Raw genomic sequence first — 144,179 nt, 5'->3', positions numbered from 1 at the left:
GATTTGTGACTTCATATTCACAATCGTGTGTTAAAAAGTCTGAACTGCAAGATATGAACTCGCAGTTCTGAGAAAAAAAAAGTCTGAATTGTGAGATAAAGTCACTATAAACAGGCTTCCATCACTATAGTTTGCAAGAACAAGAGAAAAATTAACCGAAGAGCAAAGCGTAACTGTATATTTGCTAGGGCCCTATAAAAACGTATAAAAAAATTTTAGGACTTCATTTTAATGTTTTAATTATCGATCAAATAAAGTAGTTTTTCTTTGTGCATTCGGTGTTGTGTAATCAAATGACGGCATAAAACATTAAAAACTGAATTAATCTTCTAATCAAATTAAAATTTAAAGTTATGTAATGTCAATATAAAGCTATTAAAACAACATAACTGAAGTTTGTTCTTAAAGTACCTGAGCAAGTGAATGAGAAAGTTTATTCATTTCACAATGGATTCTTTTCTCAATATCTTGCACTGAAAACAGCAGTGCCAAGTATTTTGTCTGTAGGGGCAACTGGTTCATTTAAATCTGACTCGACCTCAAACATAAAAAATAGGTAATAGCTTTGAAATGACATGTTTGTGACGGACAGAAATGTTGAATGTTTTTTGATAAGCTCACTGCCAGAAACTAAATCTGAAAGATCAGAAAATGCATTCTGTGCCTCTTTAAGATTGAGAGCATCAGTCAGCTGCTGAACCTTGGCTGTCGAGTCTCTGCATGTGGCTCTTGAGCTTCCTCCACTGCAGGCGGATGCTGTCGGTGAGCTGCTGACGAGCCTGTTCACACGACTGCTCCACACTCTCTCTGCTGCGGTCACCAGACTCCTCCTCGTCCTCAGACACAGCCTGGGGATGCAGGATAGTTCACACCATCAGTCACACCAAACCCATGCTTCTTTAAAACCAATGAAGAAGACACGTCTGATGCAACACCAGAGATTTCTGGACCTCCACTGAATCTGCATTGCACCACAAACAAAACACTGACAGAGAGACTGCAGAAGCAATCCAAATTAATACTTCATTTGATGAACAGATTTAGATTTTTTATAGAAATATGAACATTGACCAATATAAGAGCGCAGATATGAAATAAACAGAAGCTTAACAGTATGTTTCAAATCCGATTTTCAGTGGAGAGACAGAAATCTCTCAAGTTTGATGAAAATATCTTAATTTGTTTCTTATGTATGGCTTTGGAACAACGATGTTGAGAACATGATTTCCCACCAATACATACATAAAAAAAAAAAAAAAAAAAAAAAAGTTTACTCTACTGGCAAAATTTTAGAAAGACATTTTCTGCAATGTGCAAAAGTAGTCAAAAATTAACCATGGGTTGGAAACATTATGATTTTGAAGTTTCTTCTGCTCACAAAGTATGCATTTGTTTGATAAGAAATACAGTAATAAAGATTAATATCGTGAAATATTATTACTAATGGTTTTCTATTTGAATACTCCTGTGATGCAAAGCCGAATTATCAGCATCAAGAACAATTTATTTGGAATAGAATCTTTTGTAACATTAAAAATGTTTTACTGTCACCTTTGGTTAATTTAATGCATATTTGCTGAATAAAAGCGTTCATTTCTATTAAAAACACCCACATACACAAACATTTGAACGGTACTATATCATGGTTTGTGCATTAATATTAAAACGGTTTTCAAAACTGATAATCAGAAATGTTTCTTGAGCAGCATATCATAATGATTTCTGAAGATCACGTGACACTGAAGACTGGAGGAATGATGCTGAAAATACATCCTTTTAAGTTGTAATATTATTTCACGATATTAGTGTATGTACTGTGTTTTTGAGCAAAAGAGACTTCATTAGAAACATTTATGAACTATGAACAATTTGAAAATAAAACGTTGATTTACAGCATCTGTTAATGATTTAAAAAAGAGACCTGCTCGAGGCTATCATCTGCCGGCTCGGGTTGGACCAGGACTTTCTTCGGGCTCAGAATAGCGATCATGTCCTTCTTCATGAGCTGCAACACTTTCTTAAGCTCCGAGTTCTCCGTCATCAGAGATCTGTGCCGCATCTCATAATCCCCCAGCAGAGCCCTGTACATCTCACCCTCATGTCTGACAACACAAGATCAACCGTTTCACTGGGAGAGACACCAATCACGTCGAAGCCTCACGTGAGCGCTGGAGGTTACCTGGCCTCCATCTTGCTCGTCTTCCAAAGACCTCTCTTGCCATCTGACCTTCCCACATAGTTTGACATTTCAATGGCTGAACACGTGAAAACAGAGAAGAGAGGAATACTGTAACCTTGGACAGACTGGTCAAATCGTTGAATTTGAACTGGATCTCCTAAAGCAGCACTCACAGAGTTTCTTGTCTCTCTTGTCCACGAGCAGCTGGTTGAGACGCTCCTTCAGTTTGGTGCACTCTCTCTCTCTGCGCTTGGTGTCGTGGTTGTACTGCGTGGCACGACTGGAGACGATGCTCTGCAGCTTCTGTACCTGCATCATGTTAAATACACAGTAGTGTATACACTATACACTGAAGATTAACAAACAAAACAAGAGATCACCAAAGATCTTGCTTTACAACATAAACTACTCTGAATATCAATGTGGACGGATTAGGGCATCTCCAACATGTTTTCTTCAGGAGAACAGTAAGAAAGTGTAAAGATGAAACCGTGCTCATTGGTGCAAGAAAGTCAATGGCTGCGAAAAAAGCATTTTATACATAAAATGTAAGACACGAGGCTAGATTTAACCGAGGCTTTGGATTACAGGTAATAATGCTGTAAATAATGTTCAGTTTCTTGCACGGACTGATCATTTCGCTTCATAAGACCTCAATATATCGTGCTGTTTTTGACTCTTAAAACGACTGTGCGAGCACAGTTTTGGCTAAATATCTTTACTGTTCCACTGAAAAAAATAAAGTCACCTATACCTTGGAAGGCCTGACGGAGAGAAAACTAACAGCTAAATTTCCTGTTTGTGTGAACTGTCCCTTTAAGTGAGCGGCCATTAGTGGATGCTGTATGGGACACATTTAGGACAGACAGTGTTTCCACTGTCACACACGGCTCATCTTAGGTCAGCCAGGTTACATATAGACACAGTGAGCACATACGGTGGGAAATACATTGCTATTGTGCCTTTCACATTTCAGACTTAGTGTTTAAAAGAAGTAGTTTAGTGTAAAGTAGCAGCTGGAACAAGAGTCCACTAGCAAATATACTGCAGCGGTCATCTGCGTCGGTTTCTCTTACTTCCTCTTTCTCAGACTTGAGGCAGTTCTGTAAGGTTTTGATCCTCAGCTGTAGCTGTCGCTCTCCCTCGTGCAGACCCGAGTTCTCTCTCCTGGTGTGCTCCAGCTGATCCTGACACAATTACACAACAGCAGAACAAATTAAGAGTCTCCTAGCTGCTCGCAAATGGATTTTACTTCCTTCACTTTTTCATGGATAAATAATTAATAAACTCAGCGCCACAAAATAGATTAGAAAATGTTTACATGTTAAATGTGTTCCTGGTCAAGATTAAAATTTTCTACCATTTAAAATGAAGTCACCATAAACAAGACATCAAAACTAGGGCAAAACCGTGTTAAAAGCGGCGTACTTTGAGTCTACAGCTGCTGTGCTGCAGATGCTCGAGGTCACTGCTGCTCTTCAGCTGCTGCGTCTCCAGATCGTGTAGGGCTCGCTGAGCTCTCTTCTGCAGCTGAAGTACTTCATACAGCAGGTTCAACACCGGCACGGTGCTCAGAACGCCTGCTTTAGTCTCTAAACTGACTCCGGTCAAGCCCAGCGAACACACCTCCTGAGGAGAACCAGGAGAAACGCCTCAATACTAACAACTCAAGCAATTAGGTTTTGTGTTGAATATTTATACATACAGTATTTTGTTTAATAGTAGAGTGACTTAATATGCATGATTTAACTGTGTTTTCATCAAAGAGTCAAGACAACATTTTTATTTTATGTTAAATTAACATTAAATGCAAACTGGCGTGCTAGTAAACAGTGCTGGGTTAATGCATTAAGAGCTACTTTAGATTACTTTTCTCCAAGTAACTAATAAAAGTAACGTATTACTTTTTAATTAACAAGGAAATATCGGAGTAACTATTTCAAATTAGCAATACCAGATACTTGTTTTCCCTTTTTTCCCCCATGTGGAGAGAAATCAGCAGCGCAGAAGCATTGTGTGTGCGGTGTGTGAAGAGGATGATGATGATGCTGTGGTTCTAGACTTAATGTGAAAATGCATTTACTCGCACAAAACCAGATTCAGTATTCCTCGAAATGAATAAAAACAGTGAATATTATGCAAACCTGCATTTAGTTACTTGTTAAGTAGTAACACAATACATACAGCGAATCTCAACAGACTGGATGTTTTAACTAAAATAAAATAAAAATAAAAAACTGCACAAGACACATAACTCGCCTTGCAGTGACAGAACCGCTGTCCTTTTCCAGCACTAGAAAATACTGCATGTAGACCCCAGATTCCCCCTGGGGAGGAAGTGTTTTATCTACAGCTCCTTTCCTCTATCAGGGAGTAGGTTATCTGCCATAAAATCTGAGCTTTCTGAGCTTTTGTGGGAGTAATGAGGAGGGTAGTGCTCCTCTTTTATATGGTTTGGATAACCCAACAAGAGACATTCAGCAGATGTTGTCATTCTGCCAAATGAACAGAGGCATCAGACATTTTAGTCTCAGGATGATACCTGAGAAAGAGGGTCACTGAGACTCATGTGAGGACAATGTATTCATTAGAAAAACCAATCCCAGAATGGAAGAGCCTATGGCCTGACTCAGTATAATGTGTTCAGCATGCACCATAGGGGCAACGCTTCATAAAAGCACAGCATCGTAAACTTCTGTGCACTGTAGGCATTGACATATGGAACACACACAAAAAAAGATTGTTGTTAAAGCCTTGTTTGAGATGTGAAAAGTGGCAAAACTAAAAAAAAAAAACAGAGACTGTGAGAAGAATGGCCACTCTCTAAATCAAGTACATCTGCCCTGTCTCTTAAATTAGTCCAACAGGGTTAAAGCCCCACATGCGCGGTTCATTTGTAGTTACATGTGCATGAGCACAAGAAATAGAGCCTTGTGGAGACAAGAGACAATCTTTGCTTTGCATTTAATCTAAGTTGTTAAACATAAACCATCGGAGTAAGTTTAACCATTAACGTCGTCATATCTAACACGAGCAGTACTTTCGAACTGCTCTTGTAGTGTACCTGATTGATATATGAGATGCACTGCGGTATGTTCTCCTCGGAGCAGAACGCACTTATCACGCTGTAGGAGGTTTTGGGCAGAGCCATGGAGGAATGCAGCGGATGGTGAGAGGGAGACACGCTGATCCCAGAAATACTGGAAAGCTCTTTGGTGTCTGTACAGAAGACAAAAGAAAAGCCAGAGCCTGTTAATAAAGCTAACACGGGAGAGCTCAGTTGAGGAAAAGCATTCAAATAATAATAAAAGAAATTACAAAACACTATGCGGTGCATTTGACAATGAGCATTTCAGGATGTCAGGAAATTTTGGAAGTTTGAGAAACTGGGTTTTACACATGATCATTCAAAATGGCAGAAGTTGTGAAGAAACACCATGACTGTTTTGACTCGATGCACAGAAAAAAAAAGAAAATCATTTTGTTTCTTAGCCTCAAAAGTAACTAGCCTCGATGAAGTGCAAGTCTGACCTCCTGGTGGCGCTAGAGGGATTGAGATATCAGATTTACTAGGGTAATAATTCAGATTGTCCGTCTGAATCTTATCTGTGTACCGCATTTCATAACTTACTTACCAAAAGTGGACGAGGACAAGACAGAGTCTGTACTTCAGAGAATTGGCTCCTAATTAAAATGTATTATTTCATTCAATATTTGCTCAACCACATGTTATTCCCCTGCACATATGTCTCCTAATTATTTTACCCTTTTTTGAACAATGTTTACAAAGCTTTTTTTCCCAATACAACAACAGATAAGACACATATCTGTTAAGGTTTGCAGATATGGTCACTATAAACTGGCTGTTTTACAGCTACATGAAGATTCTTCAAAAATGATTCCTTTGTGACTCACGGGAAGAGAGTAACAGCGTATAAGGGGACGAAAAAAATACACTTTACTTTTTTTGTGGTAAACTATTCCTTCCAATACACTACAGAGCTAGCTTCAATATAAAGCAACATTTCACAGATCAATTAGAAAGCATGGTTAAATTAGCTCAGTCTCTTAACAAGATCAAGCCAAGAGTCCCGGACACAACGCTCCCCATGTGTGCAGCTCACCGAGAGATGGATCTGGCATCATGGCAGGAGTCCACCAATCTCCCACGAAACCTTCAGCTGGGACGGGGATGGGATTCTCCAGCGTCCTGCTCATCCGGATGAGATGCGAGGCCGGAGCGAGAGGCTAGCACTCGGACATCACGCCTGAAACAGGATAGACGGCACACTGGATTACCCAGCAGAAGGCCTGTGAAGCCGGATTACACCGCCTGGATTACCAGAAGCGCACGTGACGGAGAGATCGTGCAGAGCAAGAACAGCATTGAGCAAACCAAACCAGTGTAGATCCTGATCCACAGCTGATCTCATTGCTTAAGTCATTCACAACGGTCAAGAAAAGGTCAGACTCCAAAGACTGAGCTCAGAGTTCAGAAAAACACATGCATGCATCACACCACGACAAACAGTGAATGCAGGATATCACAGATGTGCACATAATAATAATAATAATAATGCATGCAATGATCATTAAAAAAATAAAACCAGGCTTGCATTGCAAACTGTGATTCTTGTCTCGTTTTCCAGTACATCTTAATGTTTTCAAATGCTCTGAAGCAAAATGGCTTAAGACATCATTCTCGCTTTCTGAAAAATAAATCAAAATTAAGAGAATCTATGCTTAAAACAACTAAACAAATAACTGCTAATGGGGTTAGAAAACAACTAAAAACTAAGATCTTTTTTCTTACTCCACTGGGATGTTTTCATGAGAATGTTTTATATCAGTCTATATTTAACATTAAGCAGAAGAATAATGACTAAGGCCCAAAACAATGTCGTTGGAAAAATTCATCTGCATGCATTCATTTTTCATACGCTTTTAATCCACACCGTTAAAGCAGTTTATATATGCACAGTACAATCTGTACATGCATTTTTTTTTGTATATATAAAAATACATTCAATGGACATTTTCAACTGTTGTGACACTTTTCCATTATGCACATTTAGCTAAACATATTTCAAGACATTAAAAAAAGACAAACAAAAAAATCTATTCTAGAATTTCTGATAGTTTTTTCCCAAGCATTTTGTGCTCGCAAAACAAAAGCCTAGTAAAGTATGTGAACATAAATGATAGGCTACAATCAAGATTTTTGGTATATGTGTCTGGTGTTGATATATGAATGCACAATTATTCAGTTTTGTCATGTGATGGTCATACAATGAGTAAACGTGTTGATGGTCACAATAGTGAAGGCTGCACTGAAAGCTTGCAACAGCAAAATATCACACTAAATTAAAAGTTACAATATTGATGTTGTAATAGGTATCTCTAATATAACACATTTTGTGATATATATTTTTTTATGAACAATTTTATGTCACAAATTTAAATTAACAATTTTGAAATACATTGATGGTTGGGCTTTTTTTTTGTATTTTATCTCAGTATTACTATCAGTGTTGTATAAAGGGTTTTAAGCATAATAGTAACCCTAGAATGTGATCAGAACGGTTTAAAAAATTATTTAAAAAAAACAAAGACATTAACATTACTGACATAACTTTTGGATATTTTCATGTCTGGGAGGAATTAGGGATTAAACGGGTTAATAAATCTGCTTGAGCGATTCTCGATTAGGAAACATTAACAGCAGAATTAAAACAGTGTGAGCAGAGAACTGCACAGGTAACGTTAACGTTAGAGCATTAGCCTGGCCGCAATGGTGATGCTTGAAGAGGGGTTCAAACACGTCTCTGTAGGCAGCACACCACATTAGAGACACAAGCGGAGCTACAACTTTAGCATAGCGGCTAATAAACACAGACTCACCGGTGAACTTACTTCAGCGGACCCGAGAGAAGACAGAGCAGCATATGCGCGCGGATTACACTGATAATTATAGTGTGTGTGTGGATTACACTGATAATTATAGTGTGTGTGTGTGTGTGTGTGTGTGTGTGTGTGTGTGTGTGTGTGTGTGTGTGTGTGTGTGTGTGTGTGTGAGAGAGAGAGAGAGAGAGAGAGAGAGAGAGAGAGAGAGAGAGAGAGAGAGAGAGGGATGATTTGAAGTGCAACTCCGTTCTTCAAAATAAACAAACACGACTCTCATTGGCCACCCTGTTGTCAAGCAACCAGCAACTCGCCGTTTGATTGGCTGGATCGTCCGTAACAACAATCAACAGGTGTTCAGCGTCTTCCGCATAACATATATAGATATATAGACATTTGACTGATTTCTCCATTTACTTGAATCTGGTGACATTTGTTTATTATATTATATCTATTTGACCAATATTTACTCGCCTTTTATTATTACTCTGTAATTTATTTAGTTGCTTGTTTCTTCTATAAGGTCTAAACACTGAATATATATATATGCATAACATATAATGCAACTAAATAAACACAATTATTTCTTCTATAAGGTCTAAACACTGAATATATATATATGCATAACATATAATGCAACTAAATAAACACAATTATTTCTTCTATAAGGTCTAAACACTGAATATATATATATGCATAACATATAATGCAACTAAATAAACACAATTATTTCTTCTATAAGGTCTAAACACTGAATATATATATATGCATAACATATAATGCAACTAAATAAACACAATTATTTCTTCTATAAGGTCTAAACACTGAATATATATATATGCATAACATATAATGCAACTAAATAAACACAATTATAAGTCAAAATACTATTATTATTTTAATCACTTTGCTCTTTAGTATTTAATATTGTGTCCCTTATACTTCTGTACTGTGTAACCATGGCCTATACGTTTATCCATGTTTAACAGCCAGTGACTTGGTTATCTCCTGCTGACGTCATAGTTTCATGTGTGCACACGCTTGATAGTTAATCAGGAACTCAAGACCATGGTCTGAGTCAATATAGTGGCAAAACTGAAATGCTTAGTTAGCAGATTGACTGTTAGCAGATGAAATGCAGACTCGTCTTATTCTCAGTAAATAATCATTCCACTAGACTGCTGGATTGCTTTGCATGATTGTTTCTTTGTAGTTTTGTATAATTTCAGTGTGCTATTCATATGCAGCTTTATTTATTATTTAACATTATCATTATATAGGCCTACATTATATTAATATTTTACTTTTAATTTATTATTATTATCAATTGCTAACAAATTATATGTTTGATCTTGTCTGGGGAACCATATATATATATATATATATATATATATATATATATATATATATATATATATATATATATATAGTATAATAATACATATGTAATCAGAATCATTCTTACTTTTCAATCCATTAGTTACATGCACTGTGTAGAGGCAGCATGCTAACACAACATACGGCAAGATTTTTCTCCTCCCTCTTACAATATGCATGTTTTATTATTGCGGTTAATCTTTTTTTTTTTTTTTTCATGCTGTCCACAATCCTGTAAGAAAAGACATGCAACCCATTTTGGTCACAACCCTCCAGTTAAAAGCCACTGGTTTGGAGCAGTGCACGAGACCGTGAGCAATGCACAGTTTCCTCATCATGTCCACAAAAAGAGCACAAAGGCACCAGAAGGTGGAGGAATTTTCATCTATCATGTACTTCAAGTTTGATGCGTCCTTGCATTCAGCTATGAAAGCCTGCAGCTCTGATAACGGCAAACCATGCTTCTGAAAATGCTGCAGTTAAAGAGAGCAGAGTCTGTGATCATTCATGGTGCTTACTTTGACTATTTGCATCAAAATTAGCATTTGGGATTGACAGCTGTATTCTGCTAATGTGTGAACAAGGCCTATTACTATAACTCACAGTTAGGGATCTGAACTAAGTGTTCAACTTTGAATAAGCACATAACTTGCACATAATAGAGCACACCCTAATAACGTATGTGTTAGGTATTTGTTAAAAACAGCTTACCACAAAACCAAAGCATGCGCTGACACTTAGTTATCACAAACCCAAAGCATTGTGATGGCAGGCTTGCACAGGAAACCTAAACCCAGTTTTGGTTGCTGTTGTGAAGCGCTGTGTGCTATACGAGCAGCAGACTTTAATATACGCACCTTGATGGTTTCAGAAGTGTCTGTGATAAGGGCAGTGAAGAAGCTCAAAATCATGTGAAGAGTGGGACAAAGCTGTAAATACACATTCTGCTGAACATCCACACCAGATCATCCTTGTCCTGGAGCTCAGTGAAGGTTGAGTAGACTTCATCACTGTTAATCATGGAGAAAAGTCAGCCAGATACCACACTCAAGGTCCAAAACAGAGGAGAAATAAGAAATGCTCTTCATAAAGAAGGGATGTGATTATTGATTTTATTTAAATAGCTTAAACATGCTTGATATATGTGTAGTTGACATTAAATACCTTTACACCATCTAAACTATTTGTAAACAGCAATTTTTATATGGTTTTTATGCATGCAGCTTTTGTGAGATCATATTAATTTATAAACTACACTGAATATTGAATCTACTTATTTGTAACACTGCATAGCCTTTAAAAAAAGGGATTTGCATATTGTTACAGGTCAACTGTGCAGTGTTTCTTTTAGGAATTAATTCTGGATACATATAACGTGATTATGTAAGGACAATATATAATAACAAAAGAAGTGAGCATGTAAAATCAATAAATTTGACATAACATCTAGCGCAGCAATAAAGTAAACATTTTCACAGTTTAAAAGAGCCCAGCAAAATATTGCACACATCATAATCCATCAGTTCCTGAAAACAAGCCAATTACTGACATTAGCGCTTAGATCTACTGAACTTTATTTTTAGTCTTTGACTTTTCCTTATTCATGGGAATATCTGTGTACATTTCCAAACATATCAAACTACTGTATGTTGTGATGGCTTTTCCTTTTTATGTACAGTATATATGTGTATACAGTGTCCTGCCAGACAGTTTCCAGTACATCTTTGTTTTGTTTTAAAGTGCATTTGCATTTCCTCGTTGAGAATTTTTATGCATAGTGTCATAAATGTTATTATTGCAGTGGATTATTTATTTATGTAAATCATTTGACATGATATTTACAAGGCTTGGATACAGTTACGTATATAATAAGGATACATTTAAGTTCCACCTTGCATTTTCTTTTTTCTTTAGCTTGATAGCTAGAATGTCTTTTCTGTAACATGCTGACTTTAATGTCTTAAGTTTGTGACTGTATTCCTGTAAGATTAAAACTTTTGCTAAGAGACAGACATTGCATAACTGGTGATATGAATGTTTCTCAGAAAGAAGTTTACTAGGTTTAATACAAACAGTATTTGGACTTTTTTTAGGTTGTCACATGCCAAGCCAAGTGAGAATTTCCTCACAAAACTTTCATTTTAACAGCCATAAAGTGAGATTTAAGAGTAAGTCGTTAAACATTTAATATTTGACAATTACAGAAATATCAAAGGCTGACAGTAATATCAGCTTTTCAGCATATGATTAATAATGAATCTGTGCAATTCACTTTTCATCCTCAGACCTGCACTAGAACATGCGGCAAGACAAGAAATCCCCAAAAACATCTATATAACTTACTAATAGATGATACAAGCTTTCCCCATCATTCTGATATCATTTTTGACTTTCCAAACCCAGCTGATATACTTACTGGGATTGTATTTATTAACTTTTTTTTTTTTCACTAACACAGACAGAAAAAATTATAAAAGAATTAACTTTTGTCATGCATTTTTTTTTCTCTCCATGCAGTCGTCTTAAAATGCACATATGTATATATAAGGGGAATCAATATGACCCCAGTTTTTGCACCTCTGTACAGTTACTGTGACAAACGAAACCTGTCATTACTCTTCTGCACCTGTGTAAAATTTAGAAGAACTAAATAAATCACCTGGCCAGCAAAAAATCATAAAAGGATCATAAAGGTTAGCTCTGAGAAAAGTTGTGGCATTACACGTTTTGCAGATATTTAGCATCTAATCATTCATTCAAGATTGACTTTAAAGCCACTGTATATGTGCTAATGTACTTACTGTTTTGCTTATTAATGATTATGATGATTGCTGATTTTGTAGAGAGGGGATTTTTGTGTTCTTTGTGTGTTTTTGGTCCTGCACTACAACTAACGTGAGCCAGAAACATACCTTGGTTTGTCCGCTTTGTGCATGGTTGTCAAACTTGATCTGTAATCGAACACAGCAGATTACTCACTTTATCGAGTTAAGTTCAACCGGTCCAAAGGGAATTCTAGCTCTGAGTCTGAGTCTGTTTTTCTCTGGCTCTGACTCTGAGAAATAAGGGACAAAACGGCACGAAATCAAGGAACAAAACAGTTGAGATTTGAAAGAAATTAAAAATAAAAATGAAGGAGAAGAGGGAAATGTCTAGTGTTCATGTGACTAACCACTATTAGCCAATCCTGGAAACTGTGTGGTTATGGCTAGTAAACTGACTTCTGGAAATCTTCTTATTGAAACCGAAAGCAGAAGCGGCTGTCTTTAGATGAGAAACTAATAGAGAAATTAGATTCAGTGTTACACTTTCCTTTGATAGACCACTTTAGACATTCTGTGGATTTACATGTCAACCAATCTAATATAGTGTGGGTTAAAATTAGCAGATTAATTTGACATGAACTTGGAAAGTTACCAGAATGTGTTGATGAGCATCAAAATATAGTGTGAGCAGATGTTACACAGAGAGGCAGTAATACTCTAAAGACTGCTAGCATCTCGATGCACGGTTACTTTGATACTAAAGATGTGACAATTGGAAGGGTTTACTAATTAAATGTATTGTATGCAATAAAAAAAGCTTCTATGTTGCATGCTTTCTTTTTTCAAATCACATGATATTATCAGGCTATCACTTTAAGAGATCATGGAAAAGTTTGCAGTCGAAGGAGACGAGGAGTGGATTCAAGTTCAGAAAATCCCACTTTTTTCTGTTTATTTTAATATTTCAAGTACTCACTGTACATATATTTACATTCATGCATTTAGCAGACGCTTTTATCCAAAACCACTTACAGTGCATTCAGGCTATACATTTTATTTTATTTATTTTTTTACCAGTAAGTGTGTTCCCGAACCCACAACCGTTTGGGCTGCTAATGCAAAGATCTACCACTGAGCCACAGGAATATATATATATATATATATAAATAATTTAAACAATGTAATTTATTTCAAGTGCATTTTTTATATGAGTCTAATCAGATAATAATGGAAGATCAAGGTCTTAGTTTGTCTAAAAGCAAATAACACTCTTCATAGAAAAAATGTAAAATAATAATGTCAATGAAAAAATAAATATAATTTGAGGGAAAGAACTGTCTGTAAGGTGTTTTTTTTTTTTTTTTGCAATGTGTAATCCAAAGAAACGTACTCTTCTGATTACGTGAAGGATGTGATCATGAACCTCGTGTCTTGTGTGCAAGGCATGATCTTTATTTCTGCTCTGGGAATTCAAAATGTTCGAAGGCGGTGATTTTCCTCTTTAAATGTGACCATCATCTCATTTCTCACTAACTGTGGAACAAATATACATGTAGATCATACTTTAACAATCGATATCATCAAGAACTGCTTGTCTTGACTGACAAATTGACAGTGAATCAAGTGCGAAATGCTTTTTTTATGTTAACTGTAGATTTACTGTAGTTTCAAACAACAAGAAACATGGTTACGTTATATTTCCAGTTTTACCAAGCAACTCAAATCTGGTGAGCTGCATGAGAAACTACTGTATTTTAACTCTGAAAACTAAAGGTTATTGAATAAGAAGTTATTTTTGAAGCTTTAAAAAGGCTCTTCTAATGTGGCAGACAACAACATTATTTTCAAGAGGGAATATTTGAAATGGGCAGCATTATTTTCCACGGTTTACGACTTCTGGTTCTGTATTTCTGGCATGGACTCGTGAATAAATATTTCAGTTTTCTCCTGAAGTTTTTCCACTATCTGAGGATCCATGTGCGATCTAGCAGTCGTAGCAGACTCAGCATTTAACACAGAAAGGGCTTTTTTTATGTTTAAGGAACTGAAGCTGTTGCTTTGCAGTTTAGCTCATCTTCAAAATGTAATGATGATGCTGAAAGGTCTATCAGATATCCCACTTTCCTTTTCTCTGAATCAGCCCCGTGCCGTATAAAGTGCATCAGATATAATCCAAACATTTCTGAGCAGGTTGTGCAGCATTCATTCGTCTCTCACTCTTTGTGGGTGTGGATGGAAAGCATAAAAAAACGAAGAAAATGCTGCAATAACTACATGAAATCTCATCTTTAAATAAGAGATAAATAATTATGTTATTTGTAAACATCAACAAAGCTCAGAAAAGGGATTTTTACACATTTGAAGTTGCTCTAAATAATATACCTTTCATATGCTGAGTTTGTGTAGAATTAAATGAAGTGTTTACACTCATTATGTGGAGAACTTAACATGTGAATTACTTACATTTAACCCTAACCCTGCCATACTCGTAATCATACTTCAAACCCATTAGCAGTAAATCCAGAACATCATGTGTTTAGACAGTAAATTGTGTATGTATTTCGTGTTAGTAGTTAAAGCCACCTGATAATGTGTGACCAATTACACTTTCATACTATAAGCTGACGAACTGTAACTAAACCTATATATGAATATGATACTGTTTAACAAAATATAAACACAATGTATGCACAAGCATCATCGTATCACAATGACATCATTTAATACCATTAAATAAAATTTTTCAAAGGACTTAAAATCAAAAATAGTACTTAACCTCATGATTTTCTAATTTCTTTATAAAAGAAAACAAAGTATAGCATAACATCCAGACTGCTCTTCAAAGAGTGAAGGTTGATGTTTGTTTGAGTCGATTTAATCCCAAAGCTACACATACATTAATCAGCTGTAACACAGTAAATAAGGTGAAGTCTACCTAACGTCTGTCGATACGTTACACAACTATTTACTTGTAAAAGTGAGTAATATGAACTCCTCAGCTCTGCTGTGATGTCATCACCGAGTGGAACAACATACTATAAACTTAAATCATGATCCACCCTCATCTTCACCACAAGCTCCGCTCTTCGGCACAATGGTAACCACAAAAACACAATCTAGAAACTCTTTAAATGTCAAACACAATAGCATTAAACACCAACAGGGTTTTCCCTTTACTCAGACTAACACATTTTACTCTTCCAGCCCTTTATGCAGAACATGCAGGAGACTCAAAATCCACTGCCCAGTTTCAGTTAATGCTTCAAAAATCACTAAAACTTTACTTAAAGCATTATAAAAGTAATGTATATTAATGCATTATGCACTATATAATGCATCGTATGATCTCATGAATAACTGTAACCACAGTTGTGATATCTATTCGTTACAGGTTTATAAAATCAAAAGCGTTAGAACACATGACAAACAAACCTTAAATATCAGAATGCATTCGACCCCGATTATTTATGAAAAGATGCAATGCATTGCAATTGTAGATTATAAATAACTTTATAATGCATTATACATACACCTTCATAACGCTTCAAGTGAAGTGTTACCAACTTGTACATATGTCAGTAGACTGGAGACAGTTAAAGTAGAAACAAAATGACTCAATTTAACAAGCATGACAAATTATTATTATTTTACAGTGTGAGGATGCTTGTGAGAGACAACTGTTTTGGAGAGTGTTCTGAATCGCTCTCTTTGAGTGATTTTAGGTGACTGTGTTGGAGGTTTGCACTATGGCATGTGCGGAGACAGAGAACGTGAGCGCAGCGGCTGGATGTTAGCATCTCCGCTACTTCCTGTACTTCCACAAACAGCAGCGTCTAGATCCTGGTCGTCTAGATCCGGCTCCTCGGGCAGCGGCGGAGCTCCGGGGTCTCCAGGTTTGGGCAGACTCGATGAGACGGTGGAGGACACGTTCATGCTGCCAGTCCCTCCACAGACCGACAGAGCCTCGTTCACTCGGCCCGAGCCGTAACGCAGGTTAAAGGACGCCGTGGCCACAGACGACGACTGACTTCCTTCGCCTTCGGGATGATAACACATAGTGGAATACTTGTCGTAGTCCGAGTCCATTTTGGAGAAGTCATTGGTTGCTCCTTTTGTGATTGAATAACCTGAATTAGCTGAGGACCCTGCTGCAATACAAGAAAACATTAGAAACTATACGGCCAGAAAATCAAGGCCAGATCTTTTTAACCCATTGTTTGGCAGCATCAGCTTATCTTTTTAAGCGTATAGAAGTCAGTCCTAAACGCACTACAAGTGGATGGTTTAATTTTAACAATAATGTTAGCCATTTGAGTCTTAAAGGAAGTTAAATGAATAAATACACATAACATACACATAACTTATATCACAAATAATACATCACACTTTAGTTTAGAAACCAGTTCTAACTATTAACTAACTAGTAGTATTTTGCCTCAAAAAAAAAAAAAAACTCCTGATTTGCTGCTTATTAATAGTTGGTAAGATAGTTGTTAAGTTTAGCCATCTAGAATATGGTCATGCAGAATTAGACATTAATATGTGCTTTATAAGTACAGCCAAAATACTAGTCACATGCATGCTAATAAACAACTTGTTAATAGCCAGAATTGTCCCCTAAGCTAAAGTGTGTTAGCATTCCTCTTTACCTTTTAAAGCTTCCAGTCGCTCGTTTTTCACGCGCTGCACCTCATCAGTGATCTTTGCGATGATGAAGTTGAGAGTTCGGCCCCATTTGATGGACTCTATGAGCACGTCTAGACCCCGAGGGTTTTCTGCGAGTATATCCAGCAGCTTGCTGGTGCGTCTCCCTCTCGTGGTTCGGCAGCTGATCTCTTCTGTGTCCTCTCTGGTCAGGATTTTCTTTGAGCGCAAGTAATCAAAGTGCCGCTCGGCGATGATCTTATCCACCAGGTACGGACGCAACCTGTCTATGGCCTACAGTGAAAGAGAAAAACCCAAAGGGAATATTTAAATGATATTCATGAAGTACTATTTCTGAGACAAACAAATGTAATTGCAAAAATAGACTGTGCTGCCCACACGCTGCATATTGCAGAAGTGCTGTGGTTAACATGCGTGCAATGCACTAGTCAAAGCAAGGAGTTTTAAGAGCAAGTTCTTTGCTGGTGAGCAGTTTTCTATGGAAGCCAGTTTCCACTACAGGATAAAAAAATAAAAAATTATAATAATTTTGCTTAGCAATTTAGTGTATATATATTAAGTAAAATAGTCAGAATTTGCAGGGCTTTAACTCTCAATTGCAATCGGAATAAACTAAACTTTTAATTCTGAGAAGTTGTGAAATAGATAACTCACAATGGCAAGACAAATGTGAGAATTGTGAGATAAAGAGTCACAATTAGCCTACCTTTTTTTATTCTTAATTTCATAGCGGAAACAAAAACACAGAATTCAGTAGAGAGTCAGAACTGTGAATTATAAACTCAGAAAAGTGAGATGCAAGCTCAGATCAAGAAACAAAGTCTGAGTTGTGAAATATAAACGCAGAATTTTGAGATATACAGTTGTCACGAAGACTGTCCGTAGACTTACATCCGATGGCTACCAGAGGTCACCCTTCCGTTAGATTAACTCTCACACCACACAAACTGTTGCATGTCATCCCAGACTACATATCCCAGCATCCATTGCACTGATTACACACAGCTGCTGCCAATCACACACCCTACATAAACCATAGACTTCCTCTCACTCACTGCTGAGCAGTGGTGGACGAAGTACACAAATCAAGTACTTGAGTAAAAGTACAGATACGTATAGTAAAATATTACTCCAGTAAAAGTAAAATACTCCTTTTTCAATTTTACTCAAGTGAAAGTACAAAAGTACTCAATTTTTTATGTACTTAGGTAAAAAAGTACTGAAAGATAGATGTTTGCAATTTTATATAGGCAACTTAATTTAATTTTATATTAGCACATACTTTTTTAATAATCCTACTGCTCAAAATACCTGGGATTTTTTCCATAATAACCACTATATGGAGTCAAGATATATTTGTGTGTATATAGCACCAGCAAGCTTGTTAGCTAGACAGTTAGCATCAGCTAACAATATTTACTTATTTTCAGTATGGTTATGAATAAACATTCATGTCTGTCTACTCGTCTAGTTAATCCAAACAATATAACGTTAGCGTTGATAAACAATATAAAAACAGACGTCACATAGGACATGGTAGCATTTTAATAAAACTGTTAATATTACGGAAGCGGGGAATTTGAACATGCACAAGTTATTTTATTTAATCTGTGTTAGTTTAATGGTGTTTTTTTTTTTTTACCTAAAACACAGAGGCGCTGAATGACACGCGCTCACAAGATCTCCCGGTTCTTACTGACTCGCACTAAACGGTTCATTTGAATCAGTGAGTGGTCGACTCCAGAACAGCTGCAATCGGATCATTCTAATTCGTAAACGAATCGTTTGGTGGGATTTGTGATCCAATTTAAAAAGTTTATTTTGAAAAGACTCGTTCATAATGAATCAGACACCGCTTCTGCGTGTCGGAGCATGTGATATATTATAAGGAGTAACGATATGTTTTATAAAATGTAGTGAAGTTAAAAGTAGGATTTTATGCTTTGGAATGTAGTGAAGTAAAAGTAAAAGTTACTCAAAATAAAACTACTCCAGTAAAGTACAGATACTTGAAAAATGTACTTAAGTACAGTAACGAAGTAAAGCTACTCCGTTACTGTCAACCACTGCTGCTGAGTAATGTTTAGGATATCACTGTGTTAGCGATCGCTACATCACGGAGCCAGTTCCCAGTTCTAGTTCTCAGACTAGTCTTGTTAGAACCTGATTGCCGATATTATCCATTTGCCTCACCCTCTGGATTACGTTTGCCATTGTTTGACCCACGCCTGTCTCTGGATTACTATCTGGTCTTGCTATATCTGCTATTGTTGTCGACCCTTGCCTGTTTTTGACCACGTCTGTTAAATAAAGTCTTGCGTATGGATCAGCACGCTTCCTCTGTTCTCTCCGTAACAACAGTATTGTGAAAAACAAAGTCTGGATTTTGAGATATAAACCCAGTATTGCAAAAAACTAAATCAGAACGGAGAAATATACATTCAGAATTGTGAAATTAACTCAGAATTTCGAGAAACAAAGTCTGAATTTTGAGATATAAGCTCAAACTCAAACAAAGTCAGATTTGTGATTTATAAAGTCAGAATTACCTTTTTTATTTTTTATCCTGTGATGGAAATAAGTTTCCATATAGTTTTTAACACATACAGAAAAATTTAATTTCAAAGTTACCCGATTTCGGTTGTTTGTAAAACAGATTCAAAGTTTTTGCAAAGCAGGTCCAAACAATGTTTGCTGTATTGCACAACAACAGAGCTTTTTTTTTCTGGCCATGTATGAAAATCTTTCTAATTGATCCAAGATAACATGAGATTTAAAGTCAGCAGTGTTTATTTTACATGATTTAGCCATGCAAATCATTATTGTTCTTTTTATACTTATATATTTTTTTTACTTTCAGACGGGACAACCTGTCTCTCACATGAGGTCACAGTAATATGAAACTACAACGGTCCAATCATTTCACCTTGCACACAAAATGAAGTCAAGTCCTTTTTTTTTTATCTTTCAGGAGAATAGAGAACTAAAGCGGAGTTGCCAAGTCCGCTTATAATATGCGTTGTTCTGTTTTGCTTTTTTTTTTTTTTTTGGGTGAAGTTGTGTGAAAAAAATCCAGATTATTATTATTATTTTTTTTTTATATTGTAGCTTTTCAGCGAATTCCAACTGGCAACTTTTTTTCTTTACATTTATGTTCGCAATATTCCAAGTGACTGATTGTCAATCAGTGCAATTCATTAACCACCCCCCCCCCCCCCCCATTGGAAAAAAAACTTGATCAACATGAAGTTGCGTGGCACTGTAATCCAAGTCATGATAGTACTTTACATGTAATTATAGAGGAGTCAGATGTTTTTTTTTAATAATGTATAATTTTTTTATTTTAAAATGCTTTTGTAATGTCTACTAATTATCACAGGCTATAATAAAACAAGTATGCCGTATACTAACTAACACATTATCTACATTTGGTTTGAATATGTTTTATTTGGCTATAAATATGTGACTATGTTAAAGCTCTTGTCTCTTTCTCCTTTTCCATCTCTCCAATCGTATTCTTCTCACAGCTGATCAGAGATGAGGGGATAGTGCACGCCTCCCACTTTGTCACACTTTGCTAATTTTTGTAAAAAAATAACTTATTTTTGCTTTTCAAATAAAAGAGTTACAGACTCATTTATAGGTAATAAATAATTAATTATATTGACGATCATAATTAATCAAATAATATTTGGTTTGTTTTTTAAACTGCGGTAGATTATTTATCTCGCGAGAGTTGGCAACCGTGAACAAAAGATGATCACCACTTCTGTTTCATGCGGACTTTATTAAACTAATCTAGTACACAGTGTTTATTTTAACAGACTGTACGTTTTGTTTATTTAACATCATATTGCATAGCATATAATTTAATAGACCTCAGTCGTATGACATGAAGCCTTTCTAATCAGACCTTTCTGGCAATATTATTTATTTTTAAAGAGAAGCAGGATAAATAGCCTACTCGTAGAAATAACTTAACCATTAGGTTTAATTATGATGTCAAAAATCTATCTAATGTCTATGCTATATGATATCGCGTAGCCCTCTTTTAAGTGTATTGTTATACAGATGATCCACTATCCAGAAGCGAGCTCTGCGGTAAGTAAAGCTCGAAGTCTTTTATCTTTGGCTCACCATTGAGCTGCCACTGCTTTCACTTCCACCTCAATACAGCGATTTCGCTGGAAGAGACAATAACCTGTTCACAGACTCGTGGCATTTCGGATCTGTTTAACCCACCTTCATACACGAGATACTTACTTCCTTCTTTATATCGGCCATTTCGTCCTCCGTCAGGTGAGTAACATCCATCCTGCGGTCTGTTTGTCACCTTTTTTGAATTTTCTACCAGTTCCGGTCAGAAAAAAATCAATACTAACTCAACATTAAAGACTAGGAAAGCATGAAAAGACTGGAGTTTCATTAACATGCGATGGCGAAGCCCGAACTGGTTTTTGAGCGAACTGTCTAATAGTTCTCTTAAAGTTTAGGGGAACTACCGGATCTCAGACTTCCTTATTTACTGCACACTGACGTCACAATGCAGCGCATCACTCATCATCATCATCGTCAGTACAGCGCTTAACTGAAGCAGCGTTTCTTTACTTTAAATGCGTTTGTATTTCGAGTTACTTTGCTACATTTCAGTGAACTCAGATGGAAGTGAATGGCAGAATTGTTTATAAGACAGCAGCATCAGCATGTCACTTCAACATCTGCATTTCTTTGAGGTTTTTTGCACATCATGATGATGAGGCACATGGAGCTTTTCTTTGACACTTATGAACGGTTTGGCACACTTCTCTTTATTCCTTTTTATTTACATACTCGCTATTGGGCAGTTAGGGTACACTTTATTTTAAGGAGTCCTTGTGACAGTACCGAGTAATATTAATTAACATGTATGCCTTACTTATAGTATATTTTTTAGGGTTAGGACCAGGGTTACTTGCATGTAACTATGCATAATTAAATGTTATTATAATAGTAAATACATGTAACCTGTAACAAGGACACCTTAGACTGAAACGTTACCCTTTATTTTAATGCGTCTTTCTTATAGTGTAATTATTCAGTTAAGTACTGAGTAATATTAACAACTTGTACTTGCTATAAGGTTTGCTTTAGGGTAAGTTGTTTGTAATTATGCATTGATATTAGTCTACTGTAGTAAGTAAATGCAACACTTAAGTTGTTGTACAACTGAGTAAAAGTAGCAGACTAAAACTTACTAAAGATTCAGTCTCGGGGTAAAACACAAAAGGAGTAGAATATAGAAACAGAAACAGGTAAAGAAATTATCTGATAACTGATTATTTATCATTTACACACTGTTCGTTGTCTCTCAATTCATTATTTTTACTTTGAGGAATGACAAAAATGATGCATTGCTATTAATATTAGTATTTATTTTTTACAGGATAGCATACATGTCATGGTGCTTTATTTGAATTCTAATTGCACTGTATAAACTATGTTTAGTTGCAATAGTTCAGAAATGACACAATGTAAGAATCAGACCTATAAACAGACAATGGGCTCCACCTGTTGGGCTGTGATTTAATGCAAGGTTTTAGTTTTTTACCTTCATCATCATCATCTCATAGACTGCTGTTGCAATCAATCAATCTCCACATCATGTCTAATCTTACTAATAGCACTAATGATCATTTCTGAATTGTAATATCCTATTCATTACTAGCGTGTTACTCATTAGTGGCTCTTGGGATAGTGTTGGGGTACGTTTAGCACTTCAAATCTTCTGATATTTTTTGTCAGCCGAACCCCTTTGGCCTAAATGATTTACTGGAAGTACCCCCTGAGATTTTAAGTAATTATATTAAATAATTTAAAGTGATACTCCACCCCAAACTTACAATTTTGTCATTAATGCAGAATGGTGGTACGGTGATGTGGAGAAACACAGAAGAGATTAATTGGTGAATAAAATCGTTATTTTTGTTTTCTTTTTTTACATACGAAAAGTAATGTCGTTGCTTCATAATGTTATGGTTAAACCACTGTTGGTCGATATCTCTCTATCTATCTATCTGTCTATCTATTTATATATGTAGTCTGTCTATCTATCTATATATATCTATGCATTTTTCTATTTATCTATAATCTGCGCTATCTGAATACTCTCGTCTCTCTAGTCACTCTCAATGCTCTCAAAGCGGTAAATTCTCTCCCCAACGTGACGTGATGCAATGCATTGTGGGGGAAAGGAGACCGCTGTAAGATAGTACCTACTTTTTCATATTATATTCCGTTTTGTGATGCCCAACAACATCAAATACAATGGATAACAGTTTAAATGTTTATTACCAACAAGCAAATTGCACAAATTCGTTAAAAAAATAACATTGCAACATGGCCTTTAAATTGTAGTATTTATTTATAATTCATTTATTTATTCATTTTTCATAAACGCACAAACCTGAAACTTCCTCGTGAACCTTATAGGATATGTTTATTCACATTGGTTTTGATTTTCAAAAATAGACTTGCGCATCAACTATTGGCAGTACAATACAACAGATGTGGAATAAATGTTTATTTATAAGTGAGGAAGCAAAAATGATAGAGTACAGATAGAGTACAGTTTCTACAATATTTAGTAGTAGCTTATACAGTGGGGATCGAAAGTTTGGGCACCCCTTGCAGAATCTGTGAAAATATGAGTAATTTTCAAAAAAAATAAGAGAGATCATACTAAATGCGTGTTATTTTTTATTTAGTACTGTCCTGAATAAGATATTGTACATAAAAGATATTAACATTTAGTCCACAAGACAAAAGAATTGCTGAAATTATTAAAATAACCCCACTCAAAAGTTTGGGAACCCTTGGTTCTTAGTACTGTGTTCTGTTACCTGATGATCCTCGACTGTCTTTCTGTTTTGTGATGGTTGTGCATGAGTCCCTTGTTTGTTCTGAACAGTTAAACTGAGCAGCGTTCTTCAGAAAAATCTTTAAGCTCCTGCAGATTCTTCAGTTTCCAGCATCTTTACATATTTGAACCCTTTCCAGCAGTGACTTTATGATTTTGAGACACATCTTATCACACTGAGGACATTTGAGGGACTCAAACACAACTATTTAAAAAGATTCAAACATTCACTGATGCTCCAGAAGGAAACAAGATGCATTAAGACCTGGGGGGTGAAAACTTTTGGAATTTGAAGATCAAGGTAAATTGTACTTAATTTGTGTACCGGGAAACATACAAGTATCTTCTGTTGCTTACGAAGGGCAGAACTAAATGGAAAAAAATTATATTTCAACAAAATAAGACAAATTTGGCCATCTTCATCGTGTTCAAAAGTTTTCACCCCCAGCTCTTAATGCATCTTGTTTCCTTCTGGAGCATGTGAATGACACCGTGCACCTTCTATGTATCTTATTATTTAAAAGCTGCTTGTGATGGGCTTTGTTTCACCTCGTGACTCTCTCATCACCACCTGCTCTTGCTGGTTACCAGTGTAATGCAAAGGTACAAAACAGATTTCAGTGCTTCAATAAGTTTGTATATTAATTTTATATCAGTTAAATGATGGTATTAAACTGTAAATATAAAGTAAAACTGTTAAACCTACAACAGTGTAACTGTATTTTTTACGGTATAAAACCGTTAAACCAAAAACGGTTTTACCGTAATTTTTACGGTATACTTCTGGCAACCACAGTTGCCGTTTTTTTACCGTATATTTTACGGAATATTTTTAACAGACATTAAATGTATAATTTGACCTCACTATTAAATAAATACTTTTATCATTTAAGTGGGTGGAACAAAAGTCAATAGATAGATAGATAGATAGATAGATGTTTTATGTGTGTACATGCCTTAACGTAGATGTCGATTTGTGACGGTGGGTAGAGCTTGGTGAGAACGGCAGCTTCAGAGGTCTGTTTGAGATGAAGTTAGTTAATGTTAGACGTTTAAGTTATTATTATTTTAATAATAATTAACAGTAATTAGAATATAAATAGAATAGAAGGTGCTGGAGAAAGAAGGTTTTTTAAATAAATAAATAGAAAACTAGATATAACAGAAATATAATAGACGGTCTTGGTCTTAGAGGGTAAATTTTCTAAAAAAAAAAAAAGGAAATGGGTAGATAGAAATATAATACAGGTTGATGTTTTGGAAGGTCAAGTTTTTATAAATAAAAATTAAAGTATTTTCTTAAAAAGAAAACAAGTAGAATAGAAATAGAATAGAAAGTGCTGGTGTTAGAGGGTCAAGTTTTTATACAAATAAAAATAAAGCAAGTATAAAAGAAATAAAATAGAAAGTGCTGGTGATGGAGGCTGTGGTGAAGAGATCTGAATATAATTCACCAAAATCACACAATGGAAAATAGTTAATAACAACCACTGCAAATACCATATTATACGAGTATTCAAAACACATTAAAACAAAACAAATATGGGGACATATGATTAATAACACATGCCTGTATTTAAAATATAATATTGTATGCAATAATTACAACTTGCTTTATTTTTTAGAACAAAATACTGTACGTGCTTTCTGCAGATGTAACATTAATTGTTGAACGTAATAATAAATAAATAAAGTAAGAGACAATAACAAAAGAAACATGAATGCTAATTAGTTTAGCCCACTATACGAGAAACTAAAATATGAAAAACAAAAGCTCTCTAACGAACATAAAAGGGCAGAAGCATTAGTCAATGCAATTATCAGTGAAAGTGAAGTAAAAGAGAGATCAAAACAGAACAATATTCACACACACACACACACACACACACACACACACTTGTCTGGGGACTGTCTATAGGCGTAATGCTTTTCCTACTGTACAGATTGTATTTTCTATCGCCCTACATTAAACCTAAACCTACCCCTCACAGGAAACTTTCTGCATTTTTAGATTTTCAAGAAACTTAACTTTTTGTAATTTACGAGCTTGTTTCCCCCATGGTGATCTCAATTTAGGAACCCACCGTGACTCAAGTCCGATGAGTCTGTGTGTATTCAGGTTTAAGTCCCCACCAGAATAGAAAAACAGGTACACACACACACACACACACACACACACACACACACACATACTGAGGCATGAGGAGACACTGAGGAAACGTCAATCCATGGATGGATTCGGCACACAAGCCTTTATTTTCCCCGTTGCTAGCAGGAGAAAATATCACTTCTTATGTTGATGAGATCCTGTGGCCAGACCCAAACAGACGGCATGATCCGTAATCCCACACATGCATAATTGGCCTGTTTTTCTGTATTTACAGTAGTGTATTTTGTTTTATTTATTTTTGCGTTCCTGCATTTACTGTACTGTGATGTGCAGTACTGAGTTGATGACATTGTGGAAACCTTTGTTGGAAAAAAACTGAACAAAAACAGTAAGTGTTGCACTGAGCTTCACGAATGCAAAGTGAAGAACTGAATAAAAACAGTGAGAATTAAAGTGTTTTATATAAAGTAGGCTACACTTTACACTTTGCTGCTAATCTGAAAGTGTATTCATATGATGCAAGTGTGTATTATTTTGTCATCAGACTGACATTTTGATAAAGGAATAAGTTCTTACTTGCTTATCTTTTGTTTTTTATAAAAATAAATAAACCCCTGTTACCTAAACATACAATATTGGTCTCGTTTTGTCTTCTATTTACTTTACCCACACATTTTCTCTGCATGCCTGTTTCTTCTGCATATGTTTATATGTATATCATAACATCATATGTGGTTGAAGAAGTCTGTCTGTTGCTCGCACAAGAGTGTTTCTGTCAGTGTAATGATTTGTCTAGCAGTGACTTATCGAATATTCACCATTGTTATCTCTCAAACAAGCCTGACAGAAGATTTGACAGTAATCTCTGTAAATGGGAGATAGTATTTTGTGTGGTCATTTGTTTTAGCATCTTGCTTACATTACACTGTTCATTTAGTTTCTGTATTGAGTTTTGTGTACTGCCCGCTACAATCCCACTATTGACAGCTGTATTTACATGAAACCTGAATGTTTTGTAGGTTTACCTAGTAAGCAATGCCGGGTTGAAATGCAGCGCAGAGATTGAGGGGTGGCTGCTGACAAATAGATTATGTCACGCGAATACTAGTGAGGCATAAGGCTGCCTGAATATTATACAGCATCCAGACGTGTAACGATGCAGCAGGACAGGAACAAGCTGCAGGGACGCCTCACATTCTGGGACCGTCCCCAAACAGGACGGGATCAGTGTCAAGAGAAATTTGACTCACAATTATTGTGTTGTGGTCCCCATCTCCATGGCCTGCAGCTGTGCTCCACATCCCGTCACAACGAGCCATTTATTGTGTTTATGCAAATGTTTTGAGGACCAATTTTATAAAAAACTGACACTTTAGCTTTTAAAAGTGTCATTTTAGTTTGCTAATCTCCTGATAGCGTATGAAATATTCGATCAGGTCTTAGAATTCAGTTTCACATTGTCTTGCTTCCTGAGAACTTTGGCTTAAGAATAAACATTTAAATCAGATTGTACTGATTAAAACCAACGACATTTCTATAAAACTAACATTTCGCACTGCCTTGATGTGAAAACATTTCAGATTTTTTTCAGATTTTTTTTTTGTTTTAATTGGTTCAAAAAAATTTCACATACACCATAACACAACAGCAAAATATTAAAAGAAAAAATAAATAAATGAGAACAAATAGTTGAGTACTCACTATTGCTTGAGTAGTGATTCTCAATATATCGAAAATCACATGTTTATAGGATAAATCAAATGTTTTTAAATACTGTCAACAATGACACTTTTTTTTTTTTTAAATGCAGGTCCAAAACAAATTGATTTTTTTTTTCAGTGGAACATTCAAAGCCATTTATTTCAATATCACTCTTAAATTTGGTAGAAATTGTCTGGTATAGACTATGGAGTATTTTGAATGGGATTTCTTTGAGGCAGCGCCTAAACTTGAGTCCAGTTTACATTATTAAATTGATTGGAACAAATAAGAGAGTAAAGACATTCTCTTTCCAGAACAAAGACATATTTATAGTATTGAGTTATATGGAGATGCTGTTTTTACTGCTAGTCTAATCAGTATTGTCATGCTTTAAAGTCATTATAAACAGAGGTTTTAATAAAAAAAATTACTTGAGTTCAAAATTAGGTTTGAGGATGGAGTTGTCTCTTTCAGTTCATCAGTCACACGTACAGCACGCATGCTATTCTACAGAAATGGACAGAAACAGCCAGAAAACATCAACAGTGCCTCTTTGGAGCCATTAACAACGGTCTGAGTGCAAATGGTCAAGGTTTTTTTTTTTTTGCTTTGCTTTGTGCAGGTTGCTTAAACAGTGCTGTAAGAAATAGCTCAGCTGACACGTGTACATTCATCCAGCATATGCATGTGTGTATAACAGCCTCTGTGACTGCTTTCATTCCAGTAATTCGATTTAACCTTGACAATGATCTGTTACAGAATAAAATTGACAAGTTAAGCGTTATGCTTTCTAACGTTTCATGAGGAGACTGTTCAGAATCACTAGTCATCTTTTATTCTCTTCGTTTTACTGCACGTCAAAAGATGATGAGGAAAACTTCCTTGACCCTGTGTGCAGCTTGATAGTATATTATATAACATCTGTAGTTTGTAAATTATCATGTAGTTTTAATATTCAATTTGCATGATGAGTTTTAGATGATGACAATGTAAAGGAGATGGTCGGGGGAATGGTGGTCTTACAGAAGGGAAGCTTTTTTATTCATTATTTTTTTCACAGCCTCCCTAAAATCGAGTACTGTAGCCTATAGCCTGTATAGCCTATAAAATGAAGTGTTACTGAAGATTCTTATGTTATCCAATCCATTTTTATTTTTATAGTTACATATTGCTCCATGTAAATCTGCAGCGTTTAATGTGCCATAAAGAAAGCTAGCATGATTCTGCACATAAAGTTGCGTAGTGATTACAGCAAACTATAGATTTAGGTCTCTGCAACACATTCATTTACAATCGGGGGCTTGGGATCACACTTTGCTAAATCTAGTGAAAATAGGTTTTTAAAGGGGCCATGAATTGTGAAATCTAATTTTCCCTTATCTTTTGACATATATCTTGTAAATTTTGCAGTTGTTTATTGACCCCCAGGACAAATAAGTAACATTTTGGATGAATTAAATGTGCTGCTCTCAACCTTTCCTGAGGATGGTACTCCCCTAGTTGTGTTTGGAGACTTCAACGTCCACCTAGAAACCTCTATCTGCTGTCTTCCACCCTCTGCTTGCCTCTTTTGATCTCAACCGAGGGTCAACTACTGACACTCACAAATCAGGCACCAACTGGACCCTATTAATACACGACAACGCTCCACTGATCATGTACTGATTACTCCACTGCACACGTCGGATCACTTCCTCCTCACTCTTAACCTCAACATGGTCCCTGACACAGCACTTACCCCTCCACATGTCATATTTCGATGTAACTTACACTCACTCTTACCCTCTCTGCTATCTGCTATGGTTTCATCTTTGTTTCCTTCCCCTAAACTGTTAGAAGTCTCCGAACTCATCCTTTCTAATCATCCAACTAATTGTCCACTTGATCTTATTTCATCTCATTTCCCTAAAGCCATTTCTCCTGAAGTTGTACCTGCACTCACTCACATCATCAACACTTCCCTCCACACTGGTGTTTTTCCCTCATCATTTAGACAGGGTCATATAACCCCACTACTAAAAAAACCCACCCTCAACCCATCTCTGTTAGAGAACTATACAGACCAGTTTCCCTTCTTTCTTCCATTGATAAAACACTTGAACTAGCTGTGTTCAACCAAGTCTCTAAATTTCTCACACACAACAACCTCCTTGACAGCAACCAATCTGGTTTCAGAAGTGGACATTCACCTGAGACTGCATTGCTCTCAGTTGTTGAAGCTCTAAGACTGGCAAGAGCAGAATGCAAATCTTCAGTACTTATCTTGCTTGATCTGTCCACTGCTTTTGACACAGTTAACCCACAGATCCTCCTATCAACACTGGCAAAGGGCATCTCAAGAACCACACTTTAATGGTTTGAGTCTTACCTATCAGATAGGTCCTTCAAAGTATCTTGGAGAGGTGAGGTGTCCAAGCCACAACATCTAACTACTGGGGTGCCTCAGGGCTCAGTTCTTGGTCCACTTCTCTTCTCTGTCTACATGGTTCAAGCTCTTGTTCTGTTCAGACTGGACTATTGCAATGCCCTCTTGGCAGGTCTTCCAGCCAATTCTATCAAACCTTTACTATTAATCCAGAACGCGGCAGCAAGATTAACTTTTAATGAGCCAAAAAGAATACACGTCACACCTCTGTTTATCAATTTGCACTGGCTTCCAATAGCTGCTCGCATAAAATTCAAGGCATTGATGTTTGTCTACAAAACTACCACTGGCTCTGCACCCATTTACCTAAATTCGTTACTTCAGACTTATGTGCCTCTAGAAGCTTGTGTTCTGCAAGTGAACGTCTCTTGATTGTGCCATCCCAAAGAAACACAAAGTCACTTTTACAGACTTTTAAATTAAATGTTCCCTTCTGGTGGAATGACCTCCCCAACTCAATCCCAGCAGCTGAGACCTTAGCCATGTTCAAGAATCGGCTTAAAACACATCTCTTATATCTTTATCGGACCCTCTAACTCTAGCACTCTGTATTCTAATTTTAATAGCTTCCTAATCTATTTGTAAAACTATCTGTTTTCTTTTCATTTATTATACAGTTGACAAAAGCAAAAAAGACCTCTAACACTACATTGCTCTATTCTTTTTCTATTCTGTTTTCTTTTTATTTATTATATTATTTAAAAAGCCCTTGCTATGTGTACTGCGTTTAAGCCAACTGAGACTTGTGAGACATTGCTCTTTTGTTGCGTTTGATTTCTTCCTTTGTCCTCATTTGGATAAAAGTGTCTGCTAAATGACTAAATGTAAACATGTCATTTATGATGCTTCTGATGCATTTATGGCTGCAGGTTCCGGGCTGACTTTTAGTCCCCAGTTCATCCCTGGCTAGGACTGTCAGACCTGATTCGGTTCTTGGTTCTCGAAGGACACCTTCTAAAAGCAGAAAGTCAATAAGATGGGTTTATGGCATGTGGTGATGCCATATAAACCTAGTGTGCCTCACACACAGTGCCAGTCATGTTGTCAGTCAGTTGTACAGTATCCAAAGACTGCACACGAGACTCATGAAATTCTCTTACAGTATTTTGCACGCTCCAAGGGAAAACAGACAGCAAAACGAAGAAGACATGAACCTGTATTATCTGCTGCTGAAAAGAGACTTCACGAAGTTCAGCAACATCAGGAAGCTGCTCCAGTTTCACAGCTGGTGCAGAAACACTCTCTAGAGGGCTTGCCGAACAAAAGCAAGAGTTGAACTGAGTGATACCTTGGAAAAATTGCACATCGCACACCAAGGTATAGCTAAGTGTGGAGAACATGCCAAGCAATCACCTTGGTGGCCAGGTCTCAGTGCACAGCTTCAGAAAAAGAAAAAGTGGAGCAATGTGAGATTTCTGCATTCCATCGGAAGAACTTCAAAGAGACATTGATTCCCACTGAATTCCCTGAGAGACCTCGGACAAACGTTGGAAGAGATGTATTTCAGTGGAGGGATGATGAATACCTGCTGGGGATTTACTTTTTTTCCCCCAAGTTTGTGGAAAAAGCAACAACTGAGTAGTAACCCTTCTCAAAAGTGTTAGCTCGTCATGGAATTCCTTGGTTTGGGCACAACACAAGGGGTCACTGTGTCCTCAAAGCTTACGACTGACTTACTCTTGCTCCATTACTAACCCTGAGGTAAAACAGCCATCCTCATTACCCTGCGGACTAAGAAATGTAGAAAAAAATACATTTGAAAATAAATAAATATAGAAATAAATACATAAATAAATAGATAAATGTGGAAATAAATAGAAGTGAAAATTATCTATATTTTTTCTATTTATTTCCGTGTGAAAGTTTTTCTTTTTTAATAAATCTGCAAAAATGTCAACAATTATGTGTTTTTCTGTCAATATGGGATGCTGTGTGCACATTAATGAGGAAAAAAATTAACTTTGATTTGATGATTTTAGCAAATGGCTGAAATATAACAAAGAGTGAAAAATTTAAAGGGGTCTGAATACTTTCCATAACCACTAAATACAGTAAATAAATAAAAGTAGAAAAAAATAAAAAATATACAGTATATCTATACATTTTGAGGATTTTTTTTAAATATTCTTAAATAAGGATATAAAATGTTACAAATATTATTATTATTATTTTCTTTTATTTTCCTTGTATATTTATCTTTATATTTATTTATTTTTTATTTCTTTGTATATTTATTTATTTATAATTTTGTCAGGTGTGGCATCCCATATACTCCAGCCACGACATTTAAACTTTACTTCAACTTTACTTAATTGTTTTGCCATAATAATTAAATATGTCCATCCATCCATTTTCTGAACTTAACTTCTGAATTTTTTAAAAGCATTTTGTTTATATTGGTCTAATATATAGGTCTTGTTTCGTTCGTTTTGGCTGACAGCAAATATCACTCTCCATATACATTACATTAAAATAAACTATTTTGTTTAAATAGCATTTTTAATTGGTGTGCAGAACAAAAACTGGCTAGTTTACTAACAGCAGAAATTATTGTGGGAAAAAAATTTTTTTGTTTGCACATGAGAGAAAATAGTATGCCTATTTTAAAAAAAAAGAAGTTGTCTTTCTATTAAATAAACTAACAGTAAGTAAAGTAATTAGACACTGACTGACAAAAGGTTTTATCTTAAGTGAATATTCTACATTAAGATTTGGTCTTATATCTCTACTTGTATGGTGATGTGAAGATGCAGATTGCTCAGTTTACTCAATCATATTATTTGTGATCTATGCAAAAGAATTGTATTTCTCTTCTCATTTTGATTTATTTGATTTTAGATGTGAAATCTAGGTTAAATTATGTGGGATGAGTGGGAACCAATGAAGCAGGCTACTCAGAAATGATAAACGATTTAAACTGAAACTAAAATCAAGGTTTTGTGTGTGTGTGTGTTTCTGTGTGTGTGTGTTCATTTGTGTGTGTGTGTGTGTGTGTGTGTTTCTGTGTGTGTGTGTTGGTGTGTGTGTGTGTGTGCGTGTGTTCATTTGTGTGTGTGTGCGTGTGTTAATTTGTGTGTGTGTGTGTGTTCATTTGTGTGTGTGTGCGTTTCTGTTTATTTGTGTGTGTGTGTGTGTGTGTGTGTTCATATGTGTGTGTGTGTGTGTGTGTGTGTGCGTGTGTTCATTTGTGTGTGTGTGTGTGTGTGCGTGTGTTCATTTGTGTGTGTGTGCTCATTTGTGTGTGCGCGTGTGTTCATTTGTGTGTGTGTGTGTGTGTACGTGTGTTCATTTGTGTGTATTTGTGTGTGTGTGTTCATTTGTGTGTGTGTGTGTGTGTGTGTGTGCGTGTGTTCATTTGTGTGTGTGTGCTCATTTGTGTGTGCGCGTGTGTTCATTTGTGTGTGTGTGTGTGTGTGTACGTGTGTTCATTTGTGTGTATTTGTGTGTGCGTGTTCATTTGTGTGTGCGTGTGTTCATTTGTGTGTGTGTGTGCGTGTGTTCATTTGTATGTGTTGGTGTGTGTGTGTTCATTTGTGTGTGTTGGTGTGTGTGTGTTTAAACAATGAGAAAATGGAGAGACATGATTGTGTTTTAATTTAATACAATTTTATTTTTATCATCTTATAATTCTGAAATGATGTGATGTGACACAAGGTATATATAAAATGTAATCCTGTCTTGGGAACCACATAAAATATGGTGACAAATTCTGTTTGTGCTACTCAACTGATCTATGTGGAAATGATTTACAGGAATAAATAATGTAAACAGCTTTCACACAAATGCATGCCTCCTGTCCTGCTTGTCTTTGGATCGATGAAACTAAAACTTTAGACACAGAACAGACCAAGCACACATAGCTGCGGGAGGTTTGTATTTAGCAAATCATGTTGGTTGCTTTCTAAATAAGTTCAAAGGAAAAGCTTTAAAGCGAGGTTTGTCTGCGTAACAGTCGCAGCAGTCCGGAGAGCGAGAGGAATACGATTCCCGAGAGTTTCCTCTGGTCTACACGTCCTCCGGTCCTCGCTCTGCGTCTGGCGTTTCACCCACAGCTCGTCCTGGAGGAGAAGAAGCAGAGGCTCTGGACACATCAAACAATGGCTTTTTGTTGTAAACAGAGACAGGGCAGGCTGCCCGGGGCCCGGGGCCCGTCTCCCTCTCACGCTCTCTGTTTCTCTGTTTCTCTGTTTCTCTGTTTCTCTGTTTCTCTGTTTCTCTGCTCTGGATGGCGTCCAGTCTGCTTCCCCATATGCCACAAGTCCCAGCTGTCTGTCACACAGATTCACACTGGCTTTCCCTTTTATGTGTACATGCATAAACCCACAAACTTACCCAACCAAGAGAAGTGAGCCTGGTTTGGGAAATCAGGGGACAATTTGACAAATGCAATAAAGAACTACAACGGTCTTCAAAAAACGTCTACTTTATTTTACTGCATTGCTCTTATGTTGATCTGGTTCGTGCATCCGGTTTGTTGGAATCAGACACCATTTGTCATATTTTTAAATATTTAGTAATCTTATTGGATTCTTAATGCATTCATTTACGATTTTGGCATTCTGGGTCAATTTTGTTTTGTAAAACAGTGATAACTTAATATTCCTCGAAATCCACATTGTATCTTCTCATTAAGGTTTTCAGTGTTAAACTACGTCTTTGCTATACTAACTGTAGTTCAACCATGATATTTGTAGCAAAACTGTTTCTACAAATGGTATGTAAATAAAAATAATAAAATAAAATGCTTACTACAATTTTAATATAATAAACAATGGTTATTTTTTGTAAGGGAAATGTTTCAAGGGGACCCCAACAAACTTATGAAAATTACGTTTATGAAAAGTGTACAAACCATGTTTTTTTGTGTGTGTGTGTGTGGCATATTTATTACCATTTGTATATCCACAGTTGTACAAATATCATAGTTAAATGCTTACTGTAGCAAAACCATGATTAATTTGTGGTGTAACTAACCATGTAAAAAAACAAAAAAGGTAAATTTTCATAAGGGAAGTTGTAAAAGTAATAAAAATTACAGAGTAATGCTTCAAGTTCTCGAGAGCATGCATTGATCTCACATCCTTTTGATTTTCTTTCAGACTTTCATTGACAACTTAAGAAGACATTTCATTACAAGCTGTCCGTACACTGGCAATAAAAATGAACAATTAATGCATGAAAATACTCACATATAGCCCCTTTAAGGAAAATCAATACATTCAGCAGTAAAGCCTGTGATTCAGAAGTGGGTGATGAAAGTGAGTTTGTGGGTGCAGTGAACGCCATGTGCTTCGTCTCTGACTAAAAGGCAACCAAATGTGTTTCATTAAAATAAAAAGTCTTGATGGAGATTCATCTGCACAACAGTGCATCTGTTTTTCCCCATCTGACGACTGACTCATTCACCACAGATATACTTCGCTGTAGTTCTTCTCCAGCGCTCTCTTATTAGCGTGTGACACTTTCTGAGAAGTCTCCGTTCTTCTTGAGGTTTTCTCAGCATGGAGAACAATACGTGTAAAAGGGAAACACATGTAGGAATGGAGAGAGTACAGAGAAGAGGCTGATGAGAGCACTGGGCATGTGAACGGAAACAGAGATTTGCCTGCTCCAACTCTTCTTTAGATGTTTTTACAAACCGTTTCAGTGAAGAATCAGTCCATTTCTTTTATTTAACCGCTTGTTAGTAACAGATACGATGTTTTTCAAAATTATGCATATATTAATATGAATGTGACAAGTTCTTAAAAGTGCTTTTTTTAAACTTTATCAACAAATGTTAGTTTTATATTTATGGGCGAAAAAGAAATCCGATTTATTTGTTACATAAACATAAAATGTTAAGAAAAATTGAATACTTTTTTCTTGCACCTACATATGCACACATCTGAATTATTATTATTTTAAATCATTTTTAAGATTTTTTGGGGGGGATTTACCATTTGAAAACTGTCATGAAATGTTTAATTGTCAATGCATGCACAGACGAATGTGAACACAAATGCAGGGAGATATTTTAAATATATGCTAAGTATCTATTGAAAATATATTGTTTGAAAATATATTAAGTTTTAACCTTCAAATACCAAAATACATGTCCAATCTTACAGTGGTCTAAATGTGGAAGGAATAGCCTTTTTAAAACTAGATTCATAATGATTTCATAATGTTTCATTTTCATATATATATATATTTAATTTATTCTGCAAGATTGTAAAGTTTATGTTTCTTTGCTGATTTCAAATTATTTCTATGTTCAGGTGTGCAAGAAAACAAATGTGCTCACATGTGACATATCTGAATGTATTTTCTAGGATTTAATTATATGAAATATGTGAAATACTTTTAAAAATATATATTTATATTTTTTTAAAATATTTTTAGATATACACAAAAATGTATATATGGCAGAAATATATTGACAAAATGATTTTAAAAGATTCTTGAAAAATTTTTTGGAACATTTTTATATACATTTTGAAATATATTTTCATATTTGAAATGTGCGTATATGTGTGTGTGTGTGTGTGTGTGTGTGTGTGTGTGTGAAAGTACATGCATTTCACATTCTGTTGGTAATTCATTTTCTTATGTTGCATTTGATGTTATTACCAGAGTATATCTAAGTTATTTTCAAATATTCTAATTGTGCAACTGTGAATTATATTACAGTGGATACAAAAATGTGTTTAAATGTATGTGTGTGAATATATACACACACAAATAATAATAAATAGACTATTCAAATATATATATATATATATATATATATATATATATATATATATATATATATATATGTGTATGGCAGAAAATAGATTTACATAAAATTATTTTTGAAACATTTTAGCAAAAATATTTTGACAATTTTTTGTATATTTTGAACAATATTTTCATATTCATATATCATGCAAATAAGAGTTTGCATTACACACATTACAAAAGAAAGCTACAAGTGGAATGAATGTCACCATCTCTTTCTGTTTGTTTGACCTACTACTTAAACATTTTAATTTATTTATTCTTTTTTTTTTGCTCATATTGCAATGTTTCACCAGTTTTTACTTATTCTGCTTTTCTTAATTATGCCTATTAATATGTGAGATCCACTTGCTATGTATCTTGTGAATGTGACCCAAATCCATTGCTTCCCTTGTGTGCCTCCTTTCCTTTTTTAAAATATTATTAATATTGATGCCACATTAATCTGAGTCTGCTGACCCGCCTTTATTCCTCTGATGAAAAAAAGCTGGAAATTAATATTTTTTCCGAAGCAGTGCAGAACTTTATTTATGTAAGCGCAGTATGAGAAAATCTGTCATTCCTTCAGATGTATACTGGCGAGTGCGTCGAAACAAACCTCTTCTCGTGCTCTCTTTGCAGACTGGGTTTCATTTCTCAAAATTAAAACTTGGGGGTTTTCCCCCTAATAAATTCTTCTCTGAGCAGGAATCATAAGGACGAAACGGATATGTTTGACACGCCAGCTATAGTTGGAGCACATGTCCTGTCCTGAGGAGATAACACTGACACCACTGGGAACAAATGGCTGGACAAACATTGTTTTGTTGGGTGAAGTGTTGAGACGACTGCATGCGGCTCAAGTTACCCCCGAGTCTGTCTGATTCATTCATCTCTGCACTTCCTGCTGATCCCACTCTTCTCCAAACCTCATTCCTCAGACACAAGGATTTGTCCTGAATTTCCTCCTTAATCTGCTGCTCTTTTTCCTGCTCGAATCAAAGCGACAGTACCGGATCGGCCGAATAGTTTGAGTTTATCAACCATAATTCAACTAATATTTACTATAGGAACAGAGTAAAACCATGCATGTCACTTCATTGCACTTTAAAAAGTGGAAAAGTTAATTTTTTTAAAAGAGCTCATAATCTAAGTTGTAGTCATGTAAATGCTTTCACTTTGAGTCCATTTAGATGCTAATGCGTGAGGCTTTAGGTGACAACATGGGGTTTTTGTAATGAAAAACTGTAACTAATTAGGACTGCAGTAGTTATATTGAAAAAAACTAAAACTAAAAAAATAAAGTAAACCATAGTTTCAATAACTGTTAGTTAGTTTTACAATGGTAAAATCATTTTAAAGTGATTACACAATTGAAATGTGTTTGTAATAATTATTTAAAATTTTATAAATACATTATGAAGATTTTCAAAAAAAAAATAAAAAAATAAAAAAATAAATAAAGTAAGTGTAATCAGGGTTATTAGAGTTAAATAAAACTAAAATTAAAACCATAAACTTTTTATTGCTTGAAGTAAAATAAATTACAGGATAATTTTATTTTATTCAACAGTTCTCATTTTAATTTAGTTTAACTCAATGCATTAAAATAACTCAAATTAAATAGACAAAAAACAACAACAACAACAAAAGTTAAACAGTTAAAATATTGTAACTGATTATATAATCTGGAATTAGATTCCAAGTATTTACGTGTAATTACATTACATTACATTTTAAAATAACAAGAATTAAATTAGATTACATGATTAAAACCCCTGCAGTTCATTGAGTGGAATACATTTTCTTTCAGTTTCATCAATAATAATAAATAAATAATGAGTACAATTTAAAAGTAGTTGTAATACATGACTGTATGTGTGTAATCCAGCAGATGACTTCTGAGCTACAGTCTCCGTGTGTAACAGCTCTCATCTCACTGTGTTTGGAGGAGTCAGGTCTGATATCACTGTCTCAAGGCACACTTCTGGCGGTGTTTGGACAGGTGTAGAGAGGTTTCTGGCCCCTGTGACTGTGAGGGTCTGTCCAGGTGCGGCTCCGCTCCGTGTGACGCCCGGCGCGTGTTTTCCAGCGCGCCGCCGCAGTGACACACACACACACACACACACATACACCTCAGAGGCTCTCTGATACTCTCTCCGCACGCAGCACCAAACCAGTGGAATTTCCTCAAGTTTTTCTGAAATCGACTGAGTGTGCTGCAGTCCCGTCCGGGTACCGGGAACGGGTCGGTGAACGGCTCGGGGAATCGCGACGCCGGGGACGCGCGTGGCTCTGATTTAGACGCGCGTTCATCGCGCTCTGCCCGAAACTGAGAGTTGCATGCTGCGGGACAACCCCGGCTGTAGAAAACGACGACATGCTGCTGTTAAACGTGCCCTGGGCGCTCGCTGTCCTCATCTTCCGGTGCTCGTAGGCCGGAGCCGGTTCTGGATCTGAGATCTACCTGAGCGCGCGATGAGAGGCTGACTGAGAAACCCTCTCTTTTATTGCGTGGATAGATCGATCTGCTGGGACTGTTCCTCAGTCTGTGAGTATCATTCACACTCTACATCTCTGTTTCACCCTGGGGTTCGTTCTTCTGGACTTCTACACATCCACAGACTCGGGTGTCCAACACTGATACACCGGGACAGAGATCACCAGGAGGGTCCAGATCTCACTTAATACTTCCTGAAGATGTAATGAAAGGGTTAAAAGCATGCAAGGTGGGCTAATTGTGCGTGCATTGTTTCAGTAATGTAAAAACGGGGCAGTTCATCCTAGAAAGACTTTTTTTTTGTCTTTGAAAACGGGATAAGAGCCAGATGTGATTTTCGTAGGAGGCAATACATCATGCTTATCTGTCCTACAGTTATCTCAGAGACCAGTGCAATACAGTGAATATTTATGAGCCCAAAACACTGAGAGACTGAATAGTTTCTCAAACTATAGATAAAACCCATCTTCCTTCTCCAGTCTGGCTTTTGTGACTCTTTATATATATATATATATATATATATATATATATATATATATATATATATATATATATATATATATATATATATATATATATATATGTGTGTGTGTGTGTGTGTGTATAGTTGGCATAACTACAATATTTAATATTTTGATATAAATAATATATTGTATGATATTTTGGGACCTGCCCTTATTCAGTAAAATGGCAAACTTGATTCTTTGAGTTGATTTAGTTTAGTCTGTCTTTTGAAGGTCCATGCGCAGCAGCTAAATTAAGATCATTTTCCAGCACATGCATTATTAACCGTGCTACGAGCTGCTCATGCCACAGTCTCTCGTGACGGAGAGCTAGTGTCTCATTCGGATCTGTGCAGAGCAATGCATGCTGGATCTTCTGCACGAGCAAACGCAAAGATCTGTAACGCAAACAGAAGCATTTTCACATTTTTCCTCGTTTAATACTTAAAAACACTTCTGAAAGCTTCAGTTTGGATCTTTGTTGTCAAATATGAATCTGGATTCGGTGTTCACACGGGACGTTCAGAAACCGTAAAATAGAGCACAGTGAAATAAACCTGAATGTACAATACGATGTGACACATGAGCACTTGAATTAATGTGGCAAGTATGCGAATAACCTAAAGATGTATGAATAAATAAGGGACAGATCCGTATGGAAACCCTGCAGTTTACATGAGAAATGTATGAAGATCTTTATTGTGAGTCATAGTTTAGTGCTCCTTCTTTCGGATGCAGAGTGAACTCAGATGAACAAACACATCATCTCCGCTCGCATCAGCTGATTTGTCATTTACATGAGAAAGTGTGTTAAAAACTTGAACCAGCACCCACTCTCAAAGTATGACTAAACCAGTCTCAGATCTTTGAAACGGACCGCTGTGCCATTTACACTCTTCAGATCTGTGGATTCATACAGAACACTCTTTACAGTGTAAAATTGTTCTTTAGATTAAAAAATAATAATACATGTTCCAAAAACTGTTTAAAAATGGTTCTTCTGTGACATCACTGTGAAGATCCTCCTTCAGAAGTTAGTTTTGTTAAGTGTGCACAGTGATCCATTTTATTTTTCATTTAGTAAGTTAATTTTTACATTTATTTTAACTTTTATGGATTTATTTTTTTATTTTTTTTCTGACTGCTTATTCATTGTTTTTACCAAAAAAAAAAAAAAAAATTCAATGTTCAGAAAGTCTCTAAAGTCATGTACAGAATCCTCAGAGGATTTAGGATTTTTGATCTAAGAAAGCTTTTCATTTTTAAGTTATTTTAAGTCTTTAGTGGATCGGTGAACATTCACTAAGGATCTTTGGCCGCTCGATCATGATTTGTGGTTATGGTTAGGTTAGTATTACCATAATTACTACTGTTAGACATTACGGTCATCCAAAAAGAAAATAAATGATTGATTGTTGAAGATTCTTACACTTATTTAAATAAATCCTGTATGATGTCGATTTTACGATTGTTGGTGAAAACATTGTTTACCAAGGAGACGGTTTTATCAGTATAGACGGTTTTAATACCTGATCGATTCCCTTTGTGCATGATTAGGTGCTACAATGCAGATTCACACACTGAAGGTGTAAAACGGGTCTTTTCTGAAAGACAGCTGTTGTCAGAGTCGATGGTTTTATGGGTGTTTCTCTCACACTTTGCATTCTGAATCAAGTCTCTGCTTGTGGTCCTCTTCTTGATCCCGCTGCACTGTCCTGTCAGAATCATGCTAAAGAGGTCAAATATGCATATGCATGCCTTGAACATGGCCGTTCAGCAGAAAACTGCACTGAAAAGAGCATTCAGCTATATTGTATTACACCACTGCTTCCTTTAACCGCTATTTACCGACTCCTTCCGCCAGAAGACTGTGTCTGTCGAAAGCAATAATGGCTCAAGAACTTAAGGCAGAAAGAGGTTAGTACTCGGAGCTGGTGGGAAAAAATGGTACAGAGCCGTCTGCAATGAGATGCATCTGGAAAAGTTCTGTTGATGCACTTCATGCTTCAGGAATGTTGCTAATTTTTTAATGCTTCTCATCTTCCGTCAGACTGAACTGCTGCCATAGATCATGACTCACAATCATTGGGATTCTGAACTGACACACGTGTGAATGAGCAACCTTTGACTGCACTGAACTTATTAACAGTTTCCCCAATGCGCTTTGAGTTTGTTTCCCAAGTCTAGTCGATGAATGGAGACTGATCTCTAGTCGGCTCACAGAAATGATCCGGATGCTCAAGTGCTCTGTGTATCTGATCTCTGCTGTCCTAGAAAGTCTTCAACCTGCTTTCGTGATGCATACAGGCATACACCTTTTTTCCTGAGTGTAGTTGCACTAAATGCATTGACTAAAATATTTTCTCTTTACTAAAATGACGGTTCTGGTTAATCAGTAACACATTGCAACCATGCAAAAGAAAGCTATTTAATTTCTATAATTGCATGTGGTTTGCACTTATTTCTGCTTTCACAAATCTTACTTTGCTTGTGCAAATACTTTTGCAATCATGTGACTTTCATAACAAAAGATTTAGAGTCTTTCTCTAAATGCCAAGTTCCTGAAGGAGCTGAGAAACACCGAGCTTTTTGAGGGACAACGATGAGAACTATTGATCATCTAACAACTTTTATTTTGTGAACAAAGGCAATTAAAATAGTTTTCAAAGAGTGCTTTGTCAAAAAAATCCTCTTGTCTTGATTATTAGACTGCTTTGTTTTCTAAGAGGCAGGACAAATCTCTACAGGTCAGATTTTTATATTTTATAAAAATCATAGAAAGAAGAAGAAAGCGTGCTGGTGTGGCTGTGTTCAGCTGGGGAAGTGTGCTGAACGCCACAGATTCCTCTGAAAACACAAACCGTTTGCATGGCCATCGTCATTCTCCATTCACTGATGAAGGATAAACTGTTGGAGAGGAAGAGGTGTGTGTTTCTCAGCAGATAGTGTGTGTGTGAACACATGGAAGAGGATGAGTGTGCATCGATGTTTTTGTTCAGTGTTTGAAGACTTGAAGTGATTTTGGTGAAGATGGATTTGTTAGTAATACGCTTGTTTGGACTTTTTGGAAAGACACTGAATGGGAAGGTGAGACTTTGAATAGCAGATGTATTTCTAAATAAGAATTGGATGGGACTTTTAATGAAAGTCATTTGTGCTGTAGATGCATGGATTGAGTAAAATGAGCACCAGTGAATATCAGCGTGGGTGAGTAAATGAAACTGTTACTCGCCAGTAGGCCGCTAACATTTTAAAATTAATTCGAATAATTCCTGAGATGAAATAGTTTAGTGTTAGTATACATGATGTGAGATAAATGTGTAATCTGATGTGCTGCTCATGTGAATTTTTATTAAATGCAAACTCCATCTTGCTTCTAAAAAAGTAAATAAAAATGCAACACGCACCAAGCATCTTCCGAGAATGGGTTTATAAATCTGTTGTCAAGAAGAGAAGCATTTCAAAAGAGAAGATTCCCTTCTGTTGAACATCTGGGAATTTTTTTTATTTTTTATAAATATTTTATTATTAGTATTATATACTATTAATATGAAAATAAAAAATATTATGAAATGTCTTATGGTGCTATAGTATTATAGTGATATATAAAAATATATTCCTTTGACTTAATTTATATAATTTGATTAAATAATTAAATTATGAAGTATAAATAAAAAAATATTCTTTATTAAATATTTTATAGTTCAATAGTTTTTTTTATAATCAAATGTATTCATAATAACAATAAAAAATATAGCAAAAAATGTCTTTTCTTTTTTTTTTATAAAAAAATTATAGTTTCATTACTAAAAAAAAAAAAAAAGATAGATCCTGAAATAACGCAATAAAAACTTTGATTCTCTCTTACGTCATCTTTAATGTCATTTATTATCAGCACGGTAAAATAAAGGTATATGGTTTGTACATATCTGTATGTTTCTGAAGCTGTACATGTATGTTAACAGTGGTGCTAAAGCACGGTTCACACAAATATCTGTGAATCCTAATAAACCATGTTAGTGAAATGAGTTTGAGACCAAGCTTTGCAATCTCACCCTCAATCTGATCATTTAAAGACATGCAGAAAGACGCTGTGTATGTTCAGTGAAGTTAGCAGCGGTGTTGCACTCCTGATGTAAGTGTTTTAAACAGCCCTGCTCTGAGTGATGGACGGCGGCGAGAGGCTTTCTTCTGATGAATGGTGAAAGGTCTCGGAGCTCCATCTATCAGGGATTAGCATGGCCCTGTGAGACTCTCCGGCGGCCCCGGGCTCCGTCTGCATTAACATAGATGGAGACCACAGCCAGATAATATATCTGTGCTCCTCTGTGGGAATTTCTAATTAATTTGTTTTAGCTGAGAGGAAGTGCACGCGGATATCGGCAGGGAATGTGGCATATATTGTGTGTGTGTGTGTGTTGGTCAAGATAGTCCTGTAATACAAGTAGGGATGGGCTTTATGGCCAAAAATGATTTTTTTTCTCCATATCATACTATATTGATACTTACGATAATCATTTAAAAGGTTAGTTCACCCAATAATGAATGTTTCTGACCCTTGTTATTCCAAACCTGTGTGAGTTTCTTTCTTCTGTTGAACACAAAAGAAGATATTTTGAAGAATGTCAAGCTGTTGACTTCCTGTGTACCCCCCCTCCCCCTTTATTATGGAAGTCAATGGCTACCGTTTATATAAAAGGTACAAAATCGTATCCTCCCAGTGAAAGCTTTTGTATCTTTTCTTCTAAGAGTCAAGAACAAAATTAGCTGCATTTAGTGTTTTCATTGCATGTCTTCCCTCAGATATTTATTTGGCACTTATGCTTTTCTATTTCCCTAAATTGATGTGGAAATCAAAGGTGCCCTTTATTTCTTTATGTATATGAAGATGAACGGATGCAGATAGCCACATGGCTGTGGTGTCTAATTCTTTCCCTCTCTCTTGATCGGCGCTGATTTGCTCCGTAGTAAACAGGCATGTGAATAAAGAGACATGTCCTGCTGTAGATGCGATGCTAAAGCGAGTGTGCTGATCATCCAGGGGAGCAGGAGCATGATTGCTGATTGTTCAGGGTTTAATTATGGAAATCAGGAGCTCTTAAGAGTGCTCAAAGCTTTGAGTTATTCGGTAATGGTGAAAGTCACAAAAATAGTACATTGAGTTTTGTTGCACTACAGCCAGAGATTTGTTTAAAGGGGTCATATGATGCAATTTTAATTTTTCCTTTCTCTTTGGAGTGTTAGAAGCTCTTGGTGCATAAAGAAGTAGAGCCATACCCCCTAAAACGCCCTCGTATAAACACGCCCCCACATCTCTCTGTCACGATGTGGAAATATTTGCGTAATGCCACCCAAATGTTCACAAAAAGAAAGAAGGCATGGTTTCAGTAACACAGTTAGTGTTGAAGCAGTCATGTCAGGGAGATGTGTGTGTATCTAAGTGAAAGCAAAAGCACTAGTTGTTCTTTCAAAAGTAGATGCATTTAAGAATCTAATGATTACTTACAACAGAACAGCAACGTATTTTATGGACAACCATTTCGTGAATCTAGAAGGGGAGGAAATTCTGACTTTACTACAACAATCTGGCGCTTCTGTATCAGTTACTGTAAGTACGTTTTGTTATTAGTTGAATTATTTGCCATTGAGTGTTCAAATGTGGAGTTTGGTACATCGTGTGTGTGTGTGTGTGAGAGAGACGATCACATCAAAGTGGAGTCAGCTGTCTTAACCATCCGTGGCTTGTGTACTGTACAGTACATTAATATTAATACATAACAAAAATGTGTAGCCCTTAAAAGTAACATGTTCATTTGCTGTGAAAAAAAGGTTCACTTCCAGTATGTATGTTGCAGTCGAGGGGTATTTCATTTGTGTGTTGAAATGTTTTAAAGAGCTTCGTTAACTGCCAAGATGTTGAGAATGATACTGTTGATACTTGCTTCTGAACAAATTAATACATTTATGCTTTCCCCCCCATTTTTGTAAGACTTCTTTAAACCTCTCATGGAGTTTTTGTTGTTGTTGTCATTGTTGTATATTATACAATTGGTTTAAAATATAGGTTGTGTGCTTTATCATCTATGATTGGTTGTCACCTGATATATTGCAAAGGCCGATATATCGGCCGATATTTGGCATTTTGTAGTTATCGGCATCGTCCAATAATTGTTTTTTTAGCTCAATTTGAGATTTCTTTCTAATTGTATAATATAATTACGGAATCAAAAAGTTACATCTAATTATTTATTTATTTTGTATTCGTTTTGAGTTTGTATAATTTAGTAAATAAATAATGTAAAATAAATATACATTTTATTTCAGCAATCGTTATGCATGTGTTTTTACTATTTGTGAATTAAATAGTATGATATCATATGTATCAACATTCAAATAATCCATATCAGCTTTAAGCATTATTGCATGCCATATTAACACATTTTAATGCTGTTTTATACACTTCCGAAACAAGATCATTTAAAAGGTCTTCTAGTCAGGTCTTTTTTTCCATTTTGCTGTTCCGTGTTTTTTTCTCTCCAGAAAATGCATCCTTGTTTTGTATTGCTGAAGCAGAAAAAGCTCTTAAAGGGGTGCATACAGATAGTGATACAGGCAGATGCTTGGGTTAGTTTCACCGTGCCTCTCTTCAGTCGAAAACCCTTTTAATTACTTTGCAAGTTAATTTAATCAGTCTTGGCCACACTCATAGCTTTCATAGGACAGAATGAACTATACTAAATGTTAGGGCTTTCAGCTCAGCAGCACCTTTTCTGTAATGTAGAAAGAGATTAAAAATGTATCCGTTTAAGAGAAAAGCTCTTGATTGGAGGATATAAACTCTTGATATCTGGCAACCGCAACCATGAAAACTTGTAGAGATTTGTACCCAATGCAAGATAATGCAGATGCCAAATTAAAATGAAGCATCTTCAATATAAATAACCAGCAGGCAAATATTGCAGACAATTATTATGCTTAATAAATCGAGAGAAGCAGAAATCGTGATCACGATTAAAATGCGATTCTTTGTGCAGCCCAACTAAACAAATGGACCTGCTCTAAAGTCTAAAGATGAACAGTGCTGATCGCTTCTTTGTTTTATTACATTTAAAAAAAAACAAAGCTCTTTCCCATCTTGTCCTCTTCACCCAAGGTTGGTTATGATGCTCTTTTCCTGAGCTGTCACAGGCTACGCTAACAACCATATAGTTATTTTGGAAAATACTACTAATGAGTGTGAAATATTGAGTTATTTGTTTTTGCCTGGGAGCCGCTGCATTGCCTTGTTCTCTCTCTGCGGTAACTAAGAGAAGCTGCGCAGACACAAGAAGGAATTGTGTTCTGGGGCACAGAAGAGGGGAAACACAGGAGCGGGGGCAGAAAATGAATTTGAGCTTTGCCATCCAGCAGAGGCTTTTCTTTTGTCCATTTGTCATGAAAGTTATCTTCTTTCTTTTTGCATTTCTGTTCACAGTAGATATAAATCTACTGAAGCTGTGGCGACTGCACTTCTGTTCTTTGGCATTTATGAACAGAGCATTTGTAAAAGGAGAAAAAGAGCAAATTAATTCAAGTGCATTTGAAAGAGTAGTGTCTTTATTATTTATGTGGAATGTAATGCGTTGTTTATTCATGTTAAGAAAGATAGATGTTAAGAAAGTTTTGGTTACACTTCACTAAAAGGTTTTATTGGTCAAGTTACTCAAAAGTTTATTTTGGATGCCTGACAGTCACTCTTCAGTCACGATATTTCTACGGTTCTAGAAATAGTTTAGACTCGAGCTGAAGAAGTAATGAGCTACTGATAAAATAATGTGTGAATCTTGACTAAAGAGGCTTCTCATGGACTATCTAAAAAGGTGGGTTGATGTAAAATATTTTTTTTTCTGCTTTTGACTTGTAAAACCTCTGTGTTTCACATCATTATTGGGTGCTTTAATAATATTGCGTATGTATGATGTTGTTGTGTGTTTGCGTAAATGAACTGGTGAATCTGTTATTTGAACCAGTTCATTGAGACGAACTGTCCGAAATAACCAGTTTGACAACAGGAATCATTTCCTCATTTGCTCGAGGCTTGGATTCCAGGTAAAAATGTTGTAAATAATGTTCACTTTCTTGCACAGACTGATCGTTTCGCTTCATAAGACCTCAATACATCATCAAGAGCTACTGTATAGATTTCATACAAATGTGTAACACATGGTTTAGTGCAATTGGAAACACTAAAACAACGCCTTTGCCAAAAATCCCTGATGTTCAAAGTGGAGCTGGGGATTCATAATAGTAGAAGTAAATTTAAAGGGCCAGTGTAACAAGTGTCTAAAGTGGATTGGAACGCATCAGATCAAGGTTGAATAATGTGGAACATCTGTTTGATGCATTATAAAAGAAATAATACAGTTAGAATCCAAACCAGTGTGAAAACACTTGAATTTGTGCTGAATAAGACAGGTGAGCTCATAAATTTGGATTAAGTCGGCTCTGTGTTGTTTGCGAGCTGCGAACACAGTTTCCCACGAACTGAGCAATATTTCACAAGTTATTCCACTGGACTGCACATGCAATCTCTCATTTTTCTCCAACAATCCTCACTCACCAGCTGTGTTTTTTGGAGGGGATTTATTTATATATATTTTTCTTCCCCTCATTCACTTTTGAATCCAGTATTAGCATTGTTTAGTGTGGTAAAGTAGAAAAACGCCATGGAGTCGGTACCTTTACAAAGAATGATCAAATAATGTCTGACAAAAACTGAGCAAGGAACTGTGAGCTTTTCAGAGCTGGAGAGTTTGGCCTTAAATGCACAACTGATGGTGCAACTTATATTAATACATAAAGGAGGCATTTTATTCTCAGGAAAATAGAGATTCTTCTAATTAGTAACCTAAGGATTTTAAAATGGTTAACGTACAAACAATTAATCAGGATAAATGTATAGACCTTTCTTTATAAAAAAGAAAGAAAGCAAATGAAAGAAATGCATTATAAATAAATAAATGAATAAAAGTCATTTAATAGTTAGCTGTCTCTATAAACCACAGTCAAATGACTGAATGTGTTGGACATGCTGATCAAAACCACACTGATCTTTTGGATTAGTTGTGATAATTTTAGAAATCCATGATTGATAGAAAAAGAGATTTCAAAAATATTTCTGACATTTACATCTTGAATAGAATCCGTGTTCTCTCAAATGAAGTTATCTTGTGAATCTTATGACAGTTGGGTTACTTTTTGACACTTTTATAACCCTCGTTTGAGAAAACGAATCCTGCTTCCAGTCTTTAATTAGCTGCGTTTGGATCTGATTTGTGCCGGTTTCACTCGCGGTGCATGTATGCGTTCCTTGTTTTGTCCCATTTTGGTCGTGGCAATCGAAAATAAATTAACATTCCAGCTCTTTTATGTTCTGCTTCTTTAGGCCTGTCAAGAATACTTAATGACAAACCCTGATAGGTCAAGCGACGCTCACTAGCTGTCAATCATCCTGGTTGACCCGCCCACCCTTTTCTTTTGCGTTTCCATTCTTTTCTTCCCCGTTCATTCAGTTCCTCCCTGTCTCAGAAACTCTCAGGAAGCTCTGGGATGAATGTCACACTCACAAACAGAGCTATATTTGATCTCAAGTCCTCCAAGCTGACAAAAACTAAAAGAATTGTTGAATTTTTGATTGCATATTAAGAGTAAAAAAAAATTCCTCTGCCTTTGTTTGATTACCACCATTTTTGTGCAGTTTTTTTTTGATTATTATTAAATAATAAATCCAGAAAATGTAAAGCACACAACATATCATAAAAAGTAATAAACTATTAAGTTGTTAATGTTTTACAATTTTAATTGGTTAGACAAGCTTAAAATTTAATTAAACCATTAAAATTAAAATGGAAGACAAATAATTTGGGGAAAAAATTAAATGGAATTTGAGAAAAAAAAAGTGTCCTAAAAAAAATCACTTTTTAAAAAAAAACCTTTTAATAAATTGCTGTTAAATTGCATAAGTGCTTTTTGATTACTGAAATTGAATTAAACCATTCAAACAGAAACACACAAGCAAAAAAAATCCAGAAGAATTAAAACTGATTTCATAGAGTATTTCTTTAATAATAGTTTATATTAATTTAATTTGAAAAATATATCTTATGACCAGTCATATTTAACCCCAATTCAGTGCACTAGGATCCTAGAAACTTTGCAAAAAAAAAAAAAACTAAACTAAAAAGTCAGCTTTGATGAGCCCATACACTTTCATTATATGGACTCACCCAGATGGATTATTTCTCCCATTAATATCAGTTTGTGTTCATCTGAAGTAAGAAAGCCTTACATTTCAGACGCATGAAGGTGATTAATATTTGTAATTCTGTGGGTGCTTCAGAATTTGCAGTGTTGTTATTCAGCGTTTAATGTGCTCTTGCTAATTATATAATAATAAACCTGTTTAATTAAGTACAAGTGTTTGGTTTCTAAAACCGTACTGCTTCGGCGTGCCAAGTTTGACATCGCACAAAATGATTTTTGATGATAAATGGATCTGCAAGAACATAAGTAGATTTTGTCTACTGTATGGAAGGTTTTGTTCAGACTTTTTCTTCCTCTTTTCATCCACATCAGCAGAGCTGTGTTTATATTTGGGTTGATTATGAAATAATCCGTGCACTTGATGATGAGGAGCTTTGATGAAGCACCACCTACCTGCGTTATAAACACTGAGCCAGTGCATCGGATTTATTTATTAGATTTTTTTGAGGAAGATGAAAGTGTTATTTAGTTTGTGTGTGTTTGTGCACACGCGTGTGTCAGTGGGAATGATTCTGTGGAGAAAGGGAGCGTGACATGTCATCTGTCTTCAGCGTTTGACGTTGTGTTATAATGAGCTCGGGTCTGAATGTGTTTGTTCCCGTGAGATAACAGAGAGAGGTGATTTGTGTCATAGTTTATCAACTCAACCTGTTTCCACAGTAATTATGATGTACTTCGAGGGATATGGGAAAGCTGTCTGTAATCTTCATAAACACACTGTATCCTGGGAAAAAATACTGTGTTATGAACAGGAGGACTAGAGTAAGATCAGTCCAAGTTCAACAGAACATTGGTTAAACAGCTTGTAATAATTAAGATCTCTTCTGCAGTTTTAAAATAACTTATGTGTGTGTGTGTGTGTGTGTGTGATGGAGAGCATCATTACTTCAGTGTTCAGTGTCACATCATCCTTTAGAAATCATTCTAATAATTATTAATGCTTAATTATTAATAATGCTTGTTCTTATAGTTATTGGTAAAACATTTTTTTTTCACTGCTTAATATTTTTGAGGAAACTGTCATTTTTATTTATTTTCAGAATTCTTTGACAAATAGACATTTTAAAAGAAAAGTATAAATCTTTTGTAACAGTTGAAATGTCCTTTTTGTTCCTTTTGTTCAATTTAATGTGTCCTTGTTGAGTGAAAATTATTTTTACAAACCTTTGAATAGCAGTGCATCACAGTTTCCACAGAAATATTGAGCAGCACGACTGTATTCAACACAGAAATGTCTCTTGTAAATGATTTCTGAAGATCATGTGACTCTGAAGACTGGAGGAATGATGCTGAAAATACAGCGGAGCATCTCAGAAATACATTACACTTTAACACAGATTCACAGAAAACAGCTGTTTTACATTGTAATAACATTTCACAATAATACTGCTTTTACTATTCAGCCTTAAAAACCTCTTTTGAAACATGTGCAGAGAAGACATGATTCTGTATTCCCATAATACAACCTTTTCTTCTAAAAAACCTAGTACTTCAGCTGTGAGTTTTGTAAATTTGTGCTCATTTTTCTTCAAAAATCTGTCTTGTAATTGTCATTGATTTTCACTTTCCCAGCCTTTCTCTCACATTTTAATCGTTATGAGATGGCTGCTTTCATCTCGCAGAAAGAAAACAAGCTTTTGCTGAATTTGTTCACAAAGTGAGGGATGCACAGTATTTTTGTTAGTCATATTGATTTTTGGCAGCTAATAATTTTTATTCAATGTTGCTCCGACTCCAGATTTAACATGTAGATTATTCCTTGCGGTCATCTAATGCTCATTTGTGAAGTGGCTTGATGAACTCAATGTGTTTCCAAATGAAACTAGAAGTCAGGGTGGGAATGAAGATTAGGGTTGGTTTAGTAGAATAAGTTGACATGCACTTGCAAAGTTACTTCTAGGCACTAGGATGTGTGTTGTTGGACCATCGAAATAGGGCGGGAAAAAAAAGGGGCGGGACTTTCAAATTCATATGCATAGAGGGAAACGAGCTACAATCCTAGTTTCAAAATAAATTTTTCAGATATTGTCCTTTAATTACAATAAGCATCAGCTGTATGCAGAGTGACCAACTTTTGGTTTTCGACCAATGAAAATGTGTAATATTCAACAATCTTAACACGGAGACGCATTGAGATCAACTTATCTCTGAGGCTCATGTAAGGCCTTGAAAATAAATATTCCAAAAGAAAAGTATATTAGAAAACCAGAATCTAAAAGGATATTTAATACTTACATGGATGCAAACTTTGGCATCGAGACCGGTATGTTCAGTGGAGTTTCTGATTTCAACATTATTTGTTCTTCAGACACTCCTTTTTAAAATAAAATAAGTATCATTTGTATGGAAAGTGACCCATGTTTTTGAGATCCCGATATCTCAGGAACTGAACCATACTAGGGCTTCAAAATAAAGATGCCAAAAGCAAAGTTTGTTAAAAGTTCATATCTGTACTTTCTGCACCAGAAACTTCTGTCATCAAGATGAATTCATTGAGTGAAAACACACCTGGCAATAAAGCCCTTTCTAATTCTGATTCTGATTAAGAGCCATAATCTAAAACGTTATTAAGATATAACACTTCTTGAGTTACAGGCATCCAAACTTTGGAGAAAAAACTTGAAAAGTGCCTTTTCCCCGTTTTCAAATGTTCACCACTGGCATATAATGCATCAAAGATTGCTAAAGCCAACATATTTTACTTCTAAATCTACTAATGTGTAAGTAAAAATGACATAATGATGCTGCCATCTTTTTGAAGACATTTTTACCCCCCTGTAATTTGGCTCAAAATTTTAATTTTGACCCCTCTCTACAAAATCATTCAGTAAATATTCATAAAATAAATAAATTTCCCACTAAGCAAAATTGCACAAACATGCATCACTTCAAATGGCATATTAAAACTGGATGTTGCATTAAAAGTAGTACTCATATTTAATGTGAAACTTGAGTTTAAGTCAGGTTATGAACACAAGGTGATATGTAGCTTTGTGTTGTTGGTGATGATAAAACAACACATTTACATATCGTTTCTATCGGGTGGAAGACGTAGTGTAAAACCACTACCACTTTCAGGAAATGAAAACCTTTTTTTTCCTCTTAAATAATTAATTACCACGTCATCAGAGTTGGTATTCTGGCTTTATACGTGATCATCAGACACTTGCATGTGCCATTATAATATTAACATCTCATGAAAATCAAGCTCAGATGGAGTTCAGAGGTTTCGGAGATCTCAAGTGAGTGCGTCGCATTACGTTTCCATCAACTTACAGCTCATAAAGTTGATTGTTGCTATATGGGTGCACAGTTGGTTACACTTTATTTTGATACTCCACTTTAGACATTCTACTAACTATGAGGAACTTCGTAACTATACGTCATCTACATATCAACTAAATCTCAATATTTGCAACTACGTGTCTACTAACTCTCAGAGTAGACGTTTAGGATAGGTTTAGGGTTAGTATAAGTTGACAAAGTGTTAAAGATATTAATCAGACAGTCTACTAATACTCTACTAATTACTAGTGGACATGTAGTTGCAAAGTTACTTACTGTTAGTAGGATATCTGAAGTGGACTATCAAAATAAAGTGTTACCGCGCATTTCGGCCAAAATCTCATGAAATAAAAGATGAAGTGCCATGCACAAGACAGTATATTAGCTACACCTTATGCTAAGACTTTGCCGCCGCTCTTCAAACAGACACACATACTTTATAGACAGTGTTTCTGGAGGAAAAAAACACAGTTCTTCATTGACCTTGCATTGCTAAATAACCAGAGCTCGGTCTCCACACTGACAGTCTGAGGATTCGATGGCGTTACGAGGTTTAGCCTCAAGCTCTTTTAAGCCCTAAATCCCATTGTCAATGCATCAGTCTGATTACACACCTAGCTACTCAGTGTTTTGAGATTTTACCACTTGATGTTCAGAGTGATATGATTTCTGTTTTGGGGATCCCAATTCACAGTGCTCATTATTTAGTCTTTATGTGCTTTCAGATGGAGCATGACTGGTGAAAGGTGGAGAGCAGCAGATTGCTGATGTCTGTGTGGCCTGCATTCGGTCTCGATCCTCTTTACAATCTGAACTATTGTCCAGCATCTGGAGACGCTCTCGAATAACCAGAATGGCTCCTTCACTGTGGAAACGTCCCCTGGTGCATGGGCTTGTGCTAGCTGTGATTTTTATCCAAACTTCAGAAGGTAAGACCCTAGTGACATTTTTTGAGCTACTGTACAACTGTATTCAGCGGATGTGGAACACTTTCCTTTTCTGCCGTAAAACTGCTCATTATTTAGCTCATGCTAGTTCAGATCAGTGACAATGTCAAGCTCATCTGTTTGAAATATTGGTGTGTTTGGTTTTATTTTGCAAATTGAATTTGTTCTGCTTTGATTCTATGTGTATTTCATAGTCCTGCTTTAGTAGATCCTGAAATTGTAGACGTGTCTGTTGAGTGCATGAACTCAATCTCAGTCAGAATTCACTCAATACTCGGAGATCTGTGTGCTCGCAGATCCTCTCATTATTACAGCGAGGTTTGAACATGATGTAAATAATTAATTTTGCAGTGTAGGTCAAGTCATGTTTCACTGCAAGATGAAAGACAGAAAATACATTTAACAAAAATGTGTTTTCCGTGAGGGATAAGTGAAGTTATTAGTGCCTCGGTATCGTGTTTTACTTTGAAAACAGTTCTTAGTGTAATAAAAATAACTTGTCAAGTACATTTTTAAAGAATACATCAGGTGTGTTTTTGCTCTTCAGAATTTAATAAACAACAAACACTCTCTTTTGAATAATAATTACTTCACGACTGTTAAAAGTATGTTCGTTGTTTTTTAGGATAACAAAAAGGTTTAAACGTGTAATGTTTAGGCTGGTCACAGCAGAGAATGGCTTTCAGTGCAAAGTCAACTGTTTATGAAAGAAATGTTAAATGTCTGACAACTATAACCAGTGATTAAAAACTACTGTTTCTTCTTTCTTTCTGAAATATGGCTGTTTTGAGAGAGCGAGATGAAAGTTGTGTGTGAGTTACCTGCATCAGTGTGGCTGTCTCTACAAACTGTGATTTTAGTTACTTTAGTTGATTTTACCCCCTTGTTGCGGAGAAATATAATGTAGTGATTCAGTATTGAAGCTATTTTATTGATAAAAGTCACTTGGCAGCGTTGACGAGACGTTGCTGTGCTCCTGGATGTTTCTGTTTGTGCGCTGTGTGATTTCTGATCTGTGTTTGTGTTTGTGCATGCACTCACACATCAGTAAAATGATTAGTTCACCCTAATTTACTCAACCCCATGTCTTCCATATAATGGACTTCAATGGGAGTCAATGGGTTGAGGGTCCAAATTGCAGTTTCAGTGCGGTTTCAAAGGGCTCTACAGGATCCCAGCCGAGGAATTAGGAATAATCTAGTGAAACGATTGGTCATTTTACAAAAAACAAATTAAAAATGATATACTTTTAAACCAGAAATGCTTGTCTTGCACTAGCTTTGCATCCATGACTTCACGCATTACGTAATGACGTTGGAAAAATGAATCTATATATATATATATATATATATATCCAATATTCAAGACATGATTACTTGCTTTGGATGCACAGTTCAGTATCTTAACTACTGTTTTATGAATGCTGTGCTTTTTCATGCCTACTATATAGTAGGGAATTATGCATATTTGGATGCAACCAATGTGGTGTTTTTCTTTTGATTTTCAGGTGAAAATGCCCCAAAAATGGGGTGATCCAGTTGTCCCCCTTTCTCCCCATCATTTCCTCCTCTTACTCTATTTTGCTGTACTATATTATGAATAAAACTGGCAAAGCCAAAAATGAACAGCTACAGAATCCAGTGTGTGTTGATGTTTGCATTGCAATTGAGATAATTCACTGGATTTCCTGATTTGACAAACTCAAAGACAGTAAGCAAAAAACTCAAACAAGTGTTAACTGTATTGTCCAGTGGAATAACAGTCTGGTTTGGTGAGGCGTGTTTTAGCGTTTAGCAGCTCATGTTTGAAGCATGAATATGTGACGCGTCTATTATGAATTATCAGTGCATTGCCATGGGACAAATGTCCTCAAGCACACCAGAGATATGATTCATCCATCTGACACACAGCTTTGCCTCAATTTCAGTCAGCCATGGAATTAGAAAAGCCATATCTCCAGCCACAAAAGCTGGCCAGAAAGAATATTTCCCAGAACAACACGTATTTGCTTTCATGATCCGGATTTTAATGTGTCCTTGTAAATTAATTTACGTTGATTCTCCAGAAATGTATTGCATGTTGCATGTCTTTTAGAGAAGGCTCTACTGACTACTAACTACTGCTGCTTTTGGCAGTTAGAGGATTTTTTTATTTTTTCTTGAAGAGTTCAGAAGAGTTTTTCTTACCCCTAAAAGCGCCACTTTGATCAGCTGACACATAATCAATTTTTATGTTTTGATTTTGGTTTATCTTTTATAACTTTGGGAATTGGGAGGTTTGGGTCTGCACTCAGATCTTTGCACATCTCTGTTTGCTTTCATCTGGCATTCATCTTTGAGCAGCGAGGCGCATATTTCTGTGAGTTTCTTGTGTTCGCAATGACTTCTGGAAAGATGAGATGCTTAAAAAGAACAGCAATTTTTTACTAAATGTTCCACTCCATTAACCCCAACTGAGTGTGTTTGATTTATCTGTTCAGTATGCAAGTAGACAAAATGGCAAAATTATGAACACAGCTTTTTACTACGGTAAAGAGTAACCATAAAGGGTTATGACATGAGAAATGAAGTTTTCCTTGCTCTCTTGATATCTAGCATTGCCAGTGTTGGGGAAAGTTACTTTAAAAAGTAATGCATTACAATATTGTGTTCCTCCATAAAAAAGTAACTGATTAAGTTACTTTTGCATTACTTTTTAAATCTGGACAGGGCTTGCTTGTTTGTTTTTAAAATAATAAAGTAAAACTTTTGGCATATATAAGCATTTTTACACCAAAAGTGAAATGAATAACTTCAGACTGAAGGGAAAGTAAACACACTTCAGCAATAAAAAAAAGACACAAATGTTTGTCTAGAATAAATTTATGTTATTAGTATGGTTTAAGTGGATCATCAAAGGTCAGAAGCAAAAACATTGGTTTATAGAATGAGATTAAACAGATATTCTCTTGTAAATTAAAAAAACAATGTGTTACTTTACTAGTTACTTAAAATAATCTGATTACGTAACTCGCATTACTTGTAATGCGTTACGCCCAACACTGACCATTATTTTCCCAACCAAAGACTCAGTAAACCCATGATTTTTAATATTATTAAATTTTAACGCTTAATTTTTATTTGTACCTCTTTTTGTGATTTTCTGTCAATGCACGTACAAAGGAGAGACGCATGCCTGATGTGTGTTAAATACGTCATTAAAAGCTAGTTCGGTTCCGCACACACTGTGTAGATTTTAAGTAAATGTGGTTGTTACTATCTGAATTTTTCATGAGTTAATTTGCTTGTAGAATGCTGTTGTCTCTCCCATGAATTAATCAATTTATCTGTAGTGTGTATTTTGCCATATATTTACTTTTTGCATGTGCGTTTTTTACCGAAAACTATGATCTAGGGTACATGTATGTCTGTATGCATATCATTATTGGAATGAATGAAATTCCTTTCAATGTAAAACTCATGTTTGCCCTAAATGTATTAAACCTAAATATTTATTTCTAGCAAAGCAACATCAAAATTACATCAATATTACTCAAAATAAATTCATTTAATCATGCATAAACTTTCACTTTTAGATGAAAAAAGTGATTGTTTTTCATGCTACAGTGCATTAACATGCTGATCCTAAATAAAAAAAAGCCTAAATATATTTAAGAAGAGTTTTTGACACTAATTTACCTTCACATACAATTTCTAAACGTGTCAGCTGTTTTAAATGGCCATATCTTAGCATTAAAGATATTTGTTTGTTGATAATTTCATGCCTTGTCAGCTACCACAGCTACATTCACGGTGAGAAATAAAAGTAAATAAATAGCTAAACTACATATAAACTACATTTTTAAGTTCATTTATTTATATTTGAGGGTTTTGAGTTTGAGTTTTGTTGCTTTTAATAAAACCTTTGCATTTATTAGAAGTCTCTTTTGGGTTGCAACAGACCCAAATGCATTGAGGGTTAATTGTATGCATCCTTAGTATGTTTTTATTTATTTGATACGATTCTGCAGAATGGGAATGTGAGTTAGTAGAGCTGGGGAAATGTGTGAACAGGTTGTGTTTTGAGTGGAAAGACACGAGGTTACTGCCAGTAAGGGATAAATCTGTCTCTCTTAAATAGACTTTCTATGAAGTCAGACAGCTTTCCACATCATTTTGACTGATAAGGGATCATTTTAAAAGTTTGCACGTAATTTGGGCTACTTATCGAACTGACTCAGTTTAACTACAGTAAGCCTGAACAATTAGTTTTAAAGCCCTCTCATTTCCTGGAACACGTCCAGTAATTGTGAATTCTTCCTCTGTATTATGATGAGCATTATTATAGATTACTGCTGTAATCCTTTGAGGGTTATGAATATATGCTTGATTATGATTCAGCTCTCGGCTGGAAAAACCAACTTTACCTCCAAAAGGTCATTTAGTTTATTAATATTTATAGATTATTTGTGATTTAATCACACCTAACAATACAGTTTGTTATCATAAAGATTGAATACACATTGAATATTCAAGTATTATTAATATAATGCCAATACTAAATAGATTTTTTTTTCAGTTTTCAAGGAGCAAATTAGTAATTATAGCCAGTCAGTATAATATTTTATAAAAACCACAATTTAAACACTTAATATTTTTTAGACTAGTGTTTTTGTTTATCGTTTATTAACATTTAAAGAACATTATCACATTTATAACAGCTTTTAATTTATAAAAACTTCACAAATGTCACATAAACCCACCGAACTGTCACATTTAGCTTTTATTTTTGCCTTTATTTACAGAAAATAACTCTAGGTTGCATCTCTGTATTCCAATTGATTTTTAATGCTAAATAAGTAAAGCTCTCTACTTAAAAACTTTTAGTAATAACATTTTTATGTGAACATCGATCGACTCAATACAGCATAATTATTGAAGCTATCAATACCTCAGTCATAATGGTAGCACTTTATTTTACAGTACTTGTACTTATGTGTACTTATAGTGTACTTACAGCGTATTAATTGAAGAAAGTTTTAGTAATACAAGGTAACTACATGGAGTAGGGTTAGGTTTAGGGTTAGTTCCTAGTTATTACATAGTTATTGTAATTAATAAGTACATAGTGTGTACATGAGTAAACAGACTGTAAAATAAAGTGCTACCATCATAATATCAGGGCAGAACATTAAAAAAAAACTTTGTAGAAACAATTTTCACTCAGAAATTGCTAATTTCACTAATTGCAAAGAAACATCAAGTAACACATTGAATTAAACATGACATTTTGAATTTGAATGTAGCATAATTTTTATATGCAACTCTGAAGATGTATTTTTACAGTGTAATTCTTTGACCTCGGAAGCAGAGATTTGTTTCAGATGATTTTGTGGCTATATGAGCCTTCATTTTGGCATTGTGAGGCCAGTGTTTAATCTGTTTTTATGACAGACGGAGAGAAAGATTACGAGCTAAATTTCAGCAAACCAAAGCTGGATCTCAAACCGTACTCAAGCTCCTTCCTGGACAGTGTATCATATCACTGTAAGCTTCAGCAAAATCCTTTCCTGATTTCTCACAGCATGCTGTCCTTCTCTGGCAGACTTGAAAAGAGGCCTGCCATATTTTTATATTCCAGTATGACAGACCAAACAAAAAATGACTAGGGGGACATTGGCTTCTGAAAGGACGCACTTAAGAAAAGAGCCCATTGCTTGAAGAAGTGCTTCAGATCATTGACTGTGAGTTATTGAGATTAAACCAATTCATTCAAAAGATTGATGAAACATCTGACTGTTTTAATGAGTCACTGAATCATTTGTTAAAAAAACTGATTCATCCTGAAACACCATCCTGTGTGTCGCTCAGCAGCACAGAACAGTGCTATTTTGAACATTTTCATATTTTCATACATCAAAAGTAGGCATCTAAAATATAAGTATCATGTGTCACATGTGCAAAGTTGATTTAATGTTTTTTAAGAGTCTTACATTGCAAGCACCAGAACACTGATTCGTAAAACCTGCTTTATTGCAGTCTGTGTTCTTCCGACTTTATTTCGTAGTAAGTAATGAATATGCTACGGGGAATTATATCAGAGTAAAAGTGTACATTTTAATTAGGAAATATAGTGAGTAAAAGAAATTTAAATAAGTAGAAGTACATTGTATTATTATTATTTGTTACTTTACACCAGTGCATGAGTTAAATGCATAAAGAGTTGTTGTTGGTTGGAGAGTGTGTTCACATTCTTCATTTCCATCTAATCACTGCAATGCATTTATGCATGAGGTCAGATGACAGCACAAAACTCAAGTGTCTTGAAATGAGTTTCAGCACGGTTCAGTTCACCTCAGTGTTGGCCGTCCCATTTCATAACCTAATTCATATTCGCAAAAAACGATTTGCAAATGCACAACCAACACTGGGCTAAAAACAACCCAATTTGGGTCATTTTGGTGGGTGAACGCTGATTCAAACCCAATACTGCGCTACAGGTGTCGCTGACCGAGAATGCATTTTTCACCTGCACACCTATCGTCTTTGACCACTGAGAAAGACACAAGACACACAGACTGTTAAGAAGCCAGGCCCAATTCTACGTGGGTGCTCCGCTTCTAAGAGAAAGCTAAAGCACACTCAGTTGAGGCTGTAAAAATAGGATAGTGGCAAAACAGATTTGGCAAAGCGTGTTTTTGTGTTTGCACTCGGTGGAGCATCAGTGGTTTCTTTTTACAACGTGTCTTTGCAGCAATAAGCAGTGTACACAATCACAGTTTTCAAAACCGCTTTCAGTGGTATAGCACCACCAATCTCACCATTTTGTGCAGCGCATAAGTGATCTATGACAAAACGATACACTGGTCAGAAAAAATCACACTTTGTTGCTGTACGATTGATCGTGGCTGCTGTGAATAGCTAGATAGGAATCTTAAGTTTTATTCAATAATGTCTACGTGTTGTACATTCGCCTTGATTAGTTGTGCTTAGTGTGAAAGGCTCTTTAGGCCAAATTTTAACAATTATTCCTTCCAAGCGATTACAATAGTTTCAGTACCGCCAAAACATCAGGCTGATGTATCTAAAATTATAAAACTGTACTTTGTATTATATTACCTTTGCATCAAATTGCAAAAATGTAGTTAACGCTTTTAGCAGTTAACGCCGTTATCAGTCTCTCTCTATTTTTTGTCCTTTGTCCTATATTTGAGCAAATGAGAATACAATTTTTTATTTATTTTAGGAAGTCTTCTATTCAGCGCTATAGAAGTTTACCCGAGCATGACGACCTTTTGAGAGGTTTTGATGTGAGAGACAAAACCCTCCTGATTTAAAAGAACACTTTTCTTGCCAGAAACACTTTGTAAATGATGCATTTTTGGGTATTTACAAAGTTAAATAATCCCATATTTTAATATTTAACATTCCTTGCATGATTGCATACAAGAACTATATTTGTGTAGGCAGTAGAGATTTGTTTTTCTTTATGCAAATTGACCCTAAACATTACAGATGCGCTCACAAACAACTTTACATATAAAAAATAAAAAATCATTCTCATCCTCAGGGTAAAAAAAATCATTCTCATTCTCTATTATAATATGCATTTGTTGATACTTGTAAGTATAGTCGATCAAGACGTGTTTTCATGACGTTGTTAGTAATGATAAAAGAGCTTGTCGTCAAGCATGTCCCTGACTGTTTTTCCACACTCACATGTTTCTTCATCTCTATAGTATAGTCCGTGTGTTGTGGATTAGTCACAGTCTGGAACCTGGTTTTGTCTGTCAGGATTTAGTTTTGTCCTTCAGTTCCTTAAGTAGCTCACTACTTCGACACTTATTTATTCTACCACCCAGTGGTTGAAATTGAATTGATTTTTTCTTTCCTAGGTAAATATTTTCACTGGCCTTGCCTTGATCAATTGGTCAATCGATCAGACGTACTGTTTTAATTGTTGACTGTAACTTTGTATTAAATTAAATAATAACCATTTAGCACAAATAGATACAATAAAACAAAGATAAAAATTAAACGAACCATGCTTTTAGATGGAACTGCAGTCCAGTTAAGGATGCACTGATCAGGACTTTTTAAAACCGATTGACATTTGGGAAATGATTGCATTGCATTTCTGTGTGTGTGCGCATAAAAAAACAGCACCAGAACATTCGCCTCTTCTTTCGCTTAAATGATTTAAAATCACTCCAAGATCAACAGGTTTTAAATCACTAGCATCATATATCCAAGTGTTGGTGAAATTGCAAAAATTGCATTAAAAGTTGCATAAAAGCTCCCCATATGCCAGTTTTCAACCCCCAAATCAGACAGTCCCGTCCCAAACTCATGCTGTTGATGTGATTCACTGTCACTGTGTTTGGCTTTTTTAGAGGCTCAGATAAACAGAGCCGTTTCCGATGGTGCCACAGAATCATTGTCTGGTGTTTTTCTACTTTTTTTTTGATGGAAAGAATTCCTCGAGCAACAGCTAAATTTAGAAGCCGAAGTGCTGAGAAGAAAGAAACTTTAAAAAGACAAGCACTGCATCTTAAAAGAAGTCGAATGCATCTAAATCCTTTCGGAAAGTGCGGTACAACATCATAAGCCCTGCATCGCTCTGTATATTGGATTATAGGCACTGGAGAGCAGTTTGCACATTTTTCTTTTCTTCTGAAGCTACTTGGCGTCCAGTAATAAGGGAAGAAAATCACAAAAAAGACAAGGAGGCTCAAGAAGTCCCTGCTGGGTCTACTGTGGGACTTCTCATACTTTTCTAAAGATGACACCATCCTTTTCTCCTCTCCACCCATTTTTCTGTCTGAGAAATCCCCCGTGGAGTCCGGGACACAATGGGGGCCGGTCGAGGGGGAGTGTGTTGGATTTGCATGCAGCTGTTTGCTGTTCCTAAAGCCACAAAGGCCAATCAAATTTGCATTAATGGAGGGTGACTGACAGGCAGGAATCCTGCTGGAACGGACCTCACACTCGCACACTTCCTAGACGCGCTGCTTTTCTGTCTAAATGATGACAGAGCGGGGATTTTTCCTTGAGGAAAGTTAGAAAGTTGTTAAATGCATTCCAAAAGGGATAAACTCAACTCAGTGCATGAAGAGATGGAGTTGGTGAGAAACATTAAAGCCGAGCTGCTTCAAGACCCTTAAACACTGAAAAGGAAAAATAATAATAAATAACTAAAGTTATGTCGAGCAGCAGAAAATAGGGTATATTGTGTGACGAGATTGGCTATGCTGGCTTGAGCCCACAGGAAGATGCATAAGAAAAGCTACTTTTCCAGCCACTGACCAGAATTCCTGATAAAATTCCAAGTCAGGTCCAGGGGAACAGGATCACAGCCAATTACAATCCAGCTAGAACTGTTGCCATGGCAATGCATGGAACTTTGCATGTAATGTATTATGTATGGCCCAGGATTCGCCTGAACATGAGTTGAGTTAAAAGAAAGCGTGAGATAAAGAGCCACACGCTTTGGCAGGCGACTGTTACTGCTTTCCCAGCTTTGATGTAAATCTCCACTGCTGCTGGCAGAAGGTGAGTTTGAAAGACTGTGCTGCTGTGTGGAAATAAATGGTGACTGTAGAGCCAAGGAGTGTGACAACATGTTTCAGACCGTTTCAGAGTCATACAGAAAGCCCAACTGAAACCCTCTCTGAAAATCACTGCATGTCTTTCCAAAGAACCTCAAGAGCTCATTATCAGAATAAAGTCAGTTTCTCTGCCAGTCAAATGACACATGCATGTGGACTGATGTCCAAAGGACACCATAAAGTCTTGCCTGCATCGCTTTCCAGTATGTCGTTTCACTCAGAAATGCATCACTTTAGTCAGGGATATTGAACAATCGGCGGGTCGTTTAGTGAAACAAACCCTGAGGCTTGAGTCTGAGCTCAATGTCTCGACAAATATTCACTCTTAAGTCATCCAGATTATTAATGCATTACTTATGACTGTCTCTGCATGTGATACTGGATACAAAAAAATGATGCGTAGCCATAAATGCATAAATCTTACACAAACACCAATGCATTCTCTTTATACTGCCCGATGTAATACCTCAATCTGTGTTTTTCTTCAAGTTTAAGTGTTTATAGTATTTACTGTTGGGCAAGTATAAGTATTGGGTTTGCTGCATAAGTAAACATATATATTTTAATTGTAGAATGTACTACTTTTCCAATAATGGCAATAATAATACAAATTGATCAAATATAATTTTTGAAGGAATATTACAAAGTGTCACTAAGTTTGTCTTCCATGTTTGTTTAAAGCGTAAACCTCCGTCGCGCAGCACTTTGGTTGTCTGCCAAAACAAAATGTATTGTAAAAAAAACTAATAAATGACAGAATTTGGGAGGAAAATTTTCACAAAATTGTAACACTTTACAATAAGATTCCATTTGTTACAATTAGTTGCTGCATTCATTAACAAGAACTTACAATAAAAAATAGCTAGTATAATGTTAGTAAATTCTAACATTTACTAATACGCCAACATTATTCAAATCAAAAGGTTTTTTATATTATTTATTAATCCTCCGCTAACATGAACTAATAAGGATCACTTATGTTAACGAAGAAGATTAATAAATACTGTAACAACATTTGCATCAACTAATGTTAAATATTGAAACTTTACTGTAAAATGTTTCCAACAAAAATTAATAGGACCTTACTAATAAGTGTCTCACTAATAATATTTTCCGTAAAAATACAAAAGATGTATTTTCAGCACAGATTTTAAAAAGGTCTTAATTAATCAATTGTCCCACTTCAGGGCAATAAACAATATTAAATCAGAACAGAAAGTCATGGCATTAAATGCTGCAAGGATTGCAAATAAATAAAATACAATTAAATAAAATCTTCCTCAGTATTTTTCCCCCACTTCAATCAAGCTACTTTTACCTAAGAAGCAAAATGATGATATGAAACCTTGTTTTCTGAGAAATGGAACAGAATTAAGAATTTGAATTTGAAATATGAATTGAACATTAGAAGATACAGTAAACGTTATTTCAATATTTTTCGTAAGATGAATACTTTTGTGTTCCTGTAGCTCAAGTGGTAGAGCAGTGCGTTAGCAAGCGCAAGGTTATGGGTTCAAATCCCAGGGAACACGTGTTAGGAGAAAATTTTTGCCTCAGTTCATTGTAAGCTGCTTTGGATAAAATTTACTTTTAATAATTTAATAATTTTAAATATAAAGTTATGCAAATAAGTTGCAATTTGTGTTTCCAAACTTTGAAGCACTGCACATACAAGTCATTTCCATTTAGAGACCATATTGTTTTGAGTTTCTTTTAACTTTTTCTCTAAATTGTGTTCTTGGTTTAAACAAGGTCTTAAAATTAAATTAAATTAAATTCACCTTCATAAAACCTAGAGAAACCCTGAATTAGAGACACAGAATTTGTTAAAACATGACAATTAACAAATTCTGCAAAAAAAAAAAAAAAAAAAAAAAAATAGACTTGTTTTCTATGTCTCGTGTTTTTACACTGTTTGTGCAGCATTGAGCTCTGTGGATTCACTAACTCACTGCTGGATGTGGATGGGATGTGTGTGTGTGTGTGTGTGTGTGTGTGTGTGAGAGAGAGAGAGAGAGAGAGAGAGAGAGAGAGAAAGGGAGAGATGGAAATCCTGGAGTGGATCCGGAGCAGCACTTTCAGTCTCTGTCTGTGAAGGCAAAGAGCTATATATCCACCCTCCTGTCTGAAACTCTCTCTAAAATAGATAACAATACACCTCATACTGCCAGGATTCATGTTCTCTCTCCGCTTCCACTCGCATCGAAAGCTTTGAGGACGTTTATGTAAATGAATGCCGTGTGTTCAAGGTTTGCTTTACTCTGAGGTTTAAGAGCGGAGCGTGTGATGGGATGAATGCTGTGTGTTATGTCACACTGACTGACATTTGACACTCTGCGTGCTCTCGGACGTAATACAGCTGCATCAGTGCATGCATTATGACAAGCACACAAATCATAGATCGTCTAGAGACCTTGATGAAATCAAGGGCAGCCAAATCACAGATCGTTTCCAGCATCCTTTCTTCATTCTTTCCATATTTATTAGCGTAAACTAAATCTAGATGAATCCGTTTTTAAAGCTGAGAGCAGAGTGTTTCTCCTTTTTCCTTTGTCTTTTGAGGAAGGACAGTGACAGGAGCAGGTTTTAGGCTACTGTCACTTTAAGAGCAACTGCACAGATATAAAATAACTCTTCAAAGTTGTTTCAAGTTTAGAATTGAAACTTCGTGCTCTGACGATACCTAATTGTGTTTCTTGCAAATGCAAACTTTGTTCAATTTCTTCTCACAAAGCGAGAGTCAATGAAAGCTCGTTGAATCATATAGTACAAAGCTACTGCATGGCAGTTTTTAATAATCATATCTTAAAGTATGATGGCTTTTTGCAAGGAACAAATCAACATGTAGATTTTGTAGGGGGTAATGCACAAATGTTGTCTTGTCTATTCATCTGGAGTCATGCGTTAATCGCAGTTATTAGGAAATACAGCCAGCTGAAGAAAAGAAAAATGCTGACCCATCTACTTCAAACAGGACTCTGCAAATCATGCTGATGCAATTTAAGAATAATATTATGACACTACTGCAGTAGCTGTAGATATTATGCTTGCTAAAAGTGTAGTCTGTAATTTAAGAAATGACATCAAACCGAGTTATCTAAGCTAACGCAGAACAGATATCAAAATATCTGGAGTTAGTTAAAAAGGAAGACATCTGTTATTACAACTGATAAATATCTAGCAGAGACCTAGTAATATCTACTACTTAACATAATGCTTTTGCGGTTAAATAAGTGGAAAAAACATTTTTTCAATTTTTTTTTTTTTTTTTTGCAAATACAATACATTTCTAATTTCAAATGAGATTTTAAAGGGATATAAACAGAACAAATGAACAGAGCAGAAAGCATGATTTGCAAAAGTGTGCCGATTGAAATGTCCCAGAGTCTTTTTCTCTGTGTTGTGTGAGTGAACTAATCTCTGATCTGCGTGTCTTTCCTCCAGCGTTCAGTCGTGCAGCGCTGCCGTTCGGTCTGGTGCGGAGAGAGCTGTCCTGTGAGGGTTACCCCATCGATCTGCGCTGCCCGGGGAGTGATGTCATCATGATCGAAACCGCCAACTACGGCCGCACAGACAACAAGATATGCGACGCCGACCCCTTCCAGATGGAGAACATTAATTGCTACCTCCCGGATGCATATAAAATCGTATCTCAAAGGTACGTTTGCCAAGCATTGCCTGTAGCCCAAATGTGGATGCTATTTCCTCATTTCCTTTTCAGTTGTAGATACGGGGTTTTGCTCGGCATATATTTTTTAAGTGTGCTGTGGAAAAGCTTGACTGTTTAAACATGCAAACTGGAGTTCAAATTCTTCCAGAGAAAACAAAAAGAGTTCTTTTATACATAAACGCCACCTGTGTTAGTTCACTTTCATTGTCCAAACATCATTAGGGTTTGACAAGTTCCATTCTGTCTCTGTTAGTTTGGGAATACTCACGACCTTCCTCAAAATGAACCTTGTGCTTTTACTGTCAGGACGGCCTAAATTCAGCTCACATTTATTTGTGCACCATGCATGTCGTTTCTAGGCAGCTTTCCCGAAAATTAATATTTCTACATTACAGTTAAAGTTCCATTCATTCCAATTGGGTTGACACTGTAAATCTCAGATTATATGTTCTTATAAAAATTGCATGCAATTATATTTTTTACATTTGAAAACACACATGCACACACACACATACTGTATGTATATATGTATATTGCATCTTAGTTTTCTTGGTGTGGTTTGTGCATTGCTTGAAATTTCAAAGAATTTTTCTATTTTTGAATTTAAAAAAAAGGGAAATGCAGTAATATGGAAATATTCAAAATTGATGCTGTTAGACTTTAACTGCATTATTGCACACTGTACTGCTTTCCTAACCTGTCTTGCCAGATTTGAGTAAAAAAATGTTTTTGCAATCAAAAAAAAAAATGTTTTTGCAATCACTGTTATGCAGTACACACAATTTTAACTTGAAAATAACTGTACAGAATAGTTGTATTAAAAAAATGAAAGTAAAAAAACTCTATATTCATAACGAAGCTCAAAGGCTCTCCACCACTCGCCTTTTAGCCATCACAAAACTCATGATCCAGCACAGTTTAAGCTCTGGTAGAGTGTAAAATGGGTAATAAAAAATGAAATAAAAATGCAAGCATTTCAGTCAGATACATTTTTTGCAATATGTCAAACTTTTAACCAGAAAACAGCCAGCAGCAACAGTTTGAAAGGAGCCCAGTTCAATGGGAAAACCACAGACTTGGCATCCCTGGTGCTAACCCTGCTCCAGAGCTATCAGGGTTTAAAGAGACAATAACCCAAGGTTAAACTGTGCGAAAAGCCCAAAGACTGACAGTCGACGATCCATTATTCAGCTGGCTGCTCATTCAGTCATCAGAGTTAACCAGCAGAAAACAACATGACATTAGTTCATCCAAAAATGATTTTTGATTACCTATGAACAGCACCACAGAGGAAATCATCAGGTTATGTTTGTATTCAGTGTTGGGGGATTTAAAAGACCTTTAGGGCTTTCAGCACTTTCTTTCTTTTCTGTTTTATATTCCTCCTCAGAATAACTTGCAGTTGGCCTTGAGTTAGAATTAATGATTTTTTCTTAATTAATTAATTCCCCCCCCTAGTTAGCCTAAAGCCAAACTGTTTTGTGGTTAACACGAGCAAGCATGCATTAATTCAGTGCATGCAGAACATGATGCAATGAAGGTGCAATTAACAAAAATGACACAAGACGACTTCATGCAGAAGCTGGACACAACTAATCTAGAAGTGTGGGAAAAGGTCATGTACGGTCTGAATGTGACGCCAAAACTTCAAAACCCAAGAAAGATGTTGTGTTGAACACACTCCAGTGCGCTGTTTTAAAAAAAAATGCTGCTGCAGTTAGTTATAACAACATAAAATGTGTAAAACTGAACTAAATTGAACTAAACCAATAATATTAAGTCAAGCACAAACACGTTGTTGTTGTTATAAGTGCATAATTACTTTATAATAACTATTTTTCAGAAAGTCTTAAGTTTCCACACAGATGAGTTTCTGAGGTGAATCTCATCAAACTTTATTACTGTTTTTGTTAGAGAAGCAAGAAAGGTTGGTGACTTTGGAGTCCGTCAATATTGGCCTTTTTATGTTAAATAGTGGCCAGTAATAGCAGAACAGATGGTAGCAACTAAAATCAGATCGTATTTAATGCTTTTATTTCATTATTTAATTTAGCTTTAAGAATAACTTTGTGCACCAGCATTCTCAAGTATTAAAGGTCCCGTTTTTCGCGCTTTTTTGAAGCTTTGATTGTGTTTACAGTGTGCAATTTAACATGTGTTCATGTTTCGCGTGTAAAAAAAAAAAAAATTCAAGAATTATCTTTGATAATTGATAATTTGATAATTTAATGCGAATCTGGCATTAAACTGATTGAGATTGAGGAAGTTGTGCTCAGCAAGCTGTCCTCAGCAAAATGTAATAATTTTCGGGAACCAAGTTAAACATAAATTGTAACCATTAATCTCCAAGTACAGCATCCCTGGGAAGCCCAAACAAACATGATTAGACTCCGAGATGGAAAAAACAGTGTTTCAATGACATGTCGAACACAAACGCAGCTCTTCCTTCTTCTCCGTCGGAGCGCAACAAGGCCACGCCCCCTTTTTGTGAATTCCTGTGGGCAGAGGTTAGTCAAAAAGCTGTTTTAGTAACGTCATTACTACAGGAACTAGAGGGATGTAAACATTTTTTGAAGGTGAATTCTCTTAAATCAAATATCTCGCTTGGCATTGAGCTTTGAGCTTTAGAATTTTACAGATATTATTTATACTCTAACAACAACATTACACACTAACTAAAGTTTAAAACATGGGATCACGAAGAATGGGACCTTTAAATCTCATCCATCATTTGTGCTGTATTTTCTGTGTGTGATTTTACCTCAAGCTTTATATAAATGTTGTGTATGCACAAAAGTGTGTCCCCTAATAAATTTTTTCTATAAAAGGTAAATTTGCTATAAAATCTGTGCCCTATCCATGCACTATGCACTGGGTTATGCATTTTATACCTCTTTTCCTGGTTATATATCTATGTGAAACTGAACAACGACTGAAAACGGACACAGTAAAAATGCCATGGAGTAACACACACAGATCAGAAGTAAATATATGATCCTCATAACTATATACTCATTTTAAGCAACTAGGTCTGTCACTATTGATCAATGTTTGAGTATTTTATTTGTCCTTTTATGAAAATAAAATAGACTTAAATGGATAGTTTAACAAAAGAAAAATTTGTTGTTAATTTACTTATCCTCCGGCCATCCCAGATGTTGGTGACTTTTGTCACGGTAAAGAATGGTAAAGAAGATTTTTAGCTGAATCTATGGTCTTCTAGTTCATAAAAATGCAAGTCAATGGCTAACGTAATTTTTAGAGCAAAAAAATATCAAAGTTAATATCCGTTAATAACCGATGATATATTGAGGTCTTATGAAGTGAAACAATCAGTCTGTGCAAGAAACTGAATCTTTCTTTACAACATCACTAATTACAGCAAATTTTCATTTTCGGGTGACTTTGGGAGCATGATAGTGTACTGCACTCTAGTATGCCATCAATCAGCAATGTAAAAGCCTTTTTTTGTCCATTCATTTTGTCCAATTTTGTCTCAGGTGTAACAATCGGACGCAGTGTGTTGTCATCACTGGCTCGGATGTCTTTCCAGATCCATGTCCTGGGACGTACAAGTATCTTGAGGTCCAGTATGAATGTGTGCCATACAGTAAGTGATCTTACAAATATTCTGAATTGCTGCACATGATACCAAACAATAATAATTATAACAACTGTATCTTTCATTTACTGTAAATTGTTTGCAACCTAGTAGAACAGCAAAATTTTGAAATGTAACACGCAATTCTGCCAAAGATTTAGACAGACATTTGACATGTTAGGAGTGCAATAATGAAGCCTTAAATTCCTCTATACAGCAAGCAGCTCATTAGGATTTGGAACAGAGCCATTGTCTGTTTCAGCCTTTAGCTTCCTATCATTGTTTCTCCATCAGTGATTAAATGGAAATGTGTTTAATATCTTCAGCACAACTTTTGGATTTCTGATACTTTGTCTAGTTTCTAGTTTTGCAGCTGACGGCCGTTGCATCCTTGAGGAATAAAACATACTTCTTCTACGTCAACGTCTTCATCTCTTCTACAGATGCTTTGTTTTGTTTTTTGTTTGTCTCTCTATTGAAAGACTCTAGTTTTTCAGACGGAGGACCGTATCCACATCATGTTTGTGGAGACCAAAAGGTTTTTCAAAGACTTTGATATGTCCTCTGAAAAGTCAAATATTTATTTTTATTTTTGGTAAATACATTAACTTTTTTGGTAACACTTTATGGGACCAATTTTCTCTATTAACTAGTTCCGGAGTAGCATGAGTATTACTAGCATATTAGTTGTTTATTAGTATTTATAAAGCATATATTAATGCCTTATACTGCATATATTTCGTCCCCAGACTAAAGTACGGCCACTTTTACAACTTACCCACTTTGTGGCAGATAATGCTTTCATTCAACAAGGATGCAGTAAATTGATCAAAGTTGATGGTAAATGCGTTTAAAGTGCCATTATTATGCCATTTTAAATATTGCTTTTCATGCAGTGTGCAGTGTAGCTGTATATGAATGTAAAGCCGAAAGTGCATGATAAAAGTTATTATCTCCCAAAAGAAAGAATAGACTCTGAACAGCCTAAAGGAGTCATGGGTACACAACACATTTGCACAATGCGTGTCTATGATCTGTGTTGGCTGAACAACTGGACCTGCCCTCAAACACTGTAGCTTGTTCGTGTGGTTAACATCATGTCAAGAAGATGCTGTGAAAGGAAATTTCTTTTATTTTCACTTCCAAAAGAGGAGTCTGCAAAGAATCAGTGGTTAAAATTCATTCTTCCTCTGTACCACAGCAGTACAACCCCAGTCTTTCTTTGTGTTCAAGTCATTTTACTGAAGACTGCTTCTCTAATCTCGTGGGATTCACAAATGCTTGCTCTTTAAAGATGGATGAGTACCCAGTTTATTTGGAACAGCTGGATCCACTGGATCATAACTTGAAATGAAATGATAATTAATAGATGTTTATATTTTCTATAGAGCATTCAAAACACAGAACTATGGCAATGGCATATTGTTTCTGACATGCGCTGAATGCGGTAGACCAATCACAACAGACTGGGCCATCTGACCAATCAGAGCAGAGTAAGCGCATGGAAAGGAGGGGTTTAGAGACACTGAATCCTACAACTGTTTTGAATAAATAGTTGGAGAATCGTTGGAAAATGAGCTGATATTAAGTTTTTGATATTTATATTTAACATTTTGAGAAAACAAAGGCATTTTTTGACCTCGCATGCATGTAAACTTGTAGGAGACTCCAAAAACTATGTTAGGAACCTTAGAAATGGCATGATAGGGACACTTTAAATGCTTTCTTTTCATATAAGTGTCCTATGATTAATGATGTTCTCGTAACAAGATTAGGAAGGAGCGCGTCAGATACTTAGCCTAATCAACACAGGTGGACCACAATCTAGTAATCAATCCCACAGTATAAATATCGCTGACTTACCTCTATCCATTGACGGTTAATCAGCATCCTTCCTCCACCCCATCTCCTCACTTTGAGTTCACTTTATAAATAGACGGGGAAGGGGGGGTACTCTAGGTTCGGGCCATCCCCTAGCTCGGAGTCCTTCCCCGGACAGCACGCCAAATATGCATACCATACCTCGGCTAATTATATGTAAGCGTGAACTCGTGAAATGATAACTTTAAAAACCATGCAGAAGCCTGCTGGCATGTCAGATAGTTTCTTTGGCAGTGGACTGAATAGATGGCCATTGCAGCGCTAATTCCTTTTCCTTACAGGAAAATTAGTGTGCAAACATTGATACTTGATTAATATTCATGATCCAAGATTGTTCATACGCTGCTTTCTTCATTCTTCTTTTTTTTAGCATGTTTAGTCACTTTTTTGTAATTAACTTAAAATGTCATGAGGTCATGAAAATGTAAATTAACAGTAACTGACTTGCCTATACATGTATAATTTGTTTTTGTGACAGCATATGATATTATCCATCTGCAATTTCATCTAATCTTGGAGAATCTTAGAAATTTAGACAATTAATGGTTGAAAGAAAAGATTGTATACTTGTGTCCTTTTTAAATACCTCTTTATCTTGTTTTCCTTTCTCCTGCTCTCTAACCGCTAACTCTCTTTGTTGCTAGGTGTCCACTGAGAGCAACATGATTAATTAAACCTTATTCTCAGAAACACAGGTGTTGTCCAAAGCATTTTTCTTTGAACGTTTTTTTCTTCTGCATATTCTGTATATTTTTCTCATTGGATGGTCTCTTCTTTGACGTAAACTTATTGGCCTGTATGTGTAAATGTAAGGTTTTTTTGGGGGGCTCTTCTAATCTCTTCTCTCCCTTGACGCTCTTTCCATTCTCTTGTTTTTCCATGGCTCAAAATAGAAGTGGAGCAAAAAGGTAAATGACTGCTCTGGCTCTCAGTCCTCAGCTCCTTGTTTTGTGTTGTATGGTTTCAAACCCTTCCCACTGACCCCCCAATACCCGTCCCCCCATCCCCTGTGCCCCGTCCCCTGCCACCCCATCGCCTACATGATATCAAGATGGGCAAGATCCATCAAACCCAAGCCCAGAAAATGTTGGGTTGTAGGTTAAAATGTCAAAAAGCAACCTCTTTTTATATACTTTATACATAGATATTGAACACCGATATCTTCTTTGGTCTATATTGTATATTATCCTCCATTTTCCAAGGTTAAATTTGTAATTTTTTATCAATAAAATGCTTTCTTATTAATAAAACTGTCTTGCATTGGATTCCGTGCAAAGTGTAAACACTGTGGGGTTATTGACACATCACTCTCTGTATTTAAGTGTCTAGTTCAACCCAACTTTGACTCAACCAATGGTGAGACTAAGGTAGGACAGTTTTGTTTTAAAAACTGGTTTTGAAAACCTGTTTGGAAACATTTTTTATGCCATTCTATTCAATGCCTCATGTAAGTGCCACAGTTGCACAATTTGCGGTAAAGTACAATAAGCTCTTTGGCACTGTTGTTTCATGATGACCTTGAGCTTAATTTTATTAGGTTTTTCCTTCAATGTTATTGATGGGAGAGAGAGTCCATCTGCATGTGATATGCTGTTCACCACAGACTTTGCATTTCCAACTGGTTCGACAACCAAAGATGTGTGTTTGGCAAAGGCCTCACTCTTGAATTCGTTCCTCGTTGACATGAACGAAGATGCTTTCCTTTGGCTTCTATCCTATCTGTCCTGAACAGCATTGTCATCCTGTTCCCTCGACTGTCATGTCCTTTCCTCTTGCCTCTCATGTGTCGTCGGTTCTTTCCTCAGACATAATCCATGTATATGTGTTTACTTTCGAAGGAATGGCTTTTGCGACCAATCCGAAAAACCCTCCCCATACTGTTGGCGTTAAAGAATCGTGAATGTAGATATTCCAAAATGAATGTTATCTTTCATTAGCATTGTTTCTCTCATCTTTTTTCATTTACAGGACTTTTTTGCTGTCCTCTATTTCCCTCTTGTTTGTTCCTCTCAGTTAAACTTGTTTGAGAGCAATCTCAGGGAGCAAGGCCACCTCAAAACAGTCTCTCACTTAACCTCTCGTTTTCTTTCGACTATGCACGCAACACCAGTTATGACTGCCAAAATTATATTGTGGTACATTAGCTTCAGAAATCAATGTTTTACTTACCCCTACCCAAAGAATTGGACCCAAAGAATGCATAGAAGGTCATTAAACAGTGCATTGCTGGTTCATTTTCTAACTTTAATTCTCAACCTTTCTTTCCAGTTTTTATTTGCCCTGGGACTCTGAAAGCAGTAGGAGATCCTGCCTTTGTCTTTGAGGCTGAACAGCAATCTGGAGCTTGGTGCAAAGACCCCCTGCAGGCAGGGGACAAGATCTACTTCATGCCGTGGACACCATACCGCACTGACACGCTCATAGAGTACGCCTCGCTCGATGACTTGCGAAGCGGCCGACAGACGACTACCTACAAGCTTCCACATCGCGTTGACGGAACTGGATTTGTGGCTTATGACGGGGCCATCTTCTTTAACAAAGAACGCACACGAAATATCGTAAAGTTTGATCTGCGGACTCGGATAAAGAGCGGGGAGGCCATAGTCGCCAATGCCAACTACCACGACACCTCGCCCTATCGCTGGGGTGGGAAAACAGACATTGACTTGGCGGTGGACGAGCGAGGACTGTGGGTTATCTACGCTACAGAACAGAATAACGGACGTATCGTTCTCAGCCTACTCAATCCTTATACTCTGCGCTTTGAGGCCACATGGGAGACCGTCTACGACAAACGCTCGGCCTCCAATGCCTTCATGGTGTGCGGTATTCTTCACGTAGTCCGCTCCACCTATGAGGAGAATGAAAGCGAGGCCAGTAAGAGCCAAATTGACTATGTGTATAACACCAAACTAGGGCAAGGGGAATCCGTCAATATACTCTTCCCTAACCAGTATCAGTACATTGCAGCTGTGGATTACAACCCGAGGGATAACCAACTATATGTGTGGAATAATTTTTACATTCTGCGATACAATCTGGAGTTTGGACCACCCGATCCGGATGAAGGTAAGACTCATTATGCTCTTTTTAGAGGCTGGTCTGTCTGTAGAGCGTAGGCTGATTTAATTAAAATTTTGAGTACTGTAGAGGACAAATCCTTGGAGAGAGTTCTCTAAATCAAAATAGCTCAAGTGCATGGGGTTATTGTTTTGTTTGATTGTTGCAGTGAAGACATATTTTAGCAGTGAGCCAAGCTTGGCTCTCAATTGCCCGGCTCAAGTGTCTGATAGGTCTTTGCAGTCCTCTTCCCCTCTATTACGGCCGTAACCCTGAAAATCTCATTAATAAGCTCAGACCAGGAACTGCAGGGGGATCTTCACAATTGCCATGTTTCACAAAATCATTTGAGAAGCCTAGAAGAAAATTATAATAACAATATCATTTGGTGTGTGACAGAGGAAAATGTACAGAATGTGCATGAAAAGGTGCATTTATCCTTGGCTGCAACAAGGCTCAATCTATTTATTGCCATAACCATGTTAACCTTAACCAGTTTCTCAAATGTACACCGTAGCTTTGACCTTTGGAAAGTCTGTAGTCTCTGCTAGTTGCCATTGCTACATGATTAGTTTCTCCAGAAATGCTTTGTTCGCATGGCGGTCAAAAATGATTTATAATGTATTTTATTTTTGTCAATAAAAATACTATATTTTAATTTGATAATATTTTTATTATCAAATTTAGGGTATTTTATGGTACTAAATTGTATTTATGGAATAGTTATAATTTTATTACTTGGTAAGCACTTTTTTTTTTTACATAAACCTGAAAATAAAATTTAACTTAAACTGCCATAAATCTTGAATGCTTTGGAGAACAGACTTAAGTTTGTTCTCTTTTTTTTTTAAAGAAGACACTTGCCAGATTATTGCTGAATTGAAAAAAAGTTAAAAAAGGTGAAATGAAAAGTTATATAAGTTTATTATTATAAAAAAAGTAATATATATAGGTAACATGTTTCTGTCAAAAATGCCCAAACAACACCAGATGGTTAAAGTGATATTCATTGCATGGCCAAATGCATGTATGATTGCCTTAACAACAAGGCTTGAGGAATGACTTGCTGGTGAAGAAAAGATCAGTCATCAAGAGCCATTAAATGTGATTGTGAGCCATTAGACAACATTCTTCTATTAGCAATAATAATTACTAGGAACACAATGTTATCATTACTGTGCCTATACCCTGTACATGCACAAGTATATTTTATGTGCAGAAAGGCATACATGTAAAGAATGACTGTTTGTAAAACCATGTATCTTTTTGCAAAGAAGGGCAATGTGAACTTTTTTTTTTTTTACAATATACCTAGTCATAAATATTTCCCTCCCGATCCCTCACTGGCTTAAAATCTGGCACAATGCTGTGCGCTGTTAAGATTGTGAGCGGTGAGAGCTCTGAGCACACTGAGCATGAATGAGACAACATTAGCACATAAGCAGATAAGCTTCTCAGTGCCAAAAGATTTTAGTTTGCTCAATAATGAGTTCACATTTGTTTGTATGTACAATACTTTTTTTTCTGCGCTCAAAATATCCCCTTGTGTGTGCAGAGTTGTAGCATAAAATAACTCCATAAAAACTATTTTAAGAGGCACTGGTGCCTGCTGCACTTCCCTGTTTCACTAGGCCAGATTGTTTCCATTTCTGTTGCTGTCCTCAGCCGTGTGCATGCAAAGGTCGAGCCTTGAAATTCATACATCCTCCTTCTGCTCTTCAAGCCACAATTAAGTCGACACACCAAATGTTAACAGGCCCACCGTGCATAACGAGAATGCATGCGTTGAGTCTGTTTTCACTCTGTTGCTCACATATAAATGTAATTAGCAACTGAATTATCATAATTTCCATTAGTGGGTGATCAGGGCAGAGCAGCAAAATTGGGCTGATTGTGAGTTGCCAAAGAGAAGAAGAGAGTTCTTTGGTTGTTTTTGCTTTACTTCAATTTACTTCGTTAGTTGTACAGTATTTATTTCAATTTTGAGCTATTGGGTCACATTTAACAGGAAATTCCAGACTTTTTTCATTGGTTTTTGCATGTTTACGTCATGTCTTTAAACACTTGTCCAGCTGCTTTATCCTGTTTGTGATTGTGGAGTGATTGTACCTTGTTACAGCATTAATAGTGTTGTTGTGTAGGATTTGAACTAGTTAATGAGCTGGCATTTAACATGGTTCTAACAGCAACTGCGTTGACCTTGAGGAAATCTGCCATTGAGTCTGAAAGTAACCGAGACCATGACAATACATAATCTGAACCACAGAATCAGATCTGACACTTGTTCAGCCAATCACAATGCACTGGGTCAGTTGGCCAATCAGAGCAGACTGCGCTTGTCAGAAGAGGCGGGGCATAGAGGACATACAATAATGTACAGTATTTGAAAAGAAATGTTTTTTTTTTTTTTACATTAAAGCGTGTCAACATATTCTGTAACAGCCCTATAGTTTCTTATTATTCTAATTGAACTGAAGTAAATTTAAGAATTTGGAAAAAGATGATGGATACATTTAATAAGGTTAGAAAATGCCATTATAAATGTAAAAATTCCCCTGGAAATCATTTTATGGAAAATATTGCCCCTTAATGAAAAAATCCAGTCACTACTGTGGACATAAAACCAGAGATTAAACTTGGACATCTGTGTTAATGAAAGTATAATTAAACATTCGCTTTACATCAGCGAGCTTGTGCGGAACATACACAAAGCACTTGTTTGTTGCCAGTAATCCACAGGTAATTTAATGTTAGATATATAATATTTCTCCACTGACTGCCTAATATTAATATATATATGTTAATTTTTTTTTATTTTTTATATTGATTACAATACAGCAATACCTGCCTGCAAAGCATCCGTAGAATTTGCACCATCCAAAACTGATTACGCGAGATGCATCAATGGGAGCCATTAAATCTCATTACCAGACTTTATGAGCTACATATTAAGCCTCAACTGTGAGTTATACTTTGGGTAATTACATGCAAGCACAATTTCCAGCTATTAAAAGAGTTCCAGGGACACTGTTGTGCTCTTTAACCGCTGTAACAACACCCTGAAATACTACTGCAAGTCGTGGAACACAGAGTGTTTGGCCTAAATCCTTCTTTTCAATTCTTATAATTCCATGAGGGCTCAGACCGATATGAAACGCGTCTGATTTATAAGAGGGTCCTTGTGAAATGAATAGCGTGCTCTGAAAAAAGAGGCTCGAACCAGAAAAGAGGATTAAACTTTCCTAATGAGTCAAGCTCGTCAACATAGACCCTAGAACAACATGATTTCCACTTAAATTGTTTTTAGGTAAAAATAATCTACAAATGTGAAACGAAAATGCATCTGAAACAAATGAAGAACAAATGGACCTTAGTGTAACTAATTTTATGTTACAACTCATTCAACCTCCTGTTTGTCTTTTAGAAATCTGTTATTCCCTTGTATTTTTTAATTTAAGGAATATGGTGGAAACGAGTGAAGATGCAAGGTTGCAAATATCTATGTCAAGCCTATGTCTTTCTGCATTTTATTATAACATCCAAACAAATTGTTGAAGCCAGTTACTCTTTTTAATGACAGAATATTAATACAGGGTACATTAATATAAATACATTAAACTTGAGATGCATGGATATTTGGACACTTGCATACTGATAGGGATGTAACGATTCACTCAATTCATGATTGCAGTTTGATTCAGGATGTGATTTTTTTTTTTTTTTTTTTTTTTTTTTTTACAAATTATTAATGAAAAAGTGTCTTTCCATTATTTCTCAGATAAAATGCAGCACATTTCTTTGTGAAACTGAAATGTCAAATAACAAAACTAAATCGAAAATTAGAGGCAACCACTGCATTTTAATCCCGATCCAAGATGCTGCAAACATGCAGTACGAACAGTTTTTTATTTAAATTAGATTGTATGATTTTAGCATTTGAGACAAAAACAAAACGGTCTGATTTTAGCTTTGTGAAATTATGCTACATAACAACATACCTGCATGAAACCGAATCAGCAGACGGACTGCATGAGACGCAGATTCACTCTCTGACAGCAGGTGGCGCTTATGGAACAGAAGCGCTTCACTGGTTACTGCTGTAAACAAAGCAGCTTTGCTTATAAACACTACTTTAATATGCATTATAGACCAAGTCTGATGTTTGTAAACAGTGATGATGATTTTTTTTGTGGGGGCGGAGTCTATTCGGTGGCATAAAATTAAGATTTTTAAGTAGCAGTCTACGCAAGCCATATAATAAAAGAATAAAAAATGTAGTTTATATTTCACAATTCTGACTTTTTTCTCATAATTCCGAGAATATATATCACAATTCTGATATGAAACATCAACTCGTCGTTCTCTCTGTTCCCCTCAGCTCAGAATCATGAGTTTAAAATTCACCTCAGAATTTACTAACTTGCAATTGTTGAGTTAAATTGAGTTAGAAAGTCCGAACTAAGAGAATTGTGAGATAAAATAGGTAAATGTTATAGGTTTAAGTAGTCTATTTCATGCTGTATCTCTAGGGCTAATACATTATGTCTGCATGAACTGCATATGTGAATATTATGTAGACCTCTGTTGTTCAAATCTAATTTATGCTTTAAAAGTAGGGTAATCATAGCAGGTTTCATCCATAGTATGTCCATTTAAACATCTGCATTTAACTTCAAATGGCATCTTTGATGACAGTATTCTATAAAAAACAATTTGCATTCTGATTCTGACATCCAAAAGCACAATACATTTTTCTCTTTGAAATCCATAGATTTTACACATTTCCCTCCACTTGTTCCCAGTGTTTTTCTGGCGCCACAATGCATGTGCAGCTGCAAGTGAAGTACCTGTGACGTCTACTCCAAATTGGTCTGTACAGAGACAAGATAATCTAACATACTGGAAACAGTATTGATGACTTGTACTCCACCTTAGATTTGGGATGGGTGTATTACATTATTCTGCTTCCCGTTCAGCTTTGACATTTTATCCCGCTCCCACCTGTGAAATCCAGCAGGTAGAAGTCAACATGGATTTTCCCCTCTCATAAGATTCTGTCCTGCTCTTGTGTCATTGGCTAAAGGCTCGTATTGCATCCTTTATTGTGCAAGCAGGAATTTTGTATTTCCTTCGACCTGATGTGTATTCGTTTCGCTATGGTGTGAAAAGGCCATTCATCTGCCATTTAACTCATTTTTCGCTTTGTGTTGGGTGTGACATGCCTTAAAGGGATATTCCACCCAAAAATGTATATGACTCCACCCAGATGTGTGACTTTCTTTCTTCTGTGGAACACACACTGAGATTCTCTATGAGTCCATTTGATGTCAGTGTGTGAGTCCTGAGAGTTAAAGTTTCAAGAACTACATAAAATGAAATGACTGTAACCCATATGACCCCATTAGCTGGTTTTAGCTGGATGGGCTTCTGGACACCCAAACAGAAGAGGTCACAACCCCTGTAAAACCAGCCTGCAAATCAGCTATGACCAGCTTTAATCAGGCTGAAAGACCAGCTAAATCCAGGTTTTTATGGCACTTCATGAATCATTGTCTTCTGAAGTAAAACAATAGGTGTGTGTTTGCGAAAAATGTATAAATGCCCCCTTCCAAGTTTAACAGGTCACAAGTTTAATTCATTACTATTTTTTTCACATCAGTTTTGCATCAGAAGACAATAATTCATCAACTGAGCTTGTATGAATTACCATAATTTCTGTTGCAAATTCCATAATAGTATTTTAAATGGAGGAAAAAAAGATATAGAGATACCAAGATAGTGTAACGCAAAGTATAGAGTTAGAAATATACATTATTATTTCATTTTAAATATGAAAATGTAAACTACACTGTGGAAATGCATCAACACAGCTGTCCCACCCTGTATTTTCTTCTGGTTAAATATTATTTTATGCATCAAGCTAAAGGTGTCATGAGTTGAGCATCACTTCAGATTAGCTGTAAGCACAGACCAAAAGACAGTCTCATGGCTCAACCTTGAACTATTATATTAAAAAAAGAGAACAAGTCCGAAGGAACCGAATGCATTTTTTAAACTCTCATTGATGACTCTTTCTTCAAAGTGAAGCTACTAAGAGCCAGTAATGCATACTTGAATATTGACATTTTAACTTCTTATTTTGAGACTTTAAAGGTTAAGATGATGCTGCTAAAAAGAACATTATTTGGTGTATTTGGTGTAATGCAATGTGTTTATGCGGTTTAAGGTTCAAAATACACATTACTTTCCATATAATGCACATTATTGTTTCTCCTCTATGCCCCGCCTTCTGTAATGCGTTGATTTTTACAATCAATGGGTAACCCGCAGGTCGGCGAAAAAGAGTGACTTATGTGTTATGTCTTAAGTCAACGAACGTTTTTACTTGTGACAAAAACTGATTTGGCTGTATTAAAGTCATTGCATGATCGCATTAAATAAATAGCAAATTGTTCAGATTAACACAGTACGAGGTTTTATTGGGGATTAAACGTGGAGTTATGTTCTGTATTCCAAATATGAAAACAAGCGTATGTGCACTAATAACTGTGCTTTGTATCTGCTGATTGCTGATCGAGATTTACATGCTTGGCCGACTGACCCTGTATACTCTCATTAATTTCATTCACTAACAAGATGTATCAGTTCTTCAACTCTTTCACCTACGAGAAGATCGTATTCGTTCACTTCATTCAACAAGTCACATGCTCCGTCACATCTTGAGTAACTCTTTGACAGGATGAAACAGTTCACAGAGCTATACGCTCGCGCGCTGCTGTGGGAGGAACTTCATTGAACGAGAAATTAGTCTTTTACTGTCTATGGTCAGTGGATTACGTAAATGAGAACGATTCGTTCACCTAAAAGATTTGTTCACGAACGAACCATCATAGTGCAATTACCTATAGCCTATATTGATAAGGTCACGATACGAAGGTCTAAGTAGCAACGTAACATCCGTGATGTCCCCGATGGGCGGGGCGGGGCGGGTCAAGAAATGTTACTTTATTTGCGATGCAGCTGGGGCGGGCCAAATAATTTCATAAAAGCGGGACCCGCGGGTTGTAAAAAACCCCGACCCGCACATCACTAACGGAAATTTTACCCCCCTTAACATACTATACCGTCTCCCAGTAGCACGAAACTCAGTCTAGCTGGTCGTTAATGTACTGTTAGGAGTAACTGAATAACTCTGGATATTGGTTTATTTCACGTCAGAGGGAGTGTAAGGCATATTATTTATAAACCAAATAACTTAAGTAATTTGTGGATTGCTGCGTACTGGAGACGTGAACCATTTCAAAAGATTCAGTTCAATTTGGTTTGAATGGTTCACTAAGAATTTCCGGTTAAAAAGAAAGATTCATTCACAATCCAGACATCACTAGACGAGACAAAACCAATAAAACCCATCACAAACAAGGCATTTGTTGCATCCAGTGCAGACATAAATACTGATTATAATGACTTAAACTGTCTTTTTACGCATTGAGTTATCGGGCAACGTAAACATAAAACCATGTCTGCATTTGTGATCCAAGAAACAACAAACAAGCCTACTGCTTAAAACTCACGTATGAATCATCATTGGCAAATTATTTAAATATAAATAACGTACTTACAAGCTGTGAGTCAGAAGCGCCAGACTTTATACTTTATAGAAACAGCCGCATTGCAAGCTACTGGTTCAGGAAACCTCATCCTCCATAAAATCTGCTGCACACATCTGAATATTTGGGTTGAACTGCTCTGGAACAGTGTTGTAAATACAACTTAACTACTGATTTCTACTCGTGTCCTCTTTTTGAACTCCGTGTACAATATTTAAAATGAATAGTTCCTATAGGCACAAGGAGCGTTTAGCTTCCATTGGAATGACAGTTGTTTTGTTCATTTTGTTTTAATACATTGTCATATGGCTTACTTAAAGCTAGTGTTGGTGCATATCACTCTGGCTTTGGAGCTTAATAAGAGACTAAAGTGTGGTTTTGAAAGCCGCTGTCCTCTGGGGATATCCCACAAGGGTGCCTCTGTGTGTTTTGAGTTTCAGTATAACACATTTTGAGATGAATCGAAGCATTCGCAGCAAACAGAACCCGAGAACAGCCAGCAAGGAAAAAGAGAGTATTGTTCAGTTTTTTTTTTTCCTCTGCCTCCTCACTGTTTGCCTGTTTTTCATTCTCCTGCTTCATATTCGCAGTGTATTCCTACAGGCAGTGTCAGTCCCAGAGTTAATAAGCCACATTTCCACTCTCTTTGGTCTTTAGCACACATACATCAGCGTCTCTAAATGGAGTCTCTGACTTGGGCACCAATCCGTCTGATTTTAATGTGCCTGTGGCTATTCACAGGGACTCACCAGTCAACCTGCCAATTCTGTCGTTTAGCAATGGAGCGTTTGACACCTGTTAGTCTGTGCTGACTAGTGGAAATGTAATGCTCGTTTGGGGTCTAAGACTGTAAATCTTTAAAGAGAGTCTAAGATAAATCAGACTGAACTGCCTGAAATGGTTTGCGGCTTGAGCAGCACAGATCAGAACAGCAAATTTTCATCACCCCTGAACAAGAGTTAATTGACAATCAAGCCAAGTCAAGATGTTGTGCATAGTACATAATATCTTTAGTTTCCTATTGAGCGAGCCAAAGGTAACTGGCAAAGAACAAAAAAACTCCATTTGATGTTGGATAATGGAGAATAAAAACTGGTGAGAAACCAGGCAACACCAGGAGGCAGCAGTGTTGGGGAAACTTACTTTTACAATATTGCGTTACTCCATAAAAAATAAAAGAAACTAATTACATTTTATGGAAAGTAATGCATTGTTACTTTTTCTTATCTGGGCTGGGCTTGTTTGTTTTGGGCAAATGTTAAAGTGCTTTCACAGCAAAAGGAAAGCAAATGTAAATTCACGAAGGTACAGTAGAGGGCGCAGCTCAATCAAACTTTTAAGCTTTCAGCTAAGAGAAGAAGGTTTAACTTTTTCCAGAAATAAATGAAAAAAAAAGAAACACAAAGACTTTGGTTAACAAAATGGAATTAAATCATTTGTGTGTTATTACTAGTGTTGTCGGTACCAAAATGTCAGTATTCGGTACCGATACCAGTGACAATTTCGGTACCAAATCAAAACACAAACATATACTAATAAAAAAATAAATAAACACTTTTTATCACTAAAAATAAAACCAATGCCATTCTTTATACTAATTTACAATTGTGTTTAAGGTTTTTCTACAAGTAATATAATTATGAAAATTATATGTCTTTTAATTAATTAAATTTAAAAACATTTTATTTTTTGGTAAATAAGGGGGATTTGCTATTAAAATTAAAACATGGAAGAAATATTGTGTGATTTATTTCTTTAAAGAATTAAGTTTTATTAATTTTTTCAACAGTAGTAGAAGTATCACATTTATTTTATTAAAAAATAGTAATATTTCTAAGCACAATGCCTCTATGTAAAAATGAACTTTTATTTTGACAGACTACTTTTATTTTGACTCTGGTTTTACTCAAATTAAATGGTAAAATGCTTGTGAAGTGACTCAGAACAGTTCTGGTGATGTTATTGATGCATTTATGAACTTTCTGCAAGTGTCTTGTGCTTCAGTCTCTGTAGTAAACAAACCATTCATTCATTCACACAGAGACGCGCAGAACATGCAGGATTCAGATTTCAACCAACTTTTGTGGCTTAACATTTACAGATACTGGTCCGTATTAAAACGGAAGTTTCATTTTCATGACTGGATCTTTAGATTCTGTCCGTGTTTCTGCTTCGTGGAAATCATAGCGCTGTATGCGTCAAGAACCGGGTTGACAACACTAGTTATTACATTTTTTTATTATTATTGCAGATTTGCAGCATATTCTGAGTTTGCATTTCACTGTTATTATTCATTTTGAGGAATACTTAATATGTTTTTGTGTGAGTGAGATTTAGTCTAGAAAAACAGTAACATCATGTTCACACAGCGCACATAAAACCTTTGCACTCACTCCTGATTTCTCTCAACATGCTGAAGAGCTGTCAGTCAATACATGGGAAAACAAAGTAGCTGGAGTTTCCACTTTAAAAAAACGAACTCACATATTTTCTTGTAAATTAAAAAGTAATTTGTTACTTTACTAGTTAACTCACATTGCTTGTAATGTGTTACCCGCAATACTGTTTGGCTGTACAGTACAAATATAATGTCAGCAGTTAAGTGGAAATATTACTAAATTTATCGAAATGTAATATTAGGGTTTAAGTGTTTTTGATGTGCATTTATGATTGAATGGTAAAGTGCGGGTAGATCTAGAAACAGCGGCAGTTTATCTTTATGTGGTCTATTATTGCAGAGATGCAGATGTTAATCTACTGAATGTTTCTCATTGGTCCCTTGGCACAATTTGCAATTTGTAGATGCTGTAACTGGCAGGCTCTAGATCCTTCACTATAAGTTACTCAAGGGTATAAAGTAATGTATAGATTAGTATTTCAAATAATGTTTTGCTATTGGTTTGTTTTTCCTAATTCAGTTTGAAAGAATGGATGGAATTTAAGCATCATTATTGCTGTCACTCATAGGGATTTGTTGTATGACTTTTTTGTCAGTATGTCAGGCCTGTCCCCAGCTGAAGTTTTTTTCTAGTCTACATTCATTTAAAACATTAGTCGACTAATCGTATGCTTATATTAATTTAATTGGGGGGCCTTTAATATACAGCCTATCCCCGATTAAGCACAAGCACAAAGCTTGCCACAAAGCACCTGTAAAAGTAATGGCTGTGATTAAATTATTTTATTTTAATATTTTAATTATTTATTAATAAACCAATGTTTTCTGAGTCATTGTTGGCTGCAAAGATAAAGTTAGCAATGCTTACTCGCCATCTCCACAGTACAGTGGACACCTTAAATACAGATTAGGTTTTTGTTTTCGATTTTGTCAATTTCTGTGGGGCAAGTAGCCTATATGGTGACTGTTTCGGTTCATGTTTTGTGATGCGCTCCAGTTCACAGAGACCGAATGGCAGAAAGTGCGTCCTGTTTATTTTCTTTATTTTACAAAAGCACGGCTTTTGGATGTTGTGGATGTATACAAATAGACACTTCTCAGTTTTTAATTATTCTTATCTAAATGAGCAAAATGATGGCTGTTTTTATTGTTATCAGAAAAAAAATGCCAGTGATTGCACCAGCATGTCCATATCATTCAGTAAATGTGTTAACCGCTTCAACAAACCACACAAACACTTAGATATGCACCTAATAGCTCACATTTGTCTGGGTTATGTAAACTTGCTATTACTTGTTTCAATTTGAGATGATAAGCCATATTGAAGGTCGATGAATGATAGGTGACCGTTTGGATTTCCTGCCTGTTGTACTGTAATTAACACAAGGACCAGCCTTTAATGATCTGTCTGTCACAGAAATGGACCAGTTTTTCTGTGACTGACTAAAAAGAATTTTGCAGACTAAGCCTTTTCTCTGACTAATGTTTAGTCGATTATTCAGGCGAGCCCTACATATTTCATAAAATGTTGGAAAAGATTGGACAAAGACCTTTTGTCATCTATGATTGTCAATGGTTATAAAAGGAAGTTTCGAGATGGAATTTAAGCCCTATACTGTGGGACGAAGTGTATTTTCCCCCAGATGACCTGTTAGAGTCCATCCGTCTCAATCACACATTAACTGATGGAGATGGCAGGGAAGTTGACTCTCAGTCACAGTGTTAATTTTGACATGAAATTTTAATTTAGTTTTAGTCTTAGTCTTTTGACTATAATTCTTTTTAGTTTTAGTCAAGTTTTAGTCCTCTGATTTGTTTTAATTTTAATCTTATTTTAGTCGACTAAAATTGCTTGGTATTTTAGTCGACTAAAATAAGACTAAAATCAATAACAGATTTACTAGACAATTTTTACTGCTGGTATAGGAAACAAACTTAACCAAAATATATAAAACACAAATTCAACTTAATTTCAACACAACTGTGTCTTTATTTCGATTCAAAAGCTTTTATGCAGCAACAAACACTGTCATGATAATGTAAACAATAACTAGCTGCCAATTGACCATCAATAAAAGAAAAATAAAGTTAAGTCCAAACCCTAACCCTAACCCTAACCTTAAAGCTTACAGCTGAGCTGAACAATAAGTGCATACATTTAAAGTAAATATTTAATAAGTTGGGTGGATAAAAAAGTAACAAGATTTTATAAGGTATTCATTTGTCTAGCAATATTGTATGTTTTAAATACTACAATATTGCTAGATTAGTATGTATAATGATAGGATGTGAACATTCACGTTTCACATGACTAATATAGAAATATTTGTGATATTGTCAACAAGTAGAACATTATAAAATATACTAAACATTAGTATTAATCAAATGCATGTATCATAATATTACGTATAAGTATTGTGCTCTCATCTAATTTGAAGAAGGGGCTATTTTACAGTACTTTTCAGTTCGTAATATTTAATGCTACAACATCTACTCACTGCAGTCTTCCAATTTTGCTTAGCTCAATAAACAAAAGAACATCGTTGTGAAATTACATTTGAGAAAATGTCCGGGTGGCTCGTCTGCAAATGTCTTTTCAAATTGGTTGTGTTCTTGCCACGAATTAGCGCTCTGCGTGCTTTACACTTTGTTTTGTTTTGTTCGTCGTCAAATGTGAAGTGAGCTGTGGACATTTTGTCGCTCTTTTAGACATCACCTCTTCGAATGCCGTCTTCCCGGGAGCTCATTTAAAAACTGAAAACCTTCGCTTCACGTCTCAATAAGTCAGGCTCGGATTGGTTCTCTTCTCTCATGCAGTCTCGCCTGTTCCGTTTTGCCGGTTATTTTGTTGATTCCTCGCATCTCTCCCGTCTGCTGATTTGATTTTCGTCACAGTCTATTTTCGTCTCGTCCTTTATTCGTTGACGATAATGTCAATCAATTTAGTCATAGTTTTAGTCTCCATCAGTGCTTTTTTTTTTTGTTTTCGTTTCGTTTTCGTCCACAAAAATATATTCGTGACGAAAATAATGACGAAAATATTTAGTCAACGAAATTAACACTGCTCGGTCAAGAGTGGAAACTGATATTTAATCAATAGTGGAGTTGAAACCCAACAGATACATTTTCCCTTGATGGTTTTTGGGAACTTCAAAAAGGACCATCTAAGAGAAATTTGAAGAAACTATTGATTGTAAGTGTAAATTTGTCTGAAATGAGGTAAAAAAATAAATAAAGTCATATTTACTAACCACATTTTTCATATTTGCCCAAAGCAATGGTGATTTACACAAACATACACAAATAAAATCACTTCTGCATGGTTATATTCTTTTAACTTGTTGTTGGTCCTGATGCAGTGCTTTTTTTTAAGGTCTTGAAATCTTGGGAGCACCAAAGCATTGGCACTTTGGTGCCTCCAGACGGCACAAACACGTGCTGATCCTAAATTGTTGTTTTGACAACACCAGCATGTAATAAACCCACCTCCAAATGGCAACCAGCAGAAAACTCCAGCTGGGGAAAACTTTGGACAAAGACTACATTTGCATTTTAGCCTGAAAGAAAGGAAGTGACGCTGGTTAGCCAGTCTTATTTCTTCAGGTTCTAGTCAGTGAAGTCTCCAGAGCAGTGATAAGCACAAGCCAATGTCAATTTGTTTAGCAATCTCACCACTTTTCCTCTTGAAATCCCAATTTCTCAGCAGACCATTCAGGATTGCTCTTCCGTCTGGACTCATGTTATTCTTAATCGCTGTGAGCTGTTGAGTGCTCTCGTCTTTGATAGGCTGTTCTGATTTCTCCGATGAGGGTGATTTCAGTGACACTGACAGCTAATTGAAGCTACTTTTCCTGAAAGCTCTGATGGACAATACTCTGCGACTCCTCCCCCTGCCAGGTGGTGAAATTGCCTGGCATAATAAAAAGAAAATTGCAGAGGTATGAGCCAAGAGATGTCAAAATAAAGACAAGCAGTTTACCTCTGTATTTATTTTCTCTCACTCGTTCGCTCTCTTTGCTTTCCGCTTCGTCTAAGAAGAACATTTAAGTGGACTCAAGGTTAATGCAGTTACTACAAGGCTGCTGAGAGATTAAGAACTGAACAGTGTTTCACAAGTTTTCATCTAGAAAGCATGCTTTCAATGCCATTTTCTTTCATCTTTCCTCGGTATGATGCTTAGTAGTGTGTATTAGGGCTGTATTTCTGCTTTTCCATAAGCGCCACCTACTGTCAGAGAGTGAATTTACATTTTCATTCAGCCCATCTGCTGTTTTTTGTCATAAATGATATGCAACTAAACATTTTATTAAACTGCAATGTAAGGTACTTTTTGTTTTATTCAAAACTTGTACTGTTAAGTTGTTAAAATCTAAGTTTTTACTTTTGTTTTACAGTTAAGGATGATATTATGGACATTAATGGTTGATCAATATGGCTGGAATTCACAGAACAACATTAAAACATTTTGAGATGTCGATGTACAGGTTAAAAATAATTATTGCACTAATTTTTTATTATTAATAGGAAAGTAGTTAAATTACACTTTTTTTTAAGCAAAGTTGAAACTATGTCACAAAAATTGTGGTATCTGTGTGAAGTAAACCTTGAATTGTGGCTGCCTGGTGAGTGTGTGTTTATGTAATTATATTCTAAGCATTTTATTATTCATGTGAATGTGTTGTTTTAGGCATGAGATTGCATCACGTAAGGCCATTTCAGCTCTTCGTTCACTTCTGATGTTTCTGCGTTGTTGTCTATCAGAGGTGTGGGTTGTAAGTTTGTGTTTCTCCAGTGTAGGAACACAACAGTGTTATTTATTTCCCTGTGGTGTGGTCACAGATGAAGTATGAGACTGATTAGTGAGAATGTGAATGGTTAAGAAATGAACAAACATGTGAATTGAAAAGTGACCATGAGACTTGGCTGAGATTGGGACTTCTATTGCTGCTAACCCCATTCCCGAATTGAGTACACCTACTACGTACAAAAACACAGAGTACTGTAATATTGTAGCTATAATAAAATAGCGTTCTTTGAGTATGAACTAAACCAGGATTGGGTTAGGAATGCTACAACATCCCCCACAAAAAAAATAAAATAAGGAAATACGAAAATAGGAAGCTATTGCAAACCGAACAGCTTCCATACTGCAAGGGTTTATACACAATATTGGCTGAAAAATCAGGCACAGATGCATACTTTGAAAACCCTCCAGAAATAGTATGCTCTCTGAGTACTGCTGGCATAGTTTTCACTTTATAGGATGGATATTATGCACATTGCAATTCAGCCTGTTTGTGTTCAGGGTTGTTGACTTTTTAGTCGATTTGAAAAATGTCTGATTGTGAGTCACATTAATCGACGATGAACCTGTTTAATTGTGTCATGTCTGCTACTTCAAAGATGGCAAACATTGTCTCATGATGCCACAAGCAGAAAATTGTCTCATGATGCCACAAGCAGAACATATTGTCCTTTTGTTGTAGCAGCTGTGAGAGTCCACTTCGTGTTTTGTGTAGTTTTGCACATTGGGCTGTTCAGGGAGGTCTGGATCAAAATCAACTGAAACACAGCCAGATTTGTTCCAGATTGGTGTTTTGTAAGCTGGCCCTGTGTGTGTGTGTGTGTGTGTGTAAACACTGGCAGTTAGTGTTGTCTCAATACCAAAATATCAGCATTCAGTACCAGGTAGGGTTGCAAAAAGGTGGAACAATTCCAGTAAATTTAGGAAATATTCCAGAAATTTTTGGAAACTTTAGAGGATTTTTTTGAATATTGCAGGGATTTTTGTAAAGTTTCCACCCCTTTACAGCCCTAGTACCAATACCAGTGAAATATATCGATGCTTTATACCGATTTTGATCTCAAGTGTAAATAGTTTGCAGAGAAAACAGAGGTCTATCAGTAAGATGTTTTGTGTTTTATACTGTATTTGAAAGCATGTACAGTGCAATATAATTCAGTGGATTCTTTTTCTTGTCTAAATATTTTGATTTGATTCTTTTATTTTGGAAGTTAACGTTGCGAGTTAAATTTAAGCTATTTATTTTGTTTGCAGATGAAAACATCAAACTGCATTCTGTATGAATTCTGAACAGGCAGGGATTTCTATAGTTTCAAAAATAATTTAATTATATTTGATTATTTATATCTTGTTTAATAGTAATATTCCATTTAGATCAGCAGTCTAGTAAAGTAAAAGTTATAAAGTAATAGAAAAAAATTATATAAATATAAAGCTTGCAGTTTGTGCTCAGAACAAACAGATTTGTTGTAAATCCCTGATTTATGTAACACATAAAAAACTACATTATAGCTTGAAGGTAGGGTTAAAAACAGTGAAATGTTATAATTAGGGCAATTAAACTGCTCTGAAAAGGCATAATGAAATGTGATAACTCAAAAAAGATTTCCGATGTTTTTTAATCAAGACACATGCTTTTATGGTTTTTACAATCATAAGTGTGTCCAACCTTAACCATAAACCTAAAACTTGTTAAACGTTAGTGTATAAACCACACATGCATGCCAAACTGCATTGGTGTTGTGAACTTTGTTTTAGTTTTGTGTAATATGTATGTGCCTAAATTGTGTTTAATGTTTTTAAGTTGATTCAGAAACATACATGGTCTGATCTTTTACCACACATGGATGCCATTTGTTATGCTAAAATCGCCTGTTCGTAACACTCCCATAATGCAAACATGTTGGAGTCTATATCTGTAATGTATTGTTTAATGCATTTTATGATTTTTAAAAGAAAGAGTGGAATGCATTTTTCTCTTTTTTTCAGTACAGTAAAAGTCTATGTGATAAACGAAAGTAATCTAAAAGTAATCAAAAAGTAGTCCGTCTACATCTAATGTGTGTAATCCAGATTGTTACAGATTGTAACTACAATTTTTGTCATGTAATTTGTAATCGGTAACGGACTACAATCTACTGCTTTCACATTGCTCACTTGCGTATGTGCGTCTGTTTTCTGATGAACATCCGCAACATGCATGTAAACACAGACAGTTATGCCTTAAGGGAATGTAAACAGATGGGACAAATTACTGGTGTGTCAGAATAGATCATTAGTGCATTAGTGTAGTAAATGAAGCCTATTAGACTTGCTGCTGTCTATAATGTCATCAATAATAATGAAACGGCAATAAAGCTGAGAAAACGATGAAGATGAGTTACTGCTCTTGTCTGGAAAACTTCAGTGGCTTTAATAGTCCCGAACGGTTAGATTGGACTTGGATGTTTTAAAGCTGTATTTAGTTTGTTGAAAATTAATTGACTACATTAAAATGTAATGCAAATGCAAACGCATTGATAAGTAGCATTGTTTTTAAATAAGGCATTTATAATCGAGAATACAATTATTTAAACTGAATTTGCTGCATTTTACTGATTTTTGAGAGTAAATTAGGTTAAATTTAAAGTGCAAAAGCAAAAAAAAGCATTTAAATATTTTAAATACAATTTTAAAGCAAGCATTACAATATAATATATTTTATTAGATGATTTTGCTGATGATAAAATTTGAGCGTCACAGTGTGACAAAGTGACAAAAAAAGATTATAGCATAAATTAAGTTTTTTGGCAAGTTGCTGATAGTTTTGTTTAGTTACTCTGGACGGAAGTTCGGCACAGAGAGAAGTTTATCGCCACAAATATTCATTATCCAGCACTTTGATGTGAAGGTTGTTTTAATCTGTCAGTAAATACTGTAACTTTGGCTCTGTCTTGTGAAATGCACATCATTCAAGAACTTTGATGTCAAAAGCTCTTTTAAGTTTGATCAAGCGTTGTGTTTCAGGTTGCTGAAGTTTAAATCACGATAGACCAGGTCCAACCTTATTTATTTGATCTGTCTAAACGATGGAAAGTATTGTGAATAATCTGCTAATGTTTTTACAGTCAGTATAAAGTAATGCAGCCTCTGTCCTCAGCTTTCTAGGGAAGCTTTCTTAGAAGCAATAAAGCTTTCGGATGTTTGATATGACACACACACACACACACACATGCACACAACCTTGGACTTGGGATGGTTTTGTTATTGTGATTACATTATAATGCAGCAAACAGAACGATAACCAGCCACTCAACTTCCTTCATTAACATTCATCATGAATCACGGTGCAGAATCTGCTCAATATTACTACATGCTGTTTTATTTCCTGAAACCCTGAAGCACATCTTTCTTTGATGTTAGCAGACATGTATTGGTTGCATATTACTGAAAACTATCTTTTTAATATTGTCAAATATTACAATTTGACATAACTAATTTCTGTGTGAATCTGTGTTAAAGTGTAATTTATTTCTGTGATGCTCCGCTGTATTTTCAGCATCATTCCTCCAGTCTTCAGTGTCACATGATCTTCAGAAATCTGAATAATATGATGATTTGTTTCACAATTAATATTTGGTGATTAGTTACTAATAATGGTTATTCTTAGATGTTAAAACCTGTTTTTGCTGTCTAATGTTTTGTAAACTTTTTTCTTCTTCAGGATTGTAAAAGAAAAGCATTTATTTGATCTTTTGTAACACACCTTTGATCAATTTAATGCATATTTGCTGAATAAAAGCATTCATTTCTATTAAAATCATACATGGTACGTCATGGTTTCTGCATAAATATTGAGCAGCACAACTGTTTTCAACATTGATAATAATCAGAAATGTTTCTTGAGCAGTAAATCATCATATTTTCATGATTTCTGAAGATCATGTGACACTGAAGACTGGAGGAATGATGCTGAAAATACAGCGGAGCATCACAGAAATACATTACACTTTAACACAGATTCACACAGAAAACAGCTATTGTAAATTGTAATAATATTTCACATTATGAGTGTTTTACTGTATTTTTGAGCAGCCTTGGTGGGCAGAAGAGACTCATTAAAGCAGACTGTATGTTTAATGCTTCAGTCTTCAATCATAAGCTTCATTTAGAACATGTTTGTAGTCGTATCACAGAGAGAACAAGATGCAGACAGAGTCTCTTTATATGTGTGACGTGACAGACGCGTGAAGGGGCGGGGCTTGTGCACCATCTGCCAATGATCTTCTTCAGGCTTCAGCAGACGCTGAAATGAAAGGGAACAGAAATATTTGATTCTGAGCACATTCGTATCTTGTGATATTCATTATTATGGATGATTTCCATGCAGTCGCTGCGCCGTGTGACGCAGGAGCACAAAAACACAGAGGAGAATGGAAAAGCACTAACGATGCACACATGAGAGCGGTTTAAAATCACTCCTGGACTTGTTCATATCTGCGTCTGCACATCCATCCATTCATCTGTCTTACCATTTATCCTGTGTGGGGTTGTGGGAGTGCTGGGAACAGTCTGGGAACAATCCATCACCACACACACACACACACACACACACACACTCACACACACACACACACACACACACACTGGGCCCTATCTTGCACCCAGCGCAATTGACTTTGTACACCGACGCTTGTGTCATTCCTATTTTGCACCTGCGCAAAGCGCGCTTTTCCCTCCACAGAAGCACGTCGCTAAACTAGTGAATGAACTTGCGCTCCCTGGGCGGTTCAGCTCAAAAAAAGAGGCGTGTTCCGGCGCAAACAATCCCTGGTGCTATTTTGTTGTTCCATTAAACAATTGCGCCACTGACCAGAAAAAACCTAGTCTAAAGTCAGTGGCGCGTTGCGCGTTGTTCATTATGCTATTTTAAGGGCGCATGCTTGGCCATAATGTATAGCGTGCACAACGCGCATACACTTTGCTCATGTAATCTACACAGATGCAACAGTTATTTTTGCAAATCATAAATTGTTACACTAAAAAAATATTAACACATGAGATGACGGAAATCATTGTGGTGTGCCACGAAGATGTGAACAAAATAGGCATAAATCTAGCTTACAAATTATTCAGGCTAATTATTCTCCCATCCCCATACAACACAACTTCTCTGTCTTTCACTGCTCTTACAAGAACATCAGTCTCCTCGGCTGTGAACCGCTCCTGGCGTGCGCCTGGTAAATACACCATAATAATAGCAATCCATAATGGAACTTGCGCGCCTGCTTTTAAAGGGAATGTTGGATGACGCTCTGATTGGTTTATTTCACGTTACGCCCAAACCACACCTATGAATAATGAAGCTGCTTCAGACCAACCCACTTTAGATTTGCGCCGGGCGCAAGAGCCATTTATCCCGCCGGGAAAATAGCAACAGCGCCGAGACCCGCCCACAAAGTTACTTGCGCTTTGCGCTTTGACACTTGCGTTTCAGATCGTTAAAATAGGGCCCACTGTGTCTATGGGCAGTTTATCATCTCCATTTCACCTGCGTATCTTTGGGTTGTGACGTAACCCATGGAGAACATTAGCGGTTTAATAATCTTCTCAGCTCACAGTATTATGCATTTTGACAATATTTTGGACAAAAACAACAAAAACAACAATTTCTTTTTACTAAAGCAAACTAAAGTGAAAATTTTACAAAACATGCATTAGCCTAATGCTAAAAAATTTATAAATAAAATAAACATAATAATAATAAAAAGTAATTAAATCCATTCTTTATATACTACAATTGTTATTAATATATTGTTTTAGCTTTTTATATTTTCACTATTTTACATTTTCTGTAGGTTTTTAGCAGTTTTTTCTTGTGTTTTTGTCTTTGTCTTTTTAATATATTATCATATTTCCATTATTTCGGCTTTATTTCAATTAACAAAACAATCTGTAATATTTTTATTTGAAATTGAATATTTCTCCTAGTTTTTAGTAGTTTTATTATATAAAAATATCAAAACAAAAATGAGAAATGTTGCTTTAGCAACAATTATATTTTAATTTATATATTTTTATTTTGTATTTATTAATTTTATAATTTTATGGTCAAACTTTGTTTTAAGGTCGTATTCTCACTTTAACTATTAACTATGACTTTTGCCTCGGTAAACTCTTAATTTGCTGCTTATTAACAGTTAAGCTAGTTATTAGTTTAGGTATTAAGAGATATGAAATATGCCCATGCAGAATTAAACATTAATATGTGGTTTATAAGTACTAATAAACAGCCAGTATGCTAGTAATATGCATGCTTGGGGATTAATTTGTATTTTTTCAGTTGTAGTTGACTATAATATCCCGGTCCGTCTCAAATGTGTCTCTTCTGACCTCTTGTGCTTGAATGACAAGGGGAGGGTTTACAACACAATGATATCTGTGTCTATAGACTGTAAGAAATCAAATAAAGTGTGTGTGTTCTCTGTCCTGTTCCCTCAGTACCAACGGTCTCTGATGACGTTACATCCACAGTGCAGCCCAGAAGATCCAGTCCTGCCTTCAGGACCAGCACCTCCAGCATCACCCCGAGACCCTCGCTCAGCATCAGCATCACTCCTGACCCGCCCCCCTCCGGCAGACGCTTCTGTGACGGGACGGAGAGCAGAGGGATCTCCTGGCCACAGACACGCCGAGGAGTCACAGTGGAGCGGCCGTGTCCTAAAGGAACGCGAGGTTTGAATTATTTTAGCAATTAGTGTCAGGAATCTGTCATCAGTGCAGAAGGGACCGCGTGTGCATGTGCCGTTTCTTATTTGAAAGGCATCCATATGGAGATGTCAAAATCATTAGCAAGATTTGCATCCCATTGCTCAGTTTATAAGTAAAAATTATGCAGAGCTGCATGAAAAGTTTATTACAGACTCCACTAGATTTAATCCTAATTTAAGGTGGTCATGAAATGCATCTTTTAAATAATTTTCTAATCTTTCCCGTGCTGCACTTATAACCCAACCTTTGTTTTTTTGTTTTTTAACACTCATAATTTAGATATAAATGCTCATTTTTTTTTCTCTGATTTGCAGTGAGAGTCATGGTAAACGCCCACTGCTGTGATTGGCTAACATCTTTGCATATGAAATGAGCGTAACATATGAACCCCATTGAAAACTGTGTTTTACTAATTAGATGAACTAATCGTGAAAAGTGTGATATTTACATTTAGCAGATGTGACTTCCAGTGCATTCAGGCTATATACATTTTCTTTACCAGTGTGTGTGTTCCTGGGAATTGAACCTACATTCTTTTGCGCTGCTAACGCAATGCTCTACCACTGAGCCACAGGAACATGCAAGTGTTGATTATAGCATCATATTTAGAGCATCAAAGCTTGCACGACGTATATCAATACTTTTATCATAACGTGCCGAGTGAAAGCACGGTATAACTGAGAGACTCATAGTGCAGTGTAAACGGTGTCATTGATTATAACGGGGGTTTTGGCGAATGTGCAGAAATCATGTCACTGATAGACTGAATCATATCTCTTCTGTGGTTCTCCAGGAATCGCTCTGTTCCTCTGCACGTCTGCCGACGGGATCTGGAGTCCCAGAGGTCCTGACCTCAGTAACTGCACGTCTCACTGGGTGGCACAGGTGGCACAGAAGGTGAGTCCCAAATACTCGCTAGAATGTATTTCTATTGCACTTTTCACATTTCACATTGTTGCATAGCAGCTTTACTGAAAATCATGGTGTTAGAGTTTAATGTTCATGCCTTGTGTTTGCATTTAGTATTGTGGAGATGAGCGATCATATTCAGGTGCATCTCAATAAATGTAAATGTCATGGAAAAATTCATTTTTTTCAGTAATTCAACTCAAATTGTCAAATAGTGAATTGGTGGGTTTTTGTTAAATGTGAGCCAAAATCATCTCAATTAAAACAACCAAAGACTTAAACTACTTCAGTCTGTGTGCACTGAATTACTGAAATAAATGAACTTTTACATGACATTCGAATTTATTGAGATGCACCTCTGTTTACATTTATATCAGAATGATTTCTGAAGATCACGTGACACTGAAGACTGGAGGAATGATTCTGAAAATACAGCGGAGCATCACAGAAATACATTACACTTTAACAGAGATTCACACAGAAAACAGATGTTTTAGATTATAATGATATTTCATGATATAACTCTATTTTTATGATGAGCATAAGAGACTTCTTTAAAAACATGCAAAAATCGTAATTATTGCGAACTTTTGATCTACGGGAGTATTACTACTCCAGATGGAGGGGGAAAATAATAATAACTGACTAAATGTCAAAGCCAAGCACGCACAGTTATGGCTAAGAAGCGCAGATATCCTGAGGTGTGTTAGACTGATGTTTCTGACCTCTGAACTCCTCACATCTTCAGATCCGGAGCGGTGAGAACGCTGCGAACCTGGCGAACGAGCTGGCGCGTCACTCCTCGGGTCGCGTGTACGCGGGCGACGTCAGCTCCTCTGTGCGGCTCATGGAGCAGCTGGTGGATATACTGGACGCTCAGCTGCAGGAGCTGAAGCCCAGCGATAAAGACACGGCCGGACGCAGCTTCAACAAGGTGCAGTGCATCACATGACCGGCCACAGCCAATCTGATTCAAGTCCTAAAACCGTGTCCTGGTTCAGTGACCAGCAAGGGTTCATTTATGCTTTAAAACTTGGACAAAGTTGATTAATGAGGGAATACCAGGAAGAGTCAAACTCTTACAGCATTACCACCAAGTCTTATATAGAAATTATTTTTGGTTTTGTTTTATGTTTGGTAATTCTCTGCATGTTAAAATATAGACAGTGTAATTCTGCATCATTCAGGCCTACGATAGCAGCCTGGCCCAAAAGCACCGCAAAATAACAGAAAAATATTATAGATATGTGACCCTGGAGTACAAAAGCAGTCTGGGTCAATCGATTTTTCTTTTATGCCAAAAATCATTAGGATATTAAGTAAAGATCATGTTCCATGAAGATATTTTGTACATTTCCTACAATAAATATATAAAAACTACATTTTTGATCAGTAATATGCATTGCTAAGAATTCATTTGAACAACTTTAAAGATGATTTTCTCAGTATTTAGATTTTTTTGCTCCGTCAGATTCCAGATTTTCAAACAGTTTTATCTCAGACAAATATTGTCCTCCGAACAAACCAGACATCACTGGAGAGATCATTTATTCAGCTTTCAGATGATGTAAAAATCTAAATGTTTATAAATACTACTTTAAACTGATAATGTTATAACTTCATCAGGTTCATTAATTATAGTAAAGGGCCTATTATGTAACTAAATAATTTCATTATTCACATTAAGTCTTGTTTTTCTGAAGTTGAGTTTATCTCCGTCTTCAGCCAGTGTCTTCTAGAAGAGAGATGCTCATTCATGGAAACAGGGTTATGGACCTTCTTTTATACTCTGTATGACCTCAGCTTTGAAAATATACAGATATTTCTTCAGCTATAGGCACTTTTTGCCCTGTGGACTCTCAGAAATGAAAAACACATTTTAAAGCTCGTCTGAACTGACTGTGACAACAGAAGGATTATTGACAACTTATTTCTCTAAGGTCAGTTTCATAATCTGCTTTTTTTTTGTATTAAACAAACAGTAAGTGATATTTTGATATCTTTTACATAATTACAGTTAGAGTTTGCTAAGAAATTACAACAATAAAAAAACTTGAACGTGTTATTCACTAAGACTTAGGTACAGCATCTTTGGTCATGATGGAAATTATGTCACTAAAACTAAAAATCATATTTTCACCGTCACACTGAAATATTGTATCATGTTTTGTTTGAATCATCATAATTTGAAATGGAATTAATATTTTCACATTTTTTAATTTTAAGTAAAAAACAAAGACAGTTTTAATCTGTTCTCCATATTTGAAACAAATCTAAAATAATATAAATCAATCACTGGAACATAAAAGTGCCTGTAGTTGAAGTCACACACACATTTATGATATGGCTGACAAACAGTCCTCATTTCTTCTCTTTCTCTTCCTCTTTTCCTCTCTCTGTGTGTGTGTGTGTGTGTGTGTGTGTTGTTCCTAATCTTCCGTCTTTGTGTTTGAAAACAAAAAAGCGTCAAAAAAGAGAGAGGACTTGCAGGGCGTATATGAAGGTACATACGGACACAATCCCAGAATTCCCTTCACCTGCTCGGCTGCATGCGGCTTGTCTGTCTGTCGTCCTGCTGACACGCGACTCTCTTTTAAGGCAGTTCTGCCTCGTTCTTGTCTTTCTGTTCTGTGTTGCTTTCACCGTCCTCCTCTTATCTCTTCACATCCTCCTTATTGATCCAAAAATGAAACCTCTCTGAAAATCTGCTCACTCTCAGACCATCCCAGATCAGGATGAGTTTGTGTCTTCATCAGGTTTGGAGAAATGTAGCACTGCATCAGTGTCTCATCAATGGATGCTCTGCAGTGAATGGGTGCCGTCATGGACTGGAGTGGTTTCTGTTCCTCTTTCTGTCTGCTGTTGTTCTTTGAGTATTGACGTCCTGAAAGTGTGTGTGCGCTCTCTTCTTCCCCTGCTTCAGTCTGAGCAGTTCACACCTTGGTTTTGTCCACTTGCATTTCTTTGTAATCTTTTATGCGTATATCTGCTCATCTTTTATTACATATTTCAGTCGGTTATTCAGAGCTGCACCTGAAGAAGGATTTTCACCCTTTTTTTTTTTTTTTGCAGGACACATGAAACCGTTTCACTCAGAAATGGCTAGTAAATTTAACAAATAATAACAAAGACACAGCAAGATTTGAATTAAGCTTGAAATTGAGGTTTCTGTGGGTCTTAAAAAATGCCTTACTTCACACTTCCACAATTAAATGCTTTAAAAAGGTCAAAGCAGAGAAAAAGTCATTGATTTAATTGTTGCATGCATTGCAAAGAAAGAAAAAGAAAAAGAAGGATTCCTCAGTGTTTTTGGTTTCCAATATAAAAATCTAAACCCCTTTATGCAGATGTAAATTATTGAAAAACTGAATAAAATACATTTGTTTAAAATATGAAAACTTCCATTTGAATCAAGGTTATTTTTCTAATCCCATTTTCAGAATATTTTTCGTGTTTTAATCATAAACTCTTGTCATTTAAAAAAAATTGGATAAGTTTAGAATCTTTAGATATTTGAACTGAAAAACAAGACTAAATTATTATTATTATTATTTTTTTTTTGTGCAGTGTGATCAGAAGTACAGTAAAAGTACAGTCAAATTTACCTTCATAAAACCCACAGAACCCCTGTGAGATTTTGAAGCTGAAAGACCGAAATCCTTGTCAAATGCATTTTGTCCTATGCGTATGCATCAACCCTGACAGAAACCTTTGGCTCTTCAGACGGCCCACACCCATGATGAGCTGAGGAGCAGTGTTCACAGGGCTGTGAACACTACTTGGGTCTCAGCAGATGCTTGTAATTGCAGGGGAATCTCTGGAGTAATCATGGGTTAAGTGTCCTGTCATTCAAGGGCTCTGAGGTAATGAGATCCTCTCACAGTCTCTACAGAAAACACGTCACCCGTCTGGGACTCCAGTGCTCGAGCCTTTAGAAGGAAAGATAAAGTTGTAATTATTATTATTCTTATAAATAGTTTAAACTTTCAGTGTTGTTTTGTAGGCTTTTTTTGTCACTTACATCCAGCTGACATTTAAAAAATGTAAGTTGAAATAAAAAAAAAGGCCAAATTTATGATGAATTTCCGTGTAATTACTAATTACATAAATTACTGTTACAATTGACATGAGAATGGCTTAAACAAACAGTCCTCCCAGATGTTTTATTCACGAAATTGGAAACGTTTAAATACTGAACAGAAGAATGTGTTTAAATATTATAAACATAATCAAAACCATAGGATGTTTTTCAACTGGGGGTCACAAGAGGGTCCAGTCTTATGTTGTGCTTTTGGTCGCACTATAACTATAATATTAACTACAACTTTTGTCTGAATAAACTCCTAATATGATGCTTATTAGTTGTAAGGTAGTTGTTAAGTGCATGTGTTCGGTAGGATTAGGAAGTAGATGTTCATGTAGAATAAATGCTTTAATCACTAATAAACAGACAATATATTAGTATTAATATGCATGCTAATAAGCAACTAAAATGAGAATGTCTTAAATATACACTTTTTATAAATATATGCAAATATATTACAATATGCATAAATTACTAAAATTCTAAATTATTGCAGGCTAACAATAATTTAAGAAATTGTAACACATGTAACTATTTGTATAAGGATGCAAATGTTGAACAGCTGCTGGAAAAGGAAGATGTTGTGTGCCATATCATGCTTCTCAAAAATAATAATACGAGAGAAAACAAGCGAGCTTTCAAACATATGTTCTCACGTCAGTCACACACATAGACAGTAAAAGAAATGGACACAGCGACCCCATTGGAACTCAATGGAGACAAATGAAGCCCAGTTTTAGCGTTTTTTAGCACTTCCGTTTCTGACGCGCAGACTCAAACGAAGCTTGACGACGTCAGCAACCTGTCTGACAGATGTAAATCTTCTAGTAGCTGTGCGTGCAAACTGCCATCGTTAATCTTGCAGAGACGGCGAGCTTGAGCGGGGAGTTCTTTGTCGTGAGTGAGCAGGAGTAAGTATTCTGATTAATTATTTTGTATAGTATTTTAAAATGTAACGCCAGTACGCCATATTAAGTTAATTGCCTGCAAGCTTCTCCTCCTGTCTGTACGGTAATGCGACAGAGAGTCGAGTGGTTATGACGCAATCGTTAGCCTATTTTTTACAAAAACTGTTTATACGGGGCCATAATGTAACATAGAAGGTAATGGAGCCCTTTATACATCGTCGTGTATCTTTAGAAATAAATAATGGACAAACGGAGTCTTTAAATGCCTCAGATGTAAAGTTATTCGCTGTCAAAGTGACGCCAAAATGAATGGGAGTCAATGGGATGCTAACGCAGGTGAAGTTCTGCTAAAAGATGGCAGCCCCCACCCGACTTCAACTTCCGGTCGAGTTCCTTGCCCCCTGTTCACACATCGTGAAGGTCACTGGTTTACTCTTCCTAGTTACATGCTCATTATAAAATAATGAAGAAAAAATAAATTAGGACAAATGAAAAAATGTGAGTTAAATTGAAGTTTGACATTCGTCACAACTACAAAACATGATATTAATGATAATAAACAAGGTTAATAATTGATCAGAAGCGCCGCTGCTTCTGTGTCTTGCAGTTGTTTAAATTATTTTTTTACGTTTAATTACGGAGTTAAACATAGTATGATCTGATTCGCCATCTCGCTTGCAAGATCAGTTGAGTGTTGTCAGAAAAAAACAAAAAGAAAAACAGATTTTCTGCTATTATTATACTACTTATTGCAAATAGTGGCAATGATTGCACCTCTGTATTGCAGTACATTATTAACAGTAACAGTATGCAATAATAACACAGTGTAAATTTTAATTAAAAATATTAAATAGATGCCACCTTAATGGGACAATAGAGCACTCTTACACACATACCCTAACCCTGATACTTTATTTTCAACTTTTTGATTGTTTTCTTCATTTTCACTCAAAATAAATGCATTTCTGATGTAATTTGAAAAGGGAGGAAAAAGTTCACCATTAGGCAGATTCGAACCTGGGTTGATCGCGCCAAATGACACGTTTGTGGGCGGAGCTAGTGTAAGCAGCCTCTGTGAACAAGGTCCGCTCGCTGTCCTCAATGGTTGGAATTGTTGATTATCTCAATGCAAGCTGAAAGACATGATTTTATTTATTTCTTTATTTTTGAGTGCCCCAATGGCCCTTCCCGTCTACACCACTGATCAAAAAAGTTATTTAGCTGCCTGTTCGATAGATTACACTTTTCTAGTATAATTGTACAAATCTCCATCTTCAGTAGGTGCTTCAGGTTTCTGTGTTGCTGTTACTGATTTTTATAAAGTAAACATAAAACTGTTAGTAATATTTCAAGATGAGCACTTTTCAAGGTTTGCTTGATTATCCAGACGTCGTTTTGTTTTTGTTCATCTCTCAATCATCGTTGTATTGCATTGCATCATATGTTTGGATCATTTAAATCTCATCTTTCTAAGATTTGAGATATAGAGTGGAAGCTAATATTTATATCATTTTATGTAATATCTGCTATAATGTTGCAAAGATCTCATCGATTTACCTTTGGGTTTCTTTCTCTGAATTGTATCCTGGTGAAGGCCAATGCAAATGAAATGCAAACCAATGAGAGCATCCCGTTTTCTGGAGTCTTTCTGTAATCCGCAAGCCACTTCCAGTCCAGTAATGTTTTTTTGACAGTCTGACAGTTAATCTCATTACAGATAGGATTGCATACATTATTGGTCCCCAGCAGGACATTTAATATAACAATCAAGTGGGTTGGTGTGAGAAACCTAGTGGACTTAGTAGTGACGGCAGAGAAACTTGATCTTTAGAAACGGTTTGGAAATGCAAAATTGGTAACAGAACTGTATAAGAATGTTTACAATCCCAGTGATCCCGAATGAAACATAAGGTGACATGAACACACGCAGCACATTAACTGTTTTGCACGGAGCGCACTGCAGTGTTTCATTTCTCATTATAGTTGTGTCACAAGTCTCATTCGCTTCTCTTTCCTCCAGTGTGTGCCGGATCCTTTTATTTCCCAGGGAAAGCCAAGGAAACGTATAAAGTGCCTGTCATTTCTCTGTTTTCTGTGGTTACAGGCCATTGTGGACACGGTTGACAACCTCCTGAGGCCAGAAGCCCTTAAATCCTGGGAGGACATGAATTCGACGGAGCAAACGCATGCTGCCACGATGTTACTGGATACCCTGGAGGAAGGAGCCTTTGTCCTCGCAGACAACCTGATCGAGCCCGCAGTCGTCAGAGTGCCTGCCGAAAACATCAGTAAGTGCTTTCATCACTTAATGACTGATGGGAGTTTTTTTTTTTTTTTGGAGTGGTGTTTGCTTATGAAAACCTAAGCGGAAGGAGACAGAATGCCAAATTAATACAAATAGTTGACCCAAAAATGAACATCCAAGATCAGGATGAGTTTGTGTCTTCGTCAGGTTTGGAGAAATGTAGCACTGCATCAGTGTCTCATCAATGGATGCTCTGCAGTGAATGGGTGCCGTCAGAATGAGAGCTGATAAAAACATCACAATAATCCACAGAGCTCCAGTCCATCAGTGAACATCTGGAGAAGACAAAAGATGAAACACGTCCAGCATTAAGACATAATTTTTTAACTCTCTATACATTATATTGCTTCTCCGGTGAAAAAGTGGTCTGGTCTGAATCAGGTGAGAAATCTGCACAAATCAAGCACAGTTTAAACAGTCCAAAACTGCAGGATTTTTCACTGGAGAAGCATTATTATATCATTATTATAGATTTTATAGCCAGAAGTGACAGTTTAGAGTTATAATGTTGGAGTTTTAATACATTTCTGCAAATCTGTAAAGTAATCAAAGAAATAAACGTATTGTGTCAGTGTTTGTGCTGTACTGTATGTACACCAGTCTTGCACTGCAAATTGTTTTTCTATGTTGAAGGTTTTTGTAGGTTCTTGTCTTTTATTAATGCATTAACACAATGAGAATGAATATCTGAAGCACAAAGAGTAACAAATAATTTTTAAACATTTAATCAGTAAAGTGTGAGCAAAGACTTTCTGAAGATCACGTGACACTGAAGACTGGAGAAATGATGCTGAAAATTCAGCTGCGCATCACAGGAATAAATTGCATTTAAAAATATACTAAAATACTAAACAGTTCTTTTAAATGGCAATAATATTTCACAATATTTCTATTTTTACTGAATTTATAACCGAATAAATGCAGCCTTGGTGAGCAGAAGAGACTTCAAAAATAAAATCTTACCAACTCTAAGCTTTTATGCAGTAGTGTACATTAATAACATATTTGAAAGATTAATTTGGCACTTCCTTGTCCACTTGAATGTTATTTTGATCCGCTAAAATAAGGTGCTGTTTGAGTTAAACTGAAGACAGAGACAGCTTTGAGAAATATCACTGGAACTGGCCTGAGATCTTAGATTAAATCTTTTGATTTTATTGTTACACTTCTTTGTAATGCATAATAAACCACAACATGGTTATTTTGGTTTTATTATTTTATTATTGCACCCTCCTGTTAATCGTTGATTTAAAAATCTGTTCACTGATCCCATCACCTTTGGAGATATTTAATTTTATATTTATTTTTAGTCTTGTTGACAGCCTTGCACCATTGAGATTGTGCTGAAGGCAGAACGTTTGGCGAATGCATGTAGTGTTTTGTACATTGCTGCACATGAAGGTTATAGTGGGTTTACTGAATGTAATGTTCATCAGATGTGTTAAAATAACTGAGCGAGGGCCTAGTGAATGTTTTTTGGGCAGTTTGACTTGCCTGTAGGTTACAACGGTGCTTTAAATGAGAGTAAGCAACAAAACAGTAACTGTTTAGCTGCCACACACGTTTGTCTGATATCAGGTTTCCTGGTGAGTCCATGGAAAGAGAAGAAAAGACTAGTGGCGTGCTGCTTAGAGAACCTTTCCCGGCAGATTCGATCTGGGATCCAGAAATCATTGGGCTGATTGCTATTTACAGAAGACGCTGATACGGTCTAAATCCGTGAGAAGTGTTTCAACGTCTCCAAGACACGTGTAGAAGACACTTGTTATTATTTTCAAAATAGCGAAAATGGTTGATTGTGAAACAGAAGGCAGTTTTTGATTTTAAATCACCAACAATTAGAACGACTGCATAAGTGAAAACCATTTCTAAAGGAAGTGCTCATTGGCATCGGGAGCGGAATCCGTAGCGTAATCGTGAATGTAATGAATTAGGCACAGCTGTCGTCTCGAGAGCATGTAAATAGGTGGATATTGTTCTGTTGTGTAATATTTCATGAATGCATTCATCACTGTGAAAGTGCTGAAACCAAACAGACTTCGCTCTGGTCTCAGCATGCGGCGACTTTAACCATTGAGAAGGTGAGAGGATCCAGCCAGTGGAATTTATTAGTAATGTGATCTCATTCATTGATGGAAGTCAGCTTTGTGCGCTCGTCTGTCACTTCACTGTTACTGCAGGCTCGTTCCTCTTAACCTGGGAGCGCTGCTTGTTCTCAGACTCATTGTTTGAGGGTCTGTGAGGGAGTAGTTTGCACAGTATGTAGTTGTCATTTTAGGGGATTTTAAAATAATAATAATTTAAAAAAGTTTATTTGATTATCTTTGACTCCTTCCAAACTCATAAGACTTCCTCTGTCAGCAAAAGAGGATTTCCAGCTTATGTTTACGTGTCAGAATCCGCAAGGGATGGTTAAACGTAACAAATCAATAATTAACTTTGTTAGTTGCCTTAATATTTTGAACAACTGTAACACTTTACAGCAAGCTTCATTAGTTAATCTTAATTAATACATTAACTGCTAACAATGAAGAAATGTTGTTTCAGCTCATAAAGAATCATAACAATAATAAAATGCATTATAAAACATATTTGTGGTTAACTTTTATGAGTGTGATTATTTATAACATGCAATAAACATCATGTTAAATCCACTTAATTTATAATGTATTATAAGTTTCATATCTTGACATTATTTAAGATCTACAGTATCTTACTGATATTACAATAAATATAGTTAAAATCAAATGTGCCGTATTTCACATTCATCTGATCAGATATCTGATCTTATGGGTGTTAAAGAAAAAGAAATAGTTATTGTTGTTTTTAAAACAACATTGTTAAAGTAACAAGTTAACAATGGCAAGATATGAGACTTATTATACATAACTATGGGAAATATAATCCATTGTGTATTATAAATTATCAACATATTAAAAGCTATAACCACAAATAAGTGAATATTATAATGTTGTTATGATTACTCATTACTCATAAGGTTTTTATAATACATTATGCATTCGTTATAATGCATTAAGAATTACCTTATAATGTTTAATAATGTCTCATGCTTTACCATGAGAAGAGTGTCTTTTAAACAATTTTGTGTATTTAAATCATGAATATGTGAATGCTGTTATAAACATCACTTTTTAAAGTTATTACCCCTTAGCAGATTTTGAGCCCAAATACACTGAAAGCAAATAAGGAAGCAGTCTTCAATCTCTTGCTCTCAGATCTCATGCTTTCACGTCAAAAGAGAAACCAATGTCAGAAATCAACACTCAGTGCGGCGTCTGTAGGAAAGGAAGTCTCCTCTTTCAGTTAAAAGCACCAATTTTAGTATAAGGTAATGAAGAACCTTTCCTCTTTTTTTTCAATGGCACAAGTTAATTTTCTTGAGAACAGTGTTCATTGTTAAAGAGAAAACATTTTCTGCTTACATTAGACAATGCACTTTTTTGTTCTCCGCCTCTCATTTGAAAATAATATGATGCGGGACAAATCCAGCTTTGCTGAGTTAGTTGGCCCGAGGTGCATTAGAAAACTTTGAAACCATCTTCACAATTCACTCTTTTATTTGTCTCGTTTTAATTAAATTACCTCACATTGGCTTAATGATCAGTCCTTCGTTTCCATCTGGCAGAAGAATGTGAGAACCTGAATGTGAGAAGAGATTTATGCAACTGCCATTGTCTCGTGTTTGGTTACATAAAAATATCAATAAAAATCTGCTTTCTTTCTTCGTTCAGTGTTGGACGTGTACGTGTTGAGCACCGACGGCCAAATTCAGGACTTCAGGTTTCCACAGACCAGCAAAAGAGGAGCCACGGTCCAGCTCTCAGCAAACATGGTCAAGCTAAACAGTAAAAACGGTAAAAAAAGCAAGGTTATACTCATTTAAACTGCTTTAAAGATCTTCAGATGCTCAGTTAATAAAGTGCTGATCTGTAGGACACAATGAAGGCATAAACACTCTGCACAAGTACTTAGTCAGTGCATTGCAAGCTTTACATACATTACATGTTTCTTGTATTGCTGTAGCTGTAACAAATGTGCATCCTCAAGGGCACCACTGAATAGTCTTCCACATGTTGTTACTCTGGTTGCTAGCAAAACATGCTTGTGAGATCTAAAGTGCACAGCAGTGTTCCCTTCAATCTGTTGCTCCACTTAACCTGAAAGAGAAAGTTCAAAACAAGAAAAATATGTCACAGATGTTTTATTTTGACCCTAAGGTCATTTAAAGATATTTTTCTATCAAGATCCAGCAAGTACTAATGGTCTTCTCCTATCGTTTATCCTTACTCAAGGTGTTGCCAAGTTGGTTTTTGTCCTTTATAAGCACTTGGGGCAGTTTCTGAGTACGGAGAACGCCACGGTGAGGCTGATGGGAGAGGACGGAGTCAGAAACCACAGCCTGACTGTCAACTCACACATCCTCTCCGCCTCCATCAACAAAGAATCCAGCCGCGTGTTCGTGTCCGAACCACTCATCTTCACTCTGGCACATCTGGACGTAAGAACTTAAATGCTTGCTTAAAGATTTTTTTTGTGGTGGCTCTTGATGCCTTGACACATTCCTTTTGAAGTTCACTCAAATTTTTGAATCGATTTTGCTTGACAATCCTCATAAGGATGCGGTTCTCTCAGTTGGTTTTGCATATTTTTCTCCACACTTTTTTCTTCCACTCAACTTTCTGTTAACATGCTTGGATACAGCACTCTGTGAACAGCCAGCTTCTTTGGAAATGAATGTTTGTGGCTTATCCTCCTTGTGAAGGGTGTCAATGATTGTCTTCTGGACAACTGTGTGATCAGCAGTCTTCCCCATGATTGTGAACCAAACAGAGAGCCCATTTTGAAGGCTCAGGAAACCCTTGCATGTGTTTTGAGTTGATTAGCCGATTGGCATTTCACCATATTCTGATTTGTTGAAATCGTGAATTGGTGGGTTTTTGTTAAATGTGAGCCAAAATCATCACAATTAAAAGAACCAAAGACTTAAACTACTTTAGTCTGTGTGCATTGAATGTGTTTAATACACAAGTTTCACAATTAGAGTTGAATTACTGAAATAATTGAACTTTCCCATGCCATTCTAATATATTGAAAGCACCTGTAAAAGACATTCCAGAAATGCTGAGGAAGAAGGGGATTCAAATACACCAGTCTTTAAATTTAAGTGGGCAATTACCTTTTCACATGGGTGGTAGGTGTATGACAACTTTTATGCTGTAATAAAAAAAAAGTGTTGAATCAGATTGCCTTCGATTCATGTTGTATTTTGTTTGAAGATCTTTAACTATTTAATATGACATATACAAAAACAGCAAATCATGTTTGGGCTAAATAATATTTTCACAGCACTGTATTTATAGGAAACAGGCACTGAAAAGGCCATAGTAAGGCGACCTATATGCTTCACATCTAATGAGAAGAAAGGTTAAAAAAATTCTTAAAGTTTCAATAGAATTCCTGGTACCTGAAATATATCTTGTTGTAACATTAAACATAGGGCATGCTATTTTTCCAAGGAATAAGTGGCTTCCGCTTCTAGAATTGAGTTAAAATTAGAGCCTTGCTAAACAAAAGCAAAGAACATTCTTGTCAGTCATCCTGGATTATTAATAGAGATGTTGATCAAGGAAAACATAATTCTTGGGTATAAAAGGTTTAAATCTCAAAACCTTGGAGATGTGACATTCAGGAATAGAAAATGACATGTTTCTCCATTTATCAGACTGAGAACTACTTCAATCCAAACTGCTCATTTTGGAACTATTCTGAGCGGAGCATGACGGGATACTGGTCGACACAAGGCTGCAAACTCCTCGCCACAAACAAGACTCACACCACTTGCTCCTGCAGTCACCTGACGAACTTTGCAATCCTGATGGTCCATCGAAATTCACACACGGTGAGTATCAGTTGCTCCTAGATATCCGTTAGAGGAAATTAACATATTTCTGCAAAGAAGCAGAAAACGTGTGTTAAATTTCAGGAACATTCCAGGATTTGGGAAAAAATTCAGACATATTTGTAAAGTTTTAGGAAATTTACCAGAAACTTTCCATCTCTTTGCAGCCCTACCAGCTACTTTTCTGAGCCAATATTCTGCTTTCTACATGCAGATATATTGAGTCTATTGAGTTTCCAAAATATATGTGTCTTCTGCTGATACAGTAGAATACACTGGACATAATTTGTGTTCTTCACAGCAACTAATGTGACTCTTGTCACTTGTAGGTTTCGGGGAGCAATGCAATTATGTCAGTATGACATATCAGTACTAATTGTCTGATAGCACCAAACATTATATGATATGATAGCATTGCAGTCATTTAAGATGTAATGAATGTGGAAATTATGGGTTTTGTGGGGCAATTAACATGGTCTTATTTGTTTAAAGATATACTGTATAACCATTATGACAGCAGGATCATATTTTTTGCCTGCATATAACATATTATATAGAAATCGTGATATTGTCTTGTTAAATCTGGGATATTGAAAATTGATTCCCTTCCTACTAAAGCTTTTTTTTTTTTTTATACAACATAATCATGATACACACAATTTGCTGTGCTCCTGAAAAAAAAAAAATCTTTATTGGTAGTTCTGTACTTAATAGAGTGTCAAAGTTGTGTTGTTAGTAAGGTAGAGAAATGGAAGCCATTGATTTGCCGAATGGAAATCAAGCCAAGTAAATATCAAATTATTTTCATAGTTTGAAAAAAATCCAACCGATAATGGAACCAGTGCCTACAGTGCTGGAGGTGCCAATTAAAAGCCTTGGATGCTAGTCTGATGTAAACCTAAACAACACGCAAGCACAACAAATAAGGGAGGATATAATCACTGGCCTCGGGCATGTCAACAGTACTGCTCTAATAGGAAAGAAAGGGCAACAGACCAAATTGGAAGCACTAGAGTTGGCCAATTACGTTGTTCGAAGTCGCCCTTTCACAGGTCAGCAAGCTAGAGTGTTTGATTAGCTCACATATGAGAAGTTGCTCGGATTACCAAGATATGTCATCAGGATAGGACTGTATGGAAACAGGGTTCTTTCACTCCCAATTACGACCCTTATTGAGGAATACAAAAATGATAAAGTTAGGTTAGACATGATTCCCAAGCAGTAGTGCTCTATTCCTAGTAACGAAAGGAAATGCAATCCACCATCAACAGATGCAAAACCACCGTGTGGCATCGGGATAATGTAGGCAAGGTACAACATGGAGGAACGGCCTTTGGGCAAGGAACAAGCAAGCCCATTTTGTAAAATGTCAACACACCATGGTGAAGGAGTTTCACCAGTCAAGAAGTCTAGAATCGCTAAATCCATATCTCAAACCAAGCAAGACAGCTAGATGTGAAAGGAGGGTATTGAGAAGAAAATAACTACCTTTGAAGACCTGTGGAAAATGGAAAGATAGAATGAGTTTTCTGAGATGTGCTACAGATGAGGTTCTTCCTTTTCTCATAAACCTAACCTGGACTAAGCATAAGGAACAACAACCATTGCTATGCCACAGAATGCCTTGCTCCATTTCTAAGGATAAGCAGACACCTTGCTTCCTAAGGCTGGTCCACTGGATGCTAGCAGAGACTAGAAGATGCATATCGACCTAGACCAGAAACCTACATTTCCCATGGCCAATGCCTGAGGCCAAATCTTGTTCTCTGGTCTGGATTACAGCAATATGTCTTCATTGTCCAAGTTTTTTAGGAGGACACTGTGGAGGAGGTACATGATCGTGACATGCCAACCTCACAGCAGAAGCAGAGATTTCGGAGAAGAAAAGGATCCATCCCCTACTCCACAGTAAAGCTCCTTAGTGTACTGAAAACAAGAGGACAGTCCAGCAGCCAGACAGTAAAGGCTTTCACAGAGCCCACGGAGCAAAGCAATCATTGACTATGGCTAAAAAGGAAGGACAGCAACTGGACCAACAATTGACCATAAGACCATAAGAGACCAGGGCTGCATTTCTCAAAAGCATAGTGAGATCCATTGTTTGTACAGACCATTGGTGGCAATGGATCTATGATCTACTTAGGCTTACAATACTATTGGGAAATGCAGACCTGATCAGACCACTGCTTTTTAAACTAGGTGGATATGTGCAGTGTTGGTAATCTTTGCATCATGGCAGTCATGCACTCGGAGCAGTCATTGACTGTGGCTGAAAAGAAACACTGATTAACTAGATAGCAAGAACATGGCTATAGGACACACATCAGTCTGAAGAGACTGTGGTGGGCCTTCCTCGTGCGAGGGTGTATTATGAGTACTGAAAACACGTTTCCTTTAACCTTCTGCCCAGCATCAGATCACTAATGTGTACAGCCTTTTCAGTAAATGTATCATTTTGTTCTTGCTGCTGTTGTATAAACATAACCTGTCAATGTTAAAATGTCTTTAGCTTTTTTTTAAAAATGCTCTGTATTGATGCTGTGTGTAAACAAAGGCATAAGATAGATTATTGAAATGCTAGATAGTTAGGACATTCTGATGAAGTGTCTGCTGTCAAACACTCGGTCTATACAAGACATGAGCTTCCATTTTAATCAATAGCTGTCTCTACTGGAAAAGATAATTTCAGTCTATTGACATATTACAGATTAAATGGCATTTTGTTGCTAGTTATGCGAATGATTGAAAAGATAGCCACCGTATGTGTCCATTAGATGTAGATCTTTTTTTCTTAAAGTCTCTACACTTTAAAAAAAGGCAATTGCCAAGGATTAAATTCTGACAAGTGCCATGTCTAGTCAAGTAATTGTTTTATTGTTTTATTTTTTCCAAGGGTGTGGGAAGCGTTCACGAGCTCCTGCTGACAGTTATCACACGAATGGGCATCGGTGTTTCGCTTGTCTGCCTTGCCATTAGCATCTTCACCTTCTGCTTCTTCCGCGGTCTCCAGAGTGATCGAAACACCATCCACAAGAACCTCTGCATCAACCTTTTCATCGCAGAGCTTCTTTTTCTTGTGGGCATCAACATGACCGAAACTCCGGTGGGTGAATGTTTTTGTAGTATTCTTTTGTTTCCGCTAAGCACTCTTGGGTTGGGGTCGGGGTTGATGGGCTGGTGTGAAAAAGGGCTTATTTCAACCCTAGTAAGCTGCTTTTATTTTTAGGCATCTTTGTTTGATTCTTTTTGTTATTTTATTACTTTTAAGTTATTTATTGGGCATCTTTGGTTGCATGAAGAATTTTTAACATCCATGGAATCTTTCCATTGGATAAAAGGTTCTTTAGAGTGGAAAAAGTTCTTAATATTAATAAAATGTTCGTCACATTAGGTAAAATGGTTATTTTAAGAAATGGTTCTTTGAAAAAGGTTATTCTATGACATTGCTGTGAAAACTCCCTTTTGGGACCTTAATTTTTAGTTTAGTTTAGGATTGCCTAGCCCTTTGTTCGAGGTTTTTGATGATTGATGATGATTTTTGGTGAATACATTTGTAATAAACAAAGCTGTTCTTATAAAAACAGCTTCGATGACTAAACTCCTCTACTTTCTTTCCCCTCAGATTGTGTGCTCTGTGATTGCTGGAGTTCTGCATTTCTTCCTTCTTTCTGCCTTTGCCTGGATGTGTTTGGAGGCCGTTCAATTGTTCCTCATGCTTGTGGAGGTCTTTGAGAGTGAATTCTCCAGACTAAAATTCTATTACGCGTCTGGCTACCTGTTCCCTTGTGTGGTGGTTGGCATTTCGGCAGCCATTGACTATAAGAGCTATGGGACGAGGAAAGCGTGAGTAATGTTTTGTCTTGTTTGATTGTTGTTTTATTGAAAACTTGGGAATATTTTTTTTACCTAAATTAGTACTAGTTTTTGCTATGGTACCAAAATGGTATTGAATGTGGAAATAAAATCACATTTATCATCATAATGCTTTGGCCAAACCGTCCAATTTTATTTCCAAAAATCTCTGATCATGTCATGACATCCCTTTAAGGGAGCCTCCAAGGCTTTAATGTGATTGGTTTATGAGGAACACATTATTCAAATTGACCGTTAATGCTTTCTCCGATGCTAGATCTCTCCATGTAATGATACCTCTAATTTAAGTTCCAAAATGTGGTTATCGCTGTCAAACTTCACAAAATTGATGGCAGCCTGAGTGTCTTCTTTCCATTAGACAAAACAATCATTTATGGCACTGTTTCCCAAAACTCTGGATGGAGGCACACCAACAGTACATATTTTCAAACTCTTCCTAATGAAATACACCTGATTCAACTCATTAGTGTAGCACCTGAAATTGATGGGTTAGAAAATGGAGACATCCGAAATGTGGTGTGCCTTAGGAAACAGGGTTGGGAAACGCTGATTTAGGGAGTTCATTCCCTCCAATGAAAGTGCTTGTCACTCTCGAAACTTTGCAGCATCTTCATGGTTTTAAGTAATTGCCTCTATGATGGTAATTTCTCTCTCTTTTTCCTCTTTCCAGCTGTTGGTTGAGGGTTGATAATCATTTCATTTGGAGTTTCATTGGCCCTGTAACGTTCATCATTTTGGTAAGTTTTGCTCATTTTCCTTGATTACCTTTATTTAGGTGTACGCACAGTAATATAGTACGTTCTGCTGGCCAGTGATGAGAGATTTCTTTCACACGATTGCCATGTTTTCATGGTGTTGTGGTTCTTTGCTATGTGTTGAATTGTGAGATATGTTTCGCAGTGTCCCTAGTTTCTTGAGGTATTTGACTACTCAACCGACTCGACTTTTAATGTTTTCTAAAGAATTCTCTTCTGCTCACCAATTGGTCAGTTTTCAGCAGATGTTTTTTGTACCCTTCACCTGACCGGTGTCTTTGAGCTCTGTAAGCCGTACCTTTGACCTCATGGCTTGATCTCATATGCATCTTCATCTGTTAGACCTTATATAGACAGACCTTTCAAAATCATGTCCATTCAATTGAATTTTCCTCACGTTGTGTGGAATCAATGGGTACAAACGGCATGAACCAGTGAAATGAGATTCACCTGAGCTAAACTTCAAGTAAACTTCATATCAATGTCATATTTTAGTTGTTGCCTTTTAATTAATTTAGAAAGTTACCACAAATCACAACTCGGGACTAGAGTACAACAATGGATATATGAAGCTGAAACTATACTAATATGACTTATGGCATCACAGTAGGCATATTTTTTCTTGGTGAGAATGTATTTTTCATTATGAAAAGTAGAAAAAAAAAACATTTTCTAAACTTTAATGCCTTGAAATGCAGAGATACTGAAGTGTGCAGTCAGTGCTGTGTAATTTATACATGCACATACTTCAGAACAAGAAACCATTGCACCTAATGCATCCATGTTCCTCCTGTCTCGCAGAGATCACGTTCTGTAACCAGAATTTAACACAAATGGGATTGGATCGCTTATCTAGATCACATTATATCCCAAATAGCAAAGCTAAAAACTTTTGTGTAGGACCATTTCTTTCTTTCTTTCTTTAATATGACATGGCTTTTTCCTTCTAAGTCTCATTATCTTAATGCTTGGCACTTTATCGCAAAATATCTTGTGTGACATTTTCATGACAATTAAGCAGCTCCTCCCCTGTGCCCTTCAACATGAAATACTGAAATATACTTCAGCCGGCTCAGTCAGCCAGCAGGGGAACATGTTGTGTCTGAACACAAGCTGGTTGATATTAAACCTGTGCTTCTGGCTCTATTTTGGGGAATGGAGGGGTGAGATAGAGATGGAGGAGGGACTGAGCCAAATAGGGTTCAGAGTTGTGGAAAACAATGGTTTTTACTATATACAGAAAATTTTATTGGACTTTTATCTCAATCATAATCAAAATAATTGTTAACGGTACACCATGGTGCTATAGCAATACCAAGAGAACAATTTATTTGATTTCCAAGGAATGCATGAACTGATAAAATTTCTACATTTTTCATGTGATTATGAGTTGCACCTGGTCAAAATTGCATTGTTGAGGAAAAAAAAACCCACTGATAAATCCCATGTGTCGTATAGTCTATTGTATAGAATACAAGGATTAAGAATATGAGTATAAAATAAACAAATTACAGTGGCATTCATTACAAACACCAAGGTGAAGCGATTTTAAAGCAAACAGAATCACCGGTGTGTGGGAAATGCGTTAAATAAGCTTCACATGCCTTACCTTGTCTAAGAAAAACAAACCCTTAAAGTCGAATGTGAGGAGAGATAAAAACTGAAATCCACAATAAAGCATTCCTGTACAAACACGCGCTCCATTAATGCCTAATTCACCGACAAGTTATTTACTGAACTAGAAAAACATAATTATTTCTCTCATTAAAACGAGTAAAAATATATCTGGTCTACAGTGTTTTCTGTTCTACCACGCTGGATGTGCAGATAAGGATGAAAAGAGTTTATCTGAACAAATCCCCTGCAAAAAAGGGAGTCCAGTGGAATAAACCAAATCTAAATATTTCCACATCTTCGATGTTTGCTAAACTATTATTTCTTTTGCAAACATGACTTCCAACTGCATTATTAAAATCGCTCTGGAATACAAGTTGCAGTATGTTTATGTGACATATTCATGATAATACAGTATGTAAGTAGCTTTGGATAAGTCAAACAGAAGGAGCCAACAAGTCAAAAGTAAATGCAAAGCATATATAGATTCAAACCAACCATTCGCAGTTGTTAAATTTAGATTTTCTTTTTTTCTTTCTTGCTTGCTTTCTCATGTCTTCATTTCCCCCAGTCCCCCTCTTTCTGTAATTCTTTCTCTTTTTTGGAGTGGGCGCTCTATATTTGAAAGGCTCTGAAAAATTGAGTTGAATTCTTTGGTGTTTACATATGGTTTGTGTTAATGATCGACGAAGCAAAGAATTCAGAGCTTTTCTTTTCAAAGGCTTATTCTTTTTCTCTCTCTCTAGCTGCATTGTGTGTGTGTGTGTGTGTGTGTGTGTGTGTGTGTGTGTGTGTGTGTGCCTTTAAGAAATAAACCAATGTGTGTTTTTCATTCTCTTGTATGCAAAGCTGTAATGTGCTCACTTATTTGTAATGCAGGTTTGCTCATTTTGGATTGAAGTCAAGCACAATATGCTAAACTGACAACATGTGCTTTACTAACCCATGCACATAGTTAGTACTTCAATCGAATGCTACATTTCAATATGTGACCCACATGTTGGAATAAAACACAGTTTTAAAAAATGCCATTTATGCCATTTTGGAAAAATAGGGGGGAAAGTTTGGGAAAAAAATAACTTTTCTTTCAACTCCAACTGAACTAAGGCAAGCTTATTTTTAATAGAGGTGCTCTATTCTTGTTGCACGTAATTAAAATAGATTATGCTTTTTTTTTCCCTGAAGTATGTTTCTTTAAGAGGTCTTCTCTGGTCAGCCTAAATTTCATTCCCATGTTCAGGGCGTTGAAGAAAAACACTTTCAGGGCCAAAGTTATGAATTACACTCGTCTGAGAAGGCGCTTACGCGCAGTTTGTCTCCGATAATCTTTAAAATCAGACTTAGGAACAAATGGTAGCACTTTATTTTCTGGGTGATTGTTTGTGTCTCAAGAAATATTAACATTCTTACAGGCTTCTGTACTGACTTGAATCATGTTCTCATTCGAGATGTATTTTAATATTGATGTTTAGATTCATCAAAAAATAGAAAATTGTCAAGGCCTTTTTAAATAATACCATACTCGCAGCAGAGTTCATGCATTCTTGCTTTTTTGCAGTTGCTGTCTGCTTTATGAATTATTGAATGCTATGCTTCGTAGTTCAGATCAGCCAACATAAACCGTGCTTTATTTTAATTTTTTAATGCCATTGCTATCCGTCTAAAAGGAAGATCGTTGCATGGTGCGTTAGGAATGTGAATATGAAATTTGACAAATATGCCATGTGAATGATGAATTGCAAACATGATTTCCAAGAACTGTGGGAAAGCTGTGTGGTCTTCTCCACATGTTTTATCTTTTCCGACAGCTCAATCTCATCTTTCTGCTGGTGACCGTGTACAAGATGGTAAAGCACTCAATGTCTATGAAACCTGATTCCAGTCGACTGGAAAGCTTACGGTAAGCTCAGTCTTCATGCTGTCTGCTCAGTTTTACGTTCTGACATTTGCTTTCATGTTCTGAACTCAGCTATTTTGTAGTCGCAGCTTATCATCTTGATTGCTTCATTGAAAGTGGCAAGAGGCTAATAACATCAGCGTGGCCGTTGCATTGCAGCTGCATGAACGGGTTCGTGATGTAGAGGTTGCATCTGGAGCTGGACGTGTAAATGCTCAAATACAGCTAATTGGGGTTTATGGGAATAATTACAGAAAACATTAACTTTTTAAGCGCTGTTATTAACTAATTAATGTGCAATGTGAGAGCACCGTCTGACTTTTATAAACATTGTCCTTGCATATTTCCTAAATGCATATTTCCAGATGAGCTGGAAGCAACACGAATACAGTAGCCAATCAGAGACAATTAATTAACTCTCTACCAAGAGGAAATAAGCTCAATACCACTCAAATCATCTCTTGAGCTCTTCACTAGAAGTTCTGCTGTCATTATAATCAACCGTGACGTCAGTGAGGTTAACTAATGCATAAAACGTCACTAAACTAATTCACAAACGCAATCTAAAGTCTGTTAATTGACATTAAAAAAAAAATAGTTCACCTAGGAATTATGTTTGTCATCAGTTACTCATCATCAAGTCATTCTGTACGAGTTTATTTATTTTGCTGAACACAGAAGATTTTGACTTTTGCCTTTAAAGTTGTCCAAATGAAGTTCTTAGCAATACATATTATAAAAAAAAAAAATGAATTGATACATTTACAGTAGGAAATTTACTAAATATTTTCATGGAACATAATCTTTACTTAATATTCTAATGATTTGTGGCATAAAATCATTATTATTTTGAGCAATACAATGTATTTTTGGCTTTTGCTACAAATATACCCCCGAGACTTAAGACTGCTTTTGTGCTCCAGGTACACAAATGAGATAAATGAGTAGGACAGGCACAAAAACATGCATTTATTTATTTTTAGTTACAGCAAGTTTCGCAGAGAGTTTGACACTTATAAACAGATGTTATATGATATTGCTCATAAAAGCAACCCATACTCATTGGAAATACGTGCTATATGTGAAATACTGATGTTACGTACTTTACGGCACGTTTTGCAGCAGTTTCAAAGGAAACTCCAGCGAGTGGCTCTAAAACATGCGTTCACTATGTGACCGTGGCACGCTTTTATCACGTTGCTTCAGGCATGAATTGCGCCGGTTCAGAATGTTGAGTGTCGCTGAAAGGTCAATGATCTATCATGGATAGATCATGGAAAATAACAAACCTAAATCAAACCCTAGTGTTAGCAAAAGTGATTTTTGAGCTTTTGAGCTGTTCAGTTTCAACTACTGCGTTAGAAAACCCAAACATATTAAACTGTGTGATGCTAATGTTCAGAAGTATCAGTTTTCAAATCTGGCAGCTTGTTAAAATTACTTTGAAGTCATAATATTGTCTAGGTACTGTGTGAAAATTAGGCTTTCTTGATCAAATTGGGTGTTCTTTTCAAGTGGAAACTGCAGGGATTCATACGTATAGATGTTTTTGGAGTTTCGCCGGAATATAGGTAGAGGCACGTATTTCCAATGAGCCTGGGCAGCATATGAAATGTATTTATGAGTGTAATCCTGTGGGTTTCAGGTCCTGGGTGTTTGGTGCGTTTGCACTGCTGTGTCTGGTTTGTCTGACGTGGTTGTTCGGCCTGTTTTTCTTGAACGACTCTTCAGTCATCATGGCGTACCTCTTCACCATCTTCAACACTTTACAAGGGATGTTCATCTTCATCTTCCACTGTCTTCTGCAGAAGAAGGTAAACCCATGATATTACAGGAATGGGTTTGTCATACACCACGCTTCTTCATTACTGAAGGCAGCTGAATGTGTTGAATGTTGGCTCATAATGCTTTTTCTGGCTTCAATGTTTATTTGTCATATTTAATTAAACTCAAATCTTTTGAGCTTATGCCTGATTATTTTGTTTTTGTCAGCAAGTCAGTAAATATTTTCAAGGTTTTCTTTTTCAAAGTCCTGTTTTAAGAGGTTGTATCTTTTAAATATATGTTTTTAATACAGTTATACAAGATAGAAGTCAAAGGTCATTTAAATGGTGTTTTCATAAATAAAAAAATCTCTTGCTCCAGTTTAAAGTGAAACCATTTTAGAGGCAAAATTGACAGGCATTGGATGATTATTTGTCATATTTAATTTAAATTATTTGAATTATAATAATAGGGCTGTGCAAAAAATCGAATACGATTTTCATGCACCTCTCATCAGTAAAAACGCTCCTGTAATTAGAAGTATTTCTCCAGCACGTGCGTTCAGATCCAGATTGCCAGGTTTTCACAACAAATCCTGCCCAGTTGCTTCTCAAAACTAGCCCAAAACTAGCCCAATCGCGTTTCCAGGAGGTTCCCCGATAAAATTGCTTCCCGGGGTTAAAATATACGTTTTATGGCAGGGTTGCCTTAGTAAAATTTGAGGGCTTAATATCATTATATATCATTATAATTTAAGGGCTAAATATCACGTTATTGGTATTGTCGCTTCGACCCGCAGACATGAAAAACAACCACAGACTTGGCAACACTAACGTGATATTTAGATATTTAGCTTTTAATTTATTTATATATATATATATATATATATATATATGTGTGTGTGTGTGTGTGTGTGTGTGTGTTATTAGCATGCATATTACTAGCATATTCACTGTTCATAAGTACTTAGTAAGCAAATATAGTTTTTTTTCTGCATGATCGTAGTTTAGATCCCTTAATCCAACCCAGTTCCTAAACGTAACTACCTTACTAACTATTAATAAACAGCCAACTATGAGTTTATTGAGGCAAAAGTCAGTTCGTTGTTAGTAAATGGTGAGAATTGGACCTTAAAATAATGTTTGACCATAAAGAAATTTGTTATTTGTTTGTTTGAATTTTATAATCGAAGGACAGCAGCATGGATGCTAGTAAATAGAGTTAGATTAAATCCATAAAGTGTATTTTTATTATATAACATTTAATTATGGCAGATGTTTATTAAGTTCTGTCTTTGTACTTCCTTCTGGCCTTTTATTGATTTTAAGGCATATTAAATCTTGTTTGTGTGTGTGTGTGTGTGTATGCTAGTGATAAGTGAAGAACATCTGTTGCAGGAAATCAGCATCTGTCTGTATTTAAGCAGCACATGTGGTGTATTTACCACGAGTGTAATCCAAATGAATCATTTAACTAACTCACACATTTTTTTAATCTGTGCTTACCTTAAGTATAAACACCGTATGACCACAAGATAAATCGTACATCTCACACAAGGCTAAAGTGTGAATGTTTGAAGAATGTTTAATGCAAACACCTCACTAAATAAAGGATTATGTTCTTAGTTCAAAGGGTTTCGTAATCTGCAAAAGTATCTGCAGTGGCTTTAAACATGTAACTAATTGAGCAATATTTCATTTATACAACAGTTCGACTGCACAAGTGTGTAAATAAAGAGACAATGGGAGTGTCTGTTAAAATCATCTTCTGAGCCGAACTTCTTCCTTCTGCCACAGATACAAATCTCAGTTTAACTGCGGAGATCAAGCCTCCGTTACTAATTCACAAACGTCACTTTAGAGCTAGTAACAAGTTTACTTGTTTCATTAAAAGCTTATTGTATCACTGCATTAAAAGCTCACTGTATTGAGTCAAGTATAATGTGATTACCTGATGCAGCATTCGTTCTTCAGCTCAGTCTCATATTCACAAAAAAACATGAATCTGAATATCCGCCGAGGAAAGCGATATCTTTGTCATACTGTCATTTCAATGGTTGAGGGTGATTTCTGATGACAGCGCTGCTCACTGCATTTGTTAACTACGTCTTACAAGCTTTTATGATGTGACATCTCCTACCCTTTCCTCTGCTGTAATAATGTATTGTTTTCGGTTGTTAACGGAGCTGGTGTTGGATTGTGTCGTCACAGGTGCGTAAAGAGTACAGTAAGTGTTTCCGGCAGTCTCAGTGCTGTACTGGTCTTCCTGCTGAAGGATCTCACGGGGTTAATAAAACCTCGGCCTCCAGGTCCACTGCTCGATATTCATCTGCTACACAGGTACATCTGAAATACATTCAGTGTTTTTATTCTTCTTTACTGATATACCCTCTCACTTGTCTGCAGTAGTGATTGTAAACAAGGTTTGCTCTTCTCTATCTGTTCACGATTGATTATACTTATTTTGAGCCAGAAATTAACAATTCAGTGAGTCGTTAGCTGAAGACTCGTCCCAACCAGATCATTAAATCAGTGATGTGTTGATAGGAGAACAGCTAGAGTTGTCCAATTCGCATTTGAGCTGGATCAGCAAATTCAGTTTCAAATCAAATCAGAATCAGAGAACTGGCTTGTTTACGAATCGGACATTGCTATGACGTCTTGAAGAAGGTGTCTATTTATTCATCTCAAAATAATGCATTACAGTGAAATGTAGTTGAGTAAAATGCATGCTTTGAAAGGACGCAACACAAAATTCTACCACAAATTTAATACTCTCATTTCAGCAAAAAATAAATAAAAGATATGCAGACATATGTAACTAAGAATTTTTTTATGTATTTATTTTAATCTAATTTTTATACTTTAAAATGTGATTGTATTATTTAAAGTATTTCAATACATAACCAGAAGGTTAATGTACTTATAAACGTAGTTCAAAATGATGATTTGTACAATTTAAGCTCAAATGATAACTAAATACTTTATGTACTATAAGTGTTTTAACAAAAAAAAGCTGTACATTTCTTTTAAATCTATCCACAATATCTTGCCCCATAGACTTTAATTCTGCACCCCCCCCCCCCCCCTCCCAAATTTACTTCAATTCACCTTTTATTAGTATGGCGCTTTGCAGAAAATTCAAACTTAAGGATTCAACACAATTTTCTGTTGTAGTCAGCATTGTACCAAAAATAATTGTTGATAGAGCTTAACCTGTATTGAAACCACAACATTCCTTTCATAATAGCTATTTCTGAAAGTATTTATACTATAATAATTTGGTGCGTATTAAAGAATAAGCTGAATACTGTTGTTTGAACTTGCCATGAATAATGCATATTGTAATTACTGTGAATATTGTAATTATTGTGCAGCAGATGTAATCTTCAGAATGTGTTGCTTAGACATTTTCTTTTGCAGTCTTTGATTCCACATGTGGTGTTAATAGTCCTGCTAAACAGTGTTTGCCGGTGCTGCATGAATATTAGACGCATTAATCAGGGAACGTGTCTTTGTGTCGCCGCAGAGCCGCATCAGGAGCATGTGGAACGACACTGTGAGGAAACAATCAGAGTCGTCCTTCATCTCCGGAGATATCAACAGCACTTCCACTCTGAACCAAGGTGAGCGATCAAACACACACGCTGCTATGGCTTCATAGATACTATAGGGGTTTTCTACTTGTTCCAGATATGTTTATGTGAAAGTCATTCTTTTATTTACTTTTGTCTTCATCAGGCCTTTTAATTAAGGGTAAATAGTGACAAATCGTTAATCTGTATGATTTATTTATTTCGCCATGATGGGGAAAAAGTAAATGCAGCCTGTAGCCACAAAGTGCATTGAATAAACTCAAAACACTCAGTATAAGCTTTCTGTGTAATAGTTTAGTTTACAAGTGCATGCATGGACAGTTAAAGCACATTAGCTGAATGTAATGTAAAAATGGCTGATAATATGATTATACAAAATTATTATATAAATAAAATTATTTCCACAGTGAGAGTGCATAGTTGTATAACAATAATAAAAAAAATTGTATTTTATTTGTATATTTAAACTTTTTTTAATATATATATATATATATATATATATATATATATATATATATATATATATATATATATATATATATATATATATATATATATATATATTATATGAATTTAAATACTGTTATTGTGCAGACTTGGCAGCAGATAAAGCAATATCAAAACATTCCAGGTGAACAATGCTGGCAAATACCACTCATCATTTAACAAATGAACATTTGCTCTTTCTTTCTAGTAACACAAGTAATGAAGATATATTTGGTGTACAAATCTTCTTTTTTAACTTGGTGATATGCTGTGTGTTCATGGTATCTCGTCCTGCTGTGTGGTCTGTGATGCAGTGCATTAATCCATCTCACTAGCCATTTCATTGATCTATTTTATATATATACTGTTATATATACTGAACCGAACTGTTTTTGACCCCATTTTTCATGTGCTAAACTCAAAGATCTAAGACTTTCTCTATATACACAAAAGGCCTATTTGGAGCCTTTGGAAACGGCTTATGGCAAAGAAATGAACATTCAATTCAGAGGCAACAGCTCCGGTGGACATTCCTGCAGTCAGGATGCCAATTGCATGCTCTCTCAAAACTTGTGACATCTGCTGTGTGATAAAACTGCACATTTTAGAGTGGTCTTTTACTGTGGCCAGCCAAAGACACACCTAGATCATGCTGTCTAATCAACATCTTGATATGCCACACTTGTGAGTAGGATGAATTATCTCTGCAAAGGAGAATTGCTCACGAACACAGATTTAGACAGATTTGTGAACAAAATTTGAGAGAAATAGGCTTTTTGTGTGCATAGAAAAAGTCTTAGATCTTTGAGTTCAGCTTATGAAAAATGGGGGCAAAAACAAAAGTGTTGCTTTTATAATTTTGTTCAGTGTATATAGCTTTGCAAAAGAGTATTTTTAGGTTTTCTCCATCACACACTACATACAGGTTTAAACTTTTATAAAGAAACACAACTCCGTAATAGAACATGTGGCTCAAAACGCTTAACTGGATATCTTATTTCTTTAATTGCATTTTATTTTTATTTTCTTCTTTCTGTTGGATTGCCAAGATGAGCTGTTTGTGCTGTTATTTTAGGATCAGCAAGCATATAGTCTCTTCGTCTTTTTAATCAGGACTTTACATTGTTTTATATCAGACAGTTTAAAATGTAACACAAAAATATCAAGAAAATACAATTTATCTGCAGTGCAGGGAGAGGCAAAAAAGCTTGATTAAAGCTAACTAAACAAAATAAACTTTTGACAAAATTATAAAGAAAACTACATTTAAAGAGAAATCTTTATAACTACATCCAAAAGGTAAATGCATGCATGCATATGTATAAACTTGTGAAAATGCATGCATGCGTGCATCTGTGCAAAGTGTATAGGCATGTGTATATATATATATATATATATATATATATATATATATATATATATATATATATATATATATATATATATATATATATATATATATATATATATATATAATGCCAAGAAAATATTGATTTTACACCTAAACATTCACTATATTGTCCTAGGTTGGAGAGCAATCACGGTGCATTTTAAAAATGATAAATTATTTATGCTTTGAAAAAGTGTTGCTGAAGAGCTGTTTGATGTGACCGAGTGAGTCAAACTAAAATAACACGCTCAGGTATGATGCAGGAAAGTTTGGCTTATCCAGTGTTCTTTGGTAACTTAAAATTTGGAATTGAAAGTTAATTTAATAGTGTTATTTGTAGCCCTCATAAGTATATTCTGAAAAGATTGATCTGTAATGTGGCATTGGGACAGAGGCATGCTGTACACAGAGACATTTTTATGAATATTAGTGTCTGAAAGTCAAAGAATTGTGTCAGTTCTAGTGAGATAAGAGATATTTTTAAGGAAAGAAAAATTAGCTTGGTGAGCTCTGTTCACATATCTGAAATATATAAACGATCAGTCAACATTTAGTTCTTCTGTGCAGCTGTTCACACACACACACACACACACAGCAATGCCATCTGAATGGCAAACGTAATTCTGTCTCTTCTGTTGTTTTCCTAAACCTCTCTCGTTCACGCTCATTCTCCTTTCTCTATTTACACAGGAATGACCGGCAACTATCTGCTAACTAACCCTCTCCTCAGGCCTCACGACACTAACAACCGCTATAACAACCTTCTCGCCGAAACCATCGTCTGCAACACCCCTTCTCCAGGTGCTTTATGGGGCGCTTCTCTTTCTGGAAAGCGTTTGGGAATGTGGGTTGGAAAAAACAGTTTTTTCACAGCATGATTGGCACTGGACTGTGATTTGCAGACAATCTGTTTTCAAAGCATTTGTTTTTCAGCTGCATAAATCTTTTGCTTTGTTTTGTTTTTTTCATACCATTACCTCAAATTTATTAGTTAACACTTTTCATTTGACTTTTTGTCAATCGTGCATTAGAATAGCGTTGCCGGATTTCACTTAAGACTCAAATATCCAAGTTGTCACTTAATTTTGAGAACTCGACATTAAACAAGTCATCATATGAAACCACACATAAAATAATATTATTATGAAACGTTTCACTCTAATAATTTGTGTAATGGCTTACAGCTAAAAGTTATGAACCATAGCAACTGTGTTGTACTTTTTTCTTTTAATGGCAATACTCAATCCTTTTAAAGTCCTTCATGGATTCAGTGTTCCACGTATTCTGTAGCGTATACACAGTGACGAATGGATTTAAACCATGAATGTTTAGTGAATCAGGGTCTGTTCTCTGTAGTGCCATTGTTTAAAAGAAAGCCATTGTTATGAGATGCTGTGCTATGTTAACCCGTTTCATTGCTTCTGATATAAACTCAGTTAAAGAACGAAGGCGTTCCTCATGTGTGCAGTAGACCGATGATGTGGTTGACAAATGGCTTCCTAACTTTATTAGATTATTGAACCACAGGTCACTTTGCTTTATTTGAGTAGACTGAGTCAGCATTTGCCATTTAATACTGTATCATCAAAAAAAGTGATTTCAGTTATAAAACACAAGTGCATGGTGATCTAGTTTCAACAGACTAAGCTGAACAGAATATATACGTATATTATAAAACCAGATATTCTGTACTTTAACAGTTTTATGGTAGAGTATGCAAGTTTACAGCATATAATGAAGTGAATAGTCAGTCGAATAGTGTGAAAATGCATAAGAATGCTGACAGTTTCAGTGCTGTTTTAAGGACGTTTGGACAAATGTTTTCACTCTAATGCAATAGAAGAGTTATATTTCTGTTTGGGGCAGTGTAATGTCTTCCTAGCCATGACTGCTGCACGAATGCTCTGCATGCAGAAGGAGTGAACAAAAGAAACACTTCTAATTGCATCTGAACAGCTGGCTCAGACTGAGACCTTCGGTCCTTACATTTCACCTAGATAAACAAACACCAGCAGGAAAAGCATTTGTAAAATTGCAACACCGAGCAATCAAAGATCTGGCCTGGCTTTTCTCCCAGAAGTCCTGCTTTCCAGCTCATCCAACAGCATTCTGACTGCATCTGTTGGCCTGCTTCTCCAGACAGCACCTGACTGGATTAAACCCATCGCCAGCGCACAAACAAATGCAAATAATCTTGGCTGAGATGATGTTTTATGGTTGTTTGCTTTATTTTTGTCCTTCATTGTCTCTCTCTCCCCCCGTTCAACTCTTTCATGCCTTATTTCACAGCAGAGCACAGATATGTTTTTCACATCTTATCTTTCTTTCAAACTACAGAAATGTAAATCCATCTTCTGCTCCACATGAAACAGCCATTCATAGACTGTATGATTTCTGTCACCAATTTATTTTTATTAGTCAAGAGATAATGCTTTTTCATACTGCTTTTGTAATTATGACTTGAGATGTTAATGCATTCGTATAATGTAGGCCTAAGCAGAAAATATTCAGGTAACACTTTATTTTGATGTTAACTTTGCAAGTACATGTCTACTAACACTCTAATGAGAATTAGTTGACATGCAGTTGCACTAAGTTACTTTTAGTTAGTAGAATGTGTAAAGTGGACAATCAAAATAAAGATATAAACGAGATATAAACTCGTAATTGCGAGTTATAAAGTCAGAATTGCGAGATATAAACTCGTAATTGCGAGTTATAAAGTCAGAATTGCGAGATATAAACTCGTAATTGCGAGTAATAAAGTCAGAATTGCGAGATATAAACTCGTAATTGCGAGTTATAAAGTCAGAATTGCGAGATATAAATTTGTAATTGCGAGTTATAAAGTCAGAATTGCGAGATATAAACTCGTAATTGCAAGTTATAAAGTCAGAATTGCGAGATATAAATTCGTAATTCCGAGTTATAAAGTCAGAATTGCGAGATATAAACTCGTAATTGCGAGTTATAAAGTCAGAATTGCGAGATATAAACTCGTTATTGCGAGTTATAAAGTCAGAATTGCGAGATATAAACTCGTAATTGCGAGTTATAAAGTCAGAATTGCGAGATATAAACTCGTAATTGCGAGTTATAAAGTCAGAATTGCGAGATATAAACTCGTAATTGCGAGTTATAAAGTCAGAATTGCGAGATATAAACTCGTAATTGCGAGTTATAACATCAGAATTGTGTGATATAAAGTTGCAATTCTGACTATTACAATTGCGATAAATTATAAAGTCAGAAATTAACTTGAGTTTATATCTTGCAATTCTGACTTTTTCTCGCATTTCTGAGATTTTTTTCTCATAATTATGAGTTAATATCTCAAAATTCTGTCTTTGTTTCTCAGAATTTCACTTCATAAAGTCGTAATTACGAGAAATGATCTCGCAATTAAAAAATAAAGTCATAGTTACAAGATATAAACTTGAAATTGCAAGAAAAAAGTCATAATTGCAAGTTTATATCAAATTTCTGAGAAAGTCAGAATTGTGAGATAAAAAGGCGCAATTACCTTAAAAAAATTTTAACATTATTAACAATTTGATATTGATAAGTGTTTGAAATTCCACTTATGCAAATTTTCATTTTTTATCATTATTTTATTCACATATTGTATTTTCATTAATTTATATTACAGTGATTTTCTTTATGTATCAACAGATTAACATTTATTTTTATGTGCATTATTAGCATACTTATTATATGTGGTTTTAGCTCAAATCACTATAATAACCACTTTTGATAGTTGTTAATAGTTTTGATTGAACTTATAGATTTATATCAGAGAATAGCAGGCTGCCGTAATAATAAACATAAAACATTTGTAGAAAACTCCAAATTATAATTCAGCATCCTGTGGTGCATTGCCAATTCTATTCAAATTGAAACTTGAACTGAAAAAGTCTTACATTTCGAAATTTTCCTAACCCTAATTTATGAGGGAAAATTTATGTCAGCTTTTCAGTGTGGCACATTAAAATTGTTTACCATAGTCTTGCATATTTTTTTCTTTGTTATTTATTTGTTCAAATTGTGCGTGAAATGAAATGCGTGTGGTGGATCTTGATGGACTGAATTCAGACCTTTGAAGTTTGTAAGCTTTCTGCTTGGTGATTTCTCACTTTTCTGTCTTCGCTGCAATTTTTTAAAAAGCTGTTGTTTCACTCTTTTTCTTTTGGCACATGGGCAGTTCTCAGGTCAGCTAGCCTGAGCAGACACACATGATGTGAGTGTTTGCACCCTTTGCCTGCAGTCTGTGATCTGTGGACTGACATCTGTGTGCTCCATAAACACCATTCATCTCTTTTGTGTTCGATGCAGACATTTACAGCATGTTTTGTATCTATGCTTTTCTTTTCTTGAATGCTTTAATCTTTGTGTTTTTGCAAAGAGGTACTTTGGCTGCCTTTATTCTCTGTGCTGTGCTGTTAAAGACATCAGTTTTTGAAACATTGAACTTTTTTTCTTACTGTATCTGTTCAGTAACATGCATCTCTACTCTTTTAATTTAATATTTTAGGTTTTACTTAGGGCTGTCTAGAGATGAAATTTTTTTTATCTAATTCGCTACATGATGCAAATTGATCACAGGTTATTTGCACATTCAAAAATCATTTAAAGTCAGTGTTGTGTTAGGTGAGAAAAGCTTTGAATATACATTACAAAAAATAGCGTTATAAAGAAATATTTAGATTCAACATTACTTAAAAATAAATTTGTGTTTTCTTTTTAATTTATATATATTATATTGAAATTAAATGATTTCATCAAATTATGACTTTCACAATTCAATTGATTCGTTCAAACAATTGATTCGTTCAAGAATGTCGAATGAGTCATTGAATCATGGGCTCACTCGATTCGTTCAGAAACATGGATTCATTCAGTAATAAATCACTGCCTACTGTTTTAATTTGTGAAATTGAGCAAAACAGACAATGTTAGCAGCAGTGTGTCTAAATTGTAACACAATATAAAAAAGCACTTTGCTCATGTGATATTGCTGAACTCTATGATATGATATAAATATAAGACAAAAACCCCTACAGGGGCGTTATTTTATGTATTTTTTTTGCCCTCATATCTTGAATTTCAAGGGCAGATAACTGTATTTTAATAGGCTTTCTCACATAGTCGTCATCCTGCAACTACGTGCAGTGTAAGATGATGTACAGGATGCATTATTTTATCCATAAATAATAGCACCAAATAAACATGTTAAATTGACAGCCCTAGTTTCAATACATTATTTGTAGTTGTCATTTGGCATGTATTGAGTGTGATGCGAAATCCCAGGTCCTCAATAGTAACAAATACCTACTATTTGTTTATTTCCAGCAGCTTTGTGGTACTGAATTATTTGTTTTCATTTCAGGCCAGCACTCGTTAACTAACAGCCGGGATGTCAGCACCATGGACACGCTCCCTCTCAACGACAACATCAACAACAGTTACTCACCGCGAGAGGACAACTACGAAGACCCCGCGTTGTGCTTCCCACCCGGTGACGCTTTGGATGACGCTGCCTTTGAGAAGAAGATCATCTCCGAGCTGGTTCACAACAACCTGAGGCCTCGTCGGCCACCACCACAAAACCAAACCAGCTCAAAATGCCCCCCAGCGTCTGACAGCAGCCTCCGGGGTCTGCAGGAAACCTTAGACGTGGATGTCGGGATTAGAAACCGGAGTGAAGATGATGCCAAAATTGCCGACACCTCCGTTTTGCCACCTTCCTCTAGCCACCCGGCCCTAGAGCTTCTTCTCCTTCATCCAAACGACCGGGAGGCCCTCGAATCCCCACTTTTGCCCCAACAAACTCATTCGCTTCTTTACAGCGCTCAAAAGGCATCCCAACAGGCTGTCAAACTGCAGAAGGACTGCAGAAAGACAGAAGAGGATGAGGAGAGCGCGAAAGAGTTAGACAACGCACCCTCTCCAAATAACAGGGACTCGTTGTACACAAGCATGCCCAATCTCAGAGACTCTCAGTCCTCCGTATCCCCCGACCTTGTCAGCGGACAGGATGAGGGTTCTCCTTGCTCATCCGCCCAAAGTGAAACTGAGGAACAATGCTACAAGAGCTTGCCCGACCTGGGAGACGGGACTCAACCACTTTCCTACTATCAGATTAGCCGTCGAGGCACTAGCGAGGGCTGTATTGGCCCCGGGCTCCCCGAGGGTGAAGTCTCTAGCGATGGACAGATGCAGCTCATCACCAGCCTCTGAGCCAAGAATGTTCCCTTTCCTTCGTTTTATTCTTTTGCTTCTCCCATCCACAGACAACACTAAGACAGGACTGGTCAATGGCACAATTAATTGTTTTATAGTAATCGAACTGATGGTCAATCAAACTGCTCGAAGTGAGCAGAAAGTGTCAAGACTGGCATCATCATCATCATCTGCCAAAAGATTTGTACAGTATATATATATATAAAAAAGAAACATGCAAACAATGTCTCATTTTTGTAGGACTTTGTAAACTCTCCCAGCCTGTTTGCAGGTGAATCCTCCCTTCTTTGAAATACAGAAAAGACTATGATACAGAAAATGAAAAGAATGAATAAATATCCCAGACTCAGGCCTTATATTTTCTCTATTGCACAAATAGCTGTTGTACAAATGACAACTAAAGAAAATCTATTTTGCAGTACCAGGTGTTAAAAAAAAAAAACAGCCACCACATCTCCACTTGTGAATGATGTTTTCTATGGATTGTATAATGGAGGTTGTATTTTGAAAATGTAAATATACAAAAAGGAGCTTCCTTATTTTTTTTTAACTTAAAGGAAGTTGTGTCTTGCACAAATTTGAAGTGAATTGGATTTTTAAAAAATGCTTTGAATTTGTCAGGGATCTATTACATTAATGCGTGTCAACACAATGTTTTAAAAACATATCTCAGTATTTGGCACTAAATAATTTATTATATGAAGTATGGAATAAAAAAGGGTTGGAACGAAAGTGGGTGTGATGTAAATGTTGATACTCACTTCAGTCTTTTTTTTAAGACCCCATTGTCGTTGCAGATGTACATTCAACTCTTGTTTGATATTGAATAAATGTGATGATTTTTTCTTGTTTGTAGATATATCATTCTCATTCAGTGCGGCATCAAACTAGCAATCAAACTGTTAAAGTATGTGAAAAATTACTTAAGGTCTCTTCTTAGCTTGCCTGATGAATTACATCCAATATAAATAAACTGTTGCTAGTTATATGTATTATTTATGTTTTAGCAAAACTTTGAAGTCAACGTATAACTCATTTTAATATCCAAATCATAACAAAAAAAGTTATTTTCAGTTATTTTATATTGACTTTTCTTAATGCATACACTGAAATTATTTTTGCACTAAACTACCATTTCTGTTGAGTTAACATAGTAACAAGTGTCTCTTAAAGAAACGATGTCCAGTTCTGAAATAGAGCAAATGGATTGTGTATGTAGTGGATTGTTTTTCTGATTATGTCTGATTTTGCTAATGTCGTCACACTAGTGAAAATGTCTTTGGTCCAGTTTCTATTATCAGTTGTATTGCGACGTATAATTAACATCTCACATAGATGTCACTTTAAAACCAAGCAGTTTTCTGTTTTTCTATGTGGCTAGTTCACAAGACTAATTTGAACTAGTTGCAAAATCAGTGAAACCCTCGTGCAAAGTTCAACATTGTGTGGATTCCTATTGAAATGACTTTATTGCACCTGCGAAAATTTGCAGAACAATGATAAATGTGACCTCAAACCTGATTTAGGAGATGACTGAATGGGCTTTTTTTTCCAACCTGTCCAGAATGTTTTTAATATTATAAGAGCCGTAAAAAGTAATGAAGGAATGAGACACTGTGTCAGAAGCTGATAGTTTGGAAACTACAAGTTTTACTAAAAACCTCAGAATTCCAGATGAAAATGTGCCAATTTTTTGAGGAATCAGTTAAACTCTTCTTCGCAGCACCTAGAAGCTAAAGGTGAAATGCCAAGAAAACATTTGACACTCCAACACAAGCCATTTAGGCCAGAGCTTGAACATCGCTGTGGGGGGCTTGGAATTTCAGAGAGAACACAAGCAGACAATGTTTATTCATCTGATGCAACTATTTGCCACATTCCTTTCCAGCTTAAGAAAAGTCTGTAGGAACGCAGAAAATGAAGCATTCCTGAGCCTTATGTCCACATGTGCGTCATCAAATACTTTCATGAAATCCTCAACCCCACCTGAGGATGCAGCCTACATTATTCAAGCATGACTCCCTGTTTCAAGAGCAAATTTGTTCCTGGTGACAGTAACATGCCATGCCAGATCTAATACTGGATGTGAGTGCTCTTCACTGATTGTACATAATCATGTTCCTGGAGTACCCCAACACTGCATAGTTTGCGTGTGTCCTTAATCAAACACACCTGATTTAGATCATCACCTCATTACTATAGACCCTTTTACAGTTGGTAAACAAGGTGACATATTTGTGTGGGCGGGGCTTAGCTGGAGGCAGAAAGATTCCCCTCAACACTTGAACAAACGGTAGCTAGCGAGTTTTCTTAGCTTGTTTTTTTAACAGTGGCTGGAGAAAATCTGAATATATCTGCTTTATCTGAATATTTAAGGTCACTCACTGTCCGGGACCGCGATAATTATTTGAAAAAGTTAACTTTAACGGACGGAACCAGATTGGTCGACCACTCATTGGATGGACGATCTGACAGGATTAACGTTACCTCCGATTGAGTGGCCTGACATCTGCACTTACCTGATAGAGAAACCGAGCGTGTAAAGTAAAGATAAACTGAGGTTGTATAAATCCTTAGATTAAATAAAGACTGACATTACAGTAAAATTATTATTAAGATGTAAATATTTTCTAGAAATAAAAATTCCGAAGACTGCAAATTAATTATAAACTTTCTGTATTTATTCTTTCTTACCATGTTCTTAAATTCCGGTCACAATTAATCACAACAATGTATATAAAATGTTCTCCGTCGATTCTGGCAACCAACAACACAACAAGACGACATTTTAAGCTCCTTGAGTAGCCGACCCTGTGTTGGTTTGTATTAGCCACCTCCAGTTTTCCGTTTGTTTTGCCTCCAGCTAGCGCCGTGACGTACCTGTGACGTCCGCGCAAAAGGGGTCTATAGGCTCCAAGACCTGGTGTGCGAAATAAAGGGGACATTCAAAATGCACAGTGTTAGGGGCCTCAGGAACATGGTTGGGAACCAGTAGATATATGGACACCCTTTGGTTCAGTCAGAATGAAATCATTTCAATTGATGAATTTGACCACAAATTGATCGGGTTGATGTGCAAATTTATATGCTACAGATTTCCAATTGGATTTGATCCTTTGACATGAGCACATGGCACAAATATTGTTTCCCTGCTGGTTTAATATGCATATAATAGCTAGTCTCCTGATTATTTTCTTTATTGTTTTCTTGTCTTAATGTTTATCTATTTTTGCTCCTAATTAGGAGACAAAGGTTTGTGCCGTGCTGTTATCAAGCAGTAAAAATTCCACTTCCTGTCCCCAAAACAAGGCATCTGTGAATAAGATTCTGATGTAAGGTCTGGTGGGACAACATTTGTCTTGCACCATTTCTTAGACAATAAGTAGACAGAGAATTTTAGATTGAATCAACATTTCATCAACATCAACTCATTCCATGCATCATACATTACTATATGCCATTTCATTTGCACAGGCACATAACGTTTTGATCTGATCAAGCATTTAAATGTTCTATTAAAAGGATTAGAAAAGGTTTAAACCACCAGGTTACTAGCTCAATTACAAATGGACTATTTGGATTCATATAAATACAGCTAGTGATGTACATGATTGCTGCAGTACTGTCGACCTGAAAAAGTATGTAAAAGCACTGCGTGACTGAGCAAATAGCTTTCAAATCCAAGAATACAACCGGGATTATGTGTCACAAGCCATGCCCTCATCATATACTGCACAAGTAACAATGTATCCATCATGACAACTTTGAGCCAAGGCAAAGCCATCTAATTGACAGTACCTGCCCCAAACTCCTGAGTATGTCTGCATGGTGGAAAAGCTTTCAGGAAGAGATGCAAAAAAAAAAAAACCCATTGACCAGCCATTGACCTGTTGGAAACAGTTCGACATCTCTATCACCTTTAAAATAAAGGATAAGACTTCTTGAATAAGGACCTGGTTCCTAGAGCATTTGTCACGTAACTCAATCACATTCATACAGTACTTTCAAGAGCCCTAAAATATAATCTGTTACAAAGCTAAATTTTGTGGAGTTGCTAACAATCCAATTAATAGCACATCCATAAAACTTTTGTCCCAGGTGTGCACCAATGCGACAGTACTAACTGCAAACAATAAATGCATAAAAATCTGCCTGCATGCACATCAACCAGATGAGATGCATAAAAGAGACCTATAAACAAGCAAACAGCATCAGTGCTCTTTTATCAGCATGTTTTTAAGACATAACACCAGGCTTAATAAAAGTCTTAAACACCTTCAAAAAGCTTTACAGTTTTATGCATATATATTGCCTCATTCTTACTCGGAAAAGCAGCCCGTCTCATCTTATTTCTATTTAATTATCACCCTTCAGGTGGAGCAGATGGGGAATTAACCACTGGATGCAAACTGCTGACAATGTTGTCGTCTTATACATTTTGCATGATGACAGTGATAGTGTTTTATGCACATCCTGATTACAACAATTTCGACAGTGGGTGGTTGTTGTCAGGCACTGTTAAGTATGGACTGATTTCTGAAGAAGTTCTAAGGTTGCTGTTTTTTATGTGTGATATAATCATGCTCCAGCTTGAAATGTGTTGTTTGCATAAAGAAGTTTCATTAGTGTCACTTGTTATGCAGCACCAACTCTTTGGTTTGGAGAAATATTTTTTTACACAGTTCAACTTTTAGGACTTTTTATTTCATAGGCTTAAAATGTGTTTGTCTAAGAATCTTTTTTTTTTTTGTGAACCAGTACATCAGCAGATCATTTAGACCACAATGATCTGGAATGCAAACCTGTTACAAGGCTTGTAGACAGTGTTTAGTGTTCTTCCTTTGTACTAGGGATTATTATAGTGCCCAGAGTATTCATGTGTAGTAGAGACTGTGAGAACACCATGGTTTGCTCCAGGTTCTCAGCCAGCTCTAAATCAAATCCATGTGTGGAAAAGAATGATTAATTTGCAAAAATGGACAAAAAGGTTGAAAAACCTGATAAGATGAGATATTCTTACCATAGTTATCTCAACTCACAAAGGAGTACCACAAGGATCTGTTTTAGGCACTCTTCTGTTTTCCTTGAAAATACTCCCCCTACATTTCTTGTAAAATACATTGTTTATTATTATTTTTATTTTTTGTAGAGAGTGTATTAATGACATTAAATACTCTGTTACCAGTAATTTCTTTCTGTTGACACTCCATTGTTGCTTTGAGAAAGAGGTGGCTGACAAGTTTAAGGCAGTAGAAGAAAAGCTGACTTTAGGACAACCCGTTTTTTTTTACTGAGCGTTGGGAAAAATATTTGGCCATTAGGCCTCTGTGATTTGGAAATACTACTAGACTGTATCTTCCCTTACTTCAGATACTGAAAGGCACCTCAAATGACTGTTGGATAGCAGAAAGGAGAATGGTCCAGATGTGGGGCAAATTTAAAGTTATATTTTGAGTACGAAGATATTTTCTGAGTGATGATGACTATGATTTAGAAACTGCAAGAAAGCTATTGGAGAGGAAATAAAGCTCACGGGAGAGTATTCATGACTTTCTGTTATCAAGGTTTATACCTGAGATAGAAAAAGGATATTCCAGAGAGAGAGATTGTTCACACTACCGAAATTCTTATCCTTAACTAATCAGCTTAGTCCGAAGAACAGCGAGAAAGGGGAGTATACTGGAAAGATTCAGATTCTTATATTTGTAATCCCACACCATGCTGACATGGAATCCAAACATAAAAAGACATTTGAGTTTTAGCACGTTTCATTGGAGACATTAGGATTTGTAATAATAAAAGCTTTCCTGGTGACAGGCCATTGGATTAATTTGTTTATTGTCCTCTGAGTCAAGTGGACATTTTAAAGTACATTTAAATCAAATGGACACTGAAACAAGGCAAAACAAAAAAACAAACCTTTGGAATAACAGTAAATGACAGATTTTTTGTTCATTTTTGGGCAAGCTATTCCTTTAAGGACTACATTTATCCGTTGATAAATGATCGTTGAGAGGTTAAACACTGGCCATTCAACACCACTGCCTTATCTCTTCCAGCACCACTTTACTGCAAACTCCAAGACATGTCAAAACAGTTGTCCAAAAGCCAGTTTTAAAAAGCAGCAGGGTGCATCTATGGTCCATCCTCTGTGCCATTCATCTCACAGCCTACAGACTCTTCCAAACTAACAAATTTAGAATTTCTTTTTTTTTTTTTTTTTTTTGTGAGAAAGGCCTAGAGACAAACATGGAGTGAGAAAATGGAGGAATTATAATGTCTGAATCCATTATAGATAAAGTGCTTAAAAAATCTATAGACACTGACTGTTGCAGTGGTTGTTGTGACTGTGTTTGGAGGAGATGACCTTCAAACATGACAGATGTAATGATATCAAGGCAAAATCAGACATTAGTGATTTTGATTAATAATCTCCTGAAGGAGTGAGGGGGTTTTAACACAACAGCATTTTCAACTAAATATTTTTATGCATTTTGGCCATTCTTTTACTTGACAGTGCCATTCTTTGGGTCTGAACATTTGTAAGTTTTTGAAAACAATAAGGTCTCCGTGGGAAAATGGTGACGTCATATGCATGACAACTGTTAGTATGAAAATAATTACACAATTATTAATACTTTGCTGAACAATTACAGCAATGCTTAATTTTACAAATTAAAAAACCTAGGTAAAATATAATCAAGTCAAAGTGTCTGAATAAGTTTTGGTCCCAATTTTCTTTTTCCGTGTGGGCCCCTATAATTGTCACCATCTTTCACCCCACTAGCGGTTGAGTCAAAAGGTACAGTATGTGCACAGGTATAAATTATTTACAAGTGACATCACCATCTACCAGCCTAGCATGCATAATACAGTGTTTTTAGTTGTTTAGTTGTCAGGAACTGCAATCGTTGACCAACTATGCCCATCGCAGGCTCTGGGGAGGGTGATGTCCAACACTCAGGTAAATCTATCGCAGGACCACAGTGACCACTGGTAAGGTGTCTGGACTCCCCAGGCCTTCCCATTGGCTCCTCAGTTCCATTCGGCTCAGCTTTGTGATTCAGTTCGCTAGGCATCTGCTTTAGTTCAGTGGCATCCTGTTACTCCGGTTCAAGGGGAGAATGTTGCTGTAATTCGGGTGAAAATCACTGCCTTCCTGGTAAAAGATGTGATTCACCCTGTCCTCTATACCCAAGATGATGAGAGGTTCAGCCCTCAGATCATTGTAACCAAGAAGGGTGAGTGCTCAGACCAATCTTGGATCGAGAATACTGAATCTGGGCCAGTTAAGCTCCCATTCAGGATCCTCACCTTGCAACACATGGTAACACATGCTAGAAACCAGGATTTGCAGCAACTGAAGGCTGGATCTGTCCCTGTCTCCTATCATCTTTCACAGAAGTTGCATAGGCCGCCCTTGTCCCCATCAGGGAAATGGGTGCTCACACCCTCAACTGTCTCACTGACTGGCTTCTTAGTGCACTCTTGAGACTTGGTGATTATACAGTACGCAGGGACATGTTACCCAATCACCCAGTACAACTGGGCCTTCAGGTCAGCTGGGAAAAGAGTAAGTTCTCCCCTGGATAGAGCATCTAATCTTTCGGTGCAAAATTGGACTTTGCTTCCAGGCAGCTCCCAAAGTGCTGAGTTGCTTGGGGGTCCCAAACAAAAATTAGTTCTTCCTCTTGAATTATTCAGAGGCTTCTGGGGAATGTCATCCTTGGCCGCATCATGCCACCAAAAGATGCTTATAAGACCACTTCAGCACTGCCTGTATGACAGAGTTCTGAGATGAGCATGGTGCATGGCTTGCACCCCATGGCTTTTACATGAGGTGCTGTCCCATCCCAGTTGTTAGAAGGACCTGCTGCCCATTGTGTATTCCTGTCTGAGGCCTTCCTCGGCATTTATGCACAGGCACACAGCAGGCCTGGGGGCCTACGCAAGTAGTTAACTTCCACAGTGAGACTCATGAGTAAATAGGTTCTTATGAGGTGCACAGAGGTTTAAACCTGCTAGACTGTGTCTCATTCTCTCTTGGTATCTCTCAGAGGTCTTGAGGCCTCACAGGAGAGGTCCGTAGAGCCTTCAAGTCAGTTCATTGAGAGGATGAAAAATCTAAGCCCTCTCTGTTTATGAACCATGCCTAGAATTCGGCCTGGCAAACTCTTGTATTATTCTGAGACCCAGGCCTTGATATGAGCCAAAGATTGCCTCTACTTCTCTTATGGACCAAGTGGTGACCCTGCAAACTATTCCTTTCAAGAAAGGATGTCTGGCCTGCGAGCCCTATGCATCCATTATAGTGCACACAGAGATTCAGAATGTCTGAACAACTTGTCTGCCTAGAAGACAGCAGAAGGGGACCATTGTCTCCAAATAAGAAATCTCCCAATATACTGTGAATACAATTTTTATGGCTTATCAAGCCAGAGGCCTACCTGGCCCACTTGAAATAAGGGCTTGGCACTCAACCAGGGGCATGGCTGCTTTTTCTGCCATAGCATGTGGTGCCTCATTACAGACAGCTTTAGAGCTGCAGCATGGACTACATTTATACATTCGCTCGGTTCCATATTTTCAAGTATAAGCTAGTCCTGGATTCAGGGTAACTAGTAAGGTGTAGAGTTTGCATATAGTGCCCTTCCCCTCTCTGAGGTGATAATGTGTGCTCTTTGAGTCCAGTTCACTTCCTTTTTATGAACACTGGACTATCTTTCAAATCATTCAAGCACTCTTGCATTGCTGAGTTTGGCGGAGAAACTCACTGCAATAATTCATTACTTGTAAGTATCCCTCGAGTGAACTCTCATTATGGCTTGGTGCTCCATATGTACTGCCTCCCTACAGTGGTCCAATATGCATATAAATCTACTGCCCTGTTCCACTCAGTGTTTTCCTAACAGCTGGTGTGTTACCTGGTTCTGTTCTTGGTAGTCCTCCCCTTATGCAGAGCTCACTACAGAAACCTTCCCTATGTAGGACTCCCTTTTAGTTAGTCAACAGGTTGTATCTCCAAATGTTACCTCACTTTTTTGCAGGATGTGGTCTCTGTAGTGTTCTTTCCCCGCTCAGGGAACTGAACGCTTCCCCAACGTTAACAACCAAGACTTTTCAGCCACTATTTTTTTACTTTTTTTTAGATATGGCTGTAACTGAGGTGACATCTGCCTTATATGGCAGCTCTTCCATATGATGGAGGGTGAGGTCATAAACTGAAAGGTTGCTTGTAACACGCTGGGCTTGTCAGCATCTGTGCCCCCTTGAACACTTAATGCAGTTCAGCAGCTGAGGCGTTCAGCAGTGTTGGTCATCTTACTTTAAAAAAGTAATTAGTTAGTGACAAATTACTTCTTCCATAGTGTAATTGAGTTAGTAACTTAGTTACCACATTGTAAAAGTAACTAGTTACTCAGCAAAGTAACTGTGACGTTATCTTTTATTTTCTATAAAGCTATTACGTCCTATAACATCTTTAAAGGGGGGGTGAGATGCTATTTCATGCATACTGAGTTTTTTACACTGTTAAAGAGTTGGATTCCCATGCTAAACATGGACAAAGTTTCAACAATTAAGTTGTACGTTTGAAGGAGTATTTCTGTTCCAAAAATACTCCTTCCGGTTTATCACAAGTTTCTGAAAGTTTTTTTCGAGTATGGCTCTGTGTGACGTTAGATGGAGCGGAATTTCCTTATATGGGTCCTGAGGCACTTCTGCCGGAAGAGCGCACTCCCGTATAGCAGAGCACTGAGAGCACAACACACTTCACTGATCAGAGCGAGAGCGTCGAGAAATGTCACAGAAGGAGTGTGTTTTTGGTTGCCAGGGCAAGAAAACCCTGCACAGTTTACCAAAAGAGAAACAGCATTAAGGGACCAGTGGATGGGGTTTATTTTTACAGAGCATCAGCGGAGTAGTGCAAGTGTTTTTGTTTGTTCCCTGCATTTCGAAGATGCTTGTTTTACAAACAAGGCCCAGTTTGACGCCGGATTTGCACATCGTTTATTTCTTAAGGATGATGCAATCCCAACGAAAAAGGGTCACGATCGTGTGTTGGAACCGCAGGCAGTGAGTAAAACTGCTTCAAATATCTCTGTCTCCTTGTTAGTGCGTCCCCTCCCATGCCGGAGACCCGGGTTCGAGCCCCGCTCGGAGCGAGTCGTTGCTGCTGCTGCTCTCATTCAGTTTCAGCCTCTGGGTCTGATTCATAAAATAAACGGCTGAATCTGACTGTAAGCCATGGTTTTTTTTGGATGGTGGTTTTTCCCTCACGATAATGTCACAGACGCTCTCAACTCAAAAGCCTACTGGCGCTCGTGATTCTTTAGCTCCGCCCACAAGTCACGCCTCCAGCCGGTCGTGTTTTTCCGGGAAAAATCGGTGCAGACTATCTTTCTCTTATGAATATAATAAAACTAAATACTTTTTGGAGTTATGAAGGATGCAGTACTACTCTATAGGTACTCAAGATTAACAGGAGATTGAGTGAAAACGAGCATTTCACCCCCCCTTTAATATGTAAGATGTTTATATTAACTGATTGAAGAATAAAAATACTAAGTATTTTAGAAAATGTTGTATTTATTTGAAATCAATAGATTGCAGCCTGCCATATGATATGCATAGAAATAAAAAAATATATAAAAAATAAATATTGAAAATAAAATTCAAGTGCAAAATTAAGACAAACAAACTTGGGTAAAAAGAAACAAAGGGAAACCTGGCCATTAGTGCAAATCTCTGTAACTGTATATTAGGCCTAACGTTACTGCACAAT

The 144,179-nt window shown here is 36.3% G+C and overlaps 3 protein-coding genes across 7 annotated transcripts in view; 1 reads left to right on the top strand and 2 right to left on the bottom strand.

Moving 5' to 3' along the window:
* Positions 1-8,228, bottom strand: part of LOC128024522 (afadin- and alpha-actinin-binding protein) — a 12,904-nt gene extending 4,676 nt beyond the window's left edge. For both annotated transcript variants that reach the window (XM_052610724.1, XM_052610725.1), the window contains exons 1-10: positions 8,194-8,228; positions 8,081-8,163; positions 6,304-6,447; positions 5,244-5,398; positions 3,608-3,808; positions 3,256-3,366; positions 2,353-2,488; positions 2,180-2,255; positions 1,922-2,102; positions 701-848 (exon numbers count right to left, since the gene is read on the bottom strand). In XM_052610724.1, the coding sequence (XP_052466684.1) occupies positions 701-848; positions 1,922-2,102; positions 2,180-2,255; positions 2,353-2,488; positions 3,256-3,366; positions 3,608-3,808; positions 5,244-5,398; positions 6,304-6,397 (1,102 nt within the window). In that variant the 5' untranslated portion in view covers positions 6,398-6,447; positions 8,081-8,163; positions 8,194-8,228. The remainder of the gene's footprint in view (positions 1-700; positions 849-1,921; positions 2,103-2,179; positions 2,256-2,352; positions 2,489-3,255; positions 3,367-3,607; positions 3,809-5,243; positions 5,399-6,303; positions 6,448-8,080; positions 8,164-8,193) is intronic.
* A 6,847-nt stretch (positions 8,229-15,075) lies between these two features.
* On the bottom strand, positions 15,076-21,428 carry LOC128024495 (B-cell lymphoma/leukemia 10). 2 transcript variants are annotated; one of them, XM_052610723.1, is made up of 3 exons: positions 21,151-21,428; positions 16,872-17,160; positions 15,076-16,367 (listed from the first exon to the last, which is right to left on the bottom strand). In XM_052610723.1, the coding sequence occupies exons 1-3, from the start codon at positions 21,199-21,201 to the stop codon at positions 15,967-15,969; spliced, it is 741 nt and encodes a 246-aa protein (XP_052466683.1). In that variant the 5' UTR covers positions 21,202-21,428; the 3' UTR covers positions 15,076-15,966. The 2 variants fall into 2 exon arrangements, with proteins under 2 accessions (XP_052466683.1, XP_052466682.1); XM_052610722.1 differs by having other exon boundaries at positions 15,076-16,370; positions 21,151-21,425.
* Positions 21,429-38,751: 17,323 nt separating this feature from the next.
* LOC128024083 (adhesion G protein-coupled receptor L2-like) lies at positions 38,752-134,251 on the top strand. Of its 3 annotated transcripts, XM_052610695.1 has the most exons (22): positions 38,878-39,310; positions 54,075-54,278; positions 67,327-67,540; positions 71,053-71,162; positions 75,303-76,103; positions 97,387-97,620; positions 98,450-98,553; positions 99,314-99,499; positions 105,662-105,845; positions 109,615-109,737; positions 110,176-110,381; positions 111,606-111,782; positions 114,676-114,885; positions 115,405-115,625; positions 116,326-116,392; positions 119,833-119,924; positions 121,567-121,735; positions 123,896-124,024; positions 125,214-125,310; positions 127,847-127,957; positions 131,358-131,393; positions 132,543-132,682. In XM_052610695.1, the coding sequence occupies exons 2-21, from the start codon at positions 54,203-54,205 to the stop codon at positions 131,390-131,392; spliced, it is 3,546 nt and encodes a 1,181-aa protein (XP_052466655.1). In that variant the 5' UTR covers positions 38,878-39,310; positions 54,075-54,202; the 3' UTR covers position 131,393; positions 132,543-132,682. The 3 variants fall into 3 exon arrangements, with proteins under 3 accessions (XP_052466654.1, XP_052466653.1, XP_052466655.1); XM_052610693.1 differs by lacking the exon at positions 131,358-131,393 and having other exon boundaries at positions 38,830-39,310; positions 132,543-134,251; XM_052610694.1 differs by lacking the exons at positions 127,847-127,957; positions 131,358-131,393 and having other exon boundaries at positions 38,752-39,310; positions 132,543-134,251.
* The last annotated feature ends 9,928 nt before the right edge of the window (positions 134,252-144,179 follow it).

Source organism: Carassius gibelio, chromosome A2, assembly GCF_023724105.1.
Source record: "Carassius gibelio isolate Cgi1373 ecotype wild population from Czech Republic chromosome A2, carGib1.2-hapl.c, whole genome shotgun sequence".
Taxonomy (NCBI): Eukaryota; Metazoa; Chordata; class Actinopteri; order Cypriniformes; family Cyprinidae; genus Carassius; species Carassius gibelio.
The sequence above is the reverse complement of the archived record's forward strand: the minus strand, read 5'-3'. Positions and strand labels throughout refer to the sequence as shown.

Coding starts and splice junctions, on each gene's coding strand:
- LOC128024495 (XM_052610722.1), bottom strand. CDS start 21,201: ATGGATGTTACTCACCTGACGGAGGACGAAATGGCCGATATAAAGAAG. Junction 17,161..21,150: donor TGGCCGATATAAAGAAGGAA/GTAAGTATCTCG, acceptor CTTTCACTGTAG/GCCATAGACAGGTTGCGTCC. Junction 16,371..16,871: donor GCGACTGGAAGCTTTAAAAG/GTAAAGAGGAAT, acceptor CTTGTATTGCAG/CAGGGTCCTCAGCTAATTCA.
- LOC128024083 (XM_052610693.1), top strand. CDS start 54,203: ATGGCTCCTTCACTGTGGAAACGTCCCCTGGTGCATGGGCTTGTGCTA. Junction 111,783..114,675: donor TCCATCGAAATTCACACACG/GTGAGTATCAGT, acceptor ATTTTTTCCAAG/GGTGTGGGAAGCGTTCACGA. Junction 116,393..119,832: donor CTGTAACGTTCATCATTTTG/GTAAGTTTTGCT, acceptor CTTTTCCGACAG/CTCAATCTCATCTTTCTGCT.